This window comes from Ips typographus, linkage group LG12 (assembly GCF_016097725.1).
Source record: "Ips typographus isolate SLU linkage group LG12, UJ_Ityp_2.0, whole genome shotgun sequence".
Classification (NCBI taxonomy): Eukaryota; Metazoa; Arthropoda; class Insecta; order Coleoptera; family Curculionidae; genus Ips; species Ips typographus.
Window position 1 is genome coordinate 10129155 of NC_138433.1, and position 144179 is coordinate 10273333.

The 144179-nt window shown below is 37.4% G+C and overlaps 3 protein-coding genes and 5 long non-coding RNA genes across 8 annotated transcripts; 5 read left to right on the forward strand and 3 right to left on the reverse strand.

Moving 5' to 3' along the window:
* Positions 1-8719: 8719 nt before the first annotated feature.
* On the forward strand, positions 8720-9307 carry LOC145736242 (uncharacterized). Its single transcript, XM_081990544.1, has one exon. It carries the CDS (start codon positions 8720-8722, stop codon positions 9305-9307), a length of 588 nt encoding a protein of 195 aa, XP_081846670.1.
* Position 9308: 1 nt separating this feature from the next.
* On the forward strand, positions 9309-12496 carry LOC145736243 (uncharacterized). Its single transcript, XM_081990545.1, has 7 exons — positions 9309-9657; positions 9755-9904; positions 10136-10709; positions 10875-11110; positions 11459-11523; positions 12194-12382; positions 12434-12496. The coding sequence occupies exons 1-7, from the start codon at positions 9309-9311 to the stop codon at positions 12494-12496; spliced, it is 1626 nt and encodes a 541-aa protein (XP_081846671.1).
* Positions 12497-21439: 8943 nt separating this feature from the next.
* Positions 21440-22139, forward strand: LOC145736536 (uncharacterized). The gene is made up of 2 exons (XR_014179999.1): positions 21440-21580; positions 21642-22139. It is a non-coding gene; the product is annotated as an uncharacterized LOC145736536 (long non-coding RNA).
* A 6673-nt stretch (positions 22140-28812) lies between these two features.
* LOC145736604 (uncharacterized) lies at positions 28813-29512 on the forward strand. Its single transcript, XR_014180041.1, has 2 exons — positions 28813-28953; positions 29015-29512. It is a non-coding gene; the product is annotated as an uncharacterized LOC145736604 (long non-coding RNA).
* Positions 29513-56292: 26780 nt separating this feature from the next.
* On the forward strand, positions 56293-57932 carry LOC145736244 (uncharacterized). Its single transcript, XM_081990546.1, has 3 exons — positions 56293-56512; positions 56578-56723; positions 57144-57932. The coding sequence occupies exons 1-3, from the start codon at positions 56293-56295 to the stop codon at positions 57930-57932; spliced, it is 1155 nt and encodes a 384-aa protein (XP_081846672.1).
* Positions 57933-61302: 3370 nt separating this feature from the next.
* LOC145736642 (uncharacterized) lies at positions 61303-62025 on the reverse strand. The gene is made up of 2 exons (XR_014180068.1): positions 61509-62025; positions 61303-61432 (listed from the first exon to the last, which is right to left on the reverse strand). It is a non-coding gene; the product is annotated as an uncharacterized LOC145736642 (long non-coding RNA).
* Positions 62026-67744: 5719 nt separating this feature from the next.
* LOC145736673 (uncharacterized) lies at positions 67745-68154 on the reverse strand. The gene is made up of 2 exons (XR_014180076.1): positions 67951-68154; positions 67745-67874 (listed from the first exon to the last, which is right to left on the reverse strand). It is a non-coding gene; the product is annotated as an uncharacterized LOC145736673 (long non-coding RNA).
* A 25522-nt stretch (positions 68155-93676) lies between these two features.
* On the reverse strand, positions 93677-102664 carry LOC145736458 (uncharacterized). The gene is made up of 2 exons (XR_014179947.1): positions 102438-102664; positions 93677-96110 (listed from the first exon to the last, which is right to left on the reverse strand). It is a non-coding gene; the product is annotated as an uncharacterized LOC145736458 (long non-coding RNA).
* Positions 102665-144179: the final 41515 nt, after the last annotated feature.

Genomic DNA, 144179 nt, shown 5'->3' on the forward strand with positions numbered 1-144179 from the left:
TTGTGAATATTGTAGTTTTTCTTTTTCATTTGTAATATACACGTGTACATATACAACTAACGGTTCGTTTGATTTCCTGCAGAATATTCAAGTGTGTTTATTTATAACTAATTGTGAACTCATGCAATTAATCCGCGACCTTGAGCAATCTAATTTAAAAATGTTGAAATCTCATTAACGTTAGGTTTCATCATAACAGGGTAGTAACTCAAAATTATTACTAAATAAACTTGTTTTGAATGTTTCGATTACAGAATGACAGCGATTTGTTATGATTTTGAAAGGTTGGTAGCACGACCGGATATAAACTTTCCTTAACGACCGCTTGGCGCGAGATTTAAAATTTCCGAATTTTAGATCCGATTTTCGTCTTAATGGTCAAATCTACGGTATTGAAAAAATTACAAGTTGATAGCCGAAAATGTGCTCCACAACTTTTATCTAAAGCGTTTTTCTATTAAATGAACCGTACAGGCGCAAAAAAATCAAAACCATTTTTCCATGTTAATCTCCTATGTCCAGGGTGCTCTTGGACACCTGGTATATATGCCGTTTATGCTTCCAGAAAGTCTAAAACGTCCTTCTTAAACGACCACTAAACGTTTATGATGTCGCGAATGCTCTAGCCAACATTTCCTTAATGATACCGGGATGTGTCCATAAGTAGATGTTTGGGGACTTGTAGTTCACATGGTTATATGGATAACTCCCTTATTTTTAGCCCTAGAGGGTTAAAACTTCGTATTAGGGGGTAAGCTTGGCAACTCCCCTGGGATGTTGCCAAGTTGTTCACTTTTTCCCTAAATTTAGGGAAATCCTATATGATGACCCCTAATTTTTCCCTAAATTTCAGAAAATCTGTATCTGGTTTTGTGGCCTTATTGTAACAGTGCCCCCTCTTTAAAAGCTCCCGGAACGTCCATTCTGAACGTTCCAATATGGCGGATTTCTTCCTCTGTATGGACTTAAACTTTCGGTTTGGTTCGTGATGACAGTTGAGTTCGGTAGACTAGGTTGTTTATTTTCTTCACTATCTTGTATGGTCCTTCCCAGGGTCGTTGCAATTTTCGACTTCAATGTTTCTCCTAGATTAATACAGCCAGACCTTATCACCTTCCTTATAATCGCCAACAGCTGGCCTATGGTCTAGTCTCATCTGCATTCGGTCGTTGTTTAGTTTAAACTTATCTCTCTCAAATTAATGAATTGTGCTTGATTCCTTCTTTAATGATCACCGGTCACACCGTTTAAACCATCCCTCAACGTTTTTTCTGAAGTTAATCCAGTAAAATCGATCTCTTATTCTAGCCAAAGTCTGGTTTACTCCAAAGTGTCCTCCTTCCCGACTGTCATGTAGTTCTCGCAGCATACTATCTTTGAAGAAATTGGGCACTATTGTTTGGTAAACAAAGCGTTTGCAGTATGGACTTTCCCATTTGTGGTTTGCAGTATGGACTGCAACCAGTAACCCGTCACTGTTGGTCCATATCTGGAATTCTGTTCAACCATTTTCTGATTACTTTCAAATCAGAGTGCAGACCATTTATTATGTCCTTTTTAGAAACGCTGTTATTCACTGCAGTTCTCTTTGTAGCTTCTTTGTCTGTCACTTTCGCGATTTGATCAATACTCTAAACATCATGAATTTTTCCTTTCCGGTGCCGTAAGTCACAATGAAAAGCTTGACGTTTCTCTACATATCGCGGTAATCGTCCTTCTGGATTCTTCATTTCCTGATCCAGCGGAACATGTAGGTTTATCAATGATTATAAATCGAAAGTACGGTTTGTACTTATCTATTTAAACTATTTAAAATAACTGAAATTAACCAGAGTTAGTCAATACATACAGTCCTTTAACCAGGTCATTAGATTAGTTGCTGTTGTAATTATTGCGGTTGTATTTGGAGGACTCTAACGCAACTAAGGGAGTTGCTTTTAATAACTCTTTATCCACGCGGTATTAAAATAAGCATTTTTTAGGGCACTTTGGACGGGCTTTAGTACTTTCGACGGGCTTTAGTTCTTTAGACTAACTCATAACTTTTGTTTTAGTGTGGCCTCATTACTTATCGGAGGGCTAAACCGAGTCACCAGAGAAGCCTAATATTTCTTCTGGACTGGACATTTCTTAATGTAAACGCAGTGAGTTTAGGAAAAAGCTGAGTCAGATCAGGAGGTTAGTGAACAATATTTGATAGGGTTTCTATAGTCTTGCCATTGGTTAAGTTAGGTTATAACAATAAACGACCAACCCACCAGTTCACCTGTTCTGAGCTGCTGGCGCCTACCCATTCCACTCTCTGGGATATCAACACTGATCGAGGACTAATTTCTCCACACAGTTAAGAACTACACTTATTGTTGAGCTTGCTCTGACTTGACAGACAATTTTTGACTCTAACATTATTTGAAACTTTTAATTACCTTCAATCTCGTCTCTTTTACTCTTACTCTTTTTTACCTTTCTCAACTTTTTTTTAAGGAAGTTCGTGGAAAATTAACCATTTTATAAGTAGAGCGACTTTTATATTAGCGAAGGGATTGCGGCAAAAGGTACCAACGAGTAAATTCAGTGGTTGAAAAACAATTGGAATTTTTCTCCACCATTTATTACTATAACGTGACATTTGAAAATCTTGGATGGCACAGTTCATAGTGGACGCACAGGTGCCTGAAGATCTAACTCAACTCATATTACAAGGAGCTTTTATGACCAACCAAATCAGCCTTATAAACAATATCAAAGCGGTAGCTTCTGGTACTGTTAGTTTTGGTAAGTTATCACTCTATCTTTAATACATTTTTTTATATTGTACTTCATTTTTTAGAAACTAAAAACTTAACCTTGCTTGGTTTAAGTGATCAAGACGTGGCCGAAGTGGTTGTTTATACAGACTTGGTATTTTATGTGGTTCAACAAATTAGCGATAGACAGATCGGAAATAAGGGGACAGATCTAAGGTATTTGATTGAGATTAAACTTGCTGGAGACATTAGAAAAGATGTTAAGTGTTTTTGAAATATGTTTGTAACGTAAATATAAGTTTTTGTTGAGAAGTTCCTTTAAGAATATAGAAAGTGAAATAGAAGATGTTGCACCAACTAACATAACGTAGGGGGTGAAACCTTGATATCACCTTTTAGAAGGGTTATACGCCCAAAAAACTGTCTAAAAAGACAGTTTCAAGATTATTTCCAAAATTGTGACCGGTTTAGTCAACTTGACAACAGAATTCAGTTTACAGGTATCAAATTACCTAATGAATGTTAAGTTAGTGATTATTACAGTTAGCTATTTTTGTTTCTGTTTTTTTTTACAGTTAGTTTTTTGTTTGTTGTTTGAATTGACAAAACTTTCATTTTCAAGGTTATTTCAAAAATGGGTACAGATAGTCAATTTTGTATTATATCACAATATATCATTACACACACAGACAGTTATGTTATGTCATTGACAATACTGTACGCAAATTTTACCATTTAGTAAATTTCCGAATATTTATTCACTTGTGTTTTGTCGATCGATATTGAATATAAGTTGGCTGAAAATGCACATTTTACTCAAATTTACCTTTTTCCAGGTAGAAAAAACTCGCATTTTTGCACGTACCGTGACGGGCGCGTCTGACCGTCGCCGGCGATCCGTTATGGCTGCTCTCCTCCCATTCAGACAGACGCTCGATACTGATACCTGATTGGTCGTTTGTTGTGGCGCACTACCTCACGTAGCGTTTTGTCTGACGCGTTTGTTCAGTTTCTTTTCTTGTCTTGTACGTGCCAGTCGGCGTGTTACGCGCTCAAAAGTATTTTTTTTTTACCGTTTCTGTGTGTCCTTCGTGTTAGTGTTTTTATGCAGATTTTGTTAAGGCCTGTTTAGTGATTATGTCAACGTTCAACTGATCTACATTTGGTAAGTGATTGTTGTTGATGTATTGCCTTCATTTTACTTTTTCCGTTTTGATATTCAATTTTATCTTCACAACCCTTTAAACAGTCCACGTGCGTTCTATTTCAGCTTTTATTGGAAAAGCGCATTTTTTAACCGTTTTGATCAGCTATCGTTTCCAAATTTTTAAACTTTTTTAAATTAACTCATTAAATTATGTTATTCAAAATTCGATTAACTTATAATACTTATTTAAATTGCAAATTATTCTTTATTTCAATTACTTAACGTTCATCACATTTTCTTTACAAATTGATTGATCGATAGCGTGTTTATATTTCAGCTGCGCTCTTTTTTTTATTATCACTTGCTATTTTACATGATTTAACATTTGTAATTACTTATCTTTATTTTCCCCGACACAATTTACTCCCAATTTATTTTATCACTCTATTATTACGGGATCATCACTTTCAATATTACGGGACGAACTCATGACGCGGACAGAATAAAACACCCTTAACGTACCTGTTTTATACTGTCGCGCCAACCAATCGCTTTTCTCCGTTAAGAGTAGGCGGGGCTTGTTAACGTACTCGCCCGTCTGTTAAAAGGCGGCCGCCGGAATTTCGCCAGTTTAGTTGACGTCGAGCAGTCGATCCGGATCGACAGAGCGCGCGCGGACCACTGTGTTTTTAAACACAAATAAAAGAAAATTCTCGCGAGTGATAGTGAAAGTGACAGTGATCAAACGATGTCCCTGCCTGGATGTACGAATCCCTCCGGACAATCTGAGAGGGAGAAGCAGCCAAAAAAGCGGCGCAAGAAAAAGTAGCGGAGGAAAACCTTAGGCTGTCTGCTGAGAATCTCCTTCTCAAAAAACAGCTTGAGGACCTCACCGAGAAATTGACGGCATTTGAAAAACAAATGGCTGCTATCAAAAAGACGCCCGACAGACAAGCCAAGCAAACCGATGACGACGAGCATACGACAATGAGGAAAAAACGCAAGAAGACCCAAAAGAGCGCAGAAAAGCCTCTAGAGGAGATGGAAACTACTGAGGAAACTCATGAAAAGCCATCTCCTTCAGAAAACGAGAGACACCCTAAGAGGGAGACGGAGAAAGTCGAGAAAACGAAAAAGATTCCACCAGTCGTGCTAAGAAACGCAGATGACTGGACAACCGTATGTAAAAAGTTAAAAGCGAAGAAAATTAACTATGCTAAGGCCCAGATGACGATGAACGGAGTGGCAATTACCCCATCTTCCACCCAGGACTATAGAAACTTAACTAAGCTTCTAAATGACAACAAGAAAGAGTACCACACGTACGCTCTCCCCGAAGATAAAACCACCAGGGCCGTCATCAAGGGCGTCCAACATCACCGTTGATGACGTCACCAGGGATCTTGCAAGCTATCTCCGTTCACAGGATGATCAGTAGAAAAGACAAAAGACCGCTAGCATTAGTCTTGGTCAAAGCCAAAAAAGAGGAGAAAGGAACCCCATCCAAACAGAAATATCTATGTATCCATAATCGGCGGGGGCGAGTAAAGGCTTTAACGTTATTAAGCTAAAGGCTTTATCTTGTGATTGTTGTTGCTATATTTTTAGTTTACTTTTTCCGTTTTGATATTCACTTCTGTATTCATAACCCTTTAAATCGGCCACGTGGCTTTTTAACGTCATTTGTATGAGAAAAAGTAAAATAAAGTCGTTCTATTTCAGCTTTTATTGGAGAAGCGCAATTCTTAACCCATTATTATCAGCTATCGCTTCCAAATTTTTAAACACTTTTAAATTAACTTATTAAATGAATATTATTCCAAATTCGATTTACTCCTAATACTCTCTTAAATTACAAATTATTCTTTATTTAAATTATTAAACGTTTATAACCATTTCTTTACAAATTGATTTATCGATAGCGTGTTTTCAGCAGCGCTCTTTTTTTTATTTATTTTTTATTATTATTTGCTACATTCTTTAAATTTTTTTATCAACTTATCTTTATTTTCCCCGAAACAATTGACTCCCAATTTATTTTACCAGTCAATTAAAATTTTGTAAGAATTTTTGAAAAAACCAAAATCAAAATGCAGTCTGCCCGTGTTAACGACACCAGTAGTACCAGTAGTAGGCTCGTAGATCGGCTTTTAGCCGTTCAAAGGGGCAAACCTGTACGTCAACGACAAGTTGTTACTCTGCCATCGTCCCAATCTACAACTACCTCTTCAACATCGCAATCTTCTACACAACGCTCGGTTAATACCGTTCGGTCTCGCAGCCGTTCTGTAATATCCCGACGTTCTCAACGTAGACGCAGAACCCAAACTCTTCAAACTTCTTCTATGGGGCGGACCTCTTGTTCATCAAGTTCCAACAATTCTCGATTATTACTTGATGCGATTCCCAATGACAACGAAAACGTAACCGCCGCGCCCGCTGGTAGCGTCGTCATTGTCGTTGCAGATTCCCGCCCTCCTCCCGCCGTATCCTCATCATCAGTTGCCGCTTCTGGCAATGCCGTCGCTAACGTTTCCACAATTCTCAGTCCTCCTCCGTTACGACGCGTTTTTGTCGCCGAAAATGTCGCTCGCAAGCGGAGGTGGAAAGAGGCATGCAATACCTCCGGTGGCCGAATTGAACTGAACCGAATCTGGATCATTTCAGTTTGGGAAACTTGGTCGCATCTTTTTTTCAGAAACGAATTTCCCAATACTCGAAAAACCAGACGCTTTTGTTGCAAAAGGGTGATGTAATACTATCCCTCCAACAAGAAACCACCCCTGAATTTGTTGCTCTATTCAGTGGCAATTCCGCGGAAAGTAATATTTTTCGCAATAAAATTCGTTATATTAATTCATTGTGCGCTATGGCTTCTTTTAAGACTTCACTGCCCGGTGGAGCAGATGCCGAGAACATTCGGGACGAAGGCCGTCGTTTCGCCGTTACCGGACAGGTGTCGCACTATGTCCGAGGCGTCCAATGAGTAAAAAGAACAAGTATCAGGAGGTAACAATAATTCAAATTATAACCCGTTTGTGCATTAAGCGAGGGGGACGGAAGTCTACCATCTTTGATTGCGCATTCGCCTACTGCGCAGTTGAATTGACGCAAAGTCATTGAAAGTTTGGAGTTTCAAACCCGCAAAAATTTGTTGTTTGTATTTGTTGTAGTATAGTGTTAGTTTGTTTTGTTAGTTTGTGGTTCTTTAACAGTTGAGTTTTGCAAATTTAAATTAAGTTGTAGAGTGGACAAGATTAAATTTAGATCTGATAGTGCCAACCGGAAGTTGACGGCCGCCATATTACTCCCCCCGCTCCCCCTTGTTTCTGTCACCCACTTTGTTTGCTATTGCTCCTTCCTGCTATGTTTACATTTTTTTTATTCATTGGAGGCGTCCCGGACACTCAAGATTTAGCTAATCTGCGTCTAAATCATTAATATTTTATTGACGTTGCCGAAGCCATGGCGCATAAAAGATAATTTTCGGTGGATTCTGGCGTTTCTGCGGAACTGTTGACTTTAGTCGAAACAGTTCTGAGACGTGAGAATCCATATGTAAAAGCTTACATGAGTATAGCGGAACAATTGCGAGAAGAAAAAGCTCGGCGCCCCGCGAATCGTCCATTAGAGGATGTTTACATCGCTTTCGTTTCAAATATTAATCACCAACTTCGAAATTACAATTTGCCGGAAAGTCGCAACGACATAGCTGCTTTATTTATTGGTGATGATTCACCATTTCCAGTCGATTTACAACTGCGACCTAGGGCTGTCGCCGCCCCTGCCCCTCCCGCTGTCCCTGCCTCCCTTGCTGACCCAGCGCAACTCGGCGAACATGGCTCCCCCGCCGCTGCTGCCTGCGCCCCCCCTAGGTCCCATTAACGATTATCCACAGCAAATTAAATCTCTGAGTAAATTAGCCGATCCAATGGTTTATCCATTATTATTCCCTAAAGGTGATGTTGGTAGATCGTTAGATGTCAAGTTAGTTAGCGGTGGTAATATGTCCGCTAGACAATTTTACCGCTACCGTCTTCAAATTCGTAACGGTTTTAGCAACATCCATTATGGTATGAAATTATTCCAGGAGTACGTTGTCGATGCTTGGTGTAAAGCCGAGTCAGATACTTTATGGTTTATTAGAAAACATCAAACTAAATGGCGTTTGGCCGCGGAACAACGTTTACGCCGGTATCATCGAAATCGTGCGACTTACGTAGCCGCTATAGGCGTCGGCGTTCCTGCCCCCCCCTGGCGGCTTACCCGCGCCATTTAACGAGCCCGATAGAATAGGTCGTCCCATTATTTTGCCCTCTTCCTTCGAAGGTAGTGGACGAAACATCGAAAGGCGCTACCTTGATGCAATGGCCGTGATCGCGAGACATGGCAAACTCGATCTTTTAATTACTTTTACTTGTATTGGCCCGAAATAATCAACAATTTATTACCCTATCAACGGTGGGAACATCGTCCCGACTTACTTTGCCGCGTTTTCCACGCCACACTTAACGAGTTTATCTACGATATTGTGCACAAACAAACTTACGGTATTATACTCAATTATCATTACGTAATTGAGTTTCAAAAACACACACGCACACATTTTGGTTACCTTTAGTGAAAACACTCAAATTAAGACGGTCGACGATGTTGATTCTATCGTTAGGGCAGTTATTCCCGATTTAACAATGCAGCCCGGCTTATACGAACAAGTAGCCCGTCACGTTTATTGCAAATGCATTGACAATCGCAATGCTCCCTGCATCATCGAGGGTAGATGTAGGTTTGGTTTTCCCGTCGAATTTGCTAATGAAACTTACGCATGAACATCAATCAGCGTCCCATTTATAAACGTCCCGACGACGGCGTTACCGTTCCTTATCGTTTCCCGGACGGTACCAAGCGTTTCGACAATCGAAATATCGTACCATATAATCCATATGCTTTGGCAAAATATGATTCGCATATAAATTTCGAGGTTGTCGGTTCGATCAAAACGATGAAGTATCTGCATAAGTATATGTTCAAGGGGGCGGATTATTCTCATGTCAGAGTTGAAGAAACTGGACCTGCTGGTGCGGTCTTGGACGAGGTTCAGCGCTATTTGGATTGTCGCTATGTTACTTCTTTAGAATCAGCTTGGCGCATTTTCGAATTTAAAATGCACGATAGGTCCCATTCGGTCACTCTTCTACCTGTCCATTTGCCCGGTTTTAGGGATATCGCTTTCGATGATGGCGACGACATTGATCTATTAGACCAAGTCCTTAATCGTCCATCTAAATTGGAGGCTTTCTTTGCCCTTAATAGAGAACATCGGAATGCTCGCGACCTATATTATGTGCAAATTCCTGATTACTATAACTGGAGAACGGCTACCGGTACCTGGGCGCCACGTCGTCGCGAGTAAGATGATAGGGTCCGTGTATGCGGTGTCGCCGAACGATCCGCAGTTGGAGAAATACTTTTTAAGGATTCTCTTAATGCACGTACAAGGCCCACAAAGTTTCGAAGATCTTCGTACCGTAAACGGTAAATTGTGTGCCACGTTTGAGGAGGCTTGCGTAGAGAGGCAACTCTTACGCAACGGTTCCGAATACGAGCGTTGTATGGATGAGGCCGTTTTACGTGTTACTCCGGCGAGTATTCGTCGCTTATTTGCTACCATATATTCGGTCGCCACTCAAGATCAGCTACCGCACATTGCACCTTTGTGGAAAAAATTTGTAGCCGCCATGACTGAAGATTTTGTCCGCCAAGGTGCGACAGCGGAAGTTGCAAAATGTCGCTGCTATGCCGCCGTTAACGCCATGTTAGCCCGAACCGGGAGCTTCCCTGTTTGTTATCGGTATTACAGATGGCTTAGCTGGCGGCGTATTAGTCGCACAACAACGACAACAACAACCCTACGACGAAGACGACGCCAGTGATAACGACAGACAACCCTCCCCCAATGCAAATAACAATGATGCGAGCCTAATTGAAGGTCTTAACAATGATCAAAAACGTGCGTTTGCGATAATTCTTAATACCATCAAATTCATACAGCGAATTGATTACTTGCCATTAGACTTTTATTTGGATTTAATTAACTTTGTGGAACACAAAACACTTTATAGTCGAACCGCTCCCACTACCAATGTCTTCTTCATCGACAGACCTGGTGGCACTGGAAAAACTCACCTTTACAATACCATTATAAAGTACGTGCGTACGGTTCTGAAATGACAAACTATAGCTGTCGCATGGACGGGTATTGCTGTGAATCTTTTGATTGGCGGTGAAACCGTTCCTCGAACGTTTAAGTTGCCGCTTCGGTTGACTGACAAAACGGTTGCGGGTTTTCCTCTAGAGCACGAAAGGTCCGCTTTCATTAGAGAAGCCGCACTAATCATTTGGGATGAGGCTCCTATGTCGCCTCGCTTCGCCGTCGAAGCGATCGATCGCTATCTGAAAGAGGTGATGGAAAATCGTCACCTTCCTTTTGGTGGCAAGTGCGTCATATTCGGTGGCGACTATCGACAAGTTCTTCCTGTTGAACTTTCTGGAACTTCGTCGCGTCATTCCATCGTTAACTCTTGTATCAACACTTCGTCATTGTGGAAAAAAGTCTCAGTATTGCCTTTATCTGAAAATATGAGAGCTCGCTCGATGATTCAACTTCCGAAACGAGAACAATCTCGACAGTCTAAAATTTTCAGTGGTACTTTTGCCGATTGGTTGCTCCGTCTTGGTCAGGGCACTTTACCATACGTCTATTTATCCGACGTTGACCGCGCTCCAATCGATTTGATCGAAATTCCTACCGAGTTGTTAGTTCCCTCATTAGATAAATTACTTGCCTTTGTGTACGGTGACAATTTTCAATTCGTATCTGACGGTTCTAGGGTTATTTTATGCCCAACTAATGACGTTGTCAAAACAGTCAATTCCAATATCCTAAGTCGGTTGCCGGGATAAGCAATGCTGTATGTCAGGATTGACGAGTACCAGCAAGGACAGGGTGATGATTTTGACGTTCCGATGAACGTCATTAATAATATCGAATCCACATCATTGCCGCCCCACGTTCTTCACTTGAAAGTGGGGGCTGTAGTTATGTTGCTTCGAAACCTCGACGTGACCGAAGGTCAATGTAATGGTACGAGAATGCTCGTAACTTCGCTCGCCGACAATTACATTGAGTGCGAAATATTGTGCGGTATTTCCAAAGGTAAGCGTACTCTTATTCCGAAAATGAAAATGACTGCCAGCGACCTGTTTGTTCCTAATCCCATTGTCCGGTTTCAGTTGCCGGTGGCACGGTGGCATGTTAAAAGATGGTCGAAACGTTTTAATTTTATCAACATGAGTTATGGCAATGTCATGGTTAACAGAAACGTATTTGCCGGTCTTGCTCGACTCACCTTGAGGGGCCTCAATTTTGTCTCTTTGAAATGATGCTACTGATGCCGTCACTTAAGGGGTTCGGGAGGAAACCAGTTTCTGAGAAAAGTTCTATCCGGCGCCCCTAATTAGAATTGATCAATAGATGAGAATAAGAACTGTTTGCGGTTAACAGATGAACATTTAGAGGCGCTACTGCGCGTCTCTACGACTAAAATGAAAGCAGACCTTGATAAACTGGTAGGTGGTTTAGGGAAAATTTTAAATAAAAGATGTCCGACCCTGGTCAAACTTTTTAACGTTTCAACTTTTTAATTTTTTAATTTATTACCTCCCAAAGGTGTTTGAACCCTTATTGAACTTTTTAAAAAATTTTAACAAAGATACTGTGCTACATTAGAGGTGTAATCAATATTCGATGTCAAGTCACGGACTTTAGTTTTGCTAATATCACAGCAATTTATTTTGGTCTAAATGAGATTATTTCTTACACACACCTTCAACGTATTTACCGTTAGTTGTTGGGACAATCTAAAGATATGAGTTACATCATAATTTTGAGAATTTGATGTTATCATTCAAGGTTTAAAGGATTTGGGTCGGATTTTTTGGCATGCTTTTCGGGAAGAGTCTAGGTGCAGTAAATAAACGCCGAAAGCATAAGCTATATGCCACTGCACTCAATGGCATTTCGGAATTAGGCCGCCCCGTGTTATTTGATGCGTTATTTAACGGGTGTTTCTATTGTTTCAGTGATTTTTTCAAGTGAATATGAGCCGCTACTGTACGCGATCTACTAGATCTACTAGGCAAGCTATAAATGCCAACTTGCAGGATAGCGAAATGGCTTCACAGGAGGCTGCGCCTGCACAACAAACCGCTGTTTTAACGGCGTCTCGTGAACTGCTAGGTCGCTCGCCCCCCACCAGCTGAAGAAGTTCCCATTCAGGCTATGCAGGCGGAGTCCCCAGTTGGAGTGCCGCAAATCCCAGGCCTCCCAGTGGAGCTCGTAGACCCTATCCCCCCCGATGACCCGTCAGTCTGGGTCTACCCAGGCTCTTCGGGATTATGTGCTGAACCTGGTCCAGCGCCACTGCAGGTAGGTACTCTGCTACCTAAGGTAGCGTCAAATCTAACCATTGCTCCCCAGGCAGGTGATGAACCTATGTTGGGGCCAGTGGATCCAGCTTTGGTCATTAGTCCCCCATTCTGATCGGACAGCGACACACCCGACGAGGGCCCTCTGGATACCTCCAGATCTAGAGGAGTAAAACTAGCACCACCCCGAGATCTCCGGAGGGGAGCGCTTAAACGAGGTCAGGAGCCTCCACCTGCCCACAATTTTGTTAGCAACCATTCCGTGGATGCATCCGGCGCTTATGATAACATCCTTGCTGTGAGCCCGCACCTGCCGGAGAGAGCCTCTACCTTTATTCAGCATTATGCTGCTTCTTTTCAAAATGTTCCTACTATTGTTTGCTTTCACCAGGGAGCCTTTAGATTAAGTTCCTACTTGCTTCACGCTGAGGTCTTTTCTTATTTCCGTAATCAAGGTTTTAAAGATATAAAATAATTCTTGACCAACGCATATATGTAGGTATAGTCTATACGAAGTCAGTTGGGACAGGGCAAAATACGGGGTTCGATCAACACACCACATAAAGCATAGGAAAAAACGAGCAAATTTGTATGTGATTGATCCCGGTAGTAATTTACGAGGAGTCAACGTGGACTTGACGAGTAAGTGTCACAAATAATTTTAGGCGTAAGCACCGTTAGACCGTTTAATTGGTCACCCGACGGTTCTTATTGGTCGGCGCCTTAAAATCTATTTTTAGTTTCTTCATATGCTTTCTTAAGAGGATCCTATCTTCCGCACAGGTGGCAAAGGCAATGCAGTCCGGTGTTTATAGTTTGCATTGGAGTAAGCGATTAATAAGCGTTTATGCACAGAGTCCCTCAATATTTTTTCTTTTCACGCCGCCCATGCTCAACAAAGACGCCGACTATTTTGGTGTTTTCAGTCGTTTCAACTGACTTCGTATAGACTATACATATCTAGGTTTATTTACTAGTAGTACATTATGTTACGTACTCCCGTTTAACATACACTATATTTTTTTCCAAGAGTTCTTCATTTTAAATTGCCGAATATCGACGGATCTACTGTGACTACCACTGCATACACCAGCACTACAACCTCATTTATCTTTCTTGTTTAGGGAATAATAAATCTTTTTGTGGAGAAGGATGTGTGTTCTTTCCTCTCATCCAACGCTTTCAACTCCACTTTGAGAACATGGACTTCCACTTCACATTAAATAAAGCATTATTTGGATCTTTCATCAGGATGATTCGCAACAACACAGAAATGCTGATAATAAAATTCCCATGTTCGTTTTTTGCTTGTCCTGAAAAAATTTTCTTTTTGCATTTACATCATTGTTTATCAATTACGAGGTAATTGTAATTTCATCTATCTCTAATTAAATTTATAATTATTTTCCAGTGTCTTACCAAAGAAAAATAAAAAGTATGCCAAAACAGTGAATGCAGGGGGGTTCGGGAGGCCGAACAGAGGAGGAGTTTCGAGAACAACATGCGAATGCAACTTTTTTAAACTTGTGCAGTATGCTGACCGAAATTCAGAAAGCTATAAAGGAGGTGGAACAAGAAGTCGTAATTGTTGGGACTGTTGTAAATCGGGCACTCCACAGGATTCATAGGAATCAGACTCGCTTTTCGGCGAGAAACCGTTCAATTTTACACAGCGTTGATCCGTGGGCATCTCCAGTCCTTTAACCATATTCTAGTGGTATAATAGGTAATGGTAGGTTAGACGTTAAGGGAAAACAAGACATGGAAATTTGTTGAAAATTTGGGTGCCTAGCTTATGACTGATCTATCGATCTAAAATTTTTTCAAATTTTTGACACTTCTGGTTATACCAAAAGTCGACCGTTGCTTTCTTGTTTTAAATAAAACACTCAATAAATTTATACATATTTCAAAAAAAAATCAAAATTCTCCGTGTTACTAAAAGTAGAATGTTTGCGCGTGATCGTCAGTGAAATTACCAACTTGCTTGTGAACGTGACAACACCGCGTCGCGAAAGAGAGACTAGCAAACAAGGCGCCGTGCCGGGTGTTCATCTTAAATTTAAGTTAATTTCTTTTCGCCTCTTTAAATAAAGAAAAGTAAAATACAGTCCACTAGCCTAATTTATTCTAGCAATCCAGCCCCAACATAGAAAGAGGCAATTATTGTTCTGAGCGCAGAAGATTGTCTGACCGAAGCGAAGTTGAGGTCGACAGCCGACCAAAGCTATCGCACTCTACTCCTGTGTAACATATACTATATTGTCACACCCGTGTTAGTAGTTACGGTGCACACCCAGTAACCAGCATAGTCAGCAAGGTTAGCATAATGAGGTCGCTGACGAATATAAAAGATGCACCGTAGCTCGAGCAAATCACCGAACTCTGGGGTCTTCCCCAGAGGGAGGTCACTGACTGATCTCTGGGTTAGTCTGGGTATGCCTATTGTGTAACGTAACGTGGAGCAGTAGGTGACCAAGTGCCACCCTAGATCAGCCCTAGCAAAGGAAATAGTGTGGGCGAGCAGCATAAGTTGCCGTTCCTACTTACCTCCCTTGGGGTAGCTGAGGGGGAAGAACACACAGGTTTCCACAGGTAACCCACTTTTATTAAGTTATAGTGCCTTAGGGACTAGTCGGTAATCTTACCCCCAGATTGCCAAGATGGCGGGGAGCATGATGTGATCCGGCTTTAGGCAGAAGGAACACGGGGGGCGACGCTTTAACGGGGATGAATGAACCCTAGACTTAGGTCCGAGGGCATTCACCGAGCCGGTAAAGACGTGAAGAACCTAACAAAGGGAGGTAAGTAGGAAAGCTTTAAGATTCCCTTGTAATTGAAAAACTCTCTTCAAGTGGAGAACAAATAAAATTGAATTGATAGTTTTTACATGTAAGACTAAAATAAATACCAATTTTGTTTTGATAAAACTTTACATGAAACAATCTGCCAAAACCAATGATCCAGCACATTGTACTGGATCGACTACTGTAGATAAGCAATTGGCAACACTAGCTATTAAAGATCTGGACAATATTTTCCTGATAGTAAATAGAACAGCTGCGAAAGCCGTCAGTCCTGAATTTTGATGGGGTTATTTACTGATGTATGTACATGTAAATAAGGCACAATTTTTTTTATGCAACATATCGAACTTTGTTATATATCGTTAAATTTGCTATTAAAAGTGTCTAATACGCAATGAACTTTCTTACATCCATATGAAAAACAATGATTTCTCACTCCATCCAGAACATGTCAATCTGCCAGGAACCTCTCTTCTCTCATTGGTGCAAAATTTCGAGCCTGATGACGTCAGTCCAACGACGAAGATCGCACCTCCTGCCGAATAATCTCAGGTACTTTCACTATGTAGTAGGATTGTGTCGATTAAAAAAAAGAATCATCACATTTAATATTTATGAATCAACCAAGAATAACGAAATGTTTTGCGGAAACCGAACTAAATAATAATTGTTTTATCAAATCGATGGCGGAGTAAATTATCATTTTTGTCTAAATTGTCATTTCGGGCAAGTAAACCGATCGATGTCTTTAACTTTCTAAATTGATATTGTCACGTTAAGGGGCAGCCCAGAAGAAAGAAAACTCAGGTTTCCACAGGTAACCCACTTTATTTGAGTAGTTAAAACAATAGGTACAATAATCTTACCCCCAGATTACCAAGATGGCGAAGAGCATGATGTGGGATGATGGTCAGAGAAGGCGGTAGGGTTCACGGAGGGCGAACGCTTTATCGGGGATGAATGAACCCTAGACTCGTGTCCGAGGGCATTCACCGGGCCGGTAAAGTCGTTATGGTACTAGCAAAGGGAGGTAAGTAGGTGCGACAACTCTTGCTGCACGCCCACAATATGTCCTTTGCTAGGGCTGATAATCAGGTGTGGCACTTGGTCACCTATTGCTCCACGTTGCGTTGCACAATAGGCGTACCCAGACTAACCCAGAGATCAGTGATTTGTACGTGCTTTTGGTGCAGTATTTATACCCACATCAAGACATTGTACTCGGGGAGACCGAGGCAATATTTGATAACGGAATATAGTGTAATTTCTATGTTACAATATTGTCATACTATTTCAATGACATCTGATAGAACAAGATGCAAATACACTCTAGTTTTTACACTTTTTCTTGTAATAAAAAATTCTGTTTTTTAGTTTTCATAACCCGTATAATCTGGTGATCTGGCCATATATCAGGTATACTGGCCTAGCTACCTGTTCAAAACCGTTAAGTGCACATTTATCCTCCTGTCATTGGAAAGAAAATTTTAAGTGTTTTTCAAATTGGTTTTTGTATAAAAGGCGGCCGCGCACCGAAAAACGGTGATTTTTGACCGCTTAAAGGTTGAAGCAACTTGAACAGACCGTCCCGTACCGCTTACACTTTTTATCTCCGCGTATCAGTAAATAAATAAATAGGCACATACCGTCCGTCCAGTATTTGCTGTTTAAAACCGCACCGTTAACCGTAGTAAAGATTTAAACTGTAAATTGGGGCACTATCAGTATTTTTCCGTGGTTATCCGTTTGGGGTAGTTCTGGTAAATCGACGCCGGTTACAGTAAACTTTTTGAAAACAGTCAGGTAATCTTTCCGGACCTGTTCCTGTTTGTTTGACTCCAGGGAAGTGGTGGAGCAAGCAGGAACGGCGAATCTCGTAACGCGTTTACTTGGCTCCGGGGAATCGGTGTGGTAATCGAGTTTGGGAACTGGAGGGATTAGCGACTGTGTGACTGGCAACGTTCCGAGACTGGAAACCTCTGTTGCATGATTCTGGGGAACTAATGTGTAACGGGGGCTCTATTTGTCGGATTCCGGGGAAACGAGTGCGACATATAGAGATTAGGTCGAGTGACGGAAACACCGCCGGTTACGTAATTGGGCTATTTAGGGTTTTTGGAGTAAACTCCGGCGTCGAGTAGCCAGTTTTACGTAACAGTACCGTACCGCCGTACAAGCACCGTATTTTAAACAGACATAACCAACAGTAGTCAGGTTAAACTGTAGTGAAGGGTCTGTAGCTAGTTTTCTTTACCGATACACGCTTTTCCCGAACCACCGAACAATATAGGTTGCGTTTCTTAAATTGACCATTGCCGTAAGTATTTGCTGCAAGTACAGAGAGCTGCAATACAGTTGATTTAGTGAATACAGTTGTTTTACTTTTGTTTATTTCTCGAACCCCCTGGAACTTTCTTCACTTGTCTAAACGCTACCTAGGCACCGTAAAGTGGACCTTCAACCACTATAAATAACGAAGGTGGCGCCCGAGGCAACGAAACCGAAGAAAACCGCAAGAAAAGCGCTACAAATGGAACGATATTAAATATAAAATAACTTCTCCATCAATATTGTTAGGTTAAAAAAATGGAAATCTAGTAATGTAGCAATCAAACTTTAGTTACTAAAAATAACAAATCAAAATGTGATTGTTATAGAGACTTACATTAGCTTGAGACAAACCACTACTGGAATTTCAACTAATTACGTATGTAATAATCAACAAAGCTAACTTTACAATACTTTTATCTTAAACGGGGTAAACTTACTCATCTATCTTGTACAAAATGTTTTAACATTGTGTAAGAGAGAGGACTTATCGGCGAGTCCAATAAAACAAACATTTCCCTTAACTAATTTATTTAAAAGTAGGTTCTTGCAAAATAATTAGAAAATATTGAACAACGTGTAACAAGTGGTTTTCGCGGCGTGATTCTAACAATGCGCGCGAGCTGTGTGTATCTCGCGTGATTTCTATGTGCACACTGGTTATTACTTATTTTAGGATTACCGAATATGGACCATCTGGCTGGCTGCTCTTGCTGATTGGCCGCACTTCGACCTTCAGCAGCAAGTAGTGTGGCTCACTATGTAACGTTTAGGCCAGGACTTGGATTTGGTTCTTACAATTGCTTAATATTGCCTTTTATTTGGAGCTTATATTAGTTCCTGGTTATAAGACGTAGACCGTAAGAATTTGCAATGTTGTGAAAGTGTAGAATACTTTAACATACAAAAACCTCTCAAATATTACCTACATTGTAAATAGCAGAATAAACTTAAAATTGACTGCATGAGGAACACATCCTTGTTTTTGTGACCCTAAAGACTGAAAAACCTCTCAAAACTGTTTTAGAATGATAGATGTCACTTCTCAAAAAAACGCCTGGTCTATAGGATTATTTTGTAAAAACTAATCAAAAAAGGTCTACATTACCTAATAGCACAAAAATATTTTAAAAATCGCCCGATATGCCTCTGCAGGATAATTCTGCAAATGTCAGACGCCTCTATAAAAACTGAAAATTTTTCAAAACTTTTCTAATTTCTCAAGGCATTTTAAAAAGGCCAGATGCCACTAAAATCATCTGATGTATGTATATACAATTATTCTAGAAATGCAAGAGACCTTTGAAGAAGGAATAATCTGTCAAGAATTTTTTTTAAATTTCAGAGATGCCTTTTATCATTTTATTATCTTTCCCGTTTTAGTTCCCTTTAGGTTTATTTTGCAAATAGCAGAGACTCCTACAAACTGAAATCCTCTCAAAAACTTGAGAATATTTCTACAGCTACATATTTCTAAAAATTCCAAGTGGCGCCAGAATCATTTTGAAAATTTCTTTAAAAACGTCCGGAGAATCCCAATATGACTATGAAACTTTGTGACGTTATCCAAATTTTGTTTGACTTATCGGTATCTTACTAAACTACTCACACGATCAGCATTACTGTCAGTATATAATAAAAAAATTTTCATTAAAGATGTGCTAAAATCATCAACATGCCACACATTGTGCTATAAACTGAGAAACATTAAGAAGATTCAGTTCAAAATTAAGCCGGTTAATGGAAAAACTCGGAGTGGCTACCATCAAGCAAATTCCTAAACAACCGCACGAACACTGACTTCCAACAACAAGCTCGTAAAGAAATGAAAAAATTGAACATATTCAACAACATAAGGACATTGTTAAATTTTTTCCCGAAGAAAAATTTGTACCAGCTAGAAGTAATCGGCAATTGAAGCCAGACATTTTTTGTATTAATATATTTTTTTTATAAACTTTTTGCAGATACGTTTTGCTACTATTTTCAAACTTTATTATTTAATGATAGGTAAGTCTAATAAAATAAAGATATCATCATCCTTATTACCTGTTACGTAGAAGTTAATTCGTTTTACATGAAAGTGCACAGGGTGAGTCGCTACAAAAAGTATCATGGAAACCTAAACCTTTGCTCTACAGGGTTTTTCAATGAAAAGTAGCCACCCTGAATATCTTCTAAAATAATTTCTCTGTTAAAAAATGCTAAGACACGTCAACAAGGATTGCAAGGGGGACATCTTTTTACGTAGGATTTGAATTTCTTTCATCAGCCCCTTTGCGGCCATAGCCACCCCCACTAAGTTTTCAAATGGCACCATACCATGTGTGGCACATCGTTGGAAAGGGTATTTCATAAGGAATTAATTGCACTATTTTATTTGTACATTTGCTTTGAATTGAGACCAAAAAAAATAAAAACATGTTTTTGTTATTTTGGTCAAACTGCTGATAACACTACCGAATACCTGTTTTCCATTCCATGTTTTTGCCTCAGTCGGTCAACTTGTAAGTTCGTTTTGAAGGAACATTGTCAATATGGTTTACACGACTTCCGAAAGAATAGAAATTGTACGTTTTTATTTCAAACATAATGCTTTCAAACAACGCGCTTTCAATGCAATCCATCCAGATAAATTAATTGGTCATCAGTATGTCTTAAAGTTGATACAAAAATTCATGGAAACTGGTTCAGTGACAAACAAAAAACATCAACCTGAAAGACAAATTATTAATGAACCAATTGAAGTTGCTGTTTTGGGACACGTTGCAATGGATTATTATCCAACCATCAGTCTTTAAATCAAATTTCCCATGCATCGGGTGTTTCGACAAGCAGTGTATGGAGAATTTAAAAAAAACACAATTTTCATCCATACAAGGTAAAATTGGTTCAGGAATTAAACGAAGATGACTATGATAGAAGACTACAATTTTGTGAAATTATGTCTACTAATCTGACAAACAACCTGAACTTGTTGTACAATATTTGCTTCAGTGATAAGTGTATGTTTTTTTTGAATGGAGAAGTGAACAGGCATAACTGTAGGTATTGGTCAGACACGAATCCACATTGGTTTAGGGAAACCCATACCCAATATCCAGAATATTTTAGGAGACCACATCGTTGGTCCGTATTTTATTGACGGTAATTTGAATGGCGCTACTTTGTAACCTTATTTTGCCTAAAATAATAAGGAATGCAAACGGCAGCTTTTCATCTGGTGAGCACTATGGGTTCGAAGGCAATTTTCTAAAATGACTGTATTTGCTTTTCAATAATAATTAAAGAAAGAAAAAAAAAAGAAATTTAAAATGGGCGCCACGCAGTTTTGATGATGAGGAAACTGCGAAAATAAATGAAAAGAAAATATCTTACGAACGGGTATCAACGCAACTAGTGAACACTAAATAAACACAAATTAATTTTCCCTTTATGAAATCTCTTTACTGGGTTTGCTCAACATACCATGTTGTTATTACAGTTCAATAGATGAGTTGTTTATAATAATGTAAATAGCAGGTAAATCATTATTCGGTGTTAAAACGTTGAGATAGCGTATAATTATAATTGACAAATGGTATCACCCTATAGTCGACTATAGTTCACATTTATGTAATTGCTATTAGAAGATAAACCAACCTTTGTTATGTTTCGCCGATCGGAAGTATCAAAGTGATTTAAAGTTTTAAGTGTGAGCAAAACTTTAATAAAGGGAAGCTTTGTTATGTGTTTCTTTGAATCTGAGTTTAGTGGTTTGTTTGTGAAAACAGTGAAGAAAATAAAAATAAAGATTTGGAGTAAACTGGCCTTAATACACAGGCTTGAACCTGGTGTCTTCGAAGGTTCTTGAAGTTCTATTTCATCTGAAGATCTCTACAAATGGATGCTTGGAGTACTGCTGGCGAAAATGATTGCAAGGTCGCAAAGATGTCAGACTTTTGGCGTAATATGGTGCAGGTCGGGTCAACCTCTACTGGATTTGTACGACCAATCCAGGGGGTATAACTGGCTGTTACACAACAGGGTAGGAGTCGACTCCCTCAGATCTTCAAAAGACCAAAGTAAGTTACACAGTGCCACTCAGAAAATTAATATACTGCTATAGAAAACTCACCATAACAGATCTGCACAAAAAACTAAAACGTGGCCGAAGCCAACCGATTCCTGCTGAAGAAACTGGGTTTCCAGGGCTAACAGAGCAATAAGCCTATTCTTCAGGGCGTCTCGCAGTACCAGGTGATTGTTAATTTTAATTTTAAATCCCCTTGAAGGGTAATTGGATAAAATATCCGAAAACTAACAAAATAACACGTTCTGGTAAAGCAGAGAGCAATGGAATGCTCACTCAAGAAAATGGCGACCTCATCTTCCCATACAGGACAAAAACCCTGCTTTCTGATTGGGCATGAAATACCGGGTTTCAAAGAAGCGGCTTTGAAACACACTGAAATAGCGTTCTGAGATTTGGCAACATTGTGAAGGCTTAGATGTACTACCATTATAATGTATCGCTTAAAACATAATGAACAGACATATATATATATATTTTATTATACTTATTATATCGTCGATAGGTCCTACTTGTTTGTGTTAATACCCTATTATACATCTGCAAATTTTTTTTTGTTTTTATTCAAGCCAAAAAAAAAGTTCCTGCCACACAATCCTCCTCCAAAAAAAAACAAAAAAAAATATATCATTATATATTTTTTTTTGATTATGTACCAAAAAAAAAATTTATCTAGGTTAATTAACAAAGAAAGAAGAAAATTAAAGAACTCAACAGTATTCTACTAACATTAGTTTGCTCTCGGGATTTTGTTTAGTCCAGTATCTTCGCGTACTACACGGCCTTGGGGCGACTCAATCGGTAAAGACATAATATTGAACTGACAAATCAGGAAATAAAGACAAAAACGGGGAGGTCTCTAAACAAGGAAAAGAGCAAACTTAAGACTGAGAATTTGCCCATGATGACAATTCAGTCAAGAAAAAAAACTTATAAGTAAAAAGCATATTTACAACATTGTCTAGTTAAACTAATTTACCATAATTACGGGATCCCATCTGTACTATATACATTTCAAATGTTGCATAATTGAAAATAGTCTTGCAAAACTTTAAAAAAAATTGTCCGGACATACTTTAAACGTTTAACGTGACATAAAAAAAACCATAATACCAGATAACAGTTAGTACCGACTAACCAAATACCAAAAAAAAATATTACCCAACGGAAACATTAGAATTTGATCCAAAATAAGGTTTCAAATCTTTCACATGCCATTCTCCTCCGTAACTTCCATCTGCTTTCTCCAAAATGTAGACAAGTCGGGACTTCTTTGCCTTAATTTTGCAAAGAATGTACTTAGGTGCGAGTTTAGCTGAAAACTTAGATGTAGCATCTGAAAGGACTTTATTTTTCCTCCATACTCTATCACCAACCGCAAAAGATATCTCTCGTCTGCGTAGATCATATGATCGTTTATATCGACAGTGCGCGACACTAAGGCATTTCTCTACCTCTTTGAAGATGTCAGCCAACCCGGAGATATCATCGATATATGCGTTCCTATCTGATGGGTTGAGGACTATGTCTTTAGTTTCCGATATTTTGCTATAGTAGTTTCCTGATAGCGGAATATTTCGACCAAAAACTATGAATGCAGGAGCCAAGTCATGCACCTCGTGTTTTGCTGCGTTCATAGCAAACTGAATTTTTGTTAGTTCTGCATCCCATTCTTGATGATTCTTGATGTAACATCGGATGGCAGTTCCAACGGTTTTGTTAGTTCTTTCTACGAAATTACATTGGGCCGAATACCTAGGAGTAAACCAGATTTTTACATGATAAGTTTCAGCGAGATGTTTGAAAACTCTTCCAGCAAATTGAGTGCCATTATCACAAATTATGATTTGGGGTACTCCAAAAACCAAAAATACATTGTTTTCCAACAGTTTAACTATATTTTTAGCAACTGCTTGACGTATAGGAAAAAGTAAAGAATACTTTGAAAACCAACAAGTAACGACTAACAAATAGCAATTTCCTTTCTTAGACCTGGGAAATGGTCCCATTAAATCAACGGCTATAACCTGAAAAGGGAACTGCACTGATTTCTGAGCACCCATTTTACCTAGAGGACCTGAGTTAGACAATTTTTGAGCTTGACAAACTTTACAAGCTCTACAATATCTTCGAATATCTACTCGCATTTTAGGCCAATAATAAGAATCTTGGACGCGGGACAAGGTTTTGAAAATTCCAAAATGTGAACAAGAAGGAGGGTCATGACATCCCTTCATCACCTGTAAACGACAGTTCTTTGGTACGACCGTCTTCCAGTCAAAAAGGTTACTCGACAGTGGGAGATTATTTGGGATATACTTAAATATAACATTCTGTTCGACTTTCCATTGAGGATACGATTCTGGGTTTTTAAGGATTTTACTTCTAAGTTCTTCATACCAAGGGTCTAATTCACCAGAAGCAACATCCATGACGCATACTTCCATATCAATAGGAGGCTCAGAAGATATTCGGGAGAGAGCATCAGGAACCTTGTGTGAGATTCCTTTCCGGTGAATTAAGTCGAAGCTATATTGCCGTAGTTTTACTGACCACCTGGCTAAACGTCCACAAGGGTCTTTTAAATTATTTAACCACAACAGACTGTGATGGTCTGTTATTACTTTAAACCTCGTACCTTCTACGTACATCCGGAATTTTTCCAAACAAAATATCAACGCCAAGAGTTCGCGTTCTGTTACAGTGTAATTACGCTCGGCTCTAGAGAGCGTCCGAGAGCAGTATGCTATTACACGCTCTCCTCCATCGAGATCCTGCGACAGTACACCACCCAACCCCGTATCACTAGCATCGCATTGTATTGTGAACGGTCTTGAAAAATCCGGCGAACACAGAACCGGAGCTGCAATTAGGGCATTTTTAATATTTTCAAAGGAACTTTGGGCCTCAGGGGTCCATTCTATAGAAGACTTCTTTTTCTTTCCCTTGAGGAGATCGTTAATAGGAGAGACCAAAGAAGAGAAATTACCAATAAATCTACGATACCAACTACACAAGCCTATAAATCTTTTAATTTCGGTAGTGGTAGCAGGTCTGGGGTAATTAACCATTGTGGAGACCTTATCAGGGTCGGTACGAATACCCTGACCACCTTCGACAATATAACCCAAATACTTCAACTGTGTTTTAAAAAAAACACACTTACTTAAGTTAATAGTCAAATTAGCCTCAAATAGAATATCCCTAACTTCACCCAACAACCGAATATGATCCTCAAATGTTTTCGAAGTTATGATAATATCGTCTAGGTAAGTAAAAATATTTGGTTCGTACTTTGGGCCAAATAAACTATCTACTAATCGCTGTTGTGTTTGAGCACTGTTACAAAGACCAAAAGGAACAACCTTGAAATGAAAAAGGCCACGAGATGGAACTGTAAATGCTGTTTTGTCTCGCGAGGCTGGGTCTAAAGGAATCTGCCAGAAAGCCTTACGTAGGTCGATACTAGAAATATAGTTGGCTCCCCTCAGAGAGCTTAATATTCTGTCTACACGCGGCAGCGGATAACTGTCATGGCGAGTTACTTCATTTAATTTTCGACCATCGAAACAAAACCTATATTCTCCGTTAGCCTTTTTAACAAGTAACACTGGACTGTTCCAGGGACTGCGATGGTTCTACGACACCCAGTTTTAGCATATCATCTAACTCTTGATTGAGAAGTTTTAACATATATGGACTCATTAAATATTGCCTTAGTTTGAACGGCTTGGCCTCGCCGGTGTCAATACTCATTGAAATTTTATTAGTGAGCCCCAATCTTTCTTCACTATTCAACTTATTAAAAGAATCTATAATTAATTTGACTTGCTCTGATTGACTATCGGATAGAGGTTCGAGAGTGCATACATTGGAGATTACATTTCGATTATCTGAATTAGGTCTTGCCTCCGTGATTAAGCCAGAAGTTTTACTTTGAATGAGCCATCTATTGTTTGCAAAGTCTATATCTACTTGAAATCTTCTGCAGAAATCACTACCAAATATGAATGAATGTACAATAGAGGGAACCAGCAATGCAGCTAAAATCCGTACTGAATTCTTAATAACTATCGGTAATTCAACAGAACCCTTAACTTTTTGAGAGGTTCCGCAAGCGGTAACAACACTGTCGCTAGTGATCGGGTTAATTTTAAGTTTTAAACGTCGAATTAAACTCACTCCGGATCCACCTACTATGGATACATTAGCACCGCTATCTAACAGGGCAGTAATAGTTTGATCAAAAAGCTTTACATTTATATAAGGTCGGTTGTCATTACTCTTGCTCAGAAAAACCGGAAGCACATTATTATTAGATGAGCCATTAAATTGAAGACTTGTGTTAGTGTGGGAAAGATGACTCGCACATGGAGAGTTGGTTTCTTGATATAGAGGATTATGCGAACCAACCACGCATTCCTCTCTTACGCGTTTCCCGAACAATGTGAACAAGTTTTAGAAGTAACCTCTGGCGTCCCACATTTAAAGCAAAATCTCTTTTTAATGTTCGATTTACAGTCTTTGAATAAGTGGTTTGGACCGCTACACTTCCAACAAACGTATTTAGTGCCCGCCTTGTCCTTTTCGCCTTCCTCAGGATTGTTCTCCCTCGGTAGTCTCCTATTCTTCTTGCCATTCCAAAGATATTTCTGATTTCTTTGATTGGACTGTTCCCCACCACGAACATTTGGACTTCTTCTGGACGAAGAGGGTTCATCAAGATTCACCTCACAAACTTGATGCGAACGTGAACTTGAACAAAGGCCTAAAACATCTGCTTCCTCTAAGCGTTTACACAACCTACCCAACTCATCAACAGAACTTATATCTTGCAAAGCTAGACGTTGCTGATATTCCTTTTGAAGACCTCTTTTGATGTACTTGACCTTGGTAACAGGAGCCGGACTATATGACAAACGACCAAACAAACCTTCCACGGTTGCTATGAAAAGCACGACTGGTTCGTTCCTACCTTGTTTCCTCATACGGATTTCTCGCCATGTTTCATCATCAACGTCGGAATTTAAAAAATCTGCTTTTAACTTTTCTACCAAAGAATCCCAATCACGAAGAGCGGGCTTAACTAACCTCAACCAAAAGATGGCTTTCTCAGAAAACAAATCGCTAGCCGACTCAAATAACTCAGCTTTAGGAATATGTCTAGCTCGAGCCGTTTCCTCTACGCGTTCAATAAAAGACATAACTTGTTTTGGATCGCCTCCAAATGAAATACCTAATTTATGTACAGGAGTGGGCTTGAAATACTGATTGCTAAGAGGCGTATTTTCGTGAGCTGTTTGGGACAGTTGAGAACTTTCCATTTGTCCTTCATGATGGCTAACAGGAGTAGAACTAAATTGATTAGGTTCCTTCACCTTTTCGTGTAACTCAGCATCTAATAGCATTGCCGATGCATACCACTCATTTTTTTGACGTTGTTTCTCACTAAAATTATCCTCATTCCCATCGAAAGCTACCCGCAAAATACGATTTGTTAAGTGTAGAAGTCTGGTCCTAGCTCTAAGATAAACCGAGTCTGATGATGGTCCCTCAAAATCACTAATAAGAACTTTAATTGAATCTAATGTGGATTCTATTTCATCTTTTTCCTTTTGAAAATCAAAATCCGAGTTTGTCAATTTCAAAACATCAAACTTACTTTCTCTTTCTTTATTTAACGCTCTAAGAAGAATTTTCCGTTTTTGTATAACGGGGCTTTCTGTAAAAACTCCGCGTATTTTTAGCTCATAATCCAATTCTTCTCTAAGCAACAAGTTGGGTCTAAAATGAGAATCCATTGTCTCCTAATAAAGGAAGCAAAACTATGAAGCAATTTATCAATAAGAACAAGGTAAAATAGATTTAATGTTTGATTTTAGGTTTCTAATTTAAAGTTTTGAAAATATATCTTTAGTATCACAACAAAGTTTATACTCAACCATAAAAAAAAATATTGCTATTGATTTCCTTAACACAAACAGTTAAGTCTAACGATAAAAAAAATTCAATCAATTACTTGTTTAAAGCGCTAGTTATATTTCGGAGGATCTTGATTTAAAACAACTAAAAGTGGCAACAGCGAATCTCGCTCCTTTCAGTTCAACTGCAACAACACATTCTCGAAATAACCAAACTAAAAGTATTTTAACACTTTGTGGCCAAAATACAAAGCGTTCAAAAAAAAAATATATCGATTTCAATTATACTGTATATACCAAGAAAGTACGATAACGGATAAAAACCTGTTGTACGGCCGGTTGTTCGGTGGATCCGACAAAACGTCTATTTAAAAAGTGACCAAACTCAAGACCAGTTTTATCCAAATACACTGCTCACAGTATGAATATTACCATCATTCGAAATAGACAAAAAAAAATAGTTATGCAATTATACTTAGATCTAAAAATGATATTGACTGTTAGATAAATTATTTGCTATTTCTCGCCCCACGTTGGGCGCCAAAATTATGTAACCTTATTTTGCCTAAAATAATAAGGAATGCAAACGGCAGCTTTTCATCTGGTGAGCACTATGGGTTCGAAGGCAATTTTCTAAAATGACTGTATTTGCTTTTCAATAATAATTAAAGAAAGAAAAAAAAAGAAATTTAAAATGGGCGCCACGCAGTTTTGATGATGAGGAAACTGCGAAAATAAATGAAAAGAAAATATCTTACGAACGGGTATCAACGCAACTAGTGAACACTAAATAAACACAAATTAATTTTCCCTTTATGAAATCTCTTTACTGGGTTTGCTCAACATACCATGTTGTTATTACAGTTCAATAGATGAGTTGTTTATAATAATGTAAATAGCAGGTAAATCATTATTCGGTGTTAAAACGTTGAGATAGCGTATAATTATAATTGACAAATGGTATCACCCTATAGTCGACTATAGTTCACATTTATGTAATTGCTATTAGAAGATAAACCAACCTTTGTTATGTTTCGCCGATCGGAAGTATCAAAGTGATTTAAAGTTTTAAGTGTGAGCAAAACTTTAATAAAGGGAAGCTTTGTTATGTGTTTCTTTGAATCTGAGTTTAGTGGTTTGTTTGTGAAAACAGTGAAGAAAATAAAAATAAAGATTTGGAGTAAACTGGCCTTAATACACAGGCTTGAACCTGGTGTCTTCGAAGGTTCTTGAAGTTCTATTTCATCTGAAGATCTCTACAAATGGATGCTTGGAGTACTGCTGGCGAAAATGATTGCAAGGTCGCAAAGATGTCAGACTTTTGGCGTAATATGGTGCAGGTCGGGTCAACCTCTACTGGATTTGTACGACCAATCCAGGGGGTATAACTGGCTGTTACACAACAGGGTAGGAGTCGACTCCCTCAGATCTTCAAAAGACCAAAGTAAGTTACACAGTGCCACTCAGAAAATTAATATACTGCTATAGAAAACTCACCATAACAGATCTGCACAAAAAACTAAAACGTGGCCGAAGCCAACCGATTCCTGCTGAAGAAACTGGGTTTCCAGGGCTAACAGAGCAATAAGCCTATTCTTCAGGGCGTCTCGCAGTACCAGGTGATTGTTAATTTTAATTTTAAATCCCCTTGAAGGGTAATTGGATAAAATATCCGAAAACTAACAAAATAACACGTTCTGGTAAAGCAGAGAGCAATGGAATGCTCACTCAAGAAAATGGCGACCTCATCTTCCCATACAGGACAAAAACCCTGCTTTCTGATTGGGCATGAAATACCGGGTTTCAAAGAAGCGGCTTTGAAACACACTGAAATAGCGTTCTGAGATTTGGCAACATTGTGAAGGCTTAGATGTACTACCATTATAATGTATCGCTTAAAACATAATGAACAGACATATATATATATATTTTATTATACTTATTATATCGTCGATAGGTCCTACTTGTTTGTGTTAATACCCTATTATACATCTGCAAATTTTTTTTTGTTTTTATTCAAGCCAAAAAAAAAAGTTCCTGCCACAACTTATCTTGAGCTTCTTGACACCACTGTTGATCCGACCATAACAGAGCTACTAGAAAATGATGAAAATTTATTTGAAAATCAACTAATTTTCCAACAAGACGGTGCACCTCCACACTATTCACTTCCCGTTCGAGAATATCTGAACAATCGTTCCTGGAAGATGGATTGGTAGACGTGGTCCCATGGAATGGCCTGCGAGATCACCCGACCTCACTCCGTTGGACTTTTTTCTATGGGGGCATTTAAAATCTTTCTTAAAGAGACTCTTCTTTAAAGTCTTTGCAACACAGCCGGCCAATATTGCAGACCTTAGGCAGAGAATAATACATGAATGCCGACAACTGACACCGCAAGTCCTCACAAATGTTCGCGAACTCTTCCAAAGGCGCTTGTATTATTGTATGGAAGTTAACGGAGGTTATTAGATTTGGAGGTTATAGGATGGTATACTAGAAGTAAAATGACCAATTAAGGCAAGATCAGCATCATTGGATAAAATTAAGCTAGATTATCTGGATTCCAGCGGTCGACTAAAAGTAACCCATAACACTGGCCGACACAATTTTTGTAACACCATTGAGACCATTAGTTTTACAGTGCATATGCCTTTTTAGTAATAGAAAAAATGCCCATAAAGCTTTAGAACGTCAACTTTTTTTAATAGGTTCATTAGACCTTTATTACATTGGCTTGTAATAGCCATGTTTGAGTTAGTTTAAGCCCAACAAGAGCGAGCAGAGCAAATATAACAAACCCCCATTTGCACTGTCATATTTTAAGCCAAGTTTAGGTTAAGCGTGGTTCACACATCAGGACAATGGAAACTAGGTAACAAGGGCGATGGAATTCAATCAAGATAGGTGACGTTTGCTAGTTTTTAAAGAGAGAAAGAGGTCACCCCAAATAAAAACAAAAACCTAGAACTATTTAGTATGTTTCAAATATCTTTTTTTAATCTTTGCTTTCTTATCAGATTTCAACTTAATATAAATTAGATACAGTCGCTATATAGATTTAAATCAGTGGTAAAATATATTTTATAATACATACTATTTATACAGTGCGTTTTTTTTAACGCGCAACATAGGATTTTACGTGTTAAATTTTTAAGCCCATGTTAGACCATGTTATTTTGGAACTGCAGGTCTAAAACTTGACGGGTGTGTCTTTAGTACCCTGAAGCTTAAGTAAGTTTACCAATTTGGTCTAAAAAGTGATTAAAAACTGGCAAAAAATCATTTTTTTTTTCGAAAAGATTTTATCGTTTTATACTCCCTGTATGCATTGTTCTTTTTTGTTTTTGATATCGGCAGGGCAGGTAGCAGGTAGAGTGACATATTTTGACTGCATCATGGCCCGACCTCTTTTGAACGTCAAAAGGGCATTTTATGATTGTTTGGAATACTGTTTGGCTTCAAACTGTTTGAACACTTTGAACAATTCACTTATAAAAATACCTCTTTTGTTCTTAACTTTCTTGATATAAAGTTAATGATCACCCTGTTTTACTTTCTATGCCAAATTTTACCTGCTACCTGCCGTGCCAGTATCAAAAACAACAAGCACCTATCATACATACAGGGAGTATGTAAAGATAAAATCTTTTCGAAAAAAGATGATTTTTTGCAAGTTTATAATCACTTTTTAAGCCCAATTGGTAAACTTGCTTAAGCTTCAGGGTACGAAACAGCCACCCGTCAAGTTTTATACTTGTAGTTCTAAAATAACATGGTCTGACATGTGCTTAAAAATTTAACACGTAAAATTCTATGTTGCGCGTTAAAAAAAACGCACTGTATGTATTATAATACCAGTTTTCGTTTCTGGTTTTTTTAATGTAACCTTACTTGCTACAAGTTTTTTCTTAGTACTTTCCAATTCATATGGGTTCATTTTAGGATACTATGCTATTCAGCTTTGTGTTACAAACATTTTTATTTTTTTTGTCGGCTAGTGTAATTATTATTTTGAAGTCCAAGGTTTGCTTGAAGTGATTAATCCACCATGGTGTGACTTTGTCGTATTTTCCCCTTTTGGAATAAAAATTGAACAGATTAATCGTAAGGATAACTATTGGACAAAAACTATATTTTCTAAACTAAAAGAGTTCTACCTATTTTACTACCTTCCAAAAATGTTGAAACCCTCTATTACAACTGAATTAAAATGGACCACTTTAAAAGATCTTGATATACTACCAAATGGACTTATAAATGCCATTAATTATTATCAAAATATATCATGTGGTAGAGATTTTACTATAGCCATTTATAACGATTTTGATTTAGTAATTAAAGAATTGCGAATCAGTGATTTTACTACCATTTCCACCCAAATTGGTTGACTTGGCTAAGTGTGTCCATCTTATTAAACCTAGTTAATAATGATCCATTTACCCAAATAATTGAAGAAATAGTATCAACAAAAATTTTTTCAGATTCAGCTTACAGTGACTACTTAGATCAATTAAAAAAATCGTAATGCCTCACATTTCAAAAAAAACATTTCTGCCTAGCTATGATAGATTTAGAAAACCAAACCTTTTACCCAAAACGTTTCTATAAACCTGCGTATTATAGTAAATAAGCATATACTTCAAACAGACAAATTTGTGGCAGAAATGTTTATTACCAGAATTCTAATAAATTAAAGGTTTGGCATTAAAAATAATATTTAATTTATTAAATTTGACAAAATTAAAACTGAGTATAAGTAGATCGTGTTTAAAATTTTATGATTATTATTATTTCTGCGTCATTGAAATATTCAGCTCGTTTCCTGGGCTTGATTTTAAAGAAAATATCTATATTTATATTGATTTTCTTAATTCAGAGAGTTTTTTAAAATTCGGCATTAGTCAGAGGTTTATATTGGTGAACTAAATTTCTACTCAAAAATTATATTTATTCTTTCTTCTGGTAGTTTTTGCAGCATAATCGATTTTGAGAAATAGTATAATAATAGTTTATTTTGCTTGTGTTAGAGGTACATACATAACAATACATGATCACGTGCTTAAATTGTGAAATTTCCTCTGCTGCTGTAATATTTAGAAACCTCTGCCTCGGCCTCGCCTCGTTTCTTCAAGTAAAATGATTAACAGAGGAAAATAGGGAAATTTTTAGGTAATTAAATTATATAAAAACAATTAAAAAATAAAGTAATTTAATTAACAAAAGACGAACAGCAAAAAATAGACAAATAATGTGAACATTTCATAAACAATATGTTGACATTTTTATGTTACACAAAGTCCTATTCGAAACAAAACTTAACACAGTTCCACATCAGAAGCACTGTCCTCATCACTAGAGTTTATTTGATCAGTTTCTAATATGTGTATAAATTACATTAAGGGTGTGTTCAGAAATACTATGGTTCCAAGCACCGTGACGTCATTTGATCAATTTATTGACAGAACAGACCAATGTCACGTCATACACACTGTCAAATGACTTTACGGTTCCCGCACTTGCGGTTCAGGTGATAAAAATTAGCCTCGACAGACGATAATTAATAACTAGGGTTTTTTTAATGGCGGGAGTTTGCGGAAAATGTTTTAATGACATCTTGTAGCTAAGGCTCAGGGGTATAATGTATGAAGAACTATTCCAACGGGAAAAGACCGGAAGTCAACTAAATTCATTAATGTTTTATACCAAAATTTGTGTTTTAGCAGCGAAACAAGAAAGTGACAAAGTGGTTTAATATTATTAAAATTTCAATAATTTTTTTCTATTTTTATATGTTTAAAGGTATAATTTAAAATTTTTTTTAGATTTCCTATTGATAAAAGTAACAAAAAAGTTGTAGTTGAGACTAGAAATTGACCTTTAAATTAAAGTCGTATCATGTGGTTCTACCACTTAAAAGTATTTACCATGTCAGCCGCGGAATAGTTGCATTACGACTCCCTCTGTAGTTCATTTCTAGTACTATGATAAATTTATTAATATAATATACCTATATAAAGAGAAAGAATGACTGAAAATTCGTAAATTCGACTTTCTGCCACCTTATTAATAAATGGCTCCTCCGTGCGGCGGCTGGTCGAAAAGGCTTTTGGTATTTTGACGCAAAGGTTTAGAATATTTTCCAGAAGAATAAAACTTGCTCCAGAAAATGTTGATGAGATGTTGATGATGATTATGTTATTCCGTCTACTTGCGTACATAAGAATAGTAAATAATAATGTCGAAAATCCACAACCAGGTCTATCAAATAAAATAAACAATCAACCAGGAAGACCTGTTAATGATGCATTTGTAGTAAGGGACATTTTTAAAGAATATTTTGCATCAACAACCGAACGCATTGAAATTTCAGATTGATTTTATTTTATTATATACGAAATAAGTAGGTATATATTTTAAGCTTATATATTTTAAGGTGAGAGTATCATTCATAAGTACCTAGTTTGTATGTACACGCCTAATTGTTTACTGTCGAAAAAATTGTAAATAAAGGATTTTGTTTAGTGAAAATATATTTGTCTACTTACCAGATTGGTTTACTTCAGCTGCTATGGTTCTCCAAATCAAATTCTTATGTTTATTATCTAAATACTTAGGATTGCTCATATCATAAATCACAGGGTAGATGCGTACACATAGCAAATTTTTGTCATCCATTTTGCTGTTCTAGTGCTCACCTAACTATCGTCTCTCGTCGACTGCCCTTGTAAAGTTGTCACTGAAACACACTCATCTGCAACTAAACACATTCATGTTACGACGTGTCTTGGCCGGTCCGGACCGGAACGGCAAAAAAATGCCCCGTGTCCCGGCCGTGCATTGACCGGACATAAACTTGGCTCGGTCAACTGTGAATTAGCTCATATAAATATATTCTATCAATGTTTGACCGTGCCCCGTCCGTAGCACGACCCGGTCCGGGCACGGTGTAACGTAAATCATCCCTTAAAGGTTTAATCTTAGACTAAGTGTCACTGTGTTGGGTGTTACGCAGCTGAATTTTTGTGGACGTCTTGAGTCCTGTCCTTCAGCCCTAGACATGTGTTCTGTGACTGATTGCGTGGTGGTCTCCAGTGGATCGGCCTTGATCTGACGAATTTGAGTGCTGATGATGGCCTAAAGGGCCGAAACCGGTTCATAAAGGATCAATAAACTTTTGCACGTAGCATACGCTTTTTACTGAACCACCCGATGGTATAGGTTTGGCCGTTTAACCCTGACTCACCCTGTATATTACATTGAATTCTTCTCATTCCCCGAGGCCCTTATATTCTATGTATTTAGTGCGTCAGATACCAGCATTTTTGATTGTTTCGGTAAGTAATTGTTGTTTATTTGCAATAGCAAAACTGGAAATGTTTAAAATATTGTCAGAGTGTTTCACATTTAAACAACATCGAATTCTTGCACGTACCCTAACTATTTTTTTCTATATTTTCTATTATTACAAGAAAATTGACTATGTCTACTGAAGCGTCTGCACGTCGCTAGAACAGCATAGTAGAATTAATTAATAATTACGGCAAATGCAAACTTAGACACAAATTTCTGGCTTATTTATTGAGCTACCAAGATCGCATTTGGTGATTTTGTGTAGCGAGCGACTGAGCGGCAAGCGGTAGAGCGATGCCGCTAATGTTTGTGTATCTGCTAAATTGATTGCATTCCTCATTGTCGTGCTGCTTACCGGTTAGTCTGGACATATATTTTTGCTCGTCGTTTTCCGCTCGTCCTTTTTGTCGTCTTTTTGGTCGTCAATTGGCGTAAATTTTACATTTTGGCATATCCAAAAAACCGTGATGGTTTTTACTATTTACAAAATAGGTGGTGATATTCGCCATACTTTAGACGGTTCCTATATATTATATACATACCCCATATACCCCATATTTTCTTTTTCTCACATGATTTGTAATTTCATACAGAAGTAAAAGATTTAACATGTAACCCGTAGTCTTTATAATTAAGACTTAGATTTGGATTTCAGTATATTCTGTTATTGCAGGATGCTCAAATTAATAGTTCAAACTGAATCCATTTTAGCCAGGACAGGAGGCAAACGGCAAAGGAGTACTGCTTGACGCGGGTTTTACAGAACTTTCCGAGCCTAACGATGCGACCGGTACATCCATAAATCCTAACCAATAAAAAGCAACTGACTGTAATGATGTGCAGAACGAACCTAAGATCTTTGGATCCCATGACTCTATACCGGTCAAGTACTGGTGTCCGGAGTGTATTGGCGAGTTTCATGAATTGGAATACTTAGAATTCCATGTTGTCTGAAATACTGTACTGAATGGGCCGGCAAAATTAATGAACTAGATGAAACGTATGTTCAATTTAATGGATCTCCACACCCAGAATCCAACTTCCTATTGCTCCCAACATTCTGAATAATGAAGCATTATTAAATATTCCATTTTTAACCAAACAAAACGTAAACAGCGGGACAGAAGTTAAATAGTTTAACAAGGCGGTTATTCTTTTTGAAATAAAAACGGCGGCACACTTGAAGCTACTATAGAACAGGTTATTAAGAAGACATAGCGGCCTAAAGATACTAAACTAACTAACTAAAAAGAAAACTGGAGAATTACAATCTTGAGTTGGTTTGGACCTGAAACAAACTAGGCTTTTTCGGTGCCTTAAGATCGCACATTCTCGCCAATAAGAACATCCGAGTCCAATTTAGAAAAAAGGAAACGTTTTTAAATGTCTAAATAAGACAATTATTAAGATTTTTGATAACGGATAAATTGTCGTAACTATTAGAGTTAAGTATATTATGACATAATCCGGGTCTGTGCTTTGTGGGTAAATCAACGTACTTCGTAACTGAACGTTTCAATGCTTGTTCAGTTAAATTGACAAGTTTCAAGTTAATCTAGGTCAGGTACGGACATAAAAGCTGCTACGCTGCACATTGCAAATCACTGGTAACACAGTCAACTAACCTACCTTAATGTATACCAAACGAAGTAGCTGCAAAGCAGACTCTTTGATACGGTACTCATCTAAGAGATTATCCCCTGTTTGCAACCTCTTTTTAAGGTGATATGGTCATATACGTGTAACTGAAAGGCGGAGCGTTTTATTTGGCCGGTTCATCTTAAAAAGGTTCACCACGCTTTTGTGTGTGGCGATCAAGCCGTGGAGCTTAAATGCGGAGCGTACTTGATGACATACCTACAGAGTATGTGATCACGAGAATCAAAATAGTGAAACAATGGTTTCAAGAAAAACAGTGAGTTTCTCTACTTCTGATAGACCAATTAGGATAACTAATTATCCATTTTACGTATCTTTGGAACCAACTTTTCATCCTTTCATCCTCGTCTTCCAAAAAGTGCGCTTAAAATGAAGTGGCTTCAGGCAAAAAAGGTATATAATCTTTCCGTAATTTGGCCACCAACTCGGCCAAACAATGCAACTCGACCATTTGAATTTCTGGTCTGAAATTCCGCATTTTTAGAAAAAATTCCTAGATCATCTCCTTTCATAAACCAACATTTGCAACGTCCACGGCAAAATGGACTATAGTAGGTGAGATGAACTGTTCATTGCGTTTAGTCAAGAATTCAATTCTATCAAAATCTTTTTTCGATATGTCAACTAATGTAACAAATTAACTTACTTTTTATTACATAGAAACGTATAATTTTTATTATGTGGGAACGAAAAATTTTAAATTATCTTTCAGGTGATCTAGGAGATTATGATCTGGAAATTCATGTTAGTCACTATGGAGGAGATGTTAAAGTTTTGCTTAAGCAAACTCAAACTATTGATGAAAAGGTCATGGACAATCACCAGAAACAGCTGAAAGCTCCAGATCAGTCACAGATAGAAAATAGTTAGTTAAAAATACCCGACAAGCTTTGCACTTATGGCATTAATCCTAATCCAGTAAAAGTGAGTTAACTAAAATAAGAAAAAGTAAGTGCTTCATGTAAGAATTAGAGTTTGTTGCAGGATCACAAAGGAACTCAGATTTACTTAGGTATAAACTGCAGTAAAATACTCACCGTTAAAAAGAAGTAGAAAAACCCATAACTTAGGATACAGGAGTGCCTCCCAAATATGTATCGTAGCTGTGAAATAAAACAGCCTAGTAGACTAAAACTAGTACTGGGCAGCGGCAGCTGACTTCCCAGAACTAACCTAAGGCAAGGTATGTAGTAAAAATTATAATTGGCTGAAGTTTAGACAGCAAACGGCGTAGTTTATCCACAGAAACGACGTTTGTACAGCGATAAAGAAGGTAAGGAAAAACCACTTCATTAACTTTACCTAGTAAAATCACAAAGCTCATGAATAGATACAAAGCGGACACGGCTTTCAGTCCCGGGTACCCCTATAGTGGGGAGAGGTTGGAAAGAATTCCCCGGTGAAATAATGAGGAAAATGATCAGCTGGAATGTAAGATTGGACAAAATTTGATAAGAGAAATGGAAGTGCTAAAAATAGACATATGGGGATGCAGCGAAGTCAGGTGGCCCAATACAGGAACAAATGTAATAGGAAAGCACAAAGTCGATTATAATGGCGATAGAATTACATAGAGCAGAAATGGAGTTGCAATTTGAATAACAAACACCTTAGTTAATTCAGTAAGAGGTTTTGTTCCCGTCTCAGATAGAATAGTTCTGCTACATTTAAACAGCAGGCCTGTCAATTTCAATATAATCCAAGTATACGCACCAGCAAGTCAAAACGCTGAAGAAGAAATTGAACAGTTTTCTGACGATGTAAGTAAAACAATAAATCTCTTAAGAAAATAAATCGTTAACAGCATATTAGGAGATTTTAATGCTAACGTTAATCAAGGAGGAACTGAAAATGTAACAGGAGAATATATCATTAAAAAACATCATAAAAAAGGCCGACCTGTCAGAAATCAGATTCACTATATTATTATAAACTACAGATTCAAATTATAGATGGGAACCTTCGTGATTAGAGAGAACTGTATTGAAAAACAATGCTCTAGACTAAGGTCGAGTTAAATTTTGTAAGTGACATCTGTCAGTGTCCCACATTTGACAGCTGATCACGTGACTACTTCAAATTAAAAACCTGTGATCTTTGTCTAAATCATTGATTTGCGATATAGTTGTCTACTCTTTCGTATCAGATAGAGCAAAATATGTGGGTACCACTATCAAAATTTCGTTGGCGGTAACAAGAGTCATTACCATCTAAAGGCTAACCCTATGGAATGCATTCCAAATGCCAAGAGTGTGGACGGCGGCAATAGAAGTAATAGTAGTAGCGAGTAAGACAATAGTGGAAGCGAAGGTAGGACAACATAAAGTCAAAATCAATTGCTTTACGCACCTGCATACAGGTATTTAGTCGACGTAAATCTAGTTAACATCGATTTTGCTACTTCAACTGATTAGTGGCAATTAAACCAAACATTTCAAGAAGTGTCATATTTCTAGAAGGATGTACAACTTCGTATAATAAATATAATAATTGGGTATCACGACACTACTAGTTTGCACCAGGAGTGATCATCATCCAGTGAGAGATCATCATCAAACGAAGAGTATGTTATCGGCGAATATATGTATAATATGTGAATGTGAACGTAGTTGTACCTTTACCTCAGGTGACGGAGGTCATGCAAAATCTTCATTGTCCTCCAACAGCCGGACATTTTGGTTTCTTTAAAACCATGCACAGGGTGCAAGAGTATTATTATTGGCCTAAGATCAAAAAAGACATACTTCAATTTGTTAAAAACTGTAAAGTTTGTGGAGCACAAAAGGCTTTCAATACTGCTCGAATGGGTTTGATGGGAAGCGAGAAGGTTATCAATTTGTAATTTCAATGTGAGGCAGTAGATTTGATTGGTCCATTTCCAAGATCAAAGAAAGGGCATGAATGTGTTGCTTGTAGTCGAGGATTGGTTTACTAAGTACACCCTGTTATTTCCCTTGCGTAGTTCAAAATCACCTCATATAGAAAAGATTTTGGAAGAGAGAATGTGAGAATATTTTTTCTTGTTTTTTGGTTGTCCCCAGATTTTAATTTGTGACACAGTTCATATCTAGATCATTTCCAAATTTATGTAAGACATTCAATTAAAATATGGTACAATTCACTCTTTTCAGTTTTGTAGAACGCGCAAACAGAACTGTGGATATCGCTATCCGCTGCTATGTCGAACAACACACTAAATGGGACAAGCAAATTCACAACATTCAACAGGCTATAAATACAAGTAAAAATGAGGCCATTTTCCGCAATCTTATTTGGTTTTTGGTATATATCCCCCTGACTGGTAAATTTTACAATGACTTTGAGGCGTTAGGTAGGGCTGAGTTTGACATTAACCCCGGAGATTGTGACGATTATGCATTTGGATTGGAACGTTTCCGAGACATGTTTGTAGAGGTTACAACTTCATTTAGCATATCAGCGCAATCAACGTAGTTATAATCTTAGGAAACGGGAGTTTTCGTTTCAAGTTGGTGATTTCGGGTGGCGGAAGAACTATGTTTTGTTTTGCAATAAGCAAAATTTGTTGAAAAACTTAATATAAATATAGCCTTCGCGTTAGAAATACTCCAAGAAGAGCCAGGTTGTCGGACTGAAGGACCCGGTTGACCGGTTTTGGAGGTCGGGAGTTTATGAGATCTTGTGGCGATTGCCCTAGTGTGTATATAGGTCAATCGGGTAGGAGGATTGAATCTAGGTTAATGAACACGTCAGAGAATTTGAAAAACATAATGGTTCCAACATAACTGAAAGCAAATCTGCCTTCGCAACTCACTTGATCACTGAAAACCACAATTTCAGTTTTCCGGAAAACGTGAGAGTGTTGCACGAGGGGCAAAAAAGCTTAAAGTTGGAACTTCTGGAAAAAATGGAAATTTCTAGAGCCACAAAGAGCCCCATTGTCAGTTGCGTTAATAATATTTTTAATTTTGAGCCCCATCTGGTTTTTTTTAACGTACATGAAGCTGATCAACCGAACATCACCACCACCCCCCGTTTTAACTCATAAGTGTTTATATTTATTTTATAACCATTTTATCAGTTGACATCCCACCTGCGATTAAGAAGCGTGGTTTTATATTTTAATATGTGTGTGTGATTTCGTGTACGTTTGGTAAAAATGTTTGTCTATTATATGGTTGCAGTTTAGGTTTTATTTTTGTACTTTTAGGTCTGAGAATGCCTTAGGGCGAAACGCGCGTCACCACAAAAATATTTATTTAATAAACTGAGACTGTGACATCGACTACTTCTTTTTACATTTTTATTTCAAGTATCTTCAGGACCGCAGGCACCGACATTTTAACATGTAGGGTGCCTGGAAAACATGTTTTTTTTTTTTTATTGTATGGGGGGTTTAAATTCGGGGGCAATATTTATGGCTAAGCGATCTTAATAGAGGTTATCTCGTATTCAAAGTTTAATTTTTCGAGTCCTAAAACCGTAGAACAAGCCTCCAGCTTTATTGTTTGTAATATACCTCACTCGGCGTAGTTACTCTTTATTACCTGGTTCTGGTCTCACTGCTTTGTTTTTTTGATAGTTCACTTTGCTTGCTTGTAGGGGCCGAGTAGAGTTGGGTGTCGTTGTGGTCACAAGCTCTTTAAGGCTTTAGAGAGGGTTGTTTATGAGAGGTTCTGTAAGTACCTCAGTGGCCCGGAAGTACAGAAAAACTCTTCTGTGACGATCTCAGTTTCTTTGGCTTGGTCTTGTGGGATTTGGCGACAGTGGCTGTATTTGGAACACCCGTAATTAAATTTAACTTTTTGTGGCTATCGATGCTTTCATTAAGTATCTTTCAGGTTGGATGTAGTTACTATAACATCACTCCCTTCGTTCGTGTACTTAGGTTTTCTCTTTTTCTATTTAATCATTTGTCTTGTAGTTTTTCTATTTTCCTGTTATTTGTTTTTGTGTCGTCTGTCATTTTTCTTGGTGCTTAATTTGCCAAAATAACCCAGTTTTCGCAGTTTACAGTCAATTTGCTGGCTTCACTAAGTTCTCTATATTTTTAAAAAGGGCTTTTCATTTTTGAAGTATTATGTGCGCAAAGTTGCCTGTATGCTGGTGTCACCTTGTTTCGGCCGCGTGTTAATCGTCCGAAGTTTGCTGCATAAATCGTACGACACTTCCGAAACTTATCGATCGGTCGGGTTGGGCCTTGGTTTTTACGTACTTTCGTCAGTGAGTCTGGGGGTAGAGCTCGTTACCCACCTTCGGCTTTTCTTAAAATATTGTTACGGTTTGGGCCTACTATACTCGATTCGGGATGGAATCGAAGCGCCGCAATATCTGGCCGGGCGCGTATTAAAGTAGGCCACAGTTAGGAAGCACCACACCTGGAAGAATCGTTAATATTCGGGGCAAATCGCGAAGCGTTTCGCGGTCATTCTAGAACGTGGTTTGCGAATATAAAAGACGCGGTGTCGACCGCGGGAGTAGTGAATTTGGGAACGCGGTAAAGTTTAAATAGTGAAATAGTTGTGGAATTGTAGTAGTGTTTTTAATAGCTGAGTTAATTATTGTACGGAGTGTTTTGTAGTGTAAATAAAGTTATTAATTGTTGAGTTAAACTGACTTTGTGTGAACCCACGGGAAAATCGTGAGATCAAATCGTGAATCGAATCGAAAAGAATGAGATGACACATTCTATACAAGCATAAAGGGAGATTTTGCAAGCATAAGCGACACAGATTTCTACAAGCTTTTCACGCGAACAGTTGTTACAGATGTGCAGCCGTGCACATGGTATTTGAACTGTGGGGGAAGTTGTTGGGATGAGGACCACCATAACCCATGGCTATCATCCGAATTTAAGGGGGTCAGATTGCGTAAATGCCTTCAATTTAATTATCACGTTGATATATCTGACCTGTTATCAGACAAGTCAATAATCCCGACACGAGAGGAGTGGATTTATGTTATGATTGTTACTTATTTGTGTTATGGAGTTACTTATACGGCCGTTTTCCCACTGGCCCCCCTCAGACATCGAAGAGTGCCGTTGTATCGTACCTAAGCAAGGAAGAGGTCTCGGTGAGGGAAGTTATCGACACAGTCGAGACTCTAATGATCCCTCATACATGGAAAGTAACAGTTGTGTTGCCCATGGAAGGAACATGGAAAGTAACAGTTGTGGAACAAAAAGAAGATAAGGTGAGGTTGTATGCAAAAATGATCTCTGAGATGCGCCTCTACCAGACGGCCACAGAAAGTAATATAGCGGAAAGTGTCTTTCCTTATTTACCGCAACAAAGAAAACAAGGCATTCTGAAGGTCGAGAAGTGCACACTTCCACGTCCGTTACTTTTCTCGGTAATATTTTTAACAAGTATGGCCGCCGACCGGACTCTTCAAAGAATCAGGCCATAGTTCAAATGCCCCAGCCCAACGATGTCACCACACTTCGATCGTATCTCGGCATGGTTAATTTCTACGAACCCTATGTCGCTGATCTAGCCATAATCCGGCGTCCACTTGACTAACTACTCAAGAATGATCATTCTTGGAACTGGACCAAAGCTAGGAATAATGCCTTCAGCAACATCCAATCCGTCTTAGCATCTGACCTTCTGCTCACGCATTATAACCCTCTACTAACTATGATTGTGGATGCTGATGCGTCCAATTATGGAATTGGTGTAGTTCTTTTGCATATAATGCCCGATGGTTTAAAAAATGCCGTCGTTCATGCATCTAGAATCATGGCACCACGATAACAGAATTATGGCCAAATCGAAAAAGAAGGTTTGGCTTTGACATTCGCGGTTTCCAAATTTCACAAAATGATCTATGGTCGAAAATTTATTCTTCAAACTAACCACATGCCGCTGTTATTCATTTTCGACAGCAAGAAAGGAATCTCTTTTATAGCCGACAACCGACTGCAGAGATGGGCACTGATTCTCCGAAAGTACGACTTTAGCATGGAGTACGTATGTACCACCAGTATTGGAAAAGTAGACGCTATGTCCCGTCGAATTGCAAACCGCCAACATGACAGCTGAAGCCATTTTATCGCCAAAGCGACGATCTAACGATTCTTACGGATTGCATAATGTTCAAGTCCCAAAACTGTCTTGCCAGAGCGTCTCCAAAAGCGAATTCCCAAGTCACTTCATGATGGACACCCAGGAATTCAACGGATGAAGCAGAAGGCTAGAGCTTATGTTTATTGGCCAAACCTTGGTTCTCAAATAGAGCAGTTGGTGAAACAATGTTCATCTTGTGCTCAAGCAGCAAAAAATCCTATTAAACATCAGCTTCAGTCTTGGCTTAAGCCTACTGCGCTCAGGTAAGATTATTGTATTTTGAATTTACGTTTAGAATGGTTGATCGGAAGGAGTGATAACTGAAAGCATGTTCATTTTTTTGTTTATTGTAAAACTTAAGATGGCCATAAAATTTTAGGATAAGCATAAGAAACATAAAATCTCGAACGTTCGAACCATATATTACTTTCTCTTTTTAACCTAATTTATTGAGTTCTCTCTCTTCTTCTTTATTTAAAAGCCCATCCCTACGTAGTAATGTGCACCGGTTTACAAATGAATATTACAGTTTGGCCGTCCTGACTAAGACATTAAATAAGAATTCCTAGACTTAACAGTCATAACATAATTAGTAAGAACGTCACATAATTTCTGGATAATCACAAAATCAGAATCATAAAAATACACATTCACATAAAGGATACATAATCATATAAGTCAGAAAATACATAATATTAAACTCACAAGCATAATTTCCATAAACTTAGGTTATAAACAAAATATGAACATAAAATATACTTTATAAGTCTTACTATAATTAAGCTGAAATGATAAAAAGTATTAGTTAAGTATTTTGTTTTACTGTAGATTATGTAAGTTTTGTAGTAGGTATAAAAAAGTCAGTAGTATGAATTAGTCAGCGGCTGAGGAATTATTAGGTGGGTTAACATTATTTATTGAGGGGTCGTCCAAAATTGCTTCTTCTCTGGGGTTAAACCAGAGTTTCATACGTGATGGTTCTAAAATGCTTTTATATGGTTTTTGGGTTACCTGAAACCCAGGTATGTCCTCAAGTAGGTATCGATCATTAGGAAGAACCTTGGTAACTACATACGGACCTTTATATTTAGACATCAATTTATGATTAACACCTGCTGTTGTATCAACATTGGTGATTACCACGTAGTCGTTTACTTCATACATAGAAACAGTCTTATGTCGATTGTCAAAATACCTTTTATTGCGTTCTTGAGCTACTTGAATGTTGTCACTTGCATCTGACCGAACTTTAGATAATTCTCTATTAGTATCTTGATTATTTAACAAATACTCTTTCAACAAATCATTACAGACACCCTTTTGACAAACTCTAACTTGTTAATAGTAGCATTCAGAGTGTTGTTGATAGAATACTCCACTATATCAAGCACAGTGTCCCACTTGTTCGTTTCTGGCGTCATTTTAGCTAACATGGGGGTAATGTCGCGATTGAATCGTTCGATTTGGCCGTTTGCTCATGGAGTACCAGCCGCTATGGAAACGTGCTGAATGTTATTATCTTTTAAAAAGTCTCTAAACTCATAGGAACGAGAACTCGAACCTCTATCTGTCAAAACTCGACTTAGACGACTATAGACCTGAAAATAGTTCTTCAAGTATTTAATAACTTCTTTAGTGTTAGTAGTACGACATGGAAATAGCTTAATAAATTTAGCAAAAGCGCCGACCACTACTTGTCTTGGTGTTTTTTCTAATGGGCCATAGTGATGATGGAGAGTGTCAAATGGGACATCACCCTTCGGTATGGGATGTAAAATACCTTCAGATTTACCTGCATTTTTAGAGTAAGTTATACACTTAAGACAGTTTTTAACATAATCTCTTATAGTTTGCTTCATGTTCAGAAAGCAATATGACCTCATAACTAGTTCTCTCACTTTTTCAACACCCACATGTCCAACGTCATCATGACAAGTTCTTAAAACCTCTGAGCGCATTGATGTTTGTTCTACAGAATAAACCTCGCATTAATGGTCCTCATTAATAAAGATCTTGCCTTCGTTATCGTCCATTAAAAATGTCTGTTAATACACGGTCGACGGAAAAATATTCAAATAGACCCTAGTAAAAAAATGATCCATTTTTTGAGGGCGCTCACATTAAATTAGGGAATTCAGCTGTTTCATTCAGCTGTTGTATTATTACGTATTGACAATAGAAAAAATTTTACACAATATAAAAGTTACAATACGTTGAAGTCTTGGGTGGAATTATCAGAAAAGGAACTGAAATAGCAATTGAAAATAACGTTTTAAGTTTTGAGGAAATGAAGGGAAAATTGGACCTGGTCTAATTAACAAAATTTTGGTATATCACAATTTCAGTCTTTTTACGAACCTTTTACTATTTAAGGTTTTTTTCTTATGGCACCATGAAAAGTAGGTATACTGTACATTTAAAAATATTGTTACGATTTTCCCGTGGGTTTACACAAAGTCAATTTAACTCAACAATTAATAAATTTATTTACACTCCGTACAATAATTAATTCAGCTACTAAACACACTACTACAATTCCACAATTATTCCACTATTTAAACTTTACCGCGTTCCCAAATTCACTACTCCCGCCGTCTGAAACCGCTTCTTTTATATTCGCAAACCACGTTCTAGAATGACCGCAAAACGCTTCGCGATTTGCATCGAACATTAAAGATTCTTCCAGGTGTGGCGCTTCCTAACTGTGGCCTACTTTAACACGCGCCCGGCCAGATATTGCGGCGCATCGGTTTAATCCCGAATCGAGTGCTCGTTCAGAAGTATCGAGCATAGTAGGCCCAAACCGTAACAATATTCATCAAGGGGTCAAATTGTGTGAAATTAGTTGGAAAAGTATAGCTGAAAAATTTGCAAGAAACATCGGAACTGATGACAGGCGAAAAAATCCTTAGTGACAATAAAAGCCATATAGTCGTTTAGTTTTAGGTATCTAGTAAAAAAGAAAATGATATCATTTTGTTTCTAATAATTTGGATTTCAAAGTCTAAATGTGTATATAAAAACAAACAGTATACCTACTTGTTGTAAGTAATAATAAAAGCTTTAAAAAAATGATTTTTTTGTTAAGCTTTTGACGTTCTCCAACGTTTTTCTTGAACCACATCATCACCTAAAATATTCTAGTAAATAAAAATTATTGTCCTGGAGGTATCAAAAGTATTCATATAATATTTCCAAGATTTTCAAAATACGTTCTGTAATCAACAAAATACAATGATACACCGCGTTTACAATAAAACAAAAAGTGCAACCTAACGTAACCTAACACAATCAAGGTGAAAACAGTTAAATATTTAAGTTATTATATTGTTGTTCCGGCAGAATACCTACTGACGTAACAGTTCAGTGATTGGTTAATTATGAACTATAGTTCGGCATCTTTTAACATCAACATATTTGTAGTAAGATCAATACAAATTGATGTGAAAATTGAGTTAGATAGGTTGGAAAAATTAGATATAAGTAAAGTTGAGTATCCTATAGATTGGTGTCACCCACTATTAGTAGTTAAAAAAGTCTGTCTGGATCCTAAAGCATTAAATAATGTAATTTGCAGGTGTAACATATATATAATTTAAATACTTTGTACTATCCTACTACGGCCCTGGTGGCGTAAAGAATTTGTAATTTCTTTTTGGTATTTGGTTTGTAGAGAGTCAGCTGAGTTTGAGCCATGAACAAATTGACCAGCACATTCTGGAACTATTATGTGTTAATTCCCTAACTGAAGTCGGAGATTTTACAGTGGCGACGAGGAAATGGCGCCTCCTCCGGGTGAAAATGCCGGGAAAGCCGAGTTGGTAGGCCTATTAGGTTCCCTATCGACTTTCATCGAACTGTATCGACCTTATCATAAAACGTCCGATTGTTCGGTGTTTAGTGAACGCTTAAATCAATTCCTCAATTCGAATAACATTTCGGATGAGAATAAAAAACGAGCCATTTTGCTTAATACGTTATCGGAGGAGTGCTATGTTATGGTAAGAAACTTATGTGTGCCTGATTTGCCATCGGAAAAATCGTTTGAAGATCTTCTGAAAATTTTACAAGGACATTTTGAGCAAGTTGTTTTCGAAGCACTGCACTGTTTTCGAAGAGGCTGAAGTTTTATACTGCTAAACGGCAAGCAAACGAATCAGTTTCAGAATGGGAGGCAACTGTTAAACGATTAGCATCCACTTGTCGTTTCGGAAATGAATTACATACAGTAATGCAAGATGTCTTCGTGATTGGAATTAATGATGACAAGATTATGGACCGCATTTTTGAAGAAGATGCATCGAAAAACAAATTTTGAAAAATTGTGAAGGAACTCCAAGTAGTACCAACAGTAAGATGAAAGAAGAGCCAATTTTTTTCAAAAATTGCAGGAATAAAAATTATATTTGTCATAAATACGGTGAACGAGGTCATCTAGCACCACAATGTTCTCTCAATCGAGCCAATTTTTTATATGAAGAAACGGTTGATAGTGATTCGGAAGGTGATAACCAAATTTTTAATTTTCGGGATAATCAGGTTAATGAAACCTATCCGAATGATAATGTTAAACCCTTTTATATAAATTTAGTGGTTGAAAATATACCTATGCATTTTGAAATTGATTCAGGATTTGCTCACTCAACCATATCCGAAAAATTATATTTAAAACATTTTCAAAATAAGGTTTAACAAGATAACGATTTATCGCTTATGGATTACATCGGTATTTCGTTCAAGCGATTGGGTTTCCTCAACTTAAAGGTCAGTTTTGAAAACACAAATTATAACTTAAAAACGTATTTAATTAAAAATGGAGGTCTACCTCTCATTGGTAGAAATGCCTTACAAATGTTTAATGTTGGATTTACCAAAGTACCTAAAGTGGGAGGAAATAATTTATTTATAAATCAAGAAAGTAACGTGATTGGAGACGCAGTCACCAAGAAATTAACAAATATACTGCAAACGTATCGGGAGGTTTTCGATCGCAAGATAGGAACTTTTAATAGATTTGAGGTTTCATTGTATCTTAAAAAGGGTGTAACGCCAAAATTTTTTAAAGCTGGGCCTGTGCCATTGGCTTTGAAAACTCAAATCGAGCAAGAACTACCTCCACTGGTAGATAATAGTATTTTAGTAAAAACTGAATTTTCTGAATGGGCCACTCCATTGTACCCGTCTTAAAACCGAATGGACAAGTTAGAATTTCTGGTGATTTTAAAATCACAGTATATCCCCATTTGGAAATTAATAGGTTTCCGCTGCCACATATCGAATATTTGTTTACACAATTATGCGGAGGGAAAAAATTCTCTAAAATTGATTTTTCTGAAGTGTATCAACAATTTAAACTTACCGAAGAGTTAGAGTCAAAAAAGTCAAAAAAATTGGTTACAATTTCTACACATAAAGGATTATTTTCCTATACACGACTACCTTACGGAATAATATGCGCACCTGCCATTTTCTAATTCAATCAATTGTTTACAATGCCGGGAGTGTGTTTTTTGGACGATATTCTTGTTACGGGAGAAACCGATGCGTTACACATTGAGCGTTTAGAGAATGTTTTTTGTAAGCTACAAGAATGCGATCTGAAGGTTAAGAGAGAAAAATGTAAATTGTTTCAGGAATCTATACAATATTTAGGACATAGAATTGGCCAGCATGGTTTGCATACTACAGATGAAAGGGTTTCCGCAATAAATAATTGTAAAATGCCTAAAAATGTAACTGAACTTAAATCCTTTTTAGGAATCGTTAACTATTACTGCAGGTATTAAAAACGCTTCCTCAATTTTAAAACTTTTATATGACCTGTTAAAAAAAATGTTAAGTGGAATTGGACAGACGATTGTACAAACACGTTTCCTTAACGCAAAAGAGGTGTTATTGTCGTCAAACGTTTTAACTCATTTTGATCCAGCCGTAAAGATCAAATTATCAGTTGACGCGTCACAGATTGCGTCACAAGAGCTACTTTAAGTCACGTGTTTGAAAATCAACAAGACAAACCTATTGCTTTTGCGTCACGATTGCTGAATAAAGCATTTTTGGTGTTAAAAAGGTTTTTCAATATTGGTACAATCAGAAATTTACTCTTGTTACAGATCATAAACCGTTGCTAGCGATTTTCGGAGATAAGAAAAGTGTTCCAGTTTTTGCAGCAAATCGTTTGCAAAGGTGGGCACATATTTTGTCTGCTTTCCGGTTTGATATTAAGTATGTAAGTTCGCCTCAAAATACAGCTGATTTTTTATCTCGAGAACCGTCTAGAAAACCGAAATCTGAAAATGATAGTAGGATGCTGTTTTTTTAAATTAATACCTCAGCATCTTATCTACTTTTGATAAAACAATCTAATTTTCCGCTTGATTTTTTACGAGAAAAACCGGAAACTAATAAAGATCCTGTATTAAAAAAGGTTCTTTTTTATTACAACAGTACTTTTTAAAGAAAAACGAGCGCTGAACAGCGTTGTATCTTTTGGCATAGCATAATTGCACCTCAAAGTTTACAGGTAGATATTCTAAATCAATTACATTCCACCCATCTGGGCATTGTGAAAATGAAAATGATGACAAAAGCATACTTTTGGTGGCATTCTTTAGATACGCACATAGAAGATTTGACAAAGAAGTGTGAAGCGTGCAATGTTTATGCTAACTCAAAACCGAAAACCCCTCTTGTGGTATGGCAGAAATCCGTGAACTCGTTTGCACGTGGACTTCTTTGGCCCAGTCTTAAATAAAAATTTTATTGTCATAATTGATGCTACATCAAAATGGATTAAACGTATCTATGACTGCAAAAGTCACTATTAATATTTGTAAGCAACTGTTTGCCAGGTACGGGCTACCGTTGGAAATTTTCCTCAGATGAATTTGAACAATTTATTTAATTAAGCATTTAACTGTAGCTCCGTATCATCCTAAAACTAACGGGCTGGAAGAAAATGCGGTTAAAACTTTAAAATCTGCCATAGTGAAAGCGAAGCATGATTACAGTAATAAAGATATTCATTTAATAATTTGTAACTATCTGTTTATGTATCGAAATACGCCTCATCTTACAACTGGTGAAGCTCCAGCAAAAATATTAATGGGTAGACATGTACGAACTCCTTTTGATTTGTTATTGCCTTCGGTAACCAACCAAGTAGACCAAAAGCAAGAACTTTAGAAAAAGCATTTTAACTCAGCAAAGGACAAACTTTGACACGGGAGATCGCGTGTGGATCAAAGATTTCAGATCTGGTTATCCTAATTGGTGCGAAGGCAACGTTAAGGAGGTTTTAGGTAGGAAATCTTATGTAACGGAAACGGATGGTGGAACAAAATAGAAACGTCACGTAGATAAACTTAACCCAAATTTGAAAGGTAAACTTCGAAACCCAGTTTCCGTTGTTCCTCAATCTACTTTTCTATCTGATATTGATGGTGCTCGTAATAATGTTGAAATTTTGAATCAGAGTATTAATGAAAATGAACCTACCCATAGTAATAAAACTAGAGGGTTACGGCGGCGTAGTCAGCTTAAACCTCCAGAGAGGCTGAATGTTAATTGATGCGGTTATACTTCATGTAAATAGTAGGTTTAGTAACTTTTTAGGTAAAATTAGATGTATTTGTACAATTAGCTTACGTTCATTTTATAGTATATTTAAGAGGGAAGGTGTAACATATATATAATTTAAATTCTTTGTACTATCCTACTACGGCCCTGGTAGCGTAAAGAATTTGTAATTTCTTTTTGGTATTTGGTTTGTAGAGAGTCAGTTGAGTTTGAGCCATGAACCATGGCCATATCTTGACCAGCACATTCTGGAACTATGATTTGTTGTTAATTCCCTAACTGAAGTCGGAGACTTAACAGAAAGGAATTTTTTGAAATGCCCACAGTTGAGAATTTGTTGGCTGAGCTCACAGATGCAAAAGGGCTTAGCATTCATGGCACAAACATTGAATTCTATTAAATACCATTAGATGAGGAGAGTAGTAAGTTGTGTACTTTCTCAACCCCAATTGGTAGATATAACTTTAAAAGATTACCGTTTGGGATAAGTTCAGCACCAGAAATTTTTTATATAAATTTTTTAACAAATCCTTGATAATATACCTAGTAATATTGGTTACATTGATGATTTACTGGTTTTTGGAAAATACCAAGAGTTTCATGACAAAGTTTTAAAGGCAGTTTTAAAAAAAGCCCAGATGTCAGGAGTCAAATTTATCAAAAGTAAATGTCACTTTAATGTAAAATAATCAATATGTATTGGTCATATTATATCTAGTACAGGGGTTAAGGTAGATCCAACCAAAGTAAACAGTATTCTAAACTTAAAAATTCCAGAAAATAAAAAAGATGGAAAAATTGTTAGGTTTGGTAACTTATATTTCTAAGTTCATTTCAGGTCTTTGAGAAAAAAATACCTTACTAAGGCAGTTTATTAAGGACTGTGATACTATTAGGATTCAAATCATACTTTAGCTTTTAATAATATTAAAAGACTGTTGACCACTACTCCAGTACTAAAATATTTGAATCCTAAAAAACCCATAGTAATATCTGTTGATGCATCACAAAATGGCCTGGGAGCAGGTCTCCGACAGGACAATTTACAGTTCAAGAGCACTTTCTGAAACTGAGAAAGGGTATGCCCAAATAGAAAAAGAATTGGCGGCTGTTGTTTTTGGGTGTACCAGATTTCACCAATATATCTATGGAAAACGTATCATAGTCGAAAGTGATCATAAACCATTTACATAAATTTACAATAAACTCTTAGTTAATTGTCTATTAAAATCACAACAAATGTTAGTTAAACTTCTGGTTTATGATATTGAAATTGTCTATTAAAAAGGGTTAGAATTAATACATGCAGACTATTTGTCTCGAAACTATTTGAAAGAAAGTAATGAAATGGACAATACAATTTCTAAAGATATTGAAACACATACCAATTTTATTGAAAAAACTCTTCCTATATCAAAACCATAAATTTAACATAAAGTAACCCTTAAAAATAAAACATTACTTAATCTTTTGAAAGTAGTGAAAAGGAATGGAAAATAAACATTTGTTAAGCGATGATCTTCAGTAGTATTGTCCATATAGGGACGAAATTGTTAGTATAAATGATGTTTGTTTTATTTAAAGGTAAAAAGGTTATTGTTCCTAACTCACTCAGAAGTGAAATGTTGGATCTGATTCATTATAATCACTTAGGAATATCAAAATGCCAACCTAGGACAAGAGAAACTTTATTTTGGTCAAAAAATAATAAATATCTCGAGTTTTTTAAATTGATATTCTACTTATTATTAAATATCTGGGTAACCGAATAAGGTGTCCACGGCACGCGCAAAGGTCTCCGGTGGGTTCAGGGTTCCAGCTTTGAGAGACCACGTTTCTGCGCTGTATAGTAAGATGGCCATATGTAACACTTTACTACCCGTAGTCTAAGTGCTAGCGGCAGACTGCCATCTAATAGAAAGTTTTAAAGTTTGAAAAATATTGTTTTTGCATAGTTCCTTCTATGTTTAAGCGCGACTACAACCGGACAAAATAAGAAGAACACTGAACAGGTGGCGGTTGGTAAGGAATAAATAAATTCGGTAAGTAAGTTTGATAGATATGAATGGCTGATTGCTGGTCTTTGTTCACTCCCAATGCCAACTTCTGCACAGTTACTCAGTTCGCCATACGTAGATTGACATTAAAAGGAATGACACTTTCCCTAATACACATTACCGACATTAAATACGAACTCTTCGGTCAAATACTGTGGTGCTGACAAAAGAATAAATAACCCACATAATAAATGCTGCATATGGCAATACAGTACAAGCACTGTAATAGAAAAGCAAAATAGAAAATAAAACTACACACAAGTCAGCCGACCATCTTTAGTTTATTATTAAAATAAATAAGAATTCCATGCTATGAAATTTCATACATTTATTTATTTTTTAGCAGATGCATTGAACCTTTTTCAAGGCAATAGTATTTTTGGTACCTATACTTGGTATAGATCACAATTGCTAATTCGGGTTGCCGACAGAACTACTTGCAGGATAGTTGATGTTGGTGACATTTCACCTCGTGACGATCGTTTCGCGGTTCTAGGCGCGTCAAACATTTCTAGTAAGGCTGTTATGCTTTATGATCCACATTAGCAACTTCTGCCTGAAATAAAAACTAGTTTACTATTAATTCTCAACCAACGTGAATGTAATTTGTGAAAGAACAGAATATGTATATCTATTAAAGTATCTCAATATCTAAAATTAATTATAACAGTCTCTATGTTTCAAATCAGTACCGACCAACTACACATAGAGGTAATTTAATGGTACCTGACCTTAGTAGGCCAGGCTTTTCTGGAAATATTAGTTCTGTTTCCTCCAGTGTGGTTTGTTGGAATTGTAGGAAACGCGGTCATATAAACACCGAATGTACCGCCGAAAGAAGTTTGTATTGCTACGGTTGTGGTAAAGAAAATTTTACGAAGTCCAACTGTCCTAATTGTGCAAAAAACGTCACAAGACCTGGCAGGAAGACCAACAATCCTTCTGTCAGGTCGACAAAAAATTCTCAAAATAAAGAGAACAAAAAAGACAGTCAGTAGTGACTGATCTTTTGGATTGGCATAATTGGTTGGACCAAGTGAAATTTTTTATGTTTGAAGAAGTTCCTATTGTTGATGATAGTCCAGTTACTGAAGACGGTGTGTTGTCTTTGTCCACGGAAATTTCCGTCAACCCTGTTTGTACTAAAAAAAACATTTGATGACCGTCGATATTTAAATGTTAGAGTTTCTGGTTGTTCGTTTTTGGCTTTGGTTGATAATGGTAGTTCTATCTCCATTTTGGGTTTTGATGGTCTGCGGCTACTTAAAGATGTAGACTTATGTTTGACCGAAAATTCGTCATTTCACGGTACTACTGCTGACGGAAACTTACAGAGTGTGTTAGGTTATTTTTGGGCTCCTATAACTTTAGATAATGTTACCAGACTTATGAAAATCTTAGTTATTCCTTCTTTAAAACATGAATTGATTTTGGGCATTGATTTTCTTAAGGCATTCAATATTCAATTAAATTTTAGAAATTTGTCATATCAATCAATCTTTAATTCAGTGTCTGTTATAAATAAGATTCAGTCTTCTGAAAAATTAACTTTGACACAGACTGAGGAACTTAATAAGATCAAGGATCTGTATAAAACTATTGCATCAGAAAATAAATTGGGTTTAACCCATTTAATTAAACATACCATTAACACCGGCAATGAAAAGCCTGTCAAACAGAGACAATACCCATTATCATATGCAGTGCAAAAGTGTCTTAACGAGCAGGTGGATGAAATGCTGGAACTTGGTATAATAGAACCTTCTAATTCACCGTGGTGTTCGCCTATATGGCTTGAAAATCAATGGGTCTCTCAAATTTTTAGGTTATATTGTTGACCGTGATGGGCTTAGGACCAACCCTGATAAAGTTTCTGCTATTTTGGATTACCCTGTTCCTAAGAATACTACGCAAATTCGTAGACCTGTCGGTTTGATAGGTTATTATCGTAGGTTTCTTAAGGATTTTTCTTCCCTATGTAGCCCAAATACAGATCTTTTGAAAGGGCGTAAAAAAGGTCAACCTGTTGTTTGGACCCCTGAAGCAAACATTGATTTTGCTAAAATTAAAGAGGCACTTACTACTGCTCCTGTTCTTGCCAGCCCTGATTATACCAAGCTTTTTAGTTTAATGTGTGATGCTTCTGACACAGGGGTTGGCTGTGTGTTGTATCAAGAGGAGAACGGTTTGGAACACCCTATTGCCTATGCGAGTAGAACTTTAAACAAATGTCAACGTAAATATACAACCACTGAAAAGGAATTGTTAGATGTTTTGTTTGGCATTGAAAAATTCCGATATTATTTGTAAGGGACACATTTTACGGTCCATACTGATCATTCCTCTTTAGTTTGGTTGAAAACATGAAAAATCCTTCTGCTCGTATAGCTAGATGGATTGTTAAGTTATCTCAGTATTCATTTAATATTGTGCATAGAAAGGGTGTTGCCAATACTGTAGCTGAGGCTCTTTCGAGAAGTTTGGAAGATGTCGCAGTTTTAAATTTGACCAATCTAATTTTGGATAAATGGTATTGTGACATGTTAGTGAAAGTTCAAGAATCACCTGATATATTTCCGACTTTTAAGGTGAAAAATAACTGTCTTAATAAACATGTATTTTCTAAGTACAACTTGGATGGCAATGTTTTCAATTGGAAAATTGTTGTACCTACGGCTCATAGACAGGAAATTCTTGAAAAGTTTCACGATCATGAAACAGCCGGTCATTTAGGCATCTCTAAAACGTTGTCTAGAGTTGCTGAACTGTATTATTGGGCAAATATGCGAGATTCTGTTTACCGTTATGTTAGAAAATGCACTATTTGCGCTGTTAGTAAATCTAGTCATTTACCGCAGGCAGGTCTTATGGGTCAATACCGAAATATTAATTTTTCTTTCCAGTTATTGTTGGCTGATCTTATTAGGCACTCCAACGAAATGTCAAAAACAGCTAATCGAAATTTTTGGAAGGGCAAACACGGCAATTGAAACACTCACTTTCTTATGAATACTGATAGAGTTTTAGCTTAAATTTAGTGATTTTCTAAAGACTTAATTTTTAGAGACTTAGTTGAAATATCATAAAATGCCTGCATTTTGTTGTGTTGTGAATTGTGGGAGCCGGGGAAATAGAGACAAGCTTAGTTTCTTTAAAATTCCTAGAGTGTTGAGTCCAAAACACAAAACAATTCTGATAGAATTGTCGAAAATAAGAAAGCAACAGTGGTTAACAGCAATTAATAGAGCTGATTTAACCGAGGCTAAACTAAAATATGCACAAGTTTGCTCTAAACATTTTATTACAGGTACATAAAACCTTTTTAATGTATTAATACTGTTTAAAACATTAGCAAAGGGGTTTAATTTTTAGGAAAACCTGCTAAGCTAACAGATCAACTGCATCCAGACTGGGTACCGTCATTATTACTTGGATACTCAAAAAAGACACCGAAAGATCTTGGTCGCTATGAACGACAAAAGAATAGAAAAGAACTTCTTCAAGATAAAGAACTAGTGGTAAGCTAGTCGACTCTCATTTTTGTGTATCACAACCAAATGTACCTCATTGTTATATTGCATAGTTTATACTTCATTTTTTATGTGATTTTTCATTGGTTTTACAGGATGGTGTATATAAACTACTCCTGTCCGTAGTTTTCTTTTTTGCAGAGTAATTGGGTAGTTATTTGCTAAGATAATGATTTTATTAATAGGTATTATGCTTTATTTATTTAGGTTGCTAGTACTTCCTCTCATGAGGAAAATGTTCAAGAAATATGCCACTGTGATCATGATTTATCCAAATCCACCCAAACAGATGTTGATTTGATTAAAATGCAGAAGATTTTTCTTGAATTAGCCAACAAAACAGAACAAATTTCTAAAATGTTAAAAACCCAAATATCATGCGAGGCCATAAAATCCAACAATACTTAGATACATTATTACACTGGGCTGCCATCCTACAAACATTTTGAGTTATGTCTTGCTTTTATTAAACAATATATGAAAATTCATGGAAAAAATGTGTTGGCCTCAGAGGACCAATTGCTGTTGACATTAATGAAACTAAGGTTGAACTTAGATTACACTGACATCTCATATAGGTTTGGCATAAGTATTTCAACTGCGTCAGCAAACTCTAAAACCACCATACATATTACGTACATGCGTTTTAAAAATCTTATTGTATGGCCAGAGAGAGCAGTTTTACTGAAAACTATGCCAAAATGTTTCAAACAATCATTTCACGGCAAAACTGCTGTGATTATTGACTGTTTACGGTGCGAAACACCTTCCAATTTACTCACTGCTGCTCAGGCTTGGTCTAACTACAAGCACAGTGAGACTATCAAATATCTGATTGGCATCACTCCTCAAGGTTCTATTTCTTACATTAGTGCGAGTTGGGGAGGACGCATTTCAGATAAATGCCTTACCCAGAATTCTACATTTCTACAGAAGTTATGTCGAGGAGATATTATAATGGCAGATAGGGGATGTTTGATTAAAGAGTTTGTGGAGTTATTTCAGGCAACAGTAAAATTACCTGCTTTTACACGGGGCAAGGATCAGTTAGACCCTGTGGATCTAGAAGAAACAAGGTCAAAGTCACAGTCAGATCACTTGTTAGCAAATCGAGAAACGAATGGTTTGCTTGATGAGATAGTGTTAGTGTGCTGTGGTTTAGTAAATTTATGTCCCTCAGTTGTCCCATTAAATTAAAGTATTTTTAAATTATATGAATTTAAATGCAATAAACTTAGTTTCCAAGCATTATATAATAATTGTTTGAATATATCATAAACAATATAATTATTATTTGGTAGGTATTTTTTATATTAAAAAAATCACACATGACATCAACTTATTATATTGTCACGTTTAAGGGGTAGCGTAGGAAGAGAAACAAGATCGTAGCTTAAGTATGTCGTCTTTATTTAATACTCTGTTAACATTGAGCTAGCTCTTACCCCCAGATTAGGAGGGCCGCTAGCACCGCCGCTGGCGGGACGCACATGGAACACTGTCCAAGAGGGGGTGTGTAGGTGTGTGGGTGTGGGTGTATGTGCGCCTTCTGATGTGCCGCCAAGCGGAACCCGCTCGATACGAGCAGGGTGCCCCTATGTCCGACACGCCCAAAGGATTTACTTAAGGCACTGCAAGCCCTCTTGAAGTGTCGCCAAGCGAAACCCGCTCGATACGAGCAGGGAGTCCCTATGACCGACACGCCCAAAGGACTTACTTCAGGTACTGATAGGGTCAAGAGTTCGGACGGTCACCTCTTGGTATGCGTAAGAACTCTTGCCTTTTCGGCCTGGGCTTCCAAGAAGGTATCGAGCCGTCCGGGCACTAGAAAGTTCGGACTGATGCTCGAAGACCGACCTAGAGACCAGTGACCTCCCTCTGGAGATGCCCCAGAGTTCGGTGCCTTAGCCGAGCTACGGTGCATCTTTTATACTCGTCAGCGACCTCATTACGCTAACCTTGCTGACTATGAACTTTTCCAAGATGGCGCATGTATTGAACAACGCTGCAAAGTGTACTAAATGTTTTGTAGATATAAAACATAACGAAGCCGTAATTAAATGTGGTGGATTGTGTAGTGTAGTGTTACACAAACACTGTGCTAATCTGGAAAGGTCAGAAAGTAAAATGTTGAGTGAAAATTCCAGTTTGAGGTGGTTTTGCCAAACATGTGGAGAATCTACTTCCATGTTGACAGCATTGTTCCTGAAGATTGAAGAAAAACTTGCCACATTGGAGAGAGACGTGAATAGACAGGGTGAGCAGCTAACACAGTTGAGTTTAGATTTGCGTGCAACGAGGAGTTTTGCTCAAATTACCGCTAAGGGTGCAAATAAGCCAAATAACCCCAAAGACGAAAATATACTGAAAGATAAACAAGTGTCGCCATCTGTTAGTTGTTCTTCTAAGATTGTGAATATAAATAATACAACAAAGGCGGGTACTCATGAAAGTAGTAAACAGAACATGAAGATATCTGCAAAAAATCAAAATATTCATGTTGACAATGGGAATAGTTTGAGTGTGTCTAGTGAACCAAATAGATATACAAAAACCAGTACTGACCGGACAGAAAAGGCCAGTGACCTTTTCTTTACAAAAGTAGAACGACGCGGTCCCAGAAATAAACATAAACAACTTTTTGTCGAAGGAAAAGGAGAAGAAACGTCCAATTCTTTGCAAGCAGTAGAAAAAACCGCTTGGATATATGTAACTAGGCTTAACCAGTCCACTACAGAAAAACAAATTGTGGATCATTTGTCAAGAGTTTGCAAAGTAAGCTGTACTAAATTGGAACTGAAAAATCGAGACAGTGTTGCATCTTTTCGGATAGGGGTGCCATTTGATAGGAAGGACAGTATTATGGACGGCGCCATCTGGCCCAGAGGAACATTACTAAACCGATACTTTTTTCCCAAAAACCGCGGATCTCAAAGTGAAACAAAAAAAAGCGACGTTGCCGCTGATGATTTTTTAAACCAAACCATAATAGAAACAAACTTAAAATAATGAACTTTAATGTGCAGGGACTTACGACGGATAAACTGAATAGTTTCGAAATTACCCTAAAAAATAAACATATATAAATCTGTTGCTTGTCAGAACATTGGCAACTCAACCATATTGAAAGTGTTCATATTCAAAACTACCACATTGTCGGGTCCTTCTGCCGGAAGGAGTACATCAGGGGTGGAGTATGTATATTGGCAAGAAGAGGCCTCAACGTTACTACTGTAGATGTTAGCAAATTCTGCCAGGAAAAAACATTAGAAGTTGCGTGTGTTAAAATTGTGATACATGAAACTCAGTTGTTTGTCTGTTCTCTGTACAGATCGCCGGGCGCAGGTATGGATACATTTTTTTGCAGGTTGCTTGACCTGATGCACCACATTTATGATAAAAGATTCAGTTACATAATATGCGGAGATTTTAATATAAATTTTTTGCCTAAAACTAGAGATAGTAGTAGTATTGCTCTAACTAATTTATTCTCAGGGTTCGGTATTAGGCCGACTATATTTCTTCCTACACGAGTTACAAATACATCTGAGTCATGTATTGACAATATATTTACTGATTGGGAGTGTTGCGATGTTGCTGTGGTAGATAATGATTTGTCGGATCATACGTATCAAATTGCGTACCTCGAGGTGGTAACGAATATCAGCTCACCCCCAATGAAACTGGTAAGACCAATAAACCAACGTTCATTACAAGCATTTCGAGACGAGTTAATGCGGGTGGATCTGGGCCTAGCTGATGGGTCTGGCGACGTCGACGCTCAATTTTGCACTTTTTTCTCAATATTTGATTACTTATACTCATATAGTTTTCCAGAGAAATTTATTAAAAACAGAAACCAAACGGACAAACGTCTGCGATTTTCCAGAGAGACTATCGAGCTCTCAAAATTAGTGAAAGAAATGGCAGCTATTAACAAACGAATAGCTAATCAAGTATACAACAACAAATACTTAGCTTTGAAAAAAATGTATGGGGCGCGACTGCGAGAAGAAAAAAGGTCGTTTAATAACAGACGATTATTAGCTTCAAAAAATATTAACAAAACCTCTTGGGACATCATCAACGAAAGTCGTGGTAAATATAGTAGTACAGCTGCTATAAGCATTATTGATCCATTCTCTACGACAGGAAAAATATTGAATGATCATCGGGCTATCAGTGAAGAATTTAACAACTTTTTTGTAAATTTACCAATGGCTCCTAATAAGCCGGATATCACAAAATGCTCTTTAAAATCAAGTATGCGCTCCTTTTTCCTCTTTCCTACTACACCATTAGAAATATACACGACAATAAATAAAATATGTAAAAAAAAGTCTTGCGGAGTTGACGGCATCTCTGGGACGGTAATTATAGCAGTTGCTGACATTTTAGCTGAACCAATATCGAGTTTAATAAACCTCAGCTTTGATCAGGGAATTTATCCTGACGCCTTAAAAACGTCTAAGGTGATACCCATATATAAAGGCAAAGGTGACCATAGCGATGTGAGAAATTTTAGACCGGTTGCACTAGCAAGTCAGTTTAGTAAAATTTTTGAGTATTGTTTTAATGTTCGTTTATCCAAGTATTTAGAAAAGTATAATATTATTTCTAGGCATCAAAATGGTTTTCGCCCGGGCTATTCTACTCAAACGGCTTTAGACATGGCTTTGAGCAATGTGTATGAAGCACTAAATAATAAAAACGAAGTTGCTGGATTATTTTTCGACATGTCGCGTGCCTTTGACACTCTCGACAGAGACTTACTCATTCGAAAGCTTGCATGTGCGGGCGTGAGGGGTCCTGCTGGCTCATGGGTGCATTCGTATTTGTCCCGGAGAAGTCAGGTGGTGGACGTCTGCGGCTCGAGATCAGATAGTTGTGAGGTGGCTGTTGGTACACCGCAGGGGTCCTGCCTATCTCCTACTTTATTTAACGTCTATATAAACGATTTGGCGGATTCATTAAGAGAAATTGGCTTTCCCATAATATATGCAGATGACTGCAGTGTCATAATAACAGCTAATAGTTTTCAAAATCTTATAGAAAAATGTCAGTTAGCGACTTCTACCATGGCGACGTGGTGTCAAAAGAATGGTTTGAAGCTGAACACAGATAAAACATACGCAATTCAGTTTACCACAAAGAACAAATCGATAAACTGTAGCCCTTTAATCTGGACAGAGGGTAGGTCGATACAGAGCGTCGATGGCGTCAGATTTCTGGGCATCACTGTAGATCAGAAACTTGCATGGGGATTGCATGGCGACATGATTAACTCTAAATTAAGTTCATACTGCTATATGATCAGAAATATTAAAACAACGGTGTCTCTGGAGGTGTTGAAATTGCTGTATTTTGGCTTGGTGCAGTCTCGCTTATCTTATGGTTTGATATATTGGGGTCACTCTCGTGCTGCCGGGTCGGTGTTTATTTTACAAAAAAGAATAATCAGAGCTATGGTTGGTCTGCGTCCCATGGAATCTTGTAGGAATGCATTCAGAACCCTGAGAATAATGACGTTGTCTTGTTTGTATATATATTTGTTGATTATCTTTATAATAGAAAAGAACAATAATTTACAGCAAAAAAGTTCTATACACAGACATAACACTAGGACAAAGAGTGAGTTTATTCTTCCTAAATGTAGATTGGCAATTTCGCAAACTGATCCGAACTATATGGGCATTAAATGTTTGAATAAATTGCAGAAAATAACCTGTTTATTTGATGGTTTCTCAGTAAATAAAAACTTTAAAAATAAGTTGAAGGATTTCCTTATAAATAGGTGCTACTATACAGTAGCAGAATTTTTTGATAGCGATGAACTGTGAGTGGCCGCTTCCAGATCGAGAAACTGGTTTTATCAATACCTGTGCCCTGTGCCCGATAAAAAAACCTGGTTTTTAATATTGTGATATTTTTAAGTGTTTTTTTTGTGACGGACTTTGTGTTGGTGTCGTTTATTCTAATTATTATACATGTTAGATAACTATACCTATAAATTGACGATCCCATAATGTTACATTGTTCTGTTGTAAACATTGAGTGGAATTAATAAATCAAATAAATAAATAAATAAATAAATAAATAAAATTAATGCATTTAATGCGTCCATCGTGTGTTCTTGTATTAGGTAAATAGCTATTACCTTGATTTCGGTAAGGTGCTCTGTTTCCATGGTTTGGACCTCTGTACTCATTATTTCTATTCCTTTGTATATCCCGATTTTGGTAATATGGCCGTTGACCGCCATTATTTGAATCATTATTAACGGCACTGTTCCTTGGTGGCATATTTCTTGTAAAATTTCCACGATAATTGACAAAATTCCTGTTCGGACCGTTACTGGCGACATTCCTGTTATCTACGAAATTTCTCCTTGTGCTATTACTATTATAATAGTGTAACATAAAGATTACACTAGGTGCCGTTACCCTAAGTTGCCCCGGTCTCCCCCAGTACAATGTTTGTGTCAGCAAGATTGGCGAATTGGGGTCATGATGTGGGTATAAATACTGCACCAAAAGCACGTATAGATTACCGAACTCTGGGGTCTTCCCCAGAGGGAAGTCACTGACTGATCTCTGGGTTAGTCTGGGTATGCCTATTGTGGAACTTAACGTGGAGCAGTAGGTGACCAAGTGCCACACCCTAGATCAGCCCTAGCAAAGGAAATAGTGTGGGCGAGCAGCTTAAGTTGCCGTTCCTACTTACCTCCCTTTGCTAGGTTCTTCACGTCTTTACCGGCTCGGTGAATGCCCTCGGACCTAAGTCTAGGGTTCATTCATCCCCGTTAAAGCGTCGCCCCCCGTGTTCCTTCTGCCCTATAACTTAATAAAACTGGGTTACTTGTGGAATCCTGTGTATTCTTCCCCCTCAACCAACCCTTAACGTGACAATAGACTCGATTTCTATTTGGATTGCCATCTCTGCGTGGAAAATTTGTTGTATTCCTAGTCCGCTCCTGACTATTTTATTCTCATTATTTAACGCATCGGACACGGAAAGCAGTGCCGTATCACGTGTCATCTGATTCACAAGGGCTCTCTCTTTAATGTCACTCAGCTTTAACACTAGCTGTTTTAAGTCATTTAAATTTTTATTACCTGAACTCAGCAAGTAATACATTTCATAGTAGGATGGATGTAAACCATTTTCAAAATGGTCCCTAAAAGTGTCAAAAGACATGGTCGGGTCAATTTCTGTTGCCAACGCAAGTAAATCGAAATAATATTTTTTAACATCCTCATTGTCTTGATGTTTTCGTGTATTTAATCGAAACTTTAATTTTCTTAGTGGCTGTTCACCAGAAAATTCTATTAAAAAGTCTGTTTTTATATTCGTCCATGTTTTTGCCTGGTTCGCCGGTTCGTTAATATAACCATCAAACCAAGTCTGAGCCGGGCCTTCCAAGAAATTTGCTAAGTAGGAAATTTTGTGGTTTTCCGACCAGCTGTTTGCAATCGCTGCTTTTTCATATTTATTCACAAAAATAATGGGAGAGTCTATAGATGGGTTAAATGTAGGTGGACATGTAAACTTTGGGGTGGCTGGAGTTTTTGGCTCAGCCAAAGCTACCTGTAAAGTCATGTTAGCCATTGCTGCAGTATTGTTAGGGCGTATCACACTGTTTCTCTCTCGAATTACAGGGGGTGGGCAAGGATTATTATAACCTTGTAATAAATCTGTGGGGCGGGATGAGGTAGGCTTTGGCACTACTATTTCTAAGGGACTTTCTTGCCAAGGCTCTTAGAATCTCGATTCTAGGAGGCAACCAACTAAATGTAGATTTTTACAACGGGAAGCCGAATACTTGGGACACATTATAAAAGCCGGTGGGTACACTACCCAGCCTGAGAAAACTGGAATTTTTGAAAATTATCCTGTGCCAAAGACAGTTAAAGAGGTACGTGTTCTAAATTTTGCCAAGGTTATTCACCCATTGACCCAGTTGACCAAGAAAAATTAAAAATGGCTCTGAAACAAGCTTTGATTAAGCCGCCTATTCTAAAGTACCGAGATATGAATCTTGAATTTATTTTGAACATAGACGCAAGTGCAACTGCAATCGTCGCCATTTTAGCGCAAAAATATGACGGAATTGAACATCCTGTATGTTACGCCAGCCGTACGCTGAATACTGCTGAACAGCGGTATTCGACAATTGAAAAAGAATGCCTGGCTATAGTGTACGCTGTTAAGAAATACCGAATCTACTTAACAGGAACTTATTTTACAATTATGACAGACCATCGGCCACTGAAATATTTATTGAATATTAAGGATCCAAGTTCCAGACTGGCCAAATGGAGGATGTTCCTAATGGAATACAGTTTTACTGCTCAATATAGATCAGGAAAAATGAATGCAAATGTAGATAGCCTTACAAGACTAAGAACAGAAGAAGTTTAAAACCCTTCACGAGTTCTTTTAATAGTTAATTAATAGTGCAGGCACAAGTGTATTATTAAAAGAACCACCACCCCCCATACCTTAAATACAACTCCATATATATACTTCCCTCTCCCCTCCGTCAAAAGACAGGGGTTTCGTCGCTTCTTCTCCTCCCCCCCATTTTTGACAATAACGTTTTTTGCGGCGCTTTCGGGGTTCAGCGCAACTCAAATTCAACGTTCAACTTCCACCCCCGAACACTCAACCTTTCTAACTGCAATTTGACCTTGTCAGACCTTGACATATTAAATAAGGGTCTCAAATATAATTTCAACTTCCAACCTAATGTCAAAGATTTACAAATTCTTTCTGCTAACGTCAAAAATGTCATTTCTAGGGGTGTCCCTGTAGCGTCACAGGGTATAGGTATAGGTCTTCCTAAGATTCATAAACAAAACATCCCCATCAGACCTGTACTTATCCTTTTGTGGTTCCCCCTGTCACCGTCTTTCCTCCTGGTTGCACGACACAATTCTTCAAATCACCAACTTCAACAACAGATACTCAATTAAAAATTCCACTGAACTATGTTGTGAATTGAAAAATCTATTCATACCTCCAACCGCTATGATGGTATCTTTCTATGTGTCGAACCTTTTTCCAAGCATCCCTCCTGCATTTTCCTAGTACAGGGATTACTGTCCAGCTGTGAGAACACTGACCCTTTCCAGGTGGAGGATTTGGTGTCTCTAGTAGCTTTGGTTCTTGATCAGAATTTCTTTCAGTTTGATAACAAGTTTTATGCACAAACCAAAGGCCTCGCAATGGGATCATGCCTTTCCCCTCTATTGGCGGAAATTTTTTTCACCTTCAACCAGAAAATTGCATCCTTAAACCCATTTTTCCATCGCCTTTTCAGCATTCCAATGTCCCAACATAACTTTAACACTGAACTTTCATGGATAAAACAATAGCCTTGAATAATAACTTTCCATCCTTTTTAATAAACGAACTTTATTACAACCATTTTAACAAATACATTAACAAAGATCTAATTATACCTGACGTAAATAAATAAACCACTTTTTTCTCCATACCCTTTTATGGCACTGTTTCATTACAATTAAAAAACATTTTTAAATCACACAACATCAAAATTTGTTTTAAAGTTCAACATAATTCCAGGCGGTTCCTTTCCAATTTAAAAGATCCCACTCCCTTACTTCGGAGATCTGGAGTTTACCGGTTGTCTTGCTGTACCCCACAGTGTACAGCTCTCTACATCGATCAAACAAGTAGAAAGTTTTCAACCAGAGTCCATGAACACACTAGAGAGGTTAATAAATTCCAGCAGAACCCGAACTTAGATAACACTACTATCAAATCCAATTTTGCTCGACACCTCACCCTTACTAATCACTCCTTTAACATTGAACAGGGGTTCAAAGCATTACATCTATGTGAAAAGAGCAATCTTCGAAATCTTCTGGAGGTTCTGGAAATTAATAATGCTTCCATTGACAGTCAACACATCTGCTTGAATGACCAACTTCTTCACCCGGCCATTGCGTTCTTCAGGTCTCTGAATTTTTAACCCTGCCACCACGTCTGCCCCTTTTCTTCCCTGATTCTCCCTTTTTTAACTTGTGAAGCCTCCCCCTTGTGACTTTCTTCCCTTCAGGCTCCCCTTCGTCGCGCATGTAAAAAGCAAGTCTTTCAATTATAATCCATTCTAATTTTGCTTAAACCTTCAAGTTAATTTAATCAACTAATTAAAGTCGTTTGTTTACTTTGTTTGATTTCCTCTCTTATCCCGCTACAGTGACATCGTTGGCAGACGACAGCATCACTTGACAGTCTGTCATTCTTCAGTTTGTAAATCACTTTCGGTCATTTTGTTAACGGTTTATCAGTCTGCGATTTTCCAGAGAGACTATCGAGCTCTCAAAATTAGTGAAAGAAATGGCAGCTATTAACAAACGAATAGCTAATCAAGTATACAACAACAAATACTTAGCTTTGAAAAAAATATATCGGGCGCGACTGCGAGAAGAAAAAAGGTCGTTTAATAACAGACGATTATTAGCTTCAAAAAATATTAACAAAACCTCTTGGGACATCATCAACGAAAGTCGTGGTAAATATAGTAGTACAGCTGCTATAAGCATTATTGATCCATTCTCTACGACAGGAAAAATATTGAATGATCATCGGGCTATCAGTGAAGAATTTAACAACTTTTTTGTAAATTTACCAATGGCTCCTAATAAGCCGGATATCACAAAATGCTCTTTAAAATCAAGTATGCGCTCCTTTTTCCTCTTTCCTACTACAACATTAGAAATATACACGACAATAAATAAAATATGTAAAAAAAAGTCTTGCGGAGTTGACGGCATCTCTGGGACGGTAATTATAGCAGTTGCTGACATTTTAGCTGAACCAATATCGAGTTTAATAAACCTCAGCTTTGATCAGGGAATTTATCCTGACGCCTTAAAAACGTCTAAGGTGATACCCATATATAAAGGCAAAGGTGACCATAGCGATGTGAGAAATTTTAGACCGGTTGCACTAGCAAGTCAGTTTAGTAAAATTTTTGAGTATTGTTTTAATGTTCGTTTATCCAAGTATTTAGAAAAGTATAATATTATTTCTAGGCATCAAAATGGTTTTCGCCCGGGCTATTCTACTCAAACGGCTTTAGACATGGCTTTGAGCAATGTGTATGAAGCACTAAATAATAAAAACGAAGTTGCTGGATTATTTTTCGACATGTCGCGTGCCTTTGACACTCTCGACAGAGACTTACTCATTCGAAAGCTTGCATGTGCGGGCGTGAGGGGTCCTGCTGGCTCATGGGTGCATTCGTATTTGTCCCGGAGAAGTCAGGTGGTGGACGTCTGCGGCTCGAGATCAGATAGTTGTGAGGTGGCTGTTGGTACACCGCAGGGGTCCTGCCTATCTCCTACTTTATTTAACGTCTATATAAACGATTTGGAGGATTCATTTCGAGAAATTGGCTTTCCCATAATATATGCAGATGACTGCAGTGTCATAATAACAGCTAATAGTTTTCAAAATCTTATAGAAAAATGTCAGTTAGCGACTTCTACCATGGCGACGTGGTGTCAAAAGAATGGTTTGAAGCTGAACACAGATAAAACATACGCAATTCAGTTTACCACAAAGAACAAATCGATAAACTGTAGCCCTTTAATCTGGACAGAGGGTAGGTCGATACAGAGCGTCGATGGCGTCAGATTTCTGGGCATCACTGTAGATCAGAAACTTGCATGGGGATTGCATGGCGACATGATTAACTCTAAATTAAGTTCATACTGCTATATGATCAGAAATATTAAAACAACGGTGTCTCTGGAGGTGTTGAAATTGCTGTATTTTGGCTTGGTGCAGTCTCGCTTATCTTACGGTTTGATATATTGGGGTCACTCTCGTGCTGCCGGGTCGGTGTTTATTTTACAAAAAAGAATAATCAGAGCTATGGTTGGGGTGCGTCCCATGGAATCTTGTAGGAATGCATTCAGAACCCTGAGAATAATGACGTTGTCTTGTTTGTATATATATTTGTTGATTATCTTTATAATAGAAAAGAACAATAATTTACAGCAAAAAAGTTCTATACACAGACATAACACTAGGACAAAGAGTGAGTTTATTCTTCCTAAATGTAGATTGGCAATTTCGCAAACTGATCCGAACTATATGGGCATTAAATGTTTGAATAAATTGCAGAAAATAACCTGTTTATTTGATGGTTTCTCAGTAAATAAAAACTTTAAAAATAAGTTGAAGGATTTCCTTATAAATAGGTGCTACTATACAGTAGCAGAACTTTTTGATAGCGATGAACTGTGAGTGGCCGCTTCCAGATCGAGAAACTGGTTTTATCAATACCTGTGCCCTGTGCCCGATAAAAAAACTTGGTTTTTAATATTGTGATATTTTTAAGTGTTTTTTTTGTGACGGACTTTGTGTTGATGTTCCCATAATGTTACATTGTTCTGTTGTAAACATTGAGTGGAATTAATAAATCAAATAAATAAAAATAAATATGGTGGTTACTGGGTGTGCACCGTAACTACTAACACGGGTGTGACATCTCCCCCTTCCAACAAGTGTTCGCCCCGAACACTAAAAGCTTATGTTTACTAGAGCAACTTACTTATTCTCTAATCTTACTTTATAAAGCAGGTGGGGATGTTCTTTATTCAAACCAACAATTATTACTTCTTCAAACTAACACGTTACGTATTTGCTAAAAAAAGTGTGGGGAAAGCTTTATTGAAAAAATATCTTAACTACTTCTACTTCTCGATTTTTAGACGTTGCCATGTTTGTATATTCAAAACCAATTATTCCTTTCATTGGGTCACCTTTCAACCTTGTTGTTGCGTCCATCTTCTTGCCTTCTCATTTAAGCGTAAATTGTCCCCTGCATCGGGCACCATCTTCTAGTACCTTCTCTCGGCACTACATTGCCTAAGCGGAAATCCATCGCTTAGCTTCGACATCTTTGGTCCATTGCGTGCTCTCTTTTTGGCACACGTTGCTTTGGACTACTATACATCGTCATTTCTAAGCCCATGTGGAGAACCTTCTTCAGCCCGTCATCTGAAGGACTCTGGGTGCACGCTGGTGTAGAACCGACGGTGCGGAACCCATCCGAAGATGCTGGTTTCTCCTAGGCTTGCTCCTCTTCTTCTCGCTTCAGGTCAATTTGTCGATAGACGCAACGAGGTAATTAGGTGGCCCCTAAAGTCAACAATTAATTAGCAAACAAGCCCGACTCCAATAACATAAACAGACATAACATGTATTCGCATATGACCTTATTATAAACAAAACACCTGATACTTGCGCGATTTTGCTACCTCAGCAAAGTGTCTAGGTCTGGAATGGCGTTACTGGCCTAGAAATCGAGATATTGTTATTGCATTAACTATACATACACTTATTTTATAAAACCTAGTCATCAAAAAATTTAGTTTTATCTTACCCAATAAAATACAAAACTAATATGTGCTCCTATGCACTAAAATGTTTAGGGCAACCTGCAGGCCGCTCTTGATATTGCCCTACTCAGTTCAAGCAACTGCGGACCTGCAGGCTGGTCCTTCAAAACTCGTCTTGATTCTTCTGGGGTGTGCTTGAACTTGTGGGGGTGGGCATGGTTGAGTCGTCTTCCTGATCTCTCTTTCTTTCTCTCTCTTTGTCTCTCTTCTTTCTTCTGGTCTTTCCCTCTCTTCTTTCTTCTCTGTTATTCCTTCATCTTTTTTTTGTGACTTAATTGGCTTCAATTTGCGAGGGTGTGTCTATCAATGTGAGGATTAATAGACGGGGATTGAACGGAGCGCCTCCACCATGTCACGTTTAGGGGGTAGCGTAGGAAGAGAAACAAGATCGTAGCTTAAGTATGTCGTCTTTATTTAATACTCTGTTAACATTGAGCTAGCTCTTACCCCCAGATGGCCGCTAGCACCGCCGCTGGCGGGACGCACATGGAACACTGTCCAAGAGGGGGTGTGTAAGTGTGTGGGTGTGGGTGTATGTGCGTAAGGCCTTCTGATGTGCCTCCAAGCGGAACCCGCTCGATACGAGCAGGGTGCCCCTATGTCCGACACGCCCAAAGGATTTACTTAAGGCACTGCAAGCCCTCTTGAAGTGTCGCCAACCGAAACCCGCTCGATACGAGCAGGGAGCCCCTATGACCGACACGCCCAAATGACTTACTTCAGGTACTGATAGGGTCAAGAGTTCGGACGGTCACCTCTTGGTATGCGTAAGAACTCTTGTCTTTTCAGCCTGGGCTTCCAAGAAGGTATCGGTGCCGTCCGGGCACTAGAAAGTTCGGACTGATGCTCGAAGACCGACCTAGAGACCAGTGACCTCCCTCTGGAGATGCCCCAGAGTTCGGTGCCTTAGCCGAGCTACGGTGCATCTTTTATACTCGTCAGCGACCTCATTACGCTAACCTTGCTGACTATGGTGGTTACTGGGTGTGCACCGTAACTACTAACACGGGTGTGACAATATTATTATGTAAATGTTAAATCTTCTTATTTATAATATTACATAATATGTTTGTAACAAATTTAGAACATTATAGAAACTTAACTCTTAAACAGTGTGATTTATTATATGAAAAACTAGTACATATAAGTACTAGTAATACTAAATCTAATAATAAAATAAATTGTATAGTGAAAAAAACAAAGGTTTACAACTTTATTTATTAGTCAAACAATAGTAATATATTGATCTGACCTTAAATCCTAATACAATTTGGGCACAACCATAAATCATCAGGAGTTTCTTTTAAATTAACACGTTTAAAAGGGAACCATTTAATGTCACAGTTTTCGTTATCACAACAAATCATTGGTGAACCATCATCTGCAGATTTGCAAAAACAATACAACATTGACTTGTTAGAATTTGTAGTAAAAAATTTCCCTAAAAGTTCTGGTAAAATTATTTTTAGATGAAAGTACTTTTTCAGAATTATAATACCAAAACTCTTGATCAAAGTCAATTCTTTCCACAAATAGTGCATTTGAGGGACTCCAAACAACAAAATCACAAAATTGTGTTTTGGTAATTGCCATCTGTTGTTGGATTTAATAAAAACATGAATGTGATTTATCTAAAAAAATTCCATTTTCACTTTGTTTTTAAAAAAAAATGATGATTTTTTACACATGTCTTCAATTGAATTGTTTTTTAACAGAAATGGACACTTGACTTCCAAACCATGGCATCTGGGGATGCTCCAAAATATGGATATTCTGAATTTATGCAGAACCCAACTGGTTTGATTACAAAGTTATCATGAAACATTTTTTGCTCATTTTCATAAGCTTATATCCAATCTTTTTCATGTTTTTTTCCCCATTCAGTGGCTGCTGTTTTAAAAATGGAATTGAGTGGATAGCATATCTGTTTTATTAAAAAAAGAGATGGCTTATCCAAAGATGTTCTGGTGACTTTTTTGAAATTTGAGGCTGTTATTCGTCCTATTCGTTGTTGAAACCAACTCTCACATAATGACTGACTAACTGTGGCTTCTTGCATTTTAAGACAATCATCCTCGGCAATGGAAATATTGAGGGAAAACCCAATACTGACAAGTTCAGCTAAAGAATATGTTTGGAACTCTTCTTGGTAAAGGCTGGCATATGGTTTGTCAATACTATTTTCTAATGGAACTTGGCTTGCTATGTGACTTGCAAATGGCTCAATAATCCGCATCAGTGGACAAGTGCTGCCTATTTCATCTATTTTGCACATCAAATGATTTAGTTCCTGATTTGATATGGGGGAATACTTTGATTGTCTGTGTAGTGAAAGGTAGTTCCAAAATTAATTTCACTGACAGGTTTGTATTCAATTTTTCGTACTGTTGGAACTTTTCACATGGCTCGTACATCAGTTGAAGAAGTGCTTGCTTTCATTGTGTTTATGTACTCAGCTGAGTACAACAAAGCTCCTACATGGCTACAAACTTCACTTAAACCAGCCATACAGGTGCAATGAGCACTATTTACACTTCCATCTTGTTGACAAATAATCCAAACCTTCAGGGGATGTTCATTCATTCTTTGATAATGTTTGACCTAAATAAAAAATAAAAAATATAGATTGTGTTCAGAGAACTGACTGAAAAGTAAAATACCTTTCCTATCAACACAATATAGTCACTAATTTTATGAGCTCCACAGTTGCTTACAAAGCCAGCATCAAAGTATTTGAATGCATTCAAACTTTTAAATGCTTTCATTTGCTGTCAGTATAGTAACTAGTAGAAAGAACTAAGTAGCTAATTATATCCATGTTACTTACAGGAGGAAAATCTGCAGCCGATATGCTAAACTGGTCATCTTTAAGTTCAAAGGGGTCAACACCCATAACTTTTATTTTCTGTTCGTACCTAACCGCTACTTCGGGGTTTTGGGCACGTATTTTAAAATAGTAATCACTCATTTTAGCTAGTTTAAATAAATTCACAATCCACTACTAATTATCCACGAAAAAACGTCTTATAGAAGCGATCTCTACAATGAAACTAATGGTAGGATGTCCTGTGCTTGCCCTTCCAAAAATATATGACGTAAAACAGCCGATTTAATGGAGTGCCTAATTGGTCCTTATCCAAGATCAAAATCGGGAAACCAGTACGTTCTTGTTGTGGTGGATTGGTTCACTAAATTTGTACTTGTGCACCCTATGGCGAAAGCGACTTCTAAGGCCATAGTTAAGTTCATTCAAAATCAAGTTTTCCTTTTGTTTGGGGTTTGCCAAATTTTCTCTTGTTACAATGGTAGTCAGTTTACTAGCAAGGAGTTTAAAGATCTCATGACTAAGTATAGTGCCCAGAAAATTTGGTATATCGCTAAATATCATGCACAAGTAAACCACACTGAAAGAGTCAACCAAGTGATAATCACTGCAATAAGATCCTACATTCATGAAAATCACAGGGATTGTGATAAATCTATTTTCCAATTTGCCTAGGCTATTAGACTGGCTAAATATGAAATTACTGGTTTCTCTCCTGCATTTTTAAACTTTGCCAGAAATATACCTGTTGAGGGTTCATTTTATGGTTTAATCAGTGATAATGCTGACAATAAAGTGGAAATTTCTGATAAAGTGCATAACCCCAATACAGTTCAGGAATTACCTAACATATATGAAGAAGTTCGGAACCGACTTCATAACTCTTACATTCAAAGTGAACAACGTTATGATTTTCGAAAGAGAGATGCTAAGTATCATGTTGGAGATCAGGTCTGGAAGAAAAATTATGTTTCATCTAAAGCAGTAGACGGTTTTGCTGCCAAGTTGTCACCTAGGTACATTCCTTGTACTATTGTCACGAATGGAAAATCCATTAATTCAAAAGATGGACTTATTGACTTAAAAACATAAGAATATTCGAGGATTGCGAAATATTAAGCGCACGAGGCAAGGTCGCACCATGATGCACTGAGTGCATCGTATCGGTGATGAGTCACCACCACCTGCGTTGCAGGAATATGAAAAACAGGCGACGAACAATAACAAACTACGTCAGCCGATCAATCGGGTATAAAACACGCCGATTGCAGCAGTATAGGGGGAGTGTGAACCAATCGACGGTAGTGCGACCAGCTGAACCAAGAGAGTCAAGATGTCGACTCTCCTCGTCGAAAAAAGATCAAGTTAAGTAGTCCATTCTCCAAAGTTGTTCCAACACGAAAGTGACCAAGCCAGCCGCCAGAAAATGCTAAGTCCTTAGCTTATGAATCTATGGAAGTACAATTGTTAAATTGTCAACTTTTAGTGTGTTTATGACCGTATTGTGCAGACCCATTTATGTATACTACATTTAATAGATTTAAGTGTTTAATAGAAAACTCAGTGTTTGATTCCATCCTTAAAACTGAGATCCCGGCACGACGTTTAACGTCGTGAGTCAGTTTAATTGATGAACCCAGAAGGGCTCATAAATTAAACGTGACACTATTTCTAAAGTCCTCTCTAATTTGGTATACCGTTTGGTTGACAGGGATGGAAATAATTTGGGAGATTGGCATGTATCTGACATTAAACCGGATGTGACTTTAAGTGACGAGTCTGAGCATTCTGATGTTCATTCGTCTGACTCCTGATTATTGAGATTTAGTTTTTGTTAGGATTGACTCTAACTTTGTTTCGTTTAATAGGTGTACACGATTTGAGTCGGTCGTATGTTTTTCTAATTGATTGAATCCATAATGAACAAGTTTGTGTTTTCTTGATTTGGTGATAATGACATTTGTTCAATAAGTGAAACACCTTTTTCAATAAGTGTCATTATTAAGGGACAGTGGCGGGTACTTATATACTCAATTGTTTAGTTGAAAGATTCTGTGGATACCGTATTACCGAATAACACATTTTAACATCGTGTACCATTTTTAATTTAATTAAATTTGACTTGTTTATTATTGGATTTAATTTTTCTCGATTGTGACTTTAATTAATTGATTTTCCCGCTTTGGATATTCCCCTTTATTTGTTTGTTCTGGAATGAGTGTTACCGTGTGGTCAGAGTTCCTGGAACGATTTGGGAGTGTCAGGGAGTACATTTTTCCTCGATTGTGTCTTTATTAATTTTTTCCCGTTTTGGATACACCTCTTAGTTTTTTTTGTTCAGAAACGAGTGTTACCGTGTGGGTTCTTGGGACGATTTAGGAGTGTCAGGGAGTCAATTTTCCTTTTGCTCGATTGGGTCAATTGTTTTTCCCCGCAACTTGTCCCTGTAAGTACCTTAATGGCCCTGGAGTACGGGGACTTTCTACTGTGTTCGACCTCAGCCCCAATACCTTGGTTACGTGAGATTTGGCGTCAGTGGTTTTGTTCGGAACACCCGAGTAGATTTAATTTTTGTGTGGTTACTGATACACTAATCGTTCGGTGTATTTTTCGGGTTTTCTAGAGAGGGTTCCTATCAAAAACCTTTTCTTTTGTTGGTGGACAATTGTCTTCTCTTTCCTGTTAGTTTTCTTTATTTCATTTCCACCTGCCAGGTGATTTGTTTTGGTTTCTCTTTCTGTGGTTTTCCTGAGCGTTGAGTCCTGTCTCTGTTTATCTCTACTGAGACTAATGAATGAGGTTTCCTCTCACATAACGAGGTTTACGCAACGTTGGTTTCATGTTCAACCCCGTTTTAATTTTCTGGACATAAACCGGTTAGAGATTTGTAGGGTCATGACGACTTCTCCTGGGAATATTGTTCGGGTGGGAGACTGGAGCAAGTCAACTGGTATCTTGTGTTTTTTTTTTCTCTCTTCAGAGCTACTGCATAGCTGTGATGAGCTTCATTTTTGCTTGAAAGGTTGTATGCCTCCTTCAAATGGTATGCTGGCGCCCATCGCATTTGTTTTCTTGATTTTGGTGGTTTACCGTCTTTTGGTTTGCTTTTCTTCAGGTCAGTATCGAGGTGCTTTTTCACTTAAAAAAAAATAAACAAATTTAATTTTTTTTGGTTACTTAGGGGTGTGTGTTACGTACGAAATAGAGTTTTCGTCCGTAACTCGTTTGGTTTGTGTTTTTAATGTCCGTGGGCCTAGTTACACTAGTAGACCTATTCCGATCGCTTAATAGCTCCATTTGCACTTTGTGCACATTTTGTGCACATTTTGTGGTTAATGTGGGTGCGTGACCTGATGAGTTATCAGGTGCCGTAGTCACGTGATTAGTTTCGATTTTTGTCGGGGAAGCGTCGGTTTGTGGTCGTGTTTCTTTGTGTCAGGTGCCTTGTGGCCTATTTAATCACCCCACTTTGTGATATCGGTCCCTTTACCACTACAGCACCCAAACTGCCGACATCTGACCTAGCTTCTGAGCGTGTGTGACTTGAATTATTTTTTTTTAATCCTTGATCATCTGGCCGAATCACAGTATTGTGTTCGGTCCGACCAGAGATCTAAGGGCTTTCCGACCAGAGATCTAAGGGTTTTCCGACCAGAGATCTAAGGGTTTTTCCGACCAAAGATCTAAACTTTCCAATCGGATTGAAGAAACCTAACCGGGATTGCTCCGTCCAGAGTTTTCCGGGCCAACCCACGTGTTGGAAAAACCGACCAGCAGCCACAGAGTTTTAAAAGGTCAGAGCCTCAGTCAGAGTTGAGCCACCAGGTCAATTCCTTACTTGATTTTGTTTTATTTAATTTTTTTTTAGTTTATATTAGTTTGCTTTAAACAACTTTAACACTTGTCATTACCTCTGGTCACCTTTTTGGTTGCCGAAACAAGTGTTGAAGCTGTTTGTTCGTTTTCCCTGGTGTTCTGCTGTTTTATGCCTTAGGTACCTGTCACCAGTCTCTGGACCCCATTTCCTACCTGGAAATCAGCGGTGGCCACTACTGACTACTGGGGAGAGGATACTGGAGGTTCCAGGACTCAAACATCGTCCTTAAAAACTGGTAAGGGCAGTTAGAGACGGTTTGGCACTGGGACAACTTTTTCTGTTTTTTTTTTGCTTTAATTCATTTTCGATCCTGTTTAAATTTCATTTCATTTCATTTCATTCACAACATTAGTCTTGCAACCTTGTAATTTTTGTAAAATTTGTAAATTGTAAATTTTGTGGTTGTTTTTTTTTTGTTTGTAATATACACATGTACATATACAACTAACGGTTTGTTTGATTTCCTACGGTAAATCCAGGAGTGTCCATTTATTAAGAGCTAGTAATTATCTCATGCAATTAATCCACGACCTTGAGCTAACACAATTAAAAATGTTGAAATCTCATTAACGTGAGGTTTCACATAACAAATTGGCGACCAACGTGAAGGGCATTTTTGATTTTTAGTGGATTGAACACGCTTGGATTGTGGGTTATCAGACTGCCTTGTTTGTGCATGTGTGTTTTTGCATGACTACAATATTTACTTAATTTTTTTTTTCACGGTGCCAGACGTATACAGGGTAATTCAAATTCGACCCTCACCATTGGGATCTCGTAAACTATAGGAGATACGAGAAAGTTTAAATTGGGGCAAAGTTGCGCAATGTAAAGCTCAACCAAATGCAGTTTTAAAAATTTCGATTTTCCGAGTACTTCCGAAGATATCCGAAAAAAACTGAAAATTTGATTTTTTCCAAAACTAAAAGCACCTTTTCATTGCCACTTTTTCTCAGCTATTCGATTATGGATTCAAATTTGCCACACGACGTTTTGTTTTTTGGCAGCCATCATCAACTTTCTTTTTTCTTATGGGCGCCATATTGGATTTTTAGCCCACCAAATAGTACGTTTTATTCTGATTTTAGTGATGTATGATAACTTATGATTTGCTTCATAAATAACAAAATAATTCAATAAAAACTATTTTTACTTTAGTTATTGGCTTTGAGTTAATGGGCCGTTTCATAAAATGTCATTATTTGACAGTACTTGTCAAACACGATAATTCGGACGATCATTAGAGCTTTTAGAGATTTTGCCTTAGTTAGCTTTGGGTTAATGAGACGTTTTATGAAGATTACTTGGTAGTACTTGTCACAAAGGTGTACACGTGACTTAAACCGGTTTATTCACTCGAAGAGCTTAGGCCACTCGCTACGCTTGTGGACCTAGTTGTTCTTTTCGTGAATAAAAAATGGTTTAAGTCACTTGCTGCAAAGTAACTATTAAATCACTCTGAATGACATTCGCCTATTTACAGATGTAAACAAACAAACATCAATGTTACATCTACGGGGCGCGGTGCAAATTTAATAGAACTGTAATTTTAGTTTTTTTTTTTTTTAATATAAGAAGTCGAAATTTAATAAAATACTGTATAAGACACGTGACTTAAACCGGTTTATTCACTCGAATAAATATGAGTGAATAAAAAATGGTTTGTCACTTCCAAAATAAATAACTATAAACTTGCACTTAACATTATAAAAAATTGAAATTTGGCAAAAAATGAAGTTCCTAAAATGATGATCTTTCTCTTGGAAACATAAATAAGCCTTTTAAGTTAGAGATAATGCCAACAAATCTCTTTTTCTGATTAACCTAAATAGTTCAGCAATGCTTGTATAATAATAACATTTTCTGCGGGGGTTTCTTTTCTAGATACATTTTTAACTATGATTGACGCTCTAATGATCGTCCGAATTATCGTGTTTGACAAGTACTGTCAAACAATGACATTTTTTAAAACGGCCCATTAACTCAAAGCCAATAACTAAAGTAAAAATAGTTTTTATTGAATTATTTGGTTATTCATGAAGCAAATCATAAGTTATTATACATCACTAAAATCAGAATAAAACGTACTATTTGGTGGGCTAAAAATTCAATATGGCGCCCATAAGAAAAAAGAAAGTTGATGATGACTGACAGAAAACGAAACGTCGTGTGGCAAATTTGAATCCATCATCGAATAGCTAGGAAAAAGTGGCAATGAAAAGATGCTTTTAGTTTTGGGATATCTCTTCAAATAAGGTTAGAAATAAATAAAAACAAAAAATCAAAAAATTTTCAGTTTTTTTCGGATATCTTCGGAAATACTCGGAAAATCAAAATTTTTAAAACAGCATTTGGTTGAGCTTTATATTGCGCGACTTTGCCCCAATTTAAACTTTCTCGTATCTCTTATGGTTTCTGAGATCCCAATGGTGAGGGTCGAATTTGAATTACCCTGTATATAGTTTAAATATTTATTCTTGAATTAAAGAGTGTCAAGATTGGAATTGCTGGTTTATCGTACTATCGTTGAATTTTTACCTTTTGCTTCTCTGTTTTAGATTATTGATGGCCGTGTTCTTGGTATCTTGCCAAGAAGAAAGTCGGTTAGAGCAATCCTAGTGAGTTTCCCGATTACTGCATAAAAGACGGCCGCCTGTTCCAACATTTCTGGGATATAAATGAATGTATCACCGCCGAACCGAACGATCATTGGAAACTTTGCATCCCAAAAACTGCCCGAGACACCGTTCTACGGCAGAACCATAATGAACCGACCGCCGGACATTTGGGAATAACAAAAACTACCGTTCATATTACCCAACGTTATTTCTGGCCGGGAATGATGCGTGATATCGCTTAATATGTCCGTAATTGTTCCTCCTGTCAGAGATATAAGCTTTCACAGCAGGCACCTCCAGGCCAGATGCAACCGTCTCGTAAAAAAAATCCCTAGGAAACCGTCAGTACCGATTTAGTTGGCCCTTTACCTCGTTCGGCCAAAGGAAACAACTCCCTAGTAGTTTTCCAAGACCGTTTCACTAAATGGGTACAGTGCCGAGCAATAAGAAAGGCAACAGCTCGTGCCGTAAGCCAGGCTTTCTACGAGGAAATTGTAACTCGTTTTGGTTGTCCAAAGACCGTGCTGTCCGACAATGGCACCCAATTTACTGGCCAACGGTTTAAACAGTTGCTTGAGGAATTAGGAATAGCTCACCGTTTCACTCCGCCGTATACGCCACAAGCTAATCTTCCAGTGAGTAGCAGGTTAATACTGTCACGTGGTCAATTAAATTAAGTGCTGCAACTCCCTATTAAGTTTGACCGCAAGACATTCTCGCTTTCCGTGTCGTCCGGTGTGGATGATTCAATAAACGAAGAAGCAGATAATGTATGTATTGCAGGTAAAACAGAAAACTGATGTATTTGACTGAGCAAATATTATTTACCAAACTGTCCAGAAGTTGCTAAGGATGCACAAAAACCTACTGTGAACGATGTTTATACTTACAATTAAGGCTTAAATATACAATTGTTGAATAAACTTAACTACAACTCAGCTGATCTGCTCTGTAATTGGTCCATAACAGGTTGGTAAGTGTAACTTACATACAGTTCACGTAAAAACCTTACACCACCAACCACAATCAACTTATTGAACAGCCCTAGTATGGTCAGCAGTATCAGGGCGATTACATCTGTACAAAAACAGCTAAGGAATGGACTTACATTTAAAAATAACACTGAAAACGAGAAAAAGGATACGAAACATGTGCCTGTCCCATTTAGCCACCATAAACAGCTCGGTCACCGAAAGGTACCTCATGTACCAGAGGCAAGTTTCTTAACAGTTTTTTAACGTTTTTGGTTTTGGTTGTGTTGGAATATCTTGAAAATAGTTTTATTAATTAAGGTTATGTGAAAATCCTAAATGGGCGCGGATTTGTTTGTACACCTTTACTGATCCGTTGCCGGTCTTCTAGTCACTACTTGCCCTATGCCGATTGGTTAAAATTACAATGACAGTTAACAAAGTGTTGTTTTCTCTGTTGTGTACACCGTAGTGAGTATAATGTCAGTGAGTACCTCCTTTAGGATCAAAATTCCACTCATCTAATGTTAGCGCAAGTGAGAAAATCGAAAATGTACCGGAAATTCCGCAAAAAAAAAAAGTCAAGTCGGAAGTACCGGCCCGAGTGAATTCGGCAAAAGTGAAAATTGATCGAAGCAAATCGCCTTTGAGGTACTCGAGACGGTTGAAGCATCTGCCCCCCGACTACATGGAGTACTACGACGCCATCAGGGACACCTTAAAGCAGGGCAAACGTCATTTCGCAAGAGTCGTGAGTGTTGGTGTCGTACGTACTAACAAGACGCTCAAGACCTGTCCGAGGTTTTGCCTCGAAACTTGCGCACCAATACTCAGGGCCGTATACCGTTGTTAAAGTTGTTTCTCCCGTGGTCTATGATCTTAAAGATTGTACCGGCAAAACTTTTCAACATATCCATATAAAGGACCTTAAGTCGGCTTATGTCTAGGCTAGTGCGGAGGTCGATCGTAGGACAGGTCAATCATAAGTTTTTTTTTTCCTCCCTGAACGTTTTTGGTGAACGATAAGGAAACTGAACGATTGGGAAAAGTGGCCGACGAAATCGTGGCTACGCCGAATCCACTAGAATGGTCCGCCGGATTGGTGGCACAACTACAAAAGTTGTGCCCACCAAACTACCCCCGAAACCTCCGGTTCCGAAGGCACTTGAAGACCAGCGATGGCCGGCGTATCCACGTAAACGTGCCTTAAATCCGACCTCTATTTTTTATTCTTGCTGTGCATAGGCAATTCCAATTTTGTTTGTTGACTGTGAAATAACTCGCGGGTAGCTTGTTGTGTTTATTTTTTTTTCGTTTCCCTGTCTCTGGGACGTCAGTTAATAGCGGAAAATTTTGTTTTTTTAAGATGTCTGACTCGCCTGTGTTGGAGTTGACTTCCGAAGACCTGTGCTTGGACATTCTGTTTGCTGTGACCGATAACGAGGAAACACCGACCGTGGAAACTTGCCCGCGGCAGATGCCGGAGACAAGTGCTCAGCAAGCACCGGCCGTACGGTCTCAACCGCCACAGCTAATGGGCTTGGCCGCCGATGCACCTAATAGAAGGTTGACGCTGGCAGATGTTGCAAGCGACACCGAGACCGCGCCGATGTCGGTCCCATTTAGAACGCCAGAAAATCCTTCGGAGTTACCGTTATTTTTGCCAGTCAAGAGGAGACTGTGCTGGAGATGCGGCCACGAAGGGCACCATCGGCCGATCTGCTCCCGGCTTCCCATCCGATTTTGCTCAAGATGTGGGTACCGGATTCGTATGTCTAGCAGTTGCCCGTGCAGACCCTAGTTTGCAGAGGAGGAAAAGACCGTCCTCCCGCCTCCCAGCACGTCGCTTTGTGTCCCGGGGGATTCGCCTGGACCGCGAGAGGTCAACACGTCGGTGTGACCGGTGTGCCGGAGGTGTCGGGATGAGTTTGCGCCGCGCGTGTGACCAGTGAGCGGGTAAAATTTAAAGTTGTCGTTTTTGAATTATTTGGGTTTTACGCTTAAGCTCAGAAGGCCGTTGTAGGTCATTGTTTTGTTTAGGGACCGAAATTTTCATTATGTTTATTAAAAAACAAGTAAACTGGGTTTCTTTTTTTTTCCCGAAGAGAGAGCGGTGTGTAACGAAGTTACGAATAATTTTAGTTTTATTTTTTATATCGTCTGTTAGTGCCGTTTGTGTTGCAGCATATCGCGGATAAATGTACTATTAATAGAAGCCGTTTAGTAAAGTAACCAGTGCTAGTACTTTGCCAAAAATACGATAAGCTGTATTTTTAAGTTATTACATTTTCTCAAGGTTGGTCAGTCGGATTTTTACAGTTCTTGTTGGAAACAATTGGTAAAATTACAGGGTTTACAACAACGCTGCAGTATGATAGCGCGTAATAGGAAATTAATGGTTTACGGCTTTCCTTGTAATTAGAATTCACGAGTTGACGTAGCCGGTCAGGTTGGCCAAAGCGTACCGGTCTCCTGCAGTACTACGGTTCTGTACGCGTCACTCGAGTAGGGCTGCGTTTCCCACTACCCGAAAGTGGGGGACCTGACTGTCTATTAACTGGCGTGCGCCGCCAGTTCGGGGCTGTTGAGATCGCCAGCTTTCCAGACATTTCAACCTCCCAGCAGCACCGCCGCACCATAGTAAGTATACCTGTTTGGTGGCTAGCCCTCCTAGTGCACTGTGTACCTGTTATTTGAACACCGAGGCTCGAGAGACCGGGTGTTCCCCTTGTTACCTAGACTACTTGTTAGTACCGAACCGCCCCCTGCACCCCGTACTGCTGTTTTCTGCAGGTTTCACACAAACGCTACATGGTTCGATAGAGCGGGCGTTTGTGGCGTTTCCCCAGTCCGGCCATTTTAGGGCCCTATTAATTTTGTAGCGTCGATGTTTGACATACCGCGCGCTACACGTTAGATCCGCATTCAACACAATCACTACATGGTTCGATAGACCGGGCGTTTGTGCCATTTTCCCAGTCCGGCCATTTTACGGCCCCATTAGTTTCGTAGCGTCGAGGCTCGACAGACATACCGGTTACCGCCACTAACAGCCCCCACCGAACCATTTCGAATGGCACCGGACGGCCCCGACAAAATCGACGCCACGACGGCCGCGGTCTAGCACCCAGCAGTGAAGGTCACGCGCATTTAAATCAATTCATTAGCAAAAATAGTAACTTCGTTACAATGATTAAGTGAAAAATAGTTTTGATCTAACACTTCACTCCGATTGGATCCCCATTTTCGAGGATGCAACCCATAAGACTTAAGTAATATAGCTAAATTTTGTTTTAAATTAATTGCATCTTGAATATTAGCCGCTCCAGTTAACAAGTCGTCAACATAAAAATCGTTAATAATGGCATGAGATTCTAGAGGAAAACGCTTTTCTTTTTCAAATCCTATTTGCTGCAGGCATCTTATTGCCAAGAATGCACTACTTGTTCGATAAGTATTTAGACGATAATGCTTGATCTTTTGATTTTCATTGGTCCGCCACACTATGCGCTGCAAGTCGCGTTGTTCTTCAATGACCTGAATTTGGCGATACATTTTGTCAATATCACCAGTTACAGCTACATTTTGCTTCCTAAATCGTAATAAAATTGTGAAAAGGTCACGTTGCGTGGTTGGTCCTACTTTTAGTAAATCATTAAAAGAAATATTCGGTGTTGACTTACATGAGCCGTCGAACACAACTCTTAACTTTGTGGTCAAACTTGACTCATTTATGACCCCAGGATGAGGAAGGTAGAAAATTCCAGGAGATATATCTGATACTTCATTTGGATCTATTTGAGTCATATGTCCAAGGGACTCATATTCGTTCAAAAAATTAATGAACTTTCTTTCCATACTGAATAATCGTTTGGTTGCATTAGAGATGAACCCAACAGTCCTACACCAACTCTGATTGGTAAAGTAACAACAAATTGTCCATGCTCATTTCGTTTTAATGAATTTACAAAAAGATCACGTTTTTTTTCTTCCACCGATTTTATTTGAGAAGACCTCTCCTCAGTTTTTCAAAATTTTTCAATTAAATTTTCAAGACCTTTATTTATGGATATATTACAAACCAATTGGTCATTTGATTGTTGTGAACTTACAATGTTTTTTATAGAAAGATTTCCTGCAATAATCCACCCCAACTGAGTTTGCTGTAGTATTGGCATTTCAGGGCCAAGTTTAATTTGGTTCGGACACAACAGCTCATAAAAAATGCCCCCTCCCACTAATATATCTATTCCATCAGAATTATTAAATTGATTATCTGCTAGAACAACATGATCAAGTATTTTTAGTGAATTTATTGGAAAGTCAATGCTATTAATCATTACAAATTGATTTTATGCTGGCACAAACTCTTATATTAGTTGATAGGCTTGCCCTACCAATGCTTCTAGCAAATTTTGGGAAATAAAGTTTGGCTGACTGCCATTATTCAATAAGGCTCGACACTTATGCCACTTACCTTTGGAGTCCTGAATCAACACATTTGCAGTTGATAACATTACTTGAGATACAGAGTCATTGCAAATATTAGAATGATACTTGGATGTCGAAATTAGTGATTTATTATGATTAAGGTTATTATGATTATTATTTGTTGATGTAACATACAACATTGACATAACATTGTTGGGTGAGGCTTCAGAAGTATTTGTTGCTCTAGGTGCTGCAAAGGTATGAAGACTGGAATTATTGTTTCTTGTCTGTTCTGAATGTAAAAGAGTATTGGGTTGGTGATGACAAATTTAACAACCTTGAGCATTACATTGAGCTGTTTTATGATTGTCACGTACAAAATTTCAAATTTTTTATTTCTTGTATGCGCGATGCTGCTGGCAATTCTTTTAATTTTTCACATTCATATAGTTTATGATTACCCTTGCAAAAATGACAGTTAACAAAGTTAGAATTTAAAGCATATCCAGAAAAAGGCCTTTTTTGTTGAATTTATTTACAGCTTTATGTTCAAATTTGGTCGCAGATTAACTGTCAGGCCTTTCAGAATGTATTGATTCTAATAACAGACAACATTTTTCTAGAAATGTGATAAAATCTGTAAATACTTCTCTCTCATTATGCAGATTTTTTGAAATAAATAAGGATTCCCATTCCTTCTGAGTGAGCAGGTCTAATTTTTTGGTGAAAATAGAAAACAACAGAGTGTGCCACTGATCAAGTGTGGCTAACTCAAGTTTTTTAATTACCTTAAATATTTCTTGACAGAATCTATGAAAGTTCTTCAATTACTGTCTTTCTCTATATTGGGTATTTCTAACAAAGCACTGACATGATGCTTTATGATTACTGATTCATTTTGAAATCGTGACACAAGCAAGTCCCATGCTACATTGTAATTATCACTAGTTACTTCAATACATTCAATGGACTTGGCAGCATCACCTTTGACAGTACTAAGCAGGTAATAAAATTTCTTGATATTGTCAAGATGTGGCTCATTGTGAACCAATGAAGTGAACATATCTCTAAACTGACCCCATTCTTCATAGTCGCCATACAATTTTGGAAGATCTATGACTGAAAATCGAACATTTTGAAATGAAAGAGCTTGAGTCCCTAAATTTTGAATGGGATTGATCTGTGACATGACTGTTTTACTGATGCTTTTTCTCGATAAGTTTGAATGATTTTATTTGCAATTTGCATAGCACTATAATAATTATCTTCAAAGTCTGAACGCACATTGGAACCAATTTCATACTCATCCAAAAGCTCGATATCATTTTGAAAATTATTAAAATGTTATAATGTATAAGCATTTTCTAGCCTAGATTCTAATTGCATATTATTACATTCCTCTTGACTGTACTTGTACATTTGTCAACAAACTAAGTAAACCTAATTAAAGATCCTTTTACTTGTTCACGCCTTGTGGTAAACTGTTTTAAATCAGCATTAGACATATCTCATTCCATAATTTAGACTTATTGAATGTTTATATACACAAACTGCTGATATGTCTCAGTTTGACAATACTGTACCTGTCACCCCTAGGTGCCTAGTGAGGTATGGTAGAGAATCAACCCAGGTCACAGGCAAGCCTCGTTTATTACAAAAATGATTTAAATAAGCAACACAGAGGGGATATCCTTACACCCAGCCCTTCAGCTACACCGTAAAGGGGGACACGCAAGGTGCTCTTGTACGGTGTGACCAAAGGACCAAGTAGTAAACTGATAGGGTTAAGGGTTCTAACGGTCACTTTAAGTTGCGAGAGAAACCTTCTCTTCTAAAGCCTGGGATCCTAAGAGGGTAGCGAACCGTCCCACCACTTTAAGTTAGAGACTGTTACTCGCCGACCGACCCGGAGACCAGTGATTTTAGATGGCCTACCTGAATAAATATTCGTCGATTGAACCAGATTACTACCAGAGTTGCTGACATTATTTAGTGTACAGTACGATAGGTATGGTGAATATAAATGTTGGAATCTGTGACAATACAAATGTGAATCTGACACTATAGCAACCAAGAAACAGTATGATATTATACACTTGAATCCTAGATCCACTCAAATAAAGGCAAAACAAACTCGATTTGTATTTTTGAAAGGTATAAATGCTTAAAGATTGGAACTGACTCACCGAAAGCATCTGGATATGCCCCTACTTGACCTTTATTGACCTTTGTTTTGAAGTCTTCACACAGAACTTCTTCGATTCGTTCTTCTATTGATTATTGGCTTGTTGATTTGGTGGAAGTCCAGTTTTTCCACCAAGTTATGCTTCTGATACTTCGCTCAATACGATTTAGCCGGTTTTGGTACAGCAATTTGACTTTGTCGACATGTGATTTTTGTTTCTGCAACTAACCTTGGATGTTTTTTCTCTGAAAAAACCATTCGGCTCGAAGATCATGTATAATTTTATATTTAGGTTTTTAGAAAGAATACAAATGATTTTGATCTTTGACTGTTTTAAAACATTTATTTGTTGATTTGTGTTAAAGGGAAAAACGCGGCAACGCCGCTTCTTAGTTTTTAGTTTGAGGCAGACTGTGTAGTTTTATGTTTGTTCTTTGTCTTTGGTCGGCAACCGGCATGAACAGTGTAAATAGTTATTACTCTCGTTAGTTTACCATTTTTTTGCATAATAAATATTACAGTCCGCTAAATAAGCAAATGGTGGTTTTCATTCCAATTATTACTTGACGAAAAGCCCCAAGAAATATTGGTCTTCGAACCGAATAAGTTGATTCATCGAAAATCCACATTACACGAATTCTCACGGAAGCCGGCCGGCTCGACATCGACATCTTGCACAAACAAGGTCAGTCCGTTCTTATTTCTCGATTTATTTTACCAGTATACCAATTGCCTAAATCCCGTCAGTACTTTACGTCAATTTAATGTATCTCGCTATCTCGGTAATCAAATTCTCGATTATATTATTAACCTAGGCAATATGTAAATTGGACACGTATACACGAATTAATCGATAATCACTTATTTTATTGCAATTACATTATGGCTGACGCAGAATTAAAGAGGTTAAAATACGAAAGAGGTCAGTTAAAAGCTGAGTTAACACGGTTTGAAAAGTTTTTAAATACTGTTGATACTATCGATCAAATCGAAAACATTGAATTTCGTTCCGGCGAGATTCAAACGCTTCTAGATAAGTTCAAAACATCCCAAACTCAAATATAAATTATGTATTTAAAGGTTTCCGTCTGATTTCGATGAGGCCGAGGCAGAAAATGAATGCGAAATATTCCAAAATAGATATTACGCGGCTTTGTCTAAAAGCAAGCAAATAATTTCGCAGTTTCGGCAATCCACAGCGGCAGCAGCAACGGTAGCATCGACGCTTGGAGGATGCGCTCCCCCTCTACTTCGCGATTTATACGACGTCAACCACACATCTCAACCGGCGTTGCCGAGTGTTACGGCTAGGTTACCGTAGTTAAAACTCCCTGAGTTTTCAGGCTCGTATAGCGACTGGCAAAGTTTTTTAGACACGTTTAATGCACTTGTTCACGATAATAAAACATTATCCGATGTAGAAAAACTTTACTACCTACAAGCATCTCTAAAAGACGAGCCAGCTAACATAATAGCATCATTACCCATATCGGATTCAAATTATATTACAGCCTGGGACTTACTAAAGCAGCGGTACGAGAATAAAAAAGTCATTATAAACTCTCATTTACGCAATATTATAAATTTACAACGACCTGCTAAAGAATCGCATATTGCTTTAAGATATTTTTCAAATTTTTATCACAATGTTGTCAAGTTTTAGAGGCTCTAGACAATAAGAGTTCCCAGTCTCAGAGTTCAGGAAAAACACGAGGTACCTTTTTAGGCTTGGAAAGCTCTGGCAATTCAAAACCGTGCTGTCAAGTCTATCAGTCAGATTTTATTTATTTTTGCGACAAATTCAAGTCACTATCGATTGATGCACGTTTCGAAGAAGCAAAGCGACTTCGACTTTGTAGTAATTGCTTGAGATACGGTTATCGACAATCAGTTTGCAGATCTAGTGGCTGTAAAATTTGCCACCAGCGTCATGCGACTTTATTGCACCGCTCAGTTTCTAATCAAGCTAATAATGACGCACCAGTTACTCAAATGTCCGCAAGGCCACCTGCTTTTAATTTAGAAATAGGCCATAGCCAAGAAAATGCATTAACTAGTCAGGAATTTTTTGATATTGCCAATAATACAGTTTTATCGACTTATCAACAAACTGATTCATTTATTCTTCTTTCTACAGCAATTATTAATGTCGAAGGTACGAATAATAAATTGTTTGCCTGTAGAGTTTTACTTGATAACGGTTCTCAATCCAATTTTGTAACTCGTTTATGTGTCAAAAAACTTCAACTGGATACCACAAGTATTGATATACCTGTAATTGGCATTAATAAAATTAAAACGAGCATATCTGAATGCGTTAATATAATAATTTGTTCTAAAATTACTGCATTTAAAGAAAGTGTGTCTTTTCTAGTATTGCCTTCCATTTGTGGTGATATTCCATTCAGATCTCTCAACATCGATAAGCTGAACATTCCTTCTCATTTGATGTTAGCGGACCCGAAATTTAACCAATGTGCTGAAATTGATATGCTTTTAGGTTGTGCTTTATATTATGAATTGCTTTGTGCAGGTCAAATTAAATTAGGCCCAAATTTTCCCGTTCTGCAAGAAACTTTACTCGGTTGATTCTGTTCAAACTAATTGTTTTTTCACTCAAGATACTCCAATTGTCAATTTTGACAAATTTTGGTGAATTGAAGAGGTAGATTCTGCTGTTGAGTGTTCTATGTCTAAAGAAGAGCTAGAATATGAAGATCATTTCAAGAAAAATACATACAGGAATGAATCTGGAAGGTTTGTGGTCAAATTACCACTTAAGACAATTATCGTGATTTGGGAAATTCTGAAGAAACTGCATACAATCGTTTTTATGCTTTAGAAAGGCGACTAACAAAATTCCCCGAATTAGCTTTTTCGGATAAAACTTTCTTTGCTGAAGACATACAATTTAAACATATTATGTCTGAAGTTCCACGTAATATAACAAATAATTCTCCCACTTAACGCATCAGTGTTGAAAAGCCTGACAGTAACAACCAAGGTAAGGGTAGTATTTGAGGCTTCTTGTAAAACCTCCACCAACATATCGTTAAATGATGTGTTAAAGGTAGGCCCAACTATTCAAAGTGACTTATTTTCAATTTTATTGCGCTTTTGTCAACACAGTTTTGTCATCATAGCAGATTTGGCTAAAATGTATAGACAGTAGTATTACAAAAAAGACAATTCTGTCGTTTATCGCAAAAATCTTCGACCCCTTATGTCTTCTTGGCTTTCTATACGTGCAAAAATCATTATTCAAAAATTGTGGCAATTACAAATTCATTGGGATGATCCTTTACCCGAGTCTGTCCAGTCAGATTGGGTGAAACTGGAAAAAGAAATTTCACAGGTTGGTTTAGTACAGATTCTCAGTTCTATTCTGATAAGAGGGATTTTCTGACGCAAGTGAGTTCACTTGCGTCAGAAAATCTAAAACTAAATCTAAATCTAAATCTAAAACTAGCTTATGCTTGTTGGAATGGAAAACTTTCGTTGCAAATCGTGATGCGGAAATTCAGCGCACTACTAATATAAATTCATGGAGACATGTTCCGTCTGATTTCAATTCTGCGGACATTATTTCGCGAGGGGCAAGGCTTTCTGAAATATCCCAATCCACACTTTGGGGAATGGTCTTCAATTTTTGACATGTCCTGTAGAAGAATGGTCACTCAAATCACAATACATTCCAGCAGAGAGAAAAATAGCTTTATTAATCTCTAATACTCAGATTTTGACAAATCTGGATACTAGTGAAATACAAAATGCAACTTTAATACTAGTGAAATTCGTTCAGTTGGAGTGCTTCCAACTTGAAATATGTAATTTAATGTCTTCCAAACTTGTTTCATCTAAAAGTAGATTACGAGGCCTCTGAGAGGCCGCAATCAAATCGTGTAAACATCATCTGAAACGTGTCTTAAATGGTACTCATTTGAATTATGAGGAGTTTTATACTCTAACTTCTAGGATAGAAGCTATATTACATTTACGACCTTTAGTCCCCCTTTCCTCCGATCCCAACGACTTGGAAGTAATAACACCACCTCAGTTTCTAATTGGACAACACTCACTGTATTACCCGAGAAAAATTGAACTAATTGTCCAATAAACCATAATAAGCGTTACCAGCATATTTAAATGGTGAGTCAACATTTTTGGACCCGATGGAGAAAAGAATATCTCCACATTCTCCAGCAACGTACCAAATGGCAGCGCAGTGACTACTCAACTCTGAAGGTTGGATCTGTTCTTCTAATCCAAGATGACAACGCTCCTTCAAGGCATTGGCCTCTGGGACGAATTTTCCGTGCTGTTAATGTGAAGACTAAAAATCGCGTTTACAAGTGAGCAGCTGCCCGTGTATGTGTAGTGCCACTCGAAAACTAGTGCTAGTGAGTGCTGAATGATGTGTGTTGAAAGCAGAGGCTTTTAAGGGCGGGAGATATATTAAAGGGAAAAACGCGGCAACGCCGCTTTTTAGTTTTTAGTTTGAGAGAGACTGTGTAGATTTATGTTTGTTCTTTGTCTTTGGTCGGCAACTGGCATGAACGGTGTAAATAGTTATTACTCTCGTTAGTTTACCATTTTTTTTTGCATAATAAATATTACAGTCCACTAAATAAGCAAATGGTGGTTTTCATTCCGATTATCACTTGAGGAAAAGCCCCAAGAAATAATTTGTTCAGAGTCGATTTTTACTACAAGCATGCCTATTTTTCATATTCGATAACCTCTTTTCTTTCCCAATCTCCTGCTGACATGTTACCGCGTGACATTGTTGACAGACCTAAGGTGTTGACAAATCAACTAACGTTGCCAGCTTGTAATATTTTAGTGGACTGTAAAAATACTAGAAACTAAAATGCGACACATTGCTTATATCAATGTTAAAACAGTACTTGTTTATTCAACTTTGGTGACTGCACAGAAAGCATCACTACTCCAAACCCACCAAACCCTTAATATCCAATGATGTGTTTTAGAATTGTAATTTGGGGTTCATTTTTATTTCTTCTACAGGATTCCATCTTTAATAGAAATAATTCATGCAAGTACTCTATTATGGTTTTGTGTCGGTTGTGACAATTATGCTGTTTACCTACCTGATATCATCCCTTTTCTTCAGCGTATGCAGCATAGCGGTGGATACACTTTTCCTTTGCTTCTGTAGGTTTAATTTTATAACATTTATTTGCAAATCATAATAATTAATTAAATCTCTTTGGTGGAGGACTTTGAGAAAAACAATGACAAACGTAAACCATATTATATGTCCAGAAACCTGTTGAAAATTTTTAGCAAGAAGAATAAGGGTTTTGTTATATGAGTTATTATATAAGTTTATGAAAGAAAGTTTATATTTAGGGAGGATTATTCCGAAAAGAAGTTAGGAAAATTAGACTTGCTTTCGTAAACTGATATGTGTCAAAAACTTATTACTTTGCTTTCTCTAAAGCCGACGCAAGAATATTGACAGCGGCAGTTAATGACTAGTCTTTTGTCACTACCACTTATGCCTGCCGAAACGACATTCTCTTCGGATTCAGTAAGGTGCTGTGAATCTGTGCTGTTTTCCCTATGAATATTCTGCGTCTAGACATACTACTCCATGTGTTTCTAGCTCTACTTCTCATACAAGGCAATCTTGGATCCTTTTAGCTGTTGCGGTAAATATTATGTGAAATGATGAAGAATTCCTTTGTCAGTTAGTTTTTCTTCTTCTTCGGCTTCGTATTACATTGCGTTAAATTGTAAATTTTATATTGCATCGAGAGTAGCAATGATTACAGTACTAGAACAATAAATTTAGAATATCCACAAATCTTCCTTGTTATGCCCATAATCTGAATTTAGAGGTTTAATAACACTATGTATGAGTTAGTCAAAACATCTGATCAAAAACTGTAAAAACATTGTGACATTTTTCTTAAAATTTCTTCATTCGGTGCATGTGCGATCCACGACACGCGCAAGAATCTCCGGAGGGTCCACATTTTAAACGCCTCGATGCGATTCAGGATTCCAGCTTTGAGAGACCACGTTTCTGCGCCGTATAGTAAGATGGGCCATATGTAACAACACTTTACTACCCGTAGTCTAAGTGTTAGAGGCAGACTGCGAGCTAATAAGAAGTTTTTATGTTGGAAAAATGTTGTTTTTGCATAGTTCCTTCTAAGCTTAAGCGCGACTACAACCGGATAAAATAAGAACACCGAACAGGTGGAGGTTGGCAAGGATTAAATAAATTCATAAAACTTGCTGTAGAATGCCAATCAGTTGGAAAATAAATCGTAAGTTTGATAGATATGAATGGCTAATTGCTGGTCTTTGTTCACTCCCAATGTCAACTTCTGCACAGTTACTCAGTTCGCCATGCGAAGATTGACATTAAAAGGAATAGAAAATAAAGACACTTTTCCTAATACACATTACCCACATTAAATAAAAACTCTTCGGCCAAATACTGTGGAGCTGACAAAAGAATAAATTACGACCATAATAAATGTAACAAAACAGAAACAAGTAACTATTAATGTTATTAAGTACTGTCATAGAAAAGCAAAATAGCAAATAAAACTACACACAACTCACCTTTCCATCTTTAGTTTATTATTGAAATAAATAATTCCGTGCTATTAAATACATTTATTTATTTTTCATCAGATGCATTGAACAATTTTCAAGGCTTTAATACTCTTGGTAAAATCTTCTAGCATTCAAAGTTTTTTAGCAATAAATATTTTTGTCTCCCTGCTGTTTACTGTTTCATACATTTACTTAATACAAATAACGTAGCCACCAGTTGATTTGATAACTACAAATTCACTATCATACTTTAACGATAGTCTGACAGTTCTAATTAAGAAATTACCGACATGGTCAATTATTATCTTTATCCTTATTTACCCATTTTCATGTAATTTCTTTATTTGAATTCGCCATTAGATTTGTTTGAAACAATTTCTTAAACTGTCACCAACGTCAAAACTTTGACTAGTCAGTAGACAGTAACGAAATAACTGACGGTTACATTATTTGCAATAAAAATCTGTAAAATGATAAATAGCACGGAGACAGAAAAACATTCTGGTTCTAGTAATTTTTGAATCAACCGACTGAAGAACTTGCCATTTGCTAAAGACAGATATTTTGTTAATAAAAAGATGAGCCTTACTTACAGACAAGTCCAGAGCAAGATCCATTAAAATCCATTGAAACGTTCTCGAAATATTTCTGAAAATAGATTATTTTTTCAAGAAATCGGACCATCAATAGCAGTGGAACCAGGCCTTCCTAATGACAATTACGTCAAATCGTCATGTTTTGATCTAAAGAAGGTCACGGTACCTTATTGATCATAGGCTTAATGTACACTCTGTAGAATACCTAACTTTGAGAAATAATATTGTAGTACCTGATGCTCTTCCCGAATCTGCGAATCTGATCTGATCAGAAATACTGAATAAATAGTGTAAAGATTTGTGATAACTATTTATGCAATAAGTGATTTAAGTGAGTTTTGATACTGTTAATGATAAGGAATAGGTTATTTTTATTTTTCCTACACTTGAGTTTGAAATTTGTATTACTTTAATAGAGTAATTTTATCAATAGCATGACAATTTTATTTTTTGAATTGGTCTTAATCAAGAACATGAAAATTTTATAACGTAGCGGACATTGAAATCCGGCTAAAGGCGAAAAAAGTTTTTACTACACCATAAAATTTCTATTTTCTTGATTAATTTACGAACGGAAATTCTCACTTTATCATACATTATTATTCCAAAAAATATAAAATCGATTCAAGCCAGATTTTTGTATTATAAATAATTATGGCAGTTAAGTAAACAGGTTACATTTCGTATTTAATATAATCCACCATACAAATAATTGTTAATATACTAATAATATCTTGGCATACTATGTTTGTGTCTCCTGTAAAAATTGCCAAAAAATGCAAATATTTGTCAAATCGACGTCGACATTAAGAAGCGTTTACGAGCCAATCAAAACACAAACAAAAACATAGCTGGGTAAGGGTACTGTTCTGTGAGCTAATGGTGTACAAAAATGTATAAACAACTTAAATGTTTACTTAAAATAATTAGGAGAAAAGTTTTATTTTACATTAAAATTACTTTCCAATGGTGTGAACCCTATTCTGTCTATTTGATTACCCTAACATGATTAATTAAAGTAGAAATTTCCACAAAATATTTACAACATATTTTATATTTAAATGGCATTTTACCAATGTGATTTTCAACATGATTTGAAATAGAAACTTTCGCAAAACATTCTTTGACACATGACAATCTTTGCATTTAAATGGCTTTTTACAAGTGTGAATATAAGAATTTAAAGTAGAAACATACTCAAAGCATTTTCACAATGTTTACATTTAAAAGGCTTATAAATAATAAATTATAATCATTTTTATTTTAAAATGTGTGTTAAAGTCAGGTTGGGTATGAAAGCATTTATTACGGAACTTGCAATGATAATCATCTTTTTTTGAATAGTTTTCCAAGTCATGGTTGATATTATAATGATCTTTTTTGTCAGAGGTATGGGTGTTTGGTTTTTCGTTTTAATAACAGTTCGCACTTAGAATTGGTTCGAAAATGGAAGGGATTTCTGGGTGATTTTTTACATTAAAAGAAGACACATTTAAATCAGTTTGCATAACGTGAGTCTCACAATTTGCATCTGGTAATTGATGTGATGTGGCAATTTTTTAATGGAGCTCTTTTGAAAAACAAAAACAAACAGTCTGCGCATTTATACTCGGGTTCTGGTTTATAGAGGGTTCTAGGTTCATGCTGTGTCCAATGACATAGATCACAATTGCTAATTTGGATATTAAGTTGCCGACAGAAATACTTGTAGGATTGTTGATGTTGGTGACATTTGACCTCGCGACGATCCTTTCGCGGTTCTAGGCGCGTCAAACATTTGTATTAAGGCCGTTTTGCTTCATGATCCACATTTGGAAATTGTGTACACAGCAACTTATGCCTGAAATAAAAACTAGTTTACTTTCAATTCCCAATCAACTTAAATGTAATTTGTTAAAAGACAGAATACCTATGACTGTATGTATACTTATTAAAGTGTCTCGATATCTAAAATTTGATAAAGTCCCACAAGACCCTTTCTGACCTGTTTTTGCAGATATAGTAACCATATAGATATGGTAACCATAAGATCGGTGGCCACTCACATACATCTTCAGTTGTAAATAAACCTCAACTCTGTTATTAAACAAATTAATGCATTTCAGCCATGTAAACATGGATATAATAATTTTTAAGCTGGTGTTGAGCGGTTTTGCTTCAAGAAACACTGAATAAGAACAAATACACAAAAAAAATATCAGAAAAATATTAAGTAGAGTTGTATTCTGCTGGAAAAATGCCTGAATTAATGTAATCATTACATACCTTGGTTGTAAACTCTACTTTTCATAAAAACGTTTGAGGTAGGGTGGTTTTAACCAAGGTGTAAGCTCTACTCTAGTGCGTTGCAAAATACTAACCTGGCGCTATTTAGACCTGTTGGTAAACATAGAATTGTTGGCCGTTTCAAAAACACTAAATACTGTAGTTTTAATCAAGGTTTTTCAAGGAGTCAGCTTAAACCACACTTAAACTCACTTTCAAAACGATATTTGTTGCGTATGCGTCAAACTAAATATTACTAGTACGTACTGAATATATCATTACGGACCACACCTCAAGAAACTACCCACATTTGTATTCTATCTGGTCCAAGAACGACGCAACTTTTACACGTAGCTACGATAAACTAAATATTTGACATTTAGTGTCTGATCGAAAAAGCGGTGGGTAACAATGGAACTGTTTTTGTTGTCCTAACAACACTGATAAACATTAAGATTTTCACCGCGGTAAAAACCGGGAAATCATCGATGTGAACAATAGTTTATTCAAAAATAAATTGATCTGATTGAATGATAATGCCACGTTTCTACAAATGAGTGCATTTGTCACAGTAAAACTGAAACCCAAGAAACTATGAGGAAAATAGTGAATAATACTGATTACATGCGACGCACGGTGGTAAATCCGCTCTATATGGACATAAATGATTTTTTTTCTGGGCACTTTAACTGTGAGGGTCGGCTCTTTGTATATGTTTTTAAGTGGATATACACTTTATTAGAGATAAATCGGAGGGCAAATTTCCAGTTTGAATTTCGTTCCAATTGGTTAGTTAATTAACTGATTGTTACCTTGGAAGTTAAGTTACAGTGGAAACAACACTTTGTAAAAAACATGTTACTTCCTAGTTTCTTTAGAGACATATTAGTACATATTTGACATTTTGTATGGTTAACTTAAACTTTGTTTTGTTCGTTTGGCACCTACTTAATTATTAAAGAAAACTTTGCTTCAAGTTAATTACCACCTAGATCACCAGATTTGAGGCTTCTAGATCATTAACAAAGGGTAACTTAAAAAATAAGGTATATGCAACAAAACCGAAAAATTTTCATTATTTAAAAAGAAGAATCATGGATTAATACATCCTATAACACGCGAGATTTTACAAAACGTCTTCGAAAATTTTTATTTTAATTCAAGCACATTTTTAGCATTCAATCAAATAAAAAATTTATATTTACTTGAAAATGTAGTTTTTTTTAATAATTAATAGCTGCCAAACTATTCAAGTAAACCATTGTAGATTGTTCAGATCCATCTACAACACAACCATACAGCATGTTACATGAAATGTGACCAGAATGAGAGACCGAATCAGAAAATGTCATTGAAACATAGTAATTCCATAAGAAAAAACTTGACATCAATTCATTGCTAACTTGTGGCCCAGTAAATTCATTAATCACATCACGGTAAAACGTTTAAAATGCGTCAATTTTTATAAACGATGTTTTTCAATAAGTTGAATATACTATTTACATACAGTGTATGTTTATTTTTTTCGAGTTTGTCGTTTTCGTTTTTGTAATTAAACTACAAATTCCGACCATTTTAGACTAAGCGTCCCGATTTATCTGTATTCAAACGCAGTTTTACTTGATGTGGGATGAACTAATACTAAATGTTAAAAAAATTTATATGAAATCCTCCAAAAACTGATTATCTAACTAAACGCATTTTAGTCCTAATATGGTAAATTATCAAATATTGTCCCGTTCGCTAGTCGACAGTTTTTGCAATTTTTTAGCACACCTATTTAGTTAATTTTTTAAAATTACTTTGGAGATTTTTTAATGAAGTCAATGCCAACTAAGATAGAAACTACTTTATATCTTTTTTAACAAGAAAACTAAATTTTTTCTAACATGTTATACCAGGTGTCCAAGAGCACCCTGGACATAGGAGATTAACATGGGAAAACGGTTTTGATTTTTTTGCGCCTGTACGGTTGATTTGATTGAAAAATCGTATTAATGAAAGTTGTAGTACCTATCACGGACTAGTTTTGTGTATTTTTTTCGGATCTCTAACTTGAGCCCTTTCGTCGTAAAACACGAACAAAAATGAGAAAATTTAAACTTTTGGCCTGCACTGTATAGGCGGTTGTCGGGCAACGGGTAAACAGATCATTGTTGCTGGTACGGTTGCTAGACAACCGCTTATACAGTGCAGGTAAAAATTTAAAATTTTTGCATTTTTGTTCGTGTTTTACGACGAAAGGCGGCATGCACATACAGTAGTTACCACACGTGGTAAGTCTTTTATTTAAAACTTGCCTTGTAATATACGTTTCCAGTTCTTCAGCAAACCCGTTAATGAAAGATTAGTAAACAAAAAATATAAAAAAATAAAATAAATTTGTTTGTAAATTTCCTTTTTGTTTGCACAAAAACTGTCAACGTAGACAAGGTGTCCGATGACAAAAGACATTGATCAATATAAGAAAGACGATAAATAGAAGAGTTTTGTAAACTTGGCAACATAAAGTAAAGCCCAATCCAGTAAGCCCAAGTCCAATTCAATTAAAATATATTCTATGTTACAGCACTTCTTGTGGTGGCGGAAGTAAGTACTAACTTGCTTATTTTAAATAAAACATTCCGTTTATTGTTACACTTTTAAATGCTCCTGACGATTCTAAGTATGTTTCATGTATCATATCCTATATCTATATTCAATTATTTTCGATATAATTCCGCGCAATTAATTTTCTTTAATTAATTTTGCAATTAGTTTTCCTTACCAATTTTCCTCGTCCTCGTGAAATTATGTAAAAAATTATCTGTAATTTTACGTCGTCATCGAATCATTATATTACCACGGTACAATTCTCTTATTATATGTGTTTATCAAAACATACTTCAACCTTATAAAAATTCATAAACCTTATTTTATTTTTGATTTTGACTTGTTTGTATAAAGCCTCCACATACTTTATATTTTATTTTATTTTATATAGGTAGGGTGGTCCAAATTAATTATCGGATAATTCAAGGTTAGAAAGTGCAGATAAAATAGACTCCAAAGTGTCATAAAAATAGTTGGCACATCTGATATTCCATAATTTCTGCTTGAGGATGCTTGTCTGGATATTTCTTTTCATTTTGCATTTTGCATTGACCAGTCCATATTATTAATTAAAAATTTAAAGAATTTGTAAATAATCATTTTAAAATAGTAGCACTTTAAAATACAAGCATCCCAAATACGAGTTTTTGTGGTTAGGTAATTAAAATGGCAAAACTATTTTTTGAGGCATATATTGAGCCACACTTCTCAACCATAGTGACACTTTGGTGTTTATTTTTTACTCTCCACCCTTTAAGTATCGTACAATTAATTTGGATTACCCTGTATTAATTTTTTAATGTAAAATTTACTTACTTTTTTTCTTTTACTTTTTATTTTATTACTACTAATGTTACAGAAAAAAAACCAGACATAAATACTGCTCGCGCTTTTAAATTAACCACATATTTTTTTATTCTAGCATGTTTTCCATAATTACACTAGTCCTTTAGGACGAGTGAAATTTGCAAAGATGCAACTAAGCCACCAAAAAAATTATTGGTAATTGAAATCTCTCGTGGTAATCCTGATAATTTCAGATTAATAAAAAAAAGTTAAATTTTAAACCGTCAAGGCCCTGTATATCCCAGTCTATCAACATTCGGATTAGGCGTGTTTGCGTGAATCGCAACACATCATTTCACTTTTTACTCTTTAAATGATTGTGTTGCACAAAAAATTGTTTTTCAGCTTAAAACACAAAAAATATTTTGTATGCAATTCTTCAAATTGTATCATATAATCTAGAGACATCGGGTGACTTAGCAGGCCACGAAAAAAGGTCGTCTTTTTAAATGCTATATCTATATTTTTATTTGATAAAAAAATTATATCAAATTTAAAGCGGGAGTCATTAGTAGGTATTGCCAAAAATTGTATAATAAACATACAGGAAACATTAAAAAATAGTTACTTTTTTCTGCAAACTACTGCAACTGATAATATAAAATATAGTAAAAAAATATTTAAAAATATTATATTGTATGAAGTCACACTTTTTTAAGTGTCACCCTGTTACACTTATATATTTCGGAAATAGCCCTTTCGGTTTAATGTAGGTCTCCGTTGACACGAAATTTTTAATTCTACGGTTTTCCAGATATCTTGCTATCTTAAGTTAAAAAGACCACCCTGTACAGGGGTTATCAGATTTTAATACGCAAACTTAAACCGCGTATTCTACGTCTAGAAATAACTATAGTTTGCTATATAAAGTATGTTCCAAAAATGCTTCGTTAAAGAAATACAGTGTGGAAGTTTTAATTTTCCTGTAGTTTTAGCCCCCCAAATGGTTTTCTAGTGAGCCAATAATGTTTTTCCTAAAAATTCAAATTCCTGATTAGATTCAGAAACTTTTTTTCTGTCATTTATTGCTTCCGTATCTGTAACCGTTCTCAAGCAGATTTTTAAAAATTTTTATTTTCATAAAAAAACATCTGAATTTTATAATGCAAATTGGAAGAGAGTTTGGGGTGGTTTTTCTGATAAATTTGTAAGTAACTTGTAACTGCGACAGGAACGGAAAAAATTAAAGAGGAAAAAAAGTTTCTAAACTATATGTTTGTGGAAGAAAATAGGTGACCCAAACACCAAAAAAAGAGCACTCTGTAGAGTTTTGCAAAATTTTGGCTTATCGAATGATGCATGACATGATACATATAGTCCAAATTTGAGCTAAATGTCTCAAAAACTGTAAGCAATAAAACTACAAAAAATAAAACTTTAACACCCTGTATTTCTTTAACAAAGCATCTTTGAATAAAGTTTATTTAGCAAACTGTAGTTATTTCTAGACTAGAATACGCGGTTTAAGTTCGCGTCTTAAAACCTAAAACATCCTGTATAAGTTTAAGAATGTATATTATATTATATAGACGCCTAAAACGCGGTTAGTAAGATAAGCTTTAAATCTAAACCTGTAAAATATGTGTACTTAACATGTTTCGTTTTATTACCGGTGTCAACATTTCTTAAGTAGTATAAATTGTTAGGTTAGAAAAATGAAATACAGTGCATATAGACTGTTCACGATCTTTTTGGATATCTATCCTATACATGGAATTTTCTCTGTATCATGAAACGACAACAATTTTTTAAAAGCCGAGAAAGATTTTTTGGTATAATATTCAGAGGGACACTGAAAGTTGTCACATTTAAGAAAACAATTATCATTATTTGGCTGATGTACAAAACCAACAGTTTCAAGAATAATAATTGTAGTACGAATTAATTAATAAGTAATAGACGTCTATCATTAAAACTCCAATGCTTACTGTCCTTGAAATAACTAATTTAACAAAATAAAACAAATTATTTATTATATACTAATTTATGAATCTTGTTTAACTTTAAGAAGAAGACACTTGCATTATCGAACATCTCATTATTAGTGGGCAACGCGGCAATGAAATTGAAAGAAATATTTTCCTATAACTTTAAATAAAAATCATTGTCAAAAATATACAGAGAGCAAAACTTCAAAATTCCATGCATAGAGTAGATTTAAGGTCGTGAACAGCCTATAAGTAGTATAATAATAAAGGCTATTTCGTTAAAAACAGCAGAAAAAAAAATAAAGCTTTGAATTTTTTTTACCAATTTTATAAATCATTATGTTTTCTTGGTTTTTGGTCAACTTTTCAGGCCAATTCACAATGAAACAGCATTCAAGTCAAAATTTTTTCTTTAATGTGAACGTTTCGGAGTTTATTTAAATCCTTCTTCAACACAAGATTACGGGTGAATAATAGCTAGACGGTTGTACATTTCAATAAAAAAACAATAAAAAGCTTTTTATAAATAGACTTACCTATCGATAAAAAGCAGCCCACACACACACACACAAAAGTGACAACCAAATTTCGACCATGTAGGAGCTAAGTATGACATCATATTAATTTTAATTATTTTTAAATAATTTATTTTGAGGGGTTATATTTTAAATATTTTGGCCATATTGTCAGTAGCCTTGAAAATAAGCAGGCCCAAACTGAGCAGTCTATTTGTTGGAACCAAAATTTGTTTATATTAACAACATTCCTGAAATAAAACCTGAAACGCTCTGTCTACCCCTCCACATTGGCGTCAATTAATTATACCAGAATACATTTTACATACAGGGTGGCGCAAAAGTCCCATATTGTTGTTATTTCTGGTTTTTCTAAAAAACATCGTTATATTAAATTTAATCAGGATCATTTGGTCTACAGCATAAAAATACTATACGGGGGGTTGAGTAAGTGCGGGGCAAACAAATTTTTGTTTTTTAAATAAAACACCCCCTATATTTTTGCATATTGGTACTCCATGTAAAATTCTGAATCTGAATCAGTTTTCAGCTCTCCATAAACTGGTGGCGTTATTAAACAAAATAATCGAATTAAGGGCAAATCATTAGAATTTGTTATCGGCAATAATTGCATTATTACTTGTAATAAAGTGATCAAAATCGGCCGAAGGGGAGTCAAACATGTAAGTAAAGGCTTAAATAGGCTTATAAAATGTTGCGTCATACAAGGTGTTTTGTACATAAAGCTAAAGTTAAGAAATTTCTAAGTGTGTTTAATCGATTTTTTCAAATAGAACACCCTGTATCTAAGCATTAGAAAAAAGGCTATCGACCACTTGGTCTTTCCGCCTATGTTTACAGTGGGACTTTTTTGTAGTTATAGGTTATAGTACACATGTTAACTTATTTCTAATTATTTACAAAAAAAAAGTAGTCCTAGTTAAAGTGCTCTAGTAGGGTCTTGTTTGTCTTGTTATGCACAGTGGATTTATTATTGTCTAGTTGTTTGGATTATTTTTCCATTTGTTTTGTAGTTGTATAAGTCTGTTATTTTGGTCCTGTTTGTACGTTCGTACAGGAGTTGGTTGTATGGGTTGGGTAGTGGGTTTTCTGGGTGTCTTATTTTGGTTATTAGTCTTAGAGCAGTCTGTTCCGTAGTCTGAGTATATCTTTTAGTTTTTTCAGTAGCGTTTGCTCTAAGTGTCCGTAGTCTAGAACTGGTCTACAGATCGATTTGTATATTTGTATGCCTGTTTTCGTGCTGATAACTTTGTTTTGTATGTCAATGATCTAAAGTGTTTTGTCCGTTTAATAGTTTCAGTTCTTGCATTTTTTAAGTGTTTTGTAAATTTTAGTTTTTGGTCCAGTATTAGTAGTATTTAAGTAGTAGTATTAAAGTATTTTACGTCATGTTTTTTGTTCAGTTATGTGGCCGTCCGCGGTTATGTTTGGGGAGTCGTCTTTGATCTTATGATTTGGTAGTAAAAGTTGGTTTTTAGTTGGGGGTCAGTCTCCATCTGTAGAACCATGTCATAGTATCGTAAGTAAGTGATTGTAGTTTTGACACTGCTTTTGACGTAGTTTTGTCGTGTACTATAAGTGCAGTGTCGTCTGCGTATTGTAATATGTATGTGGTTTTGTCAAATTGATTTTTGTCCTGCTTGTTGAGATTGTATATGTCGTGGCAGTGTAGGTTGTAAAGTAAAGGTGAGAGGGGTGATTCTTGGGGTAGTCCTTGTTCAGGACTGAAAGGAAAGGAATGTGTGTTGTCTATTCGGACGTGCAGTTGTCTATTTACTAGTAAATTTCTGATTGTGTTAAGTAAGTATTTTGGTGTATCAAGTTTATGTAATTTGTAAAGTAGTTCTTTGTGCCAGACACTGTCAAAAGCTTTGTTAATGTTCATGAACGAACAAGCTGTTTTGTTGCCGTTGAGGTGCGTTGTGTGTATGTTGTGAGTTAAGATAAAAGGTGGATGTATAGTCGAGTGTTTTGGTTTAAAGCCAAACTGGTATAGTGGAATGTGCTGTCCAATCTGTTCTTGAAGTCGGTTTTTTATGATGAGTTCGAGTAATTTGCTTAGTACTGGAAGTAGTGTAATAGGTCTGTAATTTTGAGTTTGTATGTTATCGAGTCCATTTTTTTGGAATGGGTATTATTATGCCCGTTTTCCATGCATCCGGAATTATGTTGTGTCGAATGCAGTTGTTAAGTAAGTCTAGTATAAGTAAGTTTGTGAGTTTCGGGGGTTAAGTTTTTCAGCAATTTGCTTTTAGTTTTATCCTTGCCTGGTGCGGTGTTCTTTAAGTTAGTTAGTGCTTCATCGTATTCAACGTTAGAGATTAAGGGAAAAGTATTGTCTGTTTGGTTGTCAAAGGAGTTGTTGTACCAATCATTTACTGAGGTCCAGTTTTGGACGTCAAAGTTAGAGTTAGTAGATGTCTGGAAAGCCTTCTGAAAGTGCCTGGCAAATGCGTTAGCTTTGTCTTGGTCTGAGTATTGTTCGGTGCCATTTTCGTTTATTGTTCCAAGCGGATTGGTTTTTTTGTATCGTGATAGTTTTTTAATTTTTTGCCAGTATGTTTTTCCGTTGTCATGTTCGATTTCTTGGCATGCTTGCAGCCATTTGTCTTGTTTGTATTGGTCTATTAAAGTCTCGACGTTTCTGTTGAGTTCGTTAAGTTTTCTTTTTAAATCATTGTCTTGTGTGTGCGTGTATAGTCTGTGTTCTCTTTTTCGTTTGAATAGTCTCAGTATACATTTTTGCAGGGTATGTTGGTAGAAAGTGTTTTTTACCCGTGGAGAAAACTTTTCTACTGCCAATGTCAATTGAAGGGTGCACGGGAAAAACAAGCTAAGTCAATTTTTAGCCAAATTGAGAAAACAGCTTCACCGGATAGACAATAGCAATGCTATATAGGGTCCAAACTTAGTCAGAAGAAAAACGAGCTACGTCGTCTAATAGAATATATTTTAGGATAGGCGTACACGGGAATGACCTACTTACCTTTCAATCTTTTTAGTAACTAATTAGTTTAATAATTTTTTATCAATAAAAAACAAACAAGTTTTCAACTAATTATTTTTTGACATAAATTTTAATTTATGAATTACCTTGTTTGCTACTTAAGTTTGACGAATTTAATATTTATAATATAAATCTGGTGAAAAACAGGCTAAGTCAAGACAAGAGTTATTTTTGTGTCTTTTTCAACAACAACCTTATAATTATTATATTAAATAAAAAAGCATGCTGCTTTATATATAAAAAAATATTTATGTTTCTAATGCGTATAGGTGACCAGTTAACAACGATTTTAGAGATAAAACTGCTGTACTCAAAAACTTCAAAATTTGACTTAGCTTGTTTTTCCCGTGCACCCTTTAATTGTTCTTGTAAGTTTTCTATGGAAGGTATGAAAAAAAAATAATAAAAAATATTGTAATTATTATAAAAAAATAAGTGAAAGTTGTACTTAGACATATGTTATATTATTTAATATTTTTACCATACAAGGTTTATTAATGACAAACTCTTTCCGACTTATCAATTTAAATAATTTTTCTTCAAAAGTAACGTAAATTAATTTAATTTTTTTCAAATTTTTGAATGTAACCCTGTGTGTTTAGTTCTCCTAAAGTGTTTGAAATTTTAATTTTGATCAATTATTGTTAAGTGATCATTACTTATTTCCTTTAGTTTTGGCTTACTTAGTGCAATATTGCAAAATAAAACATGCTGGGGTGTCTATTGATGAAAAAAATTTAATTTATTAAAACACTGAACTGACAGCTAAATCGATAATAAATTTGATATTTAAATGCTGTCAGTGAGTTTCACGGCACTCTAGAAATTTTAAGCTACTTATTCTTACGCGTTTTTAGATGATAATTCAGAAAAATTAAAATAGCGCCAAAACAAGCGAAGATAGGTATAAGGATATCATAATGAAAGTTGAAGAGAATTGACAGGAGAATAAAATGCGACCCTTAAATACAGGGCGTTCCATTTAAAAAATCGATTTAACTAATTTTGAAATTTTCTAACTTTCGGGGCCAAATTGGACGCATTTAAATGGGAAGTGCTCTTATTAATAGAAATAGACGAAAACTTTATTTTAGACACGGTTTTTAAGCTACGCACATAAAAATTGTTTTTTTTTTTAATGGAACACCCTGTATATTGTCACGTTAAGGGTTGGTTGAGGGGGAAGAACACACAGGATTCCACAAGTAACCCACTTTATTTAAGTAGTTGTGCCTTATTGTCTAGATAGTTATCTTACCCCCAGATGGCCAAGATGGCTGGGAGCATGATGTGAAACTGGCTAGGCTGAAGATACACGGAGGGCAGCGCTTTAGCGGTGGTGAATGAACCGTAGACTTAGGTCCGAGGGCATTCACCGAGCCGGCAAAGACGTGAAGAACCTAACAAAGGGAGGTAAGTTGGAACGGCAACTTAAGCTGCGCGCCCACACTATTTCCTTTGCTAGGGCTGATCTAGGGTGTGGCACTTGGTCACCTACTGCTCCACGTTAAGTTCCACAATAGGCATACCCAGACTAACCCAGAGATCAGTGATCTGTACGTGCTTTTGGTACAGTATTTATACTCACATCATGACCCCAATTCGCCAATCTTGCTGACACAAACATTGTACTGGGGGAGACTGGGGCAACTTAAGGTAACGGTACCTAGTGTAATTTCTATGTTACATGCCCCTCCCCTAGAAAGTGTTCACTCCGGACACTAAAATACCCTAATTGTACAAGTCTAAAATCGCTTACATACTATCAGGTGGGTTTATGTGGTGGAACGAATCCTTTATTTATCCAAAGTCTTATAATTTTAACCACTAATTACGCTAAGCGCCCGAGGGCTCGTCTGAACGTTCCAGCATTCTTGGCCGTTACTCAGTTCACGGATACCAAGGCTACCAGTTCCCAGGACGTACTGGTGCTGCCGTCTATTGGTGCACACTGTGATTTTCTTTTTTTTTTTTTTTTTGGCAGGTGGTTTGTCTCGGTCCGGTGCTTGTGTTGTGTGTTAGGTGGCGTTGCTTTCGTGTGGCCCGGTATCATGCAAAAAGATATGTTTATATATTTTTTTCTTAAAACTATGTTATGTGTTCATTAACGATAATTATGTTCTACTACCTTACTAATTTCCCTTACTCTGAATTGTCTACCCCTTTTTTTTTGTACTACTACTACTGCTACGAGGATTTGGGCGCCCTGTGTTCCTCATCATCCCCCTCTTCTTCTGATATGTCTCCCAATGTCCATTCGTCATCGAATGGTAGTATTCTGCCTATGTGTACCACATCAGTTTTTCTGCCTCCCTCTTGCTTTACCTCGTAATTTACCTCGCTTATTTTTTTTGTAACTCTATATGGCCCAAACCACCTTAACAACAATTCCTCGCTCTTGCCCACTTTTCTTATTGGTATGAATATTTTTACTCTGTCCCCAACTTCATACTCCCCTTCTCTATGTTTAGCGTCGTAGAGCTCCTTATCTTTCCCTTGTTTTTTCTGTATGTTGTCTACGGCCAATGCCCTTAGTATCAACGCTTTTTCCCTTAGCTCTTTGGCATTCGTGCTCGTTTCTTTATCCAAGAGTGCTGCATCCAACGGCAGAGTCGGGCTTCGTGCAAATATTAATTCAAAGGGCGTGAATTGTGTTGTCTCCTGTTTCGCCGTGTTGTACGCGAAGGTGACGAAGGGCAGGTACGAACACCAGTCCGTTTGTTCCGTGTTACAATACAGAGACAGCATGTCGGCTAGTGTTTTGTTTAGCCTTTCCGTCAATCCATTGCACGAAGGGTGGTATGCTGTGGTGAAGGTGCTTTGGACGCCCATTATTTGTTGAAGCTCTTGCACTATCTCTGACTGGAACACCTTTCCCCTGTCGCTCAGAATAGTACGGGGTACACCGTGTATTAAGAGCACTTTTTCTAGCAAGAATTTTGCTACTGGCCCTGCCTTGCCGTTAGGTAGGGCCGCTGTTATCGCGTATCTCGTTGCATAGTCTGTTACCACCACAATGGTTGTTTTTCCCAGACTGCTTTTCCGAAAAGGACCCAATAGGTCTATCCCCAGCTGATCGAACACTTGTCCCACTTGAATAGGCTGGAGTAGCCCCAGGGGTTTCCTGTTTGAGGGCCCTTTTCTTGCTTGACAATCCCTGCATCCTCGGATGTACTTATGCACGTCCTTCACCATGTTGTCCCAGTAGAACTTTGGGCTTAGTCTACTCAGGGTTTTGGTCATGCCCATGTGTCCACTTGTGGGTGCGTTGTGGGCTTCCCATAGCACTTCCTCTCTTAGTGCCCGTGGTATTACGAGCGCATATTCTAAGCCGTCTTTATCTGTGGTGGGTTTGTATAATATGTTGTCCCTTAACCTGAAATTCTTCGCCTTCCGTCGTGTTATTGCGTCGCAGGTACTGTTATCAGGGTCTACAATTGCTTCTTTTAAATCCCTTAGACCCTTGTCTCTGTTTTGAAGTTCGTCTATCTTTACTGTCGAGATGGTGAAGGTGGGTACGTCATCTAACTCCTCGATTTCCATGTTATCTATATGTAGAGCGGGGTTGCGCGATAGGCAGTCTGCGTCTTGATGCTTGCTGCCTTTCTTGTATACCACCGAGTAGTCGAACTCGGCTAGTTTTAGTGCCCACCGTGCTAACCGCCTGGAGTGGTCTTTTATGTTATGTATCCAACAGAGTGCATGGTGGTCGGTGACTATTACCACCGGTCTTCCGTAAATGAGATGTCTCAAGTACGTCATCCCCCATACAGCGGCCAGCAGTTCTAGTTCACTTATAGAGTAGTTTCTCTCAGCTTTAGATAGTGACCTGCTTATGTATGCTATGGGGTGGTTTTGCTTGTCATCTCATTCCTGCAATAGTATCGCCCCAATGCCCTCTGTACATGCGTCTGTGTGGAGTGTGCACCCGATGTTAGGGTTGTAGTGTTTCAACACCGGGGCTATTATCAGCCGTTCTTTCAGTTCCTGAAATGCCTTTTCTTGTTCTGTGCCCCAATGAAATTTGTTTTTCTTTGTGGCCTCATGCAGGGGCCGTGCCAACACTGAATAATTTTTTATGAATTTCCTGTAAAAATTGCACAAGCCCAGGAAACTTTGGAGCTCTTTAGTTTTTTTTGGTGTCGGGAATTCTTTAATCCCAGTTAACTTCCCTTCTTCGGGGTATATGCCTTCCCCGCTTACCGTATAGCCCAGTATTCTTACTTGCTCCTGCAGGTACTCGCATTTGCTAGGTTTTAGCGTGAGGTTAGCATTTCTCATCCGCGTGAATACTTTTTCCAGTTTTTCGATGTGATCATCTAGGTTTTCGGAGAATATTATTATATCGTCTAGATATATCAGGATTTCCCTCCACTTAAGATCTCCAAAAACTTTATCCGCTAGCTGCTGGAAGGTGGCTGGGGCATTGCAGAGTCCGAAGCTTAACACATTGAACTCGTAGGAGCCATGGCCTTGTGCCGTGAAAGCCGTGTATTGCTTAGAGGTTTCCTCGATCGGAATCTGCCAATAACCTGAGAACATGTCCAGTGTCGTGAAATATCTGGCATTCCCCAGATAGGTCAATATATCATCTATCTGCGGTAGGGGGTAGCAGGATTTTTTCGTCACCGAGTTGATGGTTCTCTTGTAATCTATACAGAATCTGGTGGACCCGTCTTTTTTCTTAACTAGGACTACGGGGCTTGCCCAGGGGGAATGGCAGGGTCTTATTACCCCACAGTCTAACATCTCCTGTATCTGGGTGTCTATTATCTCCCTTTCGTTCTGTGAGACCTTGTACGGGCGGCATTTTACCGGCTTGTCCTCAGTTACCTCTATCTTGTGTTCGATAAGGTCTGTTTTTCCCATGAATTTCGGTGATTTGCAGAACACATCCTCGTAACTCGACAACAGTTTTTTTAATTTTTCTTTAAAGCGTCCTTCTGGTATGTGTTCTAGCTTATGATCCTCTGGGTTCACCCTTTCATCGTTTGATTGACGGACCGAGAATACCTGACTTGATGCCGCTTCTTTTTCAATTTTTGCTATGGTGGTGCCTTTATACACTACCCTTGGCGTTGGGCCGACGTTTTTGAGCTCTATCGTGGGGCTCTCTCTGTCTTGCCCGTAGTTAACCAGCAGGTGGTTCCTGATCAACCAGTTTTCATTAGGTACCACGTGTGTTCCCTCTGTTAGGGTATTCTGCGGTCCTATTGTTATCGTTCTTGATTCGCCAGGCATGATGACCACATCTTCCGCAGCCCTCAATTTAGTTTGCTCTGGCGGGATTTCCTCAAAGTAGTTAGGTAGGACTTCCCATCCTGTTTTTGCTTTGCTGGCGCGTGTTTTCCTTTTTCCTTTTCCTTTCGATATCCAGATTTTTATGTTAGTGCCTCTAAACGCGTCTGTCAGTATTTCCTTGCTGGTTAGCCAGCTTGTGGGATCGTCTCGTTGGCTTAATCTTGGTAAGGCGATGCTCCTAATCTTGTGTTGATTTGCCCATTGTTTCAGTGCCGTGCAGCATCTTCTGAAAGGTTCGATGGCGACTGAATGGGCGTTTTCCTCTTTGGCCGTCATCTGAACTATCTGTCGGCCGTTTTTTGAGAAAAAATCTAGTTCTCCCAGGTGGGAGTCATTTATCTTTTCTACCCCTGCGTGGCTTCTGATGACTCGAGCAATACCCCCGTCGTTGCAGGGTGTCGTGGACACCGTGAATGCCCATGCCGTGTTCTTGGGGAAGGAGAAAATCGATCTGGGCACTTCGTGTATGCTAGGCTCTGGTAACCGAGAATTTGCTTGCTTTTTCCCCTTTTTTCCTCCTTTTGCTTGGTGGGTTGCATTGCTTGGGTTATTATTTTTTTGTTTTGCGGGTGTAAACGTGGGTCTTGTTTGCTTGTGCTTTTTGCTTGATGGCTGAAACTTATGGTCAACCCTTCTTCGAGGGTTAACGTTTTCTTTGCCATGTCGATTGTCGCTTTTGTATCCACCAAAAATTCCATTCCCAAGATGACTGGTTGGGGTGGGTTTCTTAGTATAGTAGCTCGTATGTCCCATTTTCCTACGTAGCTCCCTACTATCTCTAGTGATGTTTTCGTTTCCCCCAGGCTGGGGATTTTCTGGCCCCCTGCCGTGAGCAGGAGGGTGGAGTGTCTTGTGCTTCTTTGCTTGTTTTCTATTAGGCGATCGTTTACTATGTTCAGCTCCGCCCCTGTGTCTATTATTGCTGGTATAAAGAATCCTTTAAAATAACGTTGATTGTCAATACTTTATTGCGCGTTGGCCCCCAAGTGGAGAGGGTGACGGGACGCAATTTTGCCACCCTTCGAAGTTTGGGTGATGCGGTCTGCTTCTGCAGACTGTGGCAAAGTGCCCAATTTTTCCGCAGCTATAGCATGCTGGCCTATTGTCTCGTGCCCTCGTGCTAGGGTAACGCCTTTGAGGCGGGGGTGTGCGCCTTGTGTCGTATTCTCTCCTGGGCGGTGGCGGGGTCCTTTCGCCTGCATAAGGGCGGTGGTTTTCGTACCGTGCCGGTTCTCTGAAGCCCGAGTGATCGTATGCTTGGCGCTGCGGCCGGAATGTTGGTGTAGCGGGCCGTGGGGGTGGTTCTGTAGGGGCGTTATCTATCGTGATGCATAGCAATTTAATTTCTTTTAATGATCTAGGTGGCTGATTGGGAAAATGCGTGAGCCAGTAGTACTTAGCCTTTGTTTCGGTCGTCAAACCGTTTTGAAAAATCTCTTGGAATTCCCCGAAATCGACTTCCCGCTTGTATTCTTCATAAAGGACCCTTAGATCGTAGAAATAGTTCTTCGTGGGTTCTAAGGGACCCTGCGTTCTTTCTCACCTTCGCAAGTAGTCGTAGGCTACTGTTATCGTCGCAGAATTCATTTTTGAAGGCCTGACATATGAGGGACCAATTACTGTCAGGGTGGCCTTCCTTGTATTCTGTGTACCATATATTTGCAGCCCCCTGCAAGAAGGAGTGAAAGTATAGAATTTTTAGGCCATCATTCCAATTGTTGGCCACGGCCATTCGGTCGTATGTCGCTATGAATGATTGCGCTGAATCTGTGCAAGGGTTGTATGTCGGGGGGCTGATGAATTGTGGCAAAGCGGGCGTTTTTTCTCCTGTTTCCACTGTGGAGATTGTGATGTTTGCCATTGTTCCGGTGTGCGCTTCTAATTCCTTGATTATCCTTTGGGGGTGTGTCTGTTCACGTATCGTTACGTTCTCTTCGTTTTCTGATTCTTCGTTTTCGCTTTGTCTTTCGTCTCTTTTTTCTGTTATTGTTGCGTCTTTTTGACGTACCAAGGTCAGGGTGATATATCTCGGTGTTCCTTCTGTATCCTGACTCCGTATGTCCCCTACACTTGAGCTTCTGTGCCTTGGTGCAAATGGGCACCAAGTGGGTCTTTGCGGATCTCAAATTGTACCCTTTATTCATTCCTTTTTCCTGCGCCGTTAACTGCGTCTGCGAGGGCGTGTCCACTAATGTGGGGATTAGCAGACGGGGATGAAACGAGGCGCCTCCACCATGTCACGTTAAGGGTTGGTTGAGGGGGAAGAACACACAGGATTCCACAAGTAACCCACTTTATTTAAGTAGTTGTGCCTTATTGTCTAGATAGTTATCTTACCCCCAGATGGCCAAGATGGCTGGGAGCATGATGTGAAACTGGCTAGGCTGAAGATACACGGAGGGCAGCGCTTTAGCGGTGGTGAATGAACCGTAGACTTAGGTCCGAGGGCATTCACCGAGCCGGCAAAGACGTGAAGAACCTAACAAAGGGAGGTAAGTTGGAACGGCAACTTAAGCTGCGCGCCCACACTATTTCCTTTGCTAGGGCTGATCTAGGGTGTGGCACTTGGTCACCTACTGCTCCACGTTAAGTTCCACAATAGGCATACCCAGACTAACCCTGAGATCAGTGATCTGTACGTGCTTTTGGTACAGTATTTATACTCACATCATGACCCCAATTCGCCAATCTTGCTGACAAAAACATTGTACTGGGGGAGACTGGGGCAACTTAAGGTAACGGTACCTAGTGTAATTTCTATGTTACAATATTATTTCATTTTTGAAAAGATCTTAAAATTACCATTCTTGATATTTAAAATTTATTTCTTTCTAACGATTTTTGTATGCCTATCTCAAAAACCGTGTATAATAGAAAAAAACTATTTACACTACTGAATTCTACGCGAAAAGTTGGTGTAGAAATATATTTTAGAAATAAAAATCAGTGCACCTGGAAGTTTTGAAGAAAAGTACGAATTCTGAGAAGCACCCTATATCTGTCAAACGGTAACAGATATTAACCAACGGTTTTCGTCATTAAGTTTTGTATCAAATTTCAGCTTCAGACACCGACATCAGTTTTTGTCTATCTCTATTAATAAGAGCACTTTACAGTTAAATACGTCGAATTTGGCCCACTGTACAAAACACCTTGTATGACGCAATGTTTTCTAAGCCTATTTGAGCTTTACTTACATTTTCGACTTCCCTTAGGCTAATTTTGATTACTATACAGTGCGTTTTTTTTAACACGCAACATAGGATTTTACGTGTTACATTTTTAACCCCATGTTAGACCATGTTATTTTCGAACTACAGGTCTAAAACTTGACGGGTGTATCTTTAGTACCCTGAAGCTTAAGTAAGTTTACCAATTCGGTCTAAAAAGTGAATAAAAACTCTCAAAAAATCATCTTTTTTCGAAAAGATTTTATCTTTCCATACTGCCTGTATGTATGGTAGGTGCTTGTTGTTTTTGATACTTGCAGGGCAGGTACCAGGTAAAATTTGGTGTAGAAAGTAAAACAGGGTGGTCAAAATGCGAATATTAACTTTATATGAAGAATTAAGTACAGAAGTATTTTTTTAAATAAATTGTTCAAAGTGACCTCCGTTTGAAACCAAACAGTATCCCAAACGATCGTTACATGCCTTTTTGACGTTATAAATAAATATGTCACTCTACCTGCTACCTGCCCTGCCAGTATCAAAAACAACAAGTACCTACCATGCATACAGGGAGCATGGAAAGATAAAATCTTTTCGAAAAAAGATGATTTTTCGTTAGTTTTTAAACACTTTTTAGACCGAATTGGTAAACTTACTTAACCTTCAGGGTACTAAACACACACCTGTCAAGTTTTACACTTGTAGTTCCAAAACAACATGGTTTAACATGGGCTTAAAAATTTAACACGTAAAATCCTATGTTGCGCGTTAAAAAAAAAGCACTGTATTACAAGTCATTAGACAATTAATGCAGATAAAGATAAAGATTTATGTTTTACCCCTAATTTGATAATTTTGTTAAATAAGTTAGCAAAATCTGAAAACTGATTCAGATGCAGAATTTTACAAGGAATCCAAATATGCAAAAATATACGGGGTGTTTTATTTAAAAAACAAAAAACATTTTTGCCCCGCCCTTACGCAACATCCTGTATAGTCGAAAGTATTTCTATGTTGTACACCAAATGATTCTGGTAAACTTTTACATAAAGTCTTTTTTTCGAAAAATCAAAAGCAACAACAATATGGGACTTTGGCACACTATTGCGCCACCACAAAACCGTTTTTCCATGTTAATCTCCTATGTCCAGGGTGCTCTTGGACACCTGGTATATTTAACGGCTTTCACTTACTTCCTACTGGAGCACATGCAGGTCGTCATGCATTAATAAAATGTCTAATCATGTAAAAAAATATTATCTCTGGAATGAATTAAGGAAAGGTGTAGAAGAATTTATACGGAATTTTGATGATTGTAAACGTTATAAACAGTTGATTTCACATACCGAACCAATGACAATAACATCTATGGCGTCTTCGGCGTTTTAGAGAATATCTTTGGATTTAGTTGGCCACTGCAGCCGGACCCTTGGTTATAATAAATTTATTTATCGCAGTTCGGAATAATTAAGCGGGTGTTTTGCGATGCCACTCTCGAAGATTACGGAGCGAAGATGTTCTTTTTCGTCGTGGACCTCTATTTCCGGCAACAAGGAGGTGATATTTTTCTAGGTGCCTCATCACCTGGCCGAAGTATTCGTGTTTTCGGCTTTTATATCCTTACTATTAACTGCGACCTTAGCAAGTTTGTGGAATGATATGCCTTATGAAATAAAGAGATCGAAACTAGCACTCCAGTTTTTGTCGAACAGTTTATTTTGAGACATTGTATTTCTGATGAGGTTATCTCCCACCAAGGTACTGAATTTTTATCTAGCATATTTCGAGAAAGCTGTCAGCTGTTAGGAATTAAAACTTTAAATTCTACAGCATATCCTAACCAAACCCTAGGTTAGCTCGCAAACACGCATAAGTCGTTATACTAGTACATGCAAATGCAAATTTCAAAAAATCCAGACACTTTTTGTTCATGGCTTTCATTCTGGTGCTTTACATATAAGACCACTGTTCATACATCAACAAAATAAAGACCTTATGAATTAGTTTTTGAGAAAACAGCCAAATTACCATCCAATTTACTAAACAACATCAAATTAACAACACCTTCCCGATGGACAACACCTTCCCAATGGGATCGGGCAATAATTATAATACTGCATAAGAAAGGAGATATCACTAACCTGCAAAATTACAGACCCATTAGTTTACTGTCGCATATATATAAGCTGTTTATGAGAATCATCTGCAAGAGGTTAACAAATAAATTCGACCTATATCAACCCCGCGAGCAAGCTGGCTTTCGAGCCGGATTTGGCACAAACGACCACCTGCAAGTAGTCAAGTCCCTTATCGAAAAATGCATCGAGTACAATAAACCTCTCTGCATAATTTTCGTCGACTACGAAAAGGCGTTCGACACAGTAGACCAGCATAAAATGCTACAAGCTCTTGGTGAGTGCCGTATCGATCATAGATACACCGAGGTCATTAAACACGTGTACCAAAGAGCAAAAGCTTGTGTCAGGCTACAGGATGATTCCCAAGACTTTGATATTGCACGAGGTGTACGCCAGGGAGATGTCATATCGCCAAAATTATTCACAACCCTCCTGGAATATATGTTCAAACAGGCCAACTTTGATGACATGGGCATAAACATAGATGGCGAAAAACTAAACCATCTGAGATTCGCTGACGATATCTTAATTATCGCAGATAGTATGCACGAAGCAAAGCAAATGCTACAGAGGCTCGGGGAGGCATCGAACGCTGTTGGACTTAAAATCACCACTAACAAAACTCAATACATGACAAATCTTGTTATGAGTGAGGCAATCAAGATAGACGGAATAAGTATAGAACAAGTAGGCTCTTATAAATACCTTGGTTACGAAATCTCTATTGGTAGAGACAACCAAACTCGTGAAATATCGAGAAGAATAGGCCTAACATGGGCGGCCTTTGGAAGGCTGCGAAATATCTTCAAATCAGACATTCCAATGTGCCTAAAGAGGAAAGTGTTCGACCAGTGCGTGTTGCCGGTGCTTACATACGGGGCTGAAACACTCACCCTCACAAAGAACACCACAAATAGAATAAGTATCGCGCAGAGGAAAATGGAGAGGTCGATGTTGGGTATATCGCTAAGAGACAGGATCCCAAATACAACATTACGGGAGAGGTCCGGAGTGAAGGACGCGGTTACCTGTATAGCAACTTTAAAATGGAACTGGGCCGGTCATGTGGCGCGACTTTCGGACAATCGCTGGACGAAAAGAATACTTGAGTGGAGACCGCGCCAAGACGCATACAGAAGTAGAGGCCGTCCACCAACCAGATGGACAGACGACATCAAGAGGATAAGGTCCAACTGGATGGAGGCAGCACAGGATCGGCAAGGATGGATGAAGCTACGGGAGGCCTATGTCCAGCAGTGGACGCGATTGGTCGATTGATGATGATGATGATGATGATCAAATTAACATCATTTTGTTTAAGTAACAACTATTGTTATGACTACTAGGTATGTACAGGATGCTGCATTTTCGATGGTTTTACGGGGTACAGAGAAAACGGTAATAGATAGACAAAAAGTAGCATACGTGTTCCGATCTATTTTTCCGAGCTGAGATGACTGGCGAAGAGTGGGCTGCGCAAACTTCTTTTGTTTCAAAGATACGGGGGGCTTTTGAAAATTGGTCATTTTGGAACCTCCTCTATATTTTATTTGCTATTAAAGTTATCAAAAAAGGAAAAACGGTTTCCGGTAGAAGTTTTGACGTAGAATCCAATGGCGTAGTCAGTTTTTTTCTATTACGTTTAGTTTCTGACATATGACAGTAAGTTATATTTTTTTAAATGGAACACCGTATATATTTTTAGTTCATTTAATTATGTTGACTTTTACTTTTTAAACGGTGTATTAAAACATATAAGTTTGTAAACGTTAATCTTGGTAATTAGAAAAAAAGCTTTTCCTTAACAAAAAGTGCTAAATAATATGTATAAAAATACTCACAGTCGAAACAAAATTCGGCTATGTTTATATTAACATGTTACATGTCGTTTATAAACAGTTATATTCTATATTTATTAAGGTAGCTTTACGATCTTTTGAAACTGACTTTTTATTGGTAAAGCTTTTATCATTGGACATTTTTTTAGGAATGGGTGTGCCAAAAATTTTATTATAGTTATCAACTAAGTGACATTTTTCAGATGGAAAAAAGTAAAATGGAGCTCATACTTAAAAAGAATGGTGGACGAACTTGCTGAAAAAAATAGTGTTCTAGAGGAAAATACCAATTTATTGCATGAGAAAATTCTTAACTTGGAGTCGAAAAAGGTAACTAAACAAACCAAGAAATATAGTGATGTCGCGCGTGCAGTTCCATCATCAAGGCCGACAGTTCCGAGTGTTCCGACTATCACGGAACCTGTTTCTCTCTTATCGCCTGTGGTAATTCCTCCGTTGGGTAAGGTTCGATTTAAGGGACTGAAGCCCCCTATACCTAACAACAATATAAGGAGAACGAATAAAGCAGGCAATGTTGCCAAGGCCGATAACATGACTACAAACTCAACGAAGAGGCATAGGCGGAAAAATTTGGGATTGACTTAAAAACATAAGAATATTCGTGGATTGCGAAATATTAAGCGCACGAGGCAAGGTCGCACCAAGATGCACCGAGTGCATTATATCGGTGATGAGTCAACACCACCTGCTTTGCAGGAATATGAAAAATAGGCGACGAACAATAACAAACTACGTCAGCCGATCAATCGGGTATAAAACACGCCGATTTCAGCAGTATAGGGAGAGTGTGAACCAATCGACAGTAGTGCGACCAGCTGAACCAGGAAGTCGAGATGTTGACTCTCCTCGGTCAAGAAGATCAAGTTAAGTAGTCCATTCTCCAGAACTGTTCCAACACGAAAGTGACTAAGCCAGCCGTCAGAAAATGCTAAGTCCTTAGCTTATCAGGTTATGTAAGTACAATTGTTAAATTGTCAACTTTTAGTGTGTTTATGACTGTATTGTTTGGTTAATAGATTTAAGTGTTTAATAGAAAACTCAGTGTTTGATTCCATCCTTAAGACTGAGATCCCGGCGCGACGTTTATCGTCGTGAGTCAGTTTAATTGGTGAACCCAGAAGGGCTCATAAATTAAACGTGACATTTGGTGGAGGCGCCGGGTAGTTTTGAGATGGATGAAAAACAATAGTTGAGTTTTTTATCTTTATTTTATTTTTTGGGGTATGATACAGATTCAGGAAAATAATATGTGTGCGCTATTAAAGAAATTTTAAGTATTATTTTCTTATTTTTTTTCTTTTTGCATAATTAATTTTGTTCTACATTGTCATTTTGAATATTTGTTTTCTAAATTGTTAAAAGCATGTCAGTATTACTGAAACGATAGTGTCTTATGTTAAAAAGTCAAGAAATTAATGGCTAATATAACTTTACGTACAGCACTGGCCGAACAAAAAGCCCCGGCCATACCTAAATTTACGTGTCCACCTACGTTTAATCCATCAAGTGATTGCCCCATTACATTTTTAAATAAATCTGAAAAGTCCGCAAGATTAAACAACTGGACTTATTCTTTAAAGATTTCATATTTTAATAATTATTTGGACGGACCAGCACAAGTTTGGTATCAAAAATATGTAAATGATCCAAAAAATGTTTTGAATACTTGGGCAATAATTCGAACGGATTTTTTAAAAGAATTCGCAGGTGATCAGCCATTTCGTAAACTGAAATTTAGATTAAACACGCGTAAACATCGGGACAATGAAGGCATTAAAACTTATTATTATGACTTACGTACTTTGGCAAATGAAATTAACCCGGACATGTCTTTTGAAACTTTTAGAGATTATTTTGAAAACGGTTTAAATCCGTCGTGTTTTGAAATGTATTATTTGCTAAGCTCTAATAATAAAAGTTTGAGTGATTTAAACCAACTGGTCTTGAAAATAAGTGATATTAAAGAGCGTGTATTATTTAGTCAAATGAATCGGCAAAGTCAATTTTACATTTCGGACGGAATGAATTTTCTGTCTCGTAATGATCGGTTGAAAAACAAATTTGACAAATACAGTACTAATCGTACTTGGCCAAATAAGTATTGTAAAAATTGTGAATTTCAGTCCAACAATTATTGTGGAAATAATAATTACAAAGGGACCAAGTTAAACAAAAATGATTTCTACTATCAAAATGTGTCACGAGAAAAGCAAAATTATTCTAGGTTTGATCAAAATCGCGGTATAAGAAATAATAATACCAGAAATAATTGTTCATCAAAATGTAAAAATTTTAATCGAGGTAGCAACACGTTTTACAGTTTTGAACAAAATAAGAATTTTTCTTCACATCAGAATCCTAGTGAATGTGAAAACTCAATGTTAAGTGTCGATGAAGTTGCTCTAAACTCGACAAACAGTAAAGATAGCAATTTATTTTCAATCAAAGCTTCAATAAATAACGAAGACAATTTGTTTGATGTAATTTTAGATACAGGATGTGAACCAAATTTAATTGATTTAAATCTTATAACTAACATGTCTTTATCATCAGAGAAAATCCAATTAACTTCAGTAGGAGGTTATACTGTTAACCCAATAGGTACTTCAAAAGTAACTCTAAAAATTAATAACATAAAGTTGGAGGTTGAAGCATTAGTAGTGAAAAACCTTTCTAAACCTTTAATTCTGGGACATAATTTTCTATCAAATTTTAACGCAATAATTGATAACAATAAAAATATTTTGAGTTTTTCAACAAACAACAACGATAAAGTAACAGTTAATCTCAATCGACCTGATTTAGATGTTACATCTAAAAACCAAGTTCAGAAAGAGTATCTAATGGGTGTAGAAATTTCTGACGTCGAAAAAACAGTAAAACCTGTATTAAAATTGAAAGTTGCTCGAAAGTATATTGTAAAACCAAATAAGCAAATAACGTTACGATTGAAAACCGCGAATAATGAGCCTGATTTAACAAAATGCATTTTTATTAAAAGAGACAGTTATTTATGTCCAAGAAATCTGTGTGTAGGCACACCATTTTTGCAAAATGGGCACAATTTATACATTAAAATTGTCAATAAGGGATTTAGAACAGTTCCTATTTTAAAGCATTCTCTTATAGGTAAATTCGACGTTAATAAATCAATCAATACAAATACGACAAAGGATTCAATGTTATGCATTTCAGAAAAACGCAAATCAAAAACTGCTAATAAGTTTCAGTTCAGTTTCAGAAACGTTGCGATGTTTAAATCAACTCGTAAAACTTCACACCAAAATAGAGACACAGCCGACCAAGTCGAATTAAAAAATGTAATATTCCCTGTATCCCAATTTTATGGATTACAATATTCAAAGCAAAATGTATGCTTTTAGCATTTCTATTTAGTAGAAGTTTGTATAAAAGTTAAGCTGAAAAATCAAATATTTTGAGGAAAAAAAAATGAATTTTACATACTGCAGCATGCTATTAAATTAATTTTTACATGACTTCTAAATCGAAAGTTAAAAAATAAAATCCACCTTAAAACAGCGGATTGTGTTATTTCGATGTCGAGGTCAAGCATTCCCGATAACGACAAAAAATGTGCCGGAATGAAACTTCTAATTGTCGACAAATAATTTTTTACTTATTATGTGTAGGTACCAGCTTTAAATAAAAGCATAGTGCAGAGTTACAGAGGATTTCGATATGTTTCCATCGTTTGAAAACGAACAGTACATAAAAAATCGAAGGTTATTATTTGGTCGCTTGAAAAAACCGCGACATTAGTGGAAAATAAAGTAAAGCAGACTAATTAGTTCTATTTGACGCCGCGTGCCGGTGTGACCGACTTGCTTTATTGCACTCGTCTCGTCGCATCGCCGCGAAGGTGTCGATAAGAAAACTGCTGATTGATGAATTTTAATGTTTTTTTTTTCTAAATGCACATGATAATTTACCTACATGGAATAACAAGTCGAAATATTGTATTGGCTAAGAATAATTAAATTTGATTTTACTATAGAAAAAATGACAACTGATTTAAAAAGTGAAGTTTTTTTTTTTTTTTTTTTTTTACGAATGGTAAATGATACATTTGTAATAAAGTATTTCTGAAGTGATATTTAACACATTCAACACACATACTACTCGAATGAGACGATAAGACCCACACATCATGATAATGTGATTTTATTTTTAATTTATTTCAGCTGAATTTTATTATGTTAAATAATTAAGGTGAAAAACGCTAGGTGAGCGTAATACCTTATTATGTAAGTGGCACATAGAGTTTGTTTCTTTAACCGACCCATTGTAATGAGTTTTATGAGTAATAAAGTTTCAACTTACATGCAGTTGAACTATTTTTGGTGCATCTGTACGAAGATGTCCAGCTCAAGATTCATAATTAAATGAAATAAATATTGAATTGCCAATGAAAAAATATTGGTATCTTTTATAAAGGAGTAATTTAAATACTCAAGAATTCAACAGGAAAAACAGTATAATTCAATGTTGGTAGGAGTATTAGCTCTCAAAGTAGTTGTTTCTGATTCTTCCCTTCTCAGTTGAGAAGTTTTTGATACAGAAAGGTCTGTACATGTTGAGAAATATTTGTTTTAGTGCCACACAGCAATATTGTTTGCTGTTATCGATGTTAGGGCGGTGCATGAATTTTTCTTAAGAAACGAACCAAAGATACTCGTTGAATGCGAAATTAGTAGCAGACTGAAATGATTGTGTGTATGCTAAACCTTATACATACGTTTATTAAGTTTTGAAAATTGGGTCTTTGAAGCAAATTGATACTAGACTTCTTTAAACTCGGATATAAAAAGGTCCATATAAAGTAGCTAAATTTGTCAATATTTTCAGGCAACGGAGATTCCTATTCCTGACAGCAACCGGTTATACGTTATCCTGGAAGTTTGCGTATTAGTTGCTTTAATCGTTTACCTTAATTCCGTTTATAGGATCGTCTCATTACGAGGTACAATAAGTTGTACAAATTTCTAGCAGACTGACTACGACTACTTTTTGAAACAAATATTGAACTTAATAATTCAGAGTTACAAGTTACAAGCCCGATAAAGTCTTAATGCTCATAACTAAGTTATAAAAATGATCTACTTTTACTTGCTTAAATGAAATATCCTACAGTAGGATATATTTTGTTTTTTGTGCACATGAAAAAATGCGATATATAGGTACGTACCTAACCAATTGATTAGATAATTCTTTTCTTATGCCGCAGGCAGATGGTGATCACTTTGTTATTTAAGTCATCGCGGTACGATCGCGTACGATATGAAAAAATTTATATTGTCGGTGTAATAATCACCTTGAACATATAGTTGTTTATGCATTTTTGCGAGGAACGCAACTAATTCGCGAGCGATGAGAAATGAATGTGTCGCTGCGCGCATAAATAAATGACTAATTTAAATAGTCCGAGTTAGGAAGACGGTTTACATTATGTGCATATTGATTTTCATTACGTAATTTTTGAATCAACCGAATCATTCCCAATACACGCATACTTATATACCGAATGCTACGTTTCACCAGTTTCGAGTACCAGTAGTATCCCAAACACAACAAAGGGATGAAACATCAGAAGTAAATTCTGCTGGCGCATCTTCTGGAGGTGCATTTGGACCACAAACTTTTATGGGACCACCTGAATCCCACGCAAGTCAGGTTGTCCGCAATCCGGCACTGTGCCCAAATCCGGATAACCAGGCGCAAGTGCGAGCAGGGGGGCCCATTAATCCTCAAACTAGAGATGATCTAGAGCAAGCGGTAGCACAGCCGTTTGTTGCTCAGTTAGAGCCTTTTGGAAATATAGGGATAATACAATAACAAGATACTACTTATTACCTATTCTGATTTTTATACTATTTGGAAAATAGTAAGACAGATACATGGTATATTATGAATTATACCACACGAAGTAAAGAGTTACAAAAATACATCAGCTCCTGGACTAAAACAAAAGCGTACATCGCTTATTTCTACTTCGTCCGGCTGATAATCCGAATGATGACAAACTTTAGCCTTGATTCAGAGGTAAGGCAAAGTGAAATCAAGACAAACAATGCAAATTTGTGGAAATGCAATAATTAGAGTTTTTTTAATACGCCAGAAAGGATTTAAGTTAATCATTTAATACCTACTTGCATTTACATACTGATGGCATATTTTTATTTTTACAGAAATCAATGAGGGAAAAGCATTTGATTGAGGATATTACATCCAATTTTTCATAAAACAAACTTCTCCAAAAGGATTTGAAGTTAATTAGAAACGGTTAATGTTTCTGTTTTTTTTAAACAGGCAAATACGTTCTACTTTCCATAAAATGAAAACTAGAGCGTCTCATACTTACGGAGTTCAAACTTTTAGTTTCAGGACCGGATTCCTGTTTATTTTTACATGTCAATTAACTTCATAAAGTAATACGTAACACTGCATGCAGAGTATACTTTGGATATAAGTATATTAAGCCTTAATGAACACATATTAACCTTTGTTCCTATTTTTATTTCATGTAAACGCACACATGAGAGTCAACAAGCCAGATCGAAATAATACCACACGTTGATCCTGCTCCGTTGAAGACATTTAATTTCTTCCACGACTGTTGACGTTGGTATACATCATAGTCCACACGCAATACCAACACGTCATTGGACTTTTACCCACGTCACATCCATCAATTTGATGCAAGTAATAAGGAACACGTAACATTATATTGGCATTCAGTTATGCGCAGTGAACATCTTCGTGGTAAGAGTGAACTATTCTCGGCTTAACAATAATGTGCTCTGTGTTGCGCTATTAAACTATGTTAGATTTAAGAAATTATTTAGATGGAAGCGATGTAAGGCAAATGGAGTAAAGTATTTTTACGCACATTCAATAATTGGTATTTTCAAAGCCTAGATACTTCTTTCTTTATAAATCTACTCCATTATCCTTTTCTGGGTTTATTAGTGTTAGTAAGTTATTTGTGTTGATCATAAGCAATACTATGCTTTAATCATAATGTACTTAATAGTACCGTAACTTATCAATTGTTCTAATGGTTTTTATGTACGTCAATCTGAAATTTTGGTTTAATTGTATAATACTGTTACAAGTTAGATATTTTTTCAAGATGGTTGTTTTTAAGGAGAGTATATAGTATCTTTTGTTTTAAAACTGGGGACCAGTTTTTCTGGGGCGGAGGCATATGTCACGAATGGAAAATCCATTAATTCAAAAGATGGACTTATTGACTTAAAAACATAAGAATATTCGTGGATTGCGAAATATTAAGCGCACGAGGCAAGGTCGCACCAAGATGCACCGAGTGCATTATATCGGTGATGAGTCAACACCACCTGCTTTGCAGGAATATGAAAAATAGGCGACGAACAATAACAAACTACGTCAGCCGATCAATCGGGTATAAAACACGCCGATTTCAGCAGTATAGGGAGAGTGTGAACCAATCGATAGTAGTGCGACCAGCTGAACCAGGAAGTCGAGATGTCGACTCTCCTCGGTCAAGAAGATCAAGTTAAGTAGTCCATTCTCCAGAACTGTTCCAACACGAAAGTGACTAAGCCAGCCGTCAGAAAATGCTAAGTCCTTAGCTTATCAGTCTATGTAAGTACAATTGTTAAATTGTCAACTTTTAGTGTGTTTATGACTGTATTGTTTGGTTAATAGATTTAAGTGTTTAATAGAAAACTCAGTGTTTGATTCCATCCTTAAGACTGAGATCCCGGCGCGACGTTTATCGTCGTGAGTCAGTTTAATTGGTGAACCCAGAAGGGCTCATAAATTAAACGTGACAATATTAAAGGAACGATTTTACGTACTGGCTTTGTCAGAAACTTGGCTAAATGTCGATTATCCAGATAGTATGTTACATGTTCCTGGTTATCAGTTCTTTCGTGTAGATCGCTTGTCACGTGGAGGTGGAGTTGGAGTGTATGTGATCGAAGGACTCAGTGCGTCAGTTATTGACACTCAACTGTTGGACGAGGTCGAACAGATCTGGAACGAAGTGAGACTGGCTTGGTGAGACTAACCGTGTTAGTAGTTACGGTGCACACCCAGAAACCACCATAGTCAGCAAGGTTAGCGTAATGAGGTCGCTGACGGGTATAAAAGATGCACCGTAGCTCGACTAAATTACCGAACTCTGGGGTCCTCCCCATGGGGAGGTCAGTGGTCTCCGGGTCGGTCGGCGAGCAACAGTCTCTAACTTGAAGTAGTGGGACGGCTCGCTACCCTCTTAGGATCCCAGGCTGAAAAGAGAAGGGTTCTCTCGCAACTTTAAGTGACCGTTAGAACCCTTAACCCTATCAGTTGACTACTTGGTCCTTTGGTCACATCGTACAAGAACACCTTGCGTGCCCCTATTTACGGTGTAGCTGAAGGGCTAAAACTAGACTCACCCTCCCCGAAGTTTCATGTATTCGACGGCGATTACGGCCGTATTGGCCCTTCTATTCTGGGGGCTTACCTGTGACCTGAGTTGTTTCTCTTCCATCCCTCACTACGCACCCCTAAACGTGACAATATACAGGGTTTTTCAATGAAAAGTAGCCACACTGAATATCTTCCAAAATAATTTCTCTGTTAAAAAATGCGAACGTCAACAACACGTAAACAAAGATTGCAAGGGGGACATCTTTTTACGTAGGATTTGAATTTTGCCTTTGCCGTCATAGCCACCCCCACTAAGTTTTCAAATGGCACCATACCCTGTGTGGCACATCGTTGGAAAGAGTATTTCATAAGGAATTAATTGCTTTCGTTCGTTTCGAAGGAACATTGTCAATATGGTTCACACGACTGCCGAAAGAATAGAAATTGTACGTTTTTATTTCAAACATAACGACTGTGCACGAGCTGCCGCGCGCGCTTTCAATGCAATCCGTCCAGATAAATTAATTGGTCATCAGTATGTCTTAAAGTTGTTGCAAAAATTTATGGAAACTGGTTCAGTGACAAACAAAAAACATCAATCTGAAAGACAAATTATTAATGAACCAATTGCTGTTTTGGGACACGTTGCAATGGATAATAATCAGTCTTTAAATCAAATTTCCCATGCATCGGGTGTTTTGACAAGCAGTGTATGGAGAATTTAAAAAAAACACACACACAATTTTACACACAACCCATAGAAGGTAAAATTGGTTCAGGAATTAAACGAAGATGACTATGATAGAAGACTACAATTTTGTGAAATTATGTCTACTAATCTGACAAACAACGTGAACTTGTTGTACAATATTTGGTTCAGTGAATGTTTGTTTTTTTTTAATGCTTCAATGAGTGTATGTTTTTTTTGAAAGGAGAAGTGAACAGGCATAACTGTAGGTATTGGTCAGACACGAATCCACCACATTGGTTTAGGGAAACCCATACCCAATATCCAGAAGAACTTAATGTTTGGGCAGGTATTTTAGGAGACCACATCGTTGGTCCGTTTTTTATTGACGGTAATTTGAATGGCGCTACTTATCTTGAGCTTCTTGACACCACTGTTGATCCGACCATAACAGAGCTACTAGAAAATGATGAAAATTTATTTGAAAATCAACTAATTTTCCAACAAGAGGGTGCACCTCCACACTATTCACTTCCCGTTCGAGAATATCTGAACAATCGATTTCCTGGAAGATGGATTCGTAGACGTGGTCCCATGGAATGGCCTGCGAGATCACCCGACCTCACTCCGTTCGACTTTTTTTCTATAAGGGCATTTAAAATCTAAAGTCTATGCAACACAGCCGGCCAATATTGCAGACCTTAGGCAGAGAATAATACATGAATGCCGACAACTGACACCGTAAGTCCTCACAAATGTTCGCGAACTCTTCCAAAGTCGCTTGTGTTATTGTATGGAAGTTAACGGAGGTTATTTTGAGCCATTAATTAAATGATAACCGCTATTTGCTATTATTTCTGCAGCAAAAAATAAACAAAAAACGTATTTTTAATTTTTTTTGGTCTCAATTCAAAGTAATGTACAAATAAAATAGTGCAATTAATTCCTTATGAAATACCCTTTCCAACGATGTGCCACACAGGGTATGGTGCCATTTGAAAACTTAGTGGGGGTGGCTATGGCGCCAAAGGGGCTGATGGCAGAAATTCAAATCCTACGTAAAAAGATGTCCCCCTTGCAATCTTTGTTGACGTGTCTTAGCATTTTTTAACAGAGAAATTATTTTGGAAGGTATTCAGGGTGGCTACTTTTCATTGAAAAACTCTGTATATACCTCCTTTGGTCAGCATTTCTAAGTTGTCTTCCAGAGAGTCGGTTTTGTCACTGTTTTTAACAAATTACAATGTAATTTTATCAGGTGATTTTAATGTGAATGTATTAGGGTCTTCTGCTGATAAGCTATATTTGAATTCATTGTTGCGCACTTTTAATTTAATACAGGTAATAAGTGAACCGACGCGTATAACAAAGGATACAAAGACCTTGTTAGATTTAATATGCATTGACAGTGATTTGGGCCTGCTACAATCGGCAACAATTGAAATGTTCAACCTGACCGACCACAGGTTGGTTTTTTGTACTATTAAAACTGCAGCTCCAGATCATATTTCTAAATCTGTAACTTATAGAATAGCTTTGATAAGGTTTCGTTCGAAGCTATCATGAACCAGAGTGATTTTCACTATTTTTTAAATGTCGACTCTCCAGAAAAATTCGTAAAATCTTTTAATCACCAGCTCACTGGGGTATTTGATGTGTTTGCAACCCAGAAAACGGTGAATTTAAGACGAAAATATAAACCCTACATAACGCCTAAAATGAGACAAACTATCAGTTTAAAACGGAAAGCTTTCAATAAATAAAAGACTTTTTCACAAATAGATAGAAACTTTTATCTTGACCTCAAAAATTAACTATCCTTTGCCATCAGGGCTGAAAAAAAAGCTTATATGGCTTTCGAACTTCTGAAAGTAAACTATGACTCCAAAAAGACCCGGTGAAAAATTTAAAGAATGGAATATTCACGGCTCTAAGGTTAAACAGGATATACCTGATCAGTTTCATGATGTCAATATAATAAGTGACCACTTTGAGAGTGTTGGGAGGGTGCCTTTCGGCATTGATATAGAGACACTTGATTATTATAAAAACATACACTACTCGCAGTTGAAAATCAATTTACATTCGCGCGAATTACTGAATATGATGTGTATCGTGGCCGTCTTTGGGCTAATTAAGGCCAAAGGAAGTGGCTATGATGGATTGTCTTAACCATGCTACTGTTCAGTCCTGACTTTATTGTTGCTGTCATCACTGAATTTTACAATGCCTGTTTGGAGGAAGGCCATTTTCCAAGTGTACCTGAGTAAGTGCGCTACTCCACGCCGCATCTTTATGCAGATGATACACGGCTGGTAGTCTCTTTTGCTCCTGAACACATATGCAGAGCATTTAAGCTCATTAATGACGATATGAGTTTTATCAATGATTGGGCTGCCAGACATGGCCTTTTTATTGAACGCAGCTAAGAGAAAATACATGTTATTTGGCACAAAAGCACTATTAACTAAAGCGAAAACTCATAACTTTCCACCTCTAAATATAAATGGCATTACGGTACCATCAGCTGAGGAGACTAAAAGTCTTGGTCTGGTTCTTGATAGCTCGTTAGAGTTTGAAGCGCATGTCATTGGGAGACTGCGACTAGTGTATCTAAGATTGAGGAGTTTGTATCCATATAAATATTTGCTGCCCCCTAGAATTAAGTCGCTTTGATTAACTCATTAATTTACCCCTATTTGGACTATTGTGCAGTAGTCTATTATTTCCATCTGACCTCTGAGCTCTGTCGTAAAATACAACTGACACAGAACTGCTGTGTCCGTTTTATTTATGAAATTAATAAGTTTGACCACATTACGCCAATATACAGGGTTGATTCCAAAGTTTGTGCTTTCCTTTCACCGGCGAATAGGGCTTCACAAAATAAGTTTTTTTTTCCTTTGACGCTTTTTCGAAATATGAACAATAACGAAGATACAGGGTGTCAAAGTTTTACTGAAAAAAAAACAAAATAAAAAATAACTTAAATTTAATTTTAACTAACTACAGGTTATTCCATATCAGCAGACATAAACAAAAACAAAAGATTTCAGCTGCCTTTGAAACTAAGTTTTAATACTTTGACACTTTAAATTAAAACAGCATTTAATTTTAGGCACGCATTAAGACGGTTTTTATTTTTTACTGGGAAACAGTTGCCCTATTCGCAGGTGAAAGAAAACCACCAACTTTGGAATCACCCTGTATATGCAAAACAATATCTTGAAATACAACCTGCGAGTAGGTCTCTATTTTGCGATGTTTGTCTATTCTATACTTAGAAATAAACAACCAGTGTATTTGACAAATTATCTTACTGCCAGACAAGATATTCATAATTTAGACTTAAGAAATGTTGTAAGATTTAACATACCACTACATCGAACTGAGAAGTTTAAATTAAGTTTTCCAGATAGTGTGCTTATTGATTTCTGAAGTGTACGACCGGATGTTAACGTGTAACAAAGCGGCATTTCGAAACATGTATATTAATTTTTTACATAAGAAAATGCTAGAATAGCGCAGTGAAACGAGTTATGAGATAGGGGGTTTTTGGCGGTAGACAAGTACAATGACTTGCTCTCTGAAAAGTATTCGAGTTTTCACTACTATTCGCGCCCACAGTCAATCTTTATCTTTTATGTATACCAGGTGTCCAAGAGCACCCTGGACATAGGAGATTAACATTGGACAACGGTTTTGATTTTGTTGCGCCTGTACGGTTGATTTGATTGAAAAATCGTAATAATGAAAGTTGTAGTACCTATCACGGACTAGTTTTCTGTATTTTTTTTTGAATCTCTAACATGAGCCCTTCATCGTAAAAACACGTGCTCTAACTTTACGCCTGACAGTGTGAAGAGTGATATTATTGTCGAATAAAAAAATGCTTTATTGCTGGGAGCTTACGCCGCCAGAGCCGGCGCGCCCGCGGCCCCTGTCACCATCAGCCCTAGTTGGCTGCTGCTGGGCAGGTTGGGCCTGGGCCTGGCCAGGCTCGTGGTATATACATTATATTCGTGTATACGAACATAATGTATATATATGTTCATATACGAACCAAAAAATACAACTGTTGTATCTATCTCGTGGTCATCAATAAAACGTTTTTAAAATTTTTTTAGAAGTTCCTCTCTGTTCGTGTTTCTAGTCTTGTTGATGTCGTGTTTATATTTGTTAATAATAAGGGCATGTGTCGTGATAGGTGCGTGGATTCTACTTTAGTTACGTTTTGTGGTAGTTCATTAGATGTCTTGTTATTACATTTAATTCTTACATTAGGAATGCCTTGTATCGGTGCTGTTGGTCTTTTCGGGCACTTCAAACCCCAGGCTGCGTGCTCCTCCGAGTTACAAGCCACACATTTTGCTGGTAGTGGGGATGTGCACTGTGAGGTGGAATGTGGACCCTGACATTTGCTGAACTTAGTAACGGCCTGGCAGTCTTCCGTCCTATCTTCAAATTTGTTGCATTTTGCACATGGTGATGGAATGGGTGCTGGTGGTTTGCTTTCGATAACACGAAAGACACGGCCGAGAAAATGCAGCATTCTATCAGCCAACAATTTTTCATAAATAGCCAAATCAGAAGTGAGGAGTGTTGGTTTACTAAGCTTTCTAGAAATTATACGTTTACAGTACCGGACTCCCAGGCCCATAGATTGAACAAACCGAGGAAAACATGTCATCCGTAATTTCCAGACACCCGCAACTACTGCAGAATATGACGGAGGGTACACCTTTTTAGTGGTGGATGAACTTCCTGCTGAGAGGTTGGATGTTGGGTTGTTTTGTGGTTGAACTGTAGAATTGTTTTGTTGTTAACAAGTTGTTGAAGTGCGGCTTTGGCTGCTTCTGAATTGTATGTTTTTAGGATAAAGTTGTGTTCCTGTTTTTTTATAACGTCTTTATTTCCCTTGAGTAGTTCTTCCCAGCGCATCGCAAGCTGTACCCGGGTGGTGGACAAAGGCGCATGGAGAATAAAGTTGTAAGTAAATGAAGGAAATGCATAATTAGTTTTTTTTTTGGGTTATGTGGATTGGTGTTGGCTTTTTAGTAGTTCCTTCCGGGGTGGTTGGATTCGAGTTTTAAGGTCTTCCCCTCTTTTTCTTTTGGGTTTTTGAAAAGCATCGTGTTCCGATGATCTTTCTGAACTCGAGTCCTGTGAATACACAGAACTCATGCTTGGGCCCCGATGCAGAATGGGGCTTGCAGTCCCGAATTTGTTTTGTTCATTTATTTAAATGTAACAACTATACACAAACCTTATCAGTTTAAGAAAATGTTTATGCTTAAATTGTTTGCGTTCCGGCACACGTCTGCTTGCCACGGTGTACCGACACACAATCAAAAAAATATCTTTAAAAAATTATTTTTTTAAAGTAGAAGTAGATACATATATGGCGTAGTGTTATTCCTCATGTATTTTACCACGTGGATACTATACAGGGTAATTCAAATTCGACCCTCACCATTGGGATCTCAGAAACCATAAGAGATACGAGAAAGTTTAAATTGGGGCAAAGTTGCGCAATTTAAAGCTCAACCAAATGCCGTTTTAAAAATTTCGATCTTCCGAGTGCTTCCGAAGATATCCGAAAAAAACTGAAAATTTGATTTTTTGTTTTATTTATTTCTAACCTTATGTGAAAAGATATCCCAAAACTAAAAACACCTTTTCATTGCCACTTTTTCCCAGCTATTCGATGATGGATTCAAATTTGCCACACGACGTTTTGTTTTTGTCAGTCATCATCAACTTTCTTTTTTCTTATGGGCGCCATATTGGATTTTTAGCCCACCAAATAGTACGTTTTATTCTGATTTTAGTGATGTATAATAACTTATGATTTGCTTCATAAATAACAAAATTAATCAATAAAAACTAATTTTACCTTAGTTACCATAGCTTTGAGTTCGGAAAATCGAAAATTTTTAAAATGGTATTTGGTTGAGCTTTAAATTGCGCAACTTTGCCCCAATTTAAACTTTCTCGTATCTCTTATAGTTTCCGAGATCCCAATGGTGAGGGTCGAATTTGAATTACCCTGTATAGTATCCACGTGGTAAAAATACATGAGGAATAACACTACGCCATATATGTATCTACTTTATTGAGATTTTCATGATTTGGATCTTGATAATGACAATTACGAACTTAAAATTAGCAGAGTCATGCTACGCGAAGGAATTGTCTAGTAACTTAACCCATACTTTTGGTTGACATTGCCGGGATAATAAATTACATTTTTAAAACTGTCGAAAATCAAAAGTTTTTGTTTTGATAAGCACCACAATACTCCCCTTCAAGTGACGGAGTTAAAGCTGATGGATACAAAATATAAAATCAAAATATTTTAAGTATTTGAAATAAACTAGATGACAAATACATGCTATCTTAATAAACTATTAACTGCTTACATGACTCAAATGCTCTTAAAACTACGCAAGAAATTTTCGCATTAAATTATAATATGAAAATAGTATGCACAATATACTAAAATAAGTAATACTTAAGGCAACAACCAAGATAATACTACTATTAATATTAATACAGAAATATTCAAAACAGGTACAGTAGCTTATGGTGATTAAAGACGAAACATTATCCGTTTGACATCTCTATTAAGCTTATTAGCTTGTGGAATCTAATAAGGTTGATAGTAAGAATGGTCATGAGATATGCTATTATCAGGTAACGAAAAAGCATGCTTCAAACGATCTTTAGAGATATTAACATCTCGACCATTGAAAGAAATTGTAAAATACTTGTCATAACGTTTGACAACTCGAAATGGTCCATAAGGTGCCTGCAGAGTTTTTGAGAGCATCTCTGCGGACAAAGACATGTTTATCAAAACTCTGGTGAAACAAAAACGTTCTGTACGAAAGGAAGGGAATGACACGCAGTCGTCTCCACAATACTTTATTTCGACCTTCAAAAGGTAAGGCCTGCTCTACTAGTTTGGGACATATAAATGGCCATCTTCAGGAGCTACAAGAATAACTTACTCTACTTATGCGTAACAGGCGTTTAAGAAACGGGAAAAACCTACCTCAACTCGACAATCAATACGCCGGCTGTCTTTTTAGAAAGGGGGAGACCGTGAGACCCATGTTGTAAAGATTTGTGAATTTAAATAGTTGTTTAAAGGTGGGAATAAAGCTATAAAATGTTTAACACATAGTAGTATAAATTAAAGGGTTTTAAAAAAATTGAATTATTACCTTATTATGGAGAAAAAACTGACCACTACATATTTATTGAAAAAAACAAAGACTTAAAATTAGACCCATTTTAAGGGCTGGGTTAGACCCTATGGGGAGAAAAGATAAGTTCAGATATAATCCACCATCCACGGCAGAGGCGATCAAACAGGAAGCAAAATGGGAGATTTAAAAATCTTTAAAAAACCTCAGTGATAAGCCGTTAATACGAAGGCAGGGGGAACGTTTAAGAGGGGATTACAATAAAATCAATAACCTAAGTGACAACAGGTAGGTAGTTCTGCAACCCACAAATCATCAAAGATTAACAATAAAAAGGTTAAAGCCGCAACCATTCATACAACAAGATGTAAGTTAAAATTAGACAAAAACATAAACAATGCACCAACCAGCAAACATGTGGCAGGTGGACAACGCAATGAGCAAAATGAGAGTAGCTAAGGGCTCAAATAAGGTGGTAAATCCCGCAGAAAGTGCAAACACCGACCAACACGCTAGTGAAGGAGGGGATGGTGGAAGATGGGGTGCTGGAAGTGTTTACAAGGGATTAGGAAGCATTAAGGGTGAGGGACTTAAAAAAAGTGAAGTTGATGGATGGTTAAGCTGATCATTCACGCAGGTGTACCCACCATCATCAGAGGCCTTGTTGATCTCAATCACCTCAAGGTGGTTGAGGAGGCTGCCCTTAGCACACACGTGCAGAATCTTGAAACCCTGTTCAGTATTGAAGGTGTGGCCATTCAGACGAAAGATGCCGAGAAAAATTGGATTTCATATAGGTAGGTGTTTAGGTTGGGGTGGTTAGTGAACTTCAAGAACTCCCGAGTGTGCTCGTGAATACGAGTGGAGAACCTCCTGCCCGTCTGACCAACATAGAGAGCATTACATCCGGGAGTGCAACAGGACAGTTGGTAAACGCCTGATTTATGCAGTTGAGGAGTAGGATCTTTGGAGTTAAAAGAAAATGTCTGGAGGTGTGGGAAACTTTGAAGCAAATATTTATGTTATTAGACCTGAAAATATTTTTCATCTGAAGTGAGAGAGGGCCTAAAAAAGGAATTAAAAAGAATTTTGGATCTTCAGATGTGTCTTTGTGTATTAATTTCTTATTAACAATTTTTTTAAAATGGTTAAAATAAATTTTATTGATTACTGTATTGGGAAATTTATTGTTGGTTGCAACTGTTGTTGATCCAAGAAAGTTCTAAATTAAAATTTGTTTCAGACATTGGAATGTTAAATAGGCGATTAAAGAAACAGTTTAGGGACGCAACCTTCTGATTGAGAGGATGATTGGATTGGAAGGGGATAATGCAGTCCGTACTGGTGGTTTCTGATAATGGAGAACTCAATGTGATTATAAGACCTGTAAAGCAAATATCAAGGAAAGGGTAGTTTATGGGATGACTCTAATTCCATGGTGAATGAGATTGAATGGTGTAAATTGTTAAGAAATATGAATAGTTGTTGAAGGTCATTAGGGGACCCGTCAAAAATACAAAAAATGTCATCCACATATCTTTTGAAAAAGAGTAGTTTATTGAAGTAGGGGTAGGATTCTAGGGAATGTTCAATGTTGGACATAAAAATTTCTGCTAGTAGACGGGAAAGACATGAACCCATAGCCAGCCCCCGGACTGTGATAGAAGGTGTTGTTGAACTGAAAAAAGTTTTGATCCAGTACAGAGCCACCAGGGTTAGTAAGTCTTCCACCTGGAAAGGGTCCAGACTTTCGGAAGCAGACAACAGATCTCGGACAAAATTTAAACAATCGAGGGGTGGGATGCTAGGAAAAGAGGTTGGAAACATCAAAGGAGACCATGATTGCAGTATCAGGGATGGTTAAGTCTTTAAGGTTGTGAGCAAAGTTCAAATGATTTTTTATTGAGTACTTTTAAATCCGGTTGTTTAAGGATAATATCATTTAACCAGGCAGAAAGATGGTGGCAGGGAGAACCGCAAAAGGAAACTACTGGTCTGATGGGGATATTGGGTTTGTGGATTTTGGGAAGACCATAGAGTTTGGGAACGGATAGGTTGATAGGTATGATTTGTATTTGTTAAAGCCCAGTAGTGTTAGTGTAGTCTGGACTCTATTATAATTGACTTAAATCTCACCAGGAATTTGTCCAGAGGGGATGTGTTTAGAATTTCGAGACCTTGTCCAAGACCTTGTCCACATACTGAGTTCTGTCAAGAACTACTACACAATTGCCCTTGTCGGCCTTTGTCACCACCAAGTCGTTGTCTTTGACTTTTTTTCTTCAGTGTGGACAAGTTCCTGGTTCTCCCGCTTTGCACCAGGCAGGATGCACTGAAGAGAGATTTCTGGCGTGAAACCTATTGAGATGGACGGTGCAAGCAGATCGAACTGCACCTTGTGAACCTTCAGGAAGACATCTAGAAAATTACGTTTTCCAAATGGGCAGAAAAAACTTAGGTTGAAAGGTGAAATTGTATTTAAGGAGTCCTAAATTCAAAATACTTAAATCGTTTTGGGATAGAAGACAGTTTGACAGGTTTAGAGTTCGAGGGTGGAAAGAAAAAGCTGAACTTTGAGGAGGCTTGACGCCAAAATTACCAATAAAAATGTTGTTATCAAAGGTGGCCTCGTCTGTCGAACTATGTGGAAGGTTACGTGAAGCTAGGTTTGGGGTAGAAGGAGGTGTAAAGGTTGCATTAGGGGTTATGTTGGAGGTGGGCTGATTGATGTAGCTAAGTGTTGCACTGGTAAGGGGCTCAGCCTCCATAGTTTACGCTGTAAAACCTCGAACTTAGTGTCCCTCCACGTCACACGACAAATTGTATAAAGAATGGTGCAGCGAATCAAATTCAGCAGGGTGCAGAATGCTGGTTAGTTTGAAATATAGGCACTTAAGCTTTAGGTCAGTATTACTAAGTCTAAAATATAACCTTTTGACTTCATCCTTGATCCAGACCCTTGTGGCTAGTTGGATCGCCTTCCTTGATAATGTAGACTTGGAGTTGCATCGTAGTGAGATGTACCTAGGCCTCAGATTCCTCCTCGGGCATTCACCATTGAACCAGATGTCAGTATAACATTGCTAGTAACTCCATATCGTAGGGTGCTGTACCTTAATTTGAGTTAAGTGAATTTCCGTGAGAAAAAGCTGATGGGCTTCCAAGCATCACAACAACAGTTGCTCAACAACAGCGCCCATGGCGGTATTTGACGCATCACTGGTTACAGAGAGAGGAGCAGTAGATGAAGGGTGAACCAATAAGCTGCATTAGCCAAGTCGGTTTTACATTGTTGAAAGGCATTAAGAGCTGGCAGGGGGTCCATTTAAGAAGAGTAGAATCTCTTGTCTTAAAAAATTCTTATAAAGACAGTGAAAAATAATTTGGTTTTCGGGCAGCGTTGGGCAAAAAACGACGATAGAAGTTGATCATTCCCAAAAATCTGCGAAGTTCACAGGCAAACTTAGGGACTGGATAGTCCAAAAACGACACTCTACTCTATCAGGAAGTGGTCTAGAAACTTCACTCGAAACTTCATACCCTAAAAATTTTACTGTAGTTTCACCAAAACGCATTTTTCAGTGTTAATAGCCAAACCGTATTATTCCAAATGTTGCAAAACTTGACACAAGTTCTCGTGCTCTGTGGGACTTGACGACGTAATTAAGATTGTCATCAATATAAGAAAAGCAAAATGACAAACCAGAAAGTACCTCATGGATAAATCGTTGAAAAGATTGCGCAGCCGAACTGCATACACGTAAATTCGAACAAACCAAAGGGGTTATAATAGCTGTTTTTGGTATAGAAGCGGGCTCTATCGGAATCTGGTGATAAGCGCGTATTAATATCCAAGGTCGTGAGATGGTTTTGGCCTTCTAAAATATAAGACAAATCTTGTAAGTTAGGTACGGGATACTTGTATTCAAGTGTCACAGAGTTAAGGCGGGCGATAGTCACCACAGTCTCCAGTCTCCAGACTTCTTTTAATCAAATGAAGAGGACTAGCCCAAGGACTGCATGATGGACGACACATACCATTATCTAATAAAAATTGAATTTATTTTTTTGCAATAATTATTTATTTGCTGGTAAACGTCCAGCTTTTGAAGAAACAGGTGTCCCTTTAGTAATAATACTATGACAAGTTGAATGCTTTACTTCATTATTAAAGTTATTGCGAAATTTGTAATAGAAAGAAATTCTTTAAGCAAGTCAAAGTACTTACAATTTCTAGCAACGGTATACACAGAACCAAGTGTACTTACTGTAACGAAGTTACTAATTTTCATTGATTGTATTTCTTAAATGCGCGTGATTTTTACTGCTGAATGCTTGACCGCGGCCGTCGTGGCGTCGATGTTGTCGGGGCCGTCCGGAGCCGTTCGAAATGGTTCGGTGGGCGCTGGGAGTCGGTACCGGCACTAACAGCCCCCGCCGTTGGTTTTGTGTATAAAAGACGGTCGCGCACCGGAAAACAGGGATTCTTCGATCGCTAAAAAGGTTGAAACCACTTGCCTAGCCGTTCCGTGCCATTGGTATCCTTTATCTCCGCGTATCTGTAAGTAAAAAATAGGCACATACCCACCGTCCGGTATTTGTTCTGTTTGCTGTTTTAAACCCGTACCGTTAACTGTAGTTATTTAACAAACTGTAAATTGGGGCATTTTCAGTATTTTTCCGGTGATTTCCGTTTGGGGCATTTTCAATATCTTCCCGTAGTTTTCCGTTTGAGGGTATTTCTGGTAAGACGGCGCCGGCTGCAGTTACTTTATTTTGAAAACAGTTTAGTAATCCTTTGGTCCTGTTCCTGTTTGTTTGACACCGGGGAACGGTGTAGCAGGAAGGAACGGTGAATCCTGTAGCTCGTTACTTGGCTCCGGGGAAAACGGAGTAGTGAACGGGTTTGGGGTACTGGAGGGATTAGCGGCTGTGTGACTGGCAACGTCACGAGACTTGAAACTTCTGTTGCATGATTCTGGGGAAACAGTGTGCAACGGAGGCTCTGTTTGTCGAACGCCGGGGAATCGGGGCGGCATATAGAGATTAGGTCGAGTGACGGGAACACCGCTGTTCACGTAATTGGGCTTCTTTGGGTTTTTGGAGCAAACTCCGGCGCCGAGTAGCCAGTTCTACATAACCGTACCGTACTGCTGTACTTACACCGTGTCTCAGACAGTCCATAATCTACAGTAGTCAGGCTAAACAGTAGTGAAGGGTCCGTAGCTAGTTTTCTTTACAGTTACACGCTTTCCCCGAACCACCGAACAAGGTAGCTTTAGTTTCATTAGGTAACCGTTACCGTAAGTATAGGCTGTAAGTACAGAGAGCCGCAATACAATTTTGTTTCTTTCCCGAACCCCCTGGAACTTTTTTCAGCTGTTTAAAGGCTACCCAGGCACCGTAAAGTGGACCTTCAGCCACTATAAATAACGAAGGTGGCACCCGAGGCAACGTAACCGAGGAAATCCGCTAGAAAAGCCCTACATTACCTGTTGTTTACCTACAGTTTTAGTGTTAGTAAGGGGATGTATTAATTTGTGATTTTTAAGATCAATAAGCAAATTAAAATTGTGAGTCTATATAATAAAGTCTGCCCTAATAATAGCATGGTCTGTGTTTGCAATTATTAATGTAAAATTTAGGTTAGGCAGTGTCTGAACAATTTGGCGGTGTCCAGTGGAAAATCTCGTTCTATCATAGCCGTTTTGATGGGTACCATAGTGAATAAAAAAACAACATCCAAAGTCACAAGGACGTCACCTGGAGATAAAGTTAAGGCATGCAATTTGTCCACAAATTGTGCTGAGTCTTTGATGAATCTGTCAGTTTTTTCTAATTTTGGTTGAAGGAGTGTTGTAAGTGGTTGAAACATTTGAAGTAAATGCCCCCGACCTCCAAAGAAACCAAAGTCCTGGTTTCGATACGTTGCCGATACCTTTGTAGTTTGGAGCCACTGTGAAGACGAACTGCAGCGAATCTTGGTACATCTAAACCTCCATAAATCCCAGAATTCAATTTACTATGGAGACCGAAAAAGATTGGCGTCTACCTTTCCTGGATGTAATGGTGACAAGGAAACCTAATGGAACACTGGCTCACACGGTGTATTGAGAACCAACACACACGGATCGTTATCTCAATAGTGGATCTAATCATCACCTTAGCCAAAAAAGAGGGGTGATCAAAACCCTATCGGAGCGGGCAAGAAGGATTTGCGAACCATCAGAGTTAGAAAAGGAGCTTACTAAACATCTGGAAAGGGTTTTGGATGGAACGGATACAGTAGACAACAATTCAACAGAGCCACTCGCCTAAGAAATATCGAACTACGTAGACAACAACCGGGGGATGTTGAAGAGAAAATTGGTTGGACTTGCTTACCATACATACACAAGATCACGAATAGGATTGGAAGGATTTTAGAGAAGCACAAGGTCAAACCGGTCTTTAAACCAAACCGCACGATACAACAGAGTCAGATCGGCCAAGGACAAACGGGATCCTTTAGCGGCTTCTGGAGTATACAGGATCCCTTGCAGCTGTGGATCCGTATACATTGGAACGACTAAACGTAGTGTCAACACAAGAATAGCAGAGCACAAGAGAAGTTGCAGACTAGGACAAACCGAAAAATCAGCGGTTGCAGAACATGCACTTTCTAGAGGACATGATATTCGAGATATTTTTTGAAGAGGTGGAGGTTTCGGATTGATCGCAACGTTACTATCCTAGATTAACTAGAGAAGGCATTGAGATCTTTAGGCACGAGAACATCATCAACAGAAGGGAAGAGATCACCTTGTTAGATCCGGAGTGGAAATGAACCTTGCGCCAGACTTCTTGCGCGCCGATGTGTAGCCGTTATGCGCATGTGCAGCCCCCCACTGGTGTCGATGTCTTGTGCCAGACACCGTGCGCGCCGATGCAAGACCGTTGTGCGCATGTGCAGCCCCCCACGGGCATAAATACGACCGACGCTCCAGCAGTCAAGTCAATCGCCTTTAATAATGTCCGCCGCAGATGTGGACAAAACGTCAGGAAGAAATTCCATTGGACCACGGCTTATAAGCGCGGATAACTTTTGTATTTCAGTTTTAAACCGGCTGGGAAAGCCTTCATAAGTTTGATTCAATTACATGACCCATCACCTTTAATAATGTCCGCCGCAGATGTGGACGAAACGTCAAGAAGAAATTCCATTGGACCACGGCTTATAAGCCCGGATAACTTTTGTATTTCAGTTTTAAACCGACTGGGAAAGCCTTCATAGATTTGACTCAATTTACATGACCTTAATCATTTTGATGATACCGTCTGTAGTACCAGGGTTTTTCAATGCGATGTTAGTTTATGCAGGATTATGTTCATAAACTCAAAAAACATACAAAAATGATTCGAATCGAAGCGGAGTTTCGTTTACTAATTACTGCCATTATAACCACCTCATGTGAAACATAGTAATCTTATTTAATTAGTAATTTACCGTTTACAACCGTAAAAAAGCCTTTTTTAAATTATTTTTTACTGATATCTCGTGTTACAGAAGAGATGAAGTACTGCAGTTTCACACGATAGTAGATATCGGATTTTGAATGGAATAAGCAATACGATTGTGTTTGATTTTTTTAGAGCTATCTAGAATGAAAGTATAAATTTTGGAAAACGACCTCTACCGCAGACTTAATGAAATTTTGTTTTAGAACACTATAGGAGAGAGTGTTCTTTAAAATGCCGCAAAGACAAAGTCTCTACATTCAGCCGTTATTGAGATATTTCATTTCTTTCAAAACGAACTCTGGATCATCCCCACGTTATATGAGAGATAAAAAACGTTAAATACCAAAATTCGATAATTAAGTTATTTTTATTTTGTTTTTTTTTTCAGTAAAACTTTGACACCCTGTATCTTCGTTATTGTTCATATTTCGAAAAAGCGTCATAGGAAAAAAAAACCTTATTTTTTGAAGCCCTATTCGCAGGTGAAAGGAAAGCACCAACTTTGGAATCACCCTGTATAGTTCAGGTGGATGATCATGGACGTCATGCATGCATTTTTTGCAACAGCTGCGCGTGATCATCGCGTGAATCGATGTTAACGTGTTTTACACGTTGCAATTCTCGAATGCTTTATATGTTAAGTTAAATAAATCCATTTTTTAAAATAAATGATTTTCCGTTTGTAACAGTATCGAGACGACGATTTCTAGCGGTGGTTGATTTAGAAAGTTGAAAATTATTTCCACCATTTTCTTGTGCCCACACCGACGCCCTACTATGTATAGTCTCCGAGAAATAGCCGCATGCACGGCTTATTGGAACACCATGTACAGTGAGCAAGACGCTGGAATAAATTTAAAATGTCAAGGAATATTTTTTCAACCCTTCTATAATTTCAGACCATTGTAGTACTTTTATATTTAGTCCGCTTCCTCTAGTCTGGACTCCCGAATAGAAGACAACACTTTACTTCGATAACCTAGTTTATTCTGTCCTAGTCATGTTTACAATACATTCACCTGGCCCGCGCTTACTGCTAGCCTCATCGAGTTACAATTATTGCTATGTAACACTAATAACTAATAACCACAATATACAGGGTGTCTGCCACATACTGCATCTCCCCCGGTTAATTGAAAGAATTTGCATTTCCTTAAAATGAAAATTCTTTCAAAGATCCCTTTCATGTGATATAATGTTTTAAAAATACTTAAATATACACCTAATAATCCAATTTAACTATAATTTTTATTAAACTTTGAAAGTATAAACTAAAATAAGTATATATAAAAAAAAAAACTGTATATATAGAAAAAGATAGTTAGAGAGAAAAGAGAGTTATCTAACTTACTCATAATATTATAACGTCCTATTGAATATATAACTTAGTTCTATTTTTGTGAACTACATGTTCCTTATTATCTTTCAAGACCACTACATTTGGAGTGTCTTCCTTAACAACGACGTACGGACCCAGAAAGCAAGGCGTCATTAATTTATTACCGTCCTCGTTTTTAAGTAAAATCATATCCCCTGGCTTATACTCGATAGGGTTGACTCGTTTATCATATATCTCTTTTCGCTTTAATTTCGAATGTATTAAGTTGTTTTTGGCGTCCTCGTGAGCTCTTTGTAATCGATATTTTAGCTCAAGAGGGTAACTTTCAAAATTATAAATAGGCTCTACAATATTAGTCAAATTATTGGGAATTTTACACTCTCTGCCAAAAATTAGTTCGAAAGGTGTGTATTTTGTTTCAGTGTGGACCGTTGTGTTATATGAAAAACACCAATAGGGAATCCATGTACTCCATGTGTCATTTAAATTTCGGTTTGAATTCTTAAGTACGCACCTAATACTTTGTGTGAATTTTCTAATGCCCCGATACTTTCGTGATGGTAAGCTGTAGAATTAATCTGTTTTATATTTAAAAGTGTGCATATTTCCTTTACGGTGGAAGATATAAATTCCGATCCCCTATCAGTAGCAATCTCCTGTGGAATCCCGTATCGTAAGATAAAGTCTTCCACAAAAGATTTTGCCACAGACACAGAATCCTTGTTTTTTAAAGGATATGCCTCAACAAATTTAGTAAGTTCACATTGGAGTGTGAGGATGTAATTGAACCCGTCTGAATCGGTTGGTAATGGTCCTACAATGTCCAAATACACCTTCTGAAATGAAAAATTGGCAGTAGAAGTAACTACCATAGGTTCTCTGATATAGTGATTAGAATATTTCTGTTTTTGACATTTGTCGCACTTTTTAACAAAGTTATTAACGTCTATGTCTAAACCCGACCAGAAATAATATCTCTTAATGTTGTTTATCATCCTTTTTATACCTGCGTGACCACTAGTGGGAAGTAAATGGAAATCATTTAAAATAATTCTTTTTTCGTCCATATCTATTACTTTCTTAACTCCTTTTATTACTAGTATACGGGGGCCCC

Bases quoted from the DNA above. Each gene is read 5' to 3' on its own strand.
- LOC145736244 (XM_081990546.1), top strand. From the start codon at position 56,293: ATGCCTGCATTTTGTTGTGTTGTGAATTGTGGGAGCCGGGGAAATAGA. The intron at 56,513-56,577 runs GTACATAAAACC...TTTAATTTTTAG, and splicing joins CTCTAAACATTTTATTACAG to GAAAACCTGCTAAGCTAACA. The intron at 56,724-57,143 runs GTAAGCTAGTCG...AACAATACTTAG, and splicing joins TTCAAGATAAAGAACTAGTG to ATACATTATTACACTGGGCT.
- LOC145736243 (XM_081990545.1), top strand. From the start codon at position 9,309: ATGATAGGGTCCGTGTATGCGGTGTCGCCGAACGATCCGCAGTTGGAG. The intron at 9,658-9,754 runs GTGCGACAGCGG...TCGGTATTACAG, and splicing joins TGAAGATTTTGTCCGCCAAG to ATGGCTTAGCTGGCGGCGTA. The intron at 10,710-10,874 runs GTTAGTTCCCTC...GCTGTATGTCAG, and splicing joins ATCGAAATTCCTACCGAGTT to GATTGACGAGTACCAGCAAG.
- LOC145736242 (XM_081990544.1), top strand. From the start codon at position 8,720: ATGAACATCAATCAGCGTCCCATTTATAAACGTCCCGACGACGGCGTT.